Source organism: Ricinus communis, chromosome 2 (genome assembly GCF_019578655.1).
Source record: "Ricinus communis isolate WT05 ecotype wild-type chromosome 2, ASM1957865v1, whole genome shotgun sequence".
NCBI lineage: Eukaryota > Viridiplantae > Streptophyta > Magnoliopsida > Malpighiales > Euphorbiaceae > Ricinus > Ricinus communis.
The window spans coordinates 17,184,131-17,328,309 of record NC_063257.1 but is presented as its reverse complement, the minus strand read 5'-3'; the positions used below and the strand labels follow the sequence as shown (position 1 = coordinate 17,328,309).

At 34.8% G+C, this 144,179-nt stretch overlaps 3 protein-coding genes, 5 non-coding genes and 1 pseudogene across 9 annotated transcripts; 7 read left to right on the top strand and 2 right to left on the bottom strand.

Annotated features, from left to right (window-relative positions):
- Positions 1–35,838: 35,838 nt before the first annotated feature.
- LOC112535205 lies at positions 35,839–35,945 on the bottom strand. The gene has a single exon (XR_003079381.2). It is a non-coding gene; the product is annotated as a small nucleolar RNA R71 (small nucleolar RNA).
- A 16,762-nt stretch (positions 35,946–52,707) lies between these two features.
- LOC112535206 lies at positions 52,708–52,814 on the top strand. Its single transcript, XR_003079382.2, has one exon. It is a non-coding gene; the product is annotated as a small nucleolar RNA R71 (small nucleolar RNA).
- A 5,460-nt stretch (positions 52,815–58,274) lies between these two features.
- On the top strand, positions 58,275–58,381 carry LOC112535220. The gene has a single exon (XR_003079395.1). It is a non-coding gene; the product is annotated as a small nucleolar RNA R71 (small nucleolar RNA).
- A 4,470-nt stretch (positions 58,382–62,851) lies between these two features.
- LOC107261425 lies at positions 62,852–64,362 on the bottom strand (annotated as a pseudogene).
- A 591-nt stretch (positions 64,363–64,953) lies between these two features.
- Positions 64,954–67,994, top strand: LOC8262825 (pentatricopeptide repeat-containing protein At2g30100, chloroplastic). The gene is made up of 2 exons (XM_002521147.4): positions 64,954–66,065; positions 66,910–67,994. Exons 1-2 carry the CDS (start codon positions 65,340–65,342, stop codon positions 67,681–67,683), a joined length of 1,500 nt encoding a protein of 499 aa, XP_002521193.1. The 5' UTR covers positions 64,954–65,339; the 3' UTR covers positions 67,684–67,994.
- A 4,524-nt stretch (positions 67,995–72,518) lies between these two features.
- On the top strand, positions 72,519–78,023 carry LOC8262824 (ethylene-overproduction protein 1). Of its 2 annotated transcripts, XM_025157726.2 has the most exons (5): positions 72,523–73,158; positions 73,527–75,160; positions 75,662–75,953; positions 76,037–76,346; positions 77,320–78,023. In XM_025157726.2, the coding sequence occupies exons 2-5, from the start codon at positions 73,680–73,682 to the stop codon at positions 77,544–77,546; spliced, it is 2,310 nt and encodes a 769-aa protein (XP_025013494.1). In that variant the 5' UTR covers positions 72,523–73,158; positions 73,527–73,679; the 3' UTR covers positions 77,547–78,023. The 2 variants fall into 2 exon arrangements, with proteins under 2 accessions (XP_002521192.1, XP_025013494.1); XM_002521146.4 differs by having other exon boundaries at positions 72,519–75,160.
- Positions 78,024–78,127: 104 nt separating this feature from the next.
- Positions 78,128–79,334, top strand: LOC125369194. The gene is made up of 2 exons (XM_048371033.1): positions 78,128–78,456; positions 78,623–79,334. Exons 1-2 carry the CDS (start codon positions 78,235–78,237, stop codon positions 78,758–78,760), a joined length of 360 nt encoding a protein of 119 aa, XP_048226990.1. The 5' UTR covers positions 78,128–78,234; the 3' UTR covers positions 78,761–79,334.
- A 24,711-nt stretch (positions 79,335–104,045) lies between these two features.
- On the top strand, positions 104,046–104,151 carry LOC112535207. Its single transcript, XR_003079383.1, has one exon. It is a non-coding gene; the product is annotated as a small nucleolar RNA R71 (small nucleolar RNA).
- A 19,634-nt stretch (positions 104,152–123,785) lies between these two features.
- On the top strand, positions 123,786–123,892 carry LOC112535224. The gene has a single exon (XR_003079399.2). It is a non-coding gene; the product is annotated as a small nucleolar RNA R71 (small nucleolar RNA).
- The last annotated feature ends 20,287 nt before the right edge of the window (positions 123,893–144,179 follow it).

The following is a 144,179-nucleotide window of genomic DNA, read 5'->3' as shown; positions in this document are numbered from 1 at the left end:
TTTTAAATATGAGATTTTGAGCATTCATTATACATATGCTCTTTATATTTCTTGTTTGAGTGTGAATTGTACTTGGCTTTGCTTCTAGAATTTGCTTTATAATGTTCGTTGATGTTACATGGATTTGTGAATACCATGAGATGATTTGGGCAACTTAGGATTCACCACACTTGGCCAAAAGCCTACCCTTTGTGTTTCCATTAGTTAGCCACATTTGAGCCTTTACCCCTTTCTTCATTTTTACACCATTTCACACTTTATATTTTAGCCTTTTCATTTCATCTTTCTTTTACCTTTATGCTAGAATTTTTGTGATTTCCTCACTCTTATTTAGGATTAAAATGTCATTTGCTATGTTGGTAAATTAACTAGGTCCTTTTGATATTTTAGATGCTCCCTTCAATCTAAATTGTATTTTTGCTCTTTACTCTATTCAATTGTATGCAACAGTTCTCTTATAAGCTGCTAGTTCAGTTCTCCTAAAGAAAATTCTTTATTTCTTTATTGGATTCACAGTATTTTCGAGCATTATTCTACAAATTGAGGATTTAGTGAATATTTTTTATATTTTTGGGCATTTAATTCTTTGAGCATACATTGTTATTTATTGCAAGGGTTTCCAGCATTTTCATACTTCTTTCCCAATTTTCATACCTTTACCTCAGCCCCATTACAACCCTTGTAAAGACCCTTTGATTTTGGTATTCATTTGTTCGCAGTAGCGGAGATAGGATTTATGAGCAAGCTTGATAAGCGGGTTTTGTGCATTTGCTTTGAGGGATTTGTTTTTCACCTTATACACACTTTGAGCAACTTGAATGATCCCTGTAAGGCATTAGTTTTTATGTTTGTTATTGAGTTGTTGTTTAAGTTATTCATGCATTGATATTATCTCCATTCTTTGTTAATAATTTGCAACTTGACTTATGATTGAATTTCTTTTGAGATGTGTTGAATGTTATTTGTTGCGGCCTAGTGGCATGAACTTTGAAGACTTGCTCACTACATTTTTGTGAGTTGAGTTATTAATTGCTTGAGGACTAAAAGCTTATGTGTGGAGTGATTTCATGTGCATGGTTTTACATATGTTTGCTTGCATATTATTGTGCATTCTTTTAGCATTTATTTTGTTTTTATTTCAAGATCACCCGTGTTTTATGTCCGTTTGTGTTCTGGGAGATTTATAGGTCCATCATCATTGTTCGAGCAATTTTAGATCAATTCCGAACGAAAACGGACATAATCAGAAGCATTTGACCTTGGGTTGACTTTTGGGAAGTCAATATGGGTTGTATTCTCATACTCAAAATTATAACCCACTTGCGGGGTTGCTTTCTTATATTGACAAATATAACCTTGTTACGTTGTTATTTTCTAATATTTACAAATATACCCCTATTACGAGGTTACTTTCTAATATTTATAAATATACCTTTCTTAGAGGATTATTTTCTCATATTAAAAATATACCCCTGTTATGGGTTTACTTTTTCATACTCACAAATATACCCCTCTTACGGGGTTGCTTTATCATACTTACAAATATACCTCTTTTACGGGGTTGTTTTCTCATACTCATAATTATAGCCAACTTATGGGGTTGTTTTCTACTATTTATAAATATACCCTTTTTACAGGTTTTTTCTAATATTTACAAATATATCCCTCTTACGGAGTTGTTTTCTAATTTTAAAAAATATATGCCTATTACGTGGTTGCTTTTGCATACTCACAAATGTACTCCTCTTACGCAGTTGTTTTCTAATATTTATAAATATACCCCTCTCACGATATTATTTTTTCACACTCACAATTATACCCTCTTTTCGGAGTTGCTGTTTCATACTCACAAATATACTCCTCTTACGAGGTTATTTTCTCATATTTATAAATATACCCTTTTTATGGAGTTGTTTCTCAAACTCACAAATATACCCCTCTTACGGGATTATTTTTTAATATTTATAAATATACCCCTTTTACGGGGTTGTTTTCTTATACTCAAAATTATACCACACTTAGGGGGTTTGTTTCTTATATTGAGAAATATACCCCTGTTACGGTGTTGTTTTCCAATATTTACAAATATACCACTCTTACGGGTTATCTTGTATTATCTACAAATATATCCCTATTACATGGTTTTTTCATAATAAAAAATATACCCCTTTCATGGAGTTGCTTTTTCATACTCACAAATATACTCCTCTTTGGTGTTGTTTTCTCATATTCATAAATATACCCCTTTTATAGGGTTATTTTCTCAGACTCACAAATATACCCCTCTCACAGGGTTGTTTCTAATATTTAAAAACATACCCTTTTTATGGGGTTTTTTTCTCATACTCACAAATATAGCTCTCTTACGGAATTATTTTTTAATATTCATAAATGTACCCTTTTTACGAGGTTGTTTTCTCATACTCAAAATTATAGTCCACTTACAGGTTTTCTTCTTATATTGACAAATGTACACCCTATTAGGGTGTTGTTTTATAATATTTATAGATATACCACTCTTACAAGGTTATTTTGTAATATTAACAAATATATCTGTATCACATGGTGTTTTTCCATATTAAAAAATATATCCCTTTTACGGGGTTGCTTTTTCATACTCACAAATATACCCCTCTTACGGGGTTGTTTTCTCATATTCATAAATATAACCATTTTATGGGGCTGTTTTCTGAAACTAATAAATATACCTTTCTTACGGGGTTATTTTCTAATATTTACAAATATACCCCTTTTACGGGGTTTTTTTTCTCATACTCACATATATACCCCTCTTACGCTATTATTTTATAATTTTTATAAAATATACATATTTTATGGTGTTGTTTTCTCATACTCAAAATTATACCCCACTTATGGGAACTTTTTCTTATATTGACAAATATACCCCTGTTACAGTGTTGTTTTATAATATTTATAAATATACCCCTCTTACGGAGTTGTTTTCTAATTGTAAAAAATGTACGATTTTACGTGGTTACTTTTGCATAGTCACAAATGTACCTCTCTTAGGAGGGTATTTTCTAATATTTATAAATATACCCCTCTTCCGGGGTTGTTTTTCAATATTTAAAAATACAACCTTTTACGGGTTTTCTTTTTCATACTGAAAATGTACCTCTCTTACAAGGCTGCTTTCTTATACTCACAAATATACCCCTCTTACAGGGTTGCTTTCTCATATTCACAAATTTAGCACTCTCGCAGGGTTTTTCTTAATATTTACAAATATACCACTTTTACGGGGTTGTTTTCTCATACTACAAAAATATACCCGTCTTACAGTTTTATTTTTTAATATTCAGAAATATACCCTTTTTACAGGGTTGTTTTCTCATACTCAAAATTATACCCCAATGCATGGTTGCTTTCTTATATTGACAAATATACCCTTGTTACATTCCTGTTTTCTAATATTTATAAATATATCCCTCTTACGGGGTTATTTTCAAATATTTATAAATATACCCCTCTTTACATGGTTATTTTATTATATTAAAAATATACCCTTTTATGGGGTTACTTTTTCATACTCACAAATATACCCCTAATACGAGGTTGCTTTATCATACTCACAAATATACCCCTAATACGAGGGGGTTGTTTTCTCATACTCATAATTATAACCCACTTATGGGGTTGTTTTATTATATTGACAAATTTACCTGTTTTACGGGATTATGTTCTACTATTTACAAATATACCCCTCTTACGGGGTTATTTTCTAATATTTATAAATATACCCCTCTTACAGGGTTATTTTCTCATAATAAAAATATACTCCTTTTATGGGGTTAATTTTTCATACTCATAAATATACCCCTAATACGGGGTTTTCTTTATCATACTCACAAATATACCTCTTTTAGAGGGTTGTTTTCTCATAGTCATAATTATAGCCCACTTACGGGGTTGTTTTTTTATATTGACAAATTTACCTGTCTTACGAGGTTGTTTTCTACTATTTATAAATATATCCTTCTTACGGGTTTTTCTTTAATATTTACAAATATACCCCTCTTACAGAGTTGTTTTCTATTTTTAAAAAATATACGCCTTTTACGTGGTTGCTTTTGCATACTCACAAATGTACCTCTCTTACGCGGTTGTTTTCTAATATTTACAAATATACCCCTCTCACGATGTTATTTTTTCATACTCATAATTATACCCCTTTTTCGGGGTTGCTGTTTCATACTCACAAATATACCCCATTTATCGGGTTATTTTCTCATATTTATAAATATGCCCCTTTTACGGAGTTGTTTTCTTAGACTCACAAATATACCCCTGTAACGGGGTTATTTTTTAATATTCATAAATATACCCCTTTTACAAGGTTGTTTATACTTTCTTATGGGATTTTTTTCTAATATTTACAAATATACACTCTTACGAAGTTGCTTTCTAATTTTAGAAAATATAAGCCTTTTACGTGGTTGCTTTTGCATACTCACAAATGTACCCCACTTACGCGGTTGTTTTCTAATATTTATAAATATACCCCTCTCACGATGTTATTTTTTCATACTCATAATTATACTCCTTTTTCGGGGTTGCTACTTCATACTCACAAATACACTCCTCTTACGAGGTTATTTTCTCATATTTATAAATACACCCCTTTTACGGGGTTGTTTTCTCAAACTCGCAAATATATCCCTTACCTCTTACAAGCTTGTTTTCTCATACTAAAAAATATACCTCTCTTATGGGTTATTTTCTAATATTTACAAATATATTCCTTTTACGGGTTGTTATCTCATACTTACAAATATACCCTCTTACGAGGTGATTTTTTAATATTCATAAATATACCCCTTTTACAGGGTTGTTTTCTCATACTCATAATTATACCCCACTTACGGGGTTGTTTTCTTATATTGACAAATACATCCTTGTTATGGTGTTATTTTCTAATATTTATAAATATACCCCTCTTACATTATTTTTTTCTCTTACTCTTAAATATACCCCTCACATGGGGTTGTTTTCTAATACTTACAAGTATACCCTTTTTACGAGGTTGTTTTCTCATACTCATAAATATATCCCTCTTACGGATTATTTTCTAATATTCATAAATATACCCCTCTTACGGAGTGTTTTTTATATTAAAAAATAATTCCTTTTACGGAGTTGCTTTTTCATACTCGCAAATATACCTTGCTTATGGAGTTATTTTTTCATACTCACAAATATTCTCCTCTTCTGGAGTTATTTTCTAATATTCACAAATATACCCCTTTCATGGGATTGTTTTCTCATACTCATAGTTATACTCCTTTTACGGGGCTTCTTTTTTATACTCACAGAACAAATAAGGAAAATAAAATTGAAGGCATGTACACTCTTCTCTTTCAAGTTGGATAAGAAACCCTGATTTTCCAATCCAAAATATCAAACCCCAATTTGCCTCTTGAATGCTCCCAAATATTGTTTTGATCTTCAAATTGATGTTGAAACAAGTGCAATCCTACCTCAATTGATGAATTTGATCTCCCAAGGTCGACAATTGAGGTCTAGAAAATAAGTGAATTGAGTGTATATTGGAATTAGGTCAGGAAAATCAAGCCTCCACTCACCAAATTGAACTTTTGCCTATATAGTCTCTTCAGCACGGCCGTGGTCAAGCTCAGGCCGGTCAACACGCAAGTGAGTCCAGCCAACCTAAGGGATCCGTTGTGTTGACCTCTTCCAACAGGCCGGTCAAGATCGAGCCCCCACGGGCCGTGATGGCTACTGAAACTATGCCAAAAGGCACTCTTAGAGGGCAGCTAATTGGCAATTCAGCAGGACCGGAGTCCAGGCCGTGCTCAACCCTCGAGGTGCTAGTCCTCATCCAATTTGATGAATTCTGGTTCGTAATCACGCATATTTCCCTCGATTATTGATAGTGTCCTTTAAAAATGACCTGAAACGTGAAAGGAAACAAAAGACAAGTGATTCTAGCATAAAACGAGATAATCATGCACAAGAATGTAAACAATTGGGCATGAAAACATGTGTAGTATGATGCCTATCAGCATAACTACCAACTAGGAAGGCAATACTTGCTCTTTTTCCTACGATGCACGACTATGATTTTCTTAAAAGAATAAATGATTTGATTCCCTGACAACTGACAAGGAGCCGGTGAACCCCCATGTTGATTATTGGGAAGAGGGTTAATTATTTTGAAAGAATTTCATATTCGAGCATCGGAAGTCCTAGAGCAGGGAATTGTGTTAACGCTACTCAACATGATAAGTTTGTAGCTCCTTAGTACGGGCCAAAGGGGGTGATCATCATTAATATATGTCATCTCTTATTCGAGTGGAACATGGATATCCCTTATACCAAAGACACCGAAATATAGGGCCTTCCTTAATTCTAATGCAAATGCAATGCAGGGCTAAGTCAATAATGTTAGAAAAGGCAAAAGCTCATCCACTCCTCGAAATCAACTTCTCGAGTACCCAGTGGAGTCGCCACTGTGTGCAGCCAACTTTTTCTATGGGTTTCGACTACTAGTTCAGGGTCTGCTCTTCGTACTATGCCCGTTTCAAAATGAGGTGTTCAGTGGAGGGCCCTATAGGATTATGAAATGGCCTTAAGACCATTCAGAGAAAGAGTCGCCACCCGATGAGATCGGGACAGTTCGGGAGTGAGGATGACGGCTTTATACCCTTCACAGGGAGCCTAAGTTTCCCACTCCTAAAATCAAACATTCTAGGTTCAGAAAGTTAGGTACAAATAGGGAAGGTTTTCTGAAAGCACCCCTATCTGCCTAGGCAGTCAAGCCTAGCCTCCACTGGAGCAGACGAGCCTTTGCCTATCCTAATAAAATTGTCTTAGCCTAAGTTTACCCTATATTCATTTTATTCACCAACCTTTTTTTATCTTATAAGCATGTGATTGAGAAAGATAAGAACTAACCTAAGGATGGGGTACTTTGGTACCTTGATTGACCTAGATGGAAGGCACATTGGTGCCTTTACTAGTCCTAATTGGGAGGCACTTTGGTGCCTTAGGTTTTATCTTTGACATGCCTTGGTGCCCACATCATTTGCATTTTTATTAGCCCTAATCTGGTGCCAGATTCATTTTAGCTTTAACATTTGAGGTGAAAACATGCGAGACGCAGGGGCTTACTTTGGTAAGCTTCCATTTTATTATCTTGGCATGTGGGATGATCATAATAATTGCTAAGTCTAATTTTATTTATTTATTTACATGTGAGGTAAGATCCTAAGCAATAGTTTAAACATACATAAAAAGGGATTGGAGAGATCGGGGCACTTAAGGGAAATTATTACAAACCACAGCCTTTAAGGCCTCAAAACAGTTGAATAAAGAGGTACTAATAATAAAGCATGCTATTATATGAAAATTAAATGGCGGGGGGTAAAATAAAGAAAATGACAAGTGCACAAGGCTATTAAGGTCGAAGTGCGAGCATGAGTTAAGCTCGCATAGGTTCAAGCTTCTAAAAGCTTAAAAGTGCTAAAATGATTGCGTTTTATGCTAAAAATTTAAATTTGAAGGGATTGGGTTGAACCCGCGTGGGTATAGGATTGAGTCTGCGCGTGTTCACCTTACAAAGGGGAGAGCAAATGGGTCTTGCACTCCCAAGTTACAAAAATAAAAATGAAAAAAAAAATTCAAAGACAAAATATGCACAGAATATCAAATAAAATTAGATTTGACCCTCAAGTGATGGATCTGAATGTAAAATCAAAATAATGTTTTAAAATAGAAAATGTGTAAAACCTTTAAAAGTACTTTTTGGGATCTTTTAGGAGTAAAGGGGGTTGATCTTTGAGTTTGGAGGAGGAGGAGTGTAGTGAGGTTTTTATGTGTAGAGAGAGGGAGCAGTTTTGGTGTGTAGAGAGCGAAGGATTTTGGTGTGTAGAGAGAGAGAGAGGGGTTTTAGTGTAGTGTATTTATTTAAGAAGAGGTTAGAGAGAGGAGGGTGTGGAGAGTGTAAAAAATGTGTGTTGAAAGTGAAAGTGGAGGTGGTTTATATAGGTTTGGCCTGAGCTCGCGCTAGCTCAGCTTTGAACTCGCCCTAGCTTAGCCTGAGCTCACACTAGCTCAGCCCTGAACTTGCGCTAGCTCAGCCTTGAGCTCGCGCCAGCTTAAGCCTGAGCTAGCGCTAGCTTAGCTTGACAACTTTACAAAAGTGTGATTTTTTTGGGTCTTAAGGCTTTAGGGGCGATTCTTGAGGTAATTTTCATAGGTTTGATACACGTTATTCATTCAAGACCATTCCACTAACTAAAATGTCTCATCACCGGGCTTATAAAAAATTTTGACTTGAAAAATTTGGTAATAACAATAAGGAGCTTTCCAATGAGCTCATTCATGGAGACCTTCCCTAAGTTCTCATTAACTTCTTCTATACTTGCGACCCTTGGACCATAGTCCTTGAGCGGTAGAGCCTTGAGGATCTTATTGTTGATGTCAACAAGCTCATAGTGCTTACCCAATTTCTATAAGTTATTGATGGATCAGTTTATTGATTTATTTAATATGACAAAGTCCACCTAAGTCTATTTGAATTTTATAATTAGGCCCAATTACTATCTTATTAATCTAATGGACTACAAATCGCATGTCAAAGTCCAATTAGAAGCCCTAAGTCTAGATGGATTATTTTTAGATGTCAATCAAATAAGCAGGCATTTGTCCATCATAGATCACAAAGAAAATAAGCAAAAATAAAGGAAAGCAAAAAAAATAAAACTAAGCTATTACAACCCTCCTACAATTAATTAACTCAAATTTAATGAAAACGTGTAATAAATGGGTGAAAATCCTCAAAAATTTGCAAAACGGGCAACTAGCGAACAAACAATTGATCGATTGTGTCACAAAACTGATCGGCTGTGTCATAAAGCTGATCGGCTCTATGTACAGCTGGTTGAACTTTTATAGAGCCGATCAACTCTAGGGCCATTCCTAAGCCAGATTTGATGAACAGACACTCCAAATTTCCAAGAAATTGATGTACATGCACAAAACATAAGAATATTGGTTCATACACGTGTAAAATGCAATAAAATATATAAATAAACCAAATTCTAGGGCAATTGGACTTTAAATAAACTTATAGTAAACGAGCAGATTCACTAAATATGGCAACTTTTCTAGAAAATATTAACAATCAACAATTCCAAACTAATAATATGAGTCTAAGGATAAAGTCATAGATCTAATCATGTAAACACACAAGAATTATCAAATTCAAACCCTAATATATTGATCTGATCATTTATAGCATAAATTATCATATTCAGAACCATCATAATACACATTTATAAAAGTTATCAGATTCAGAACCATATTATGCAAATCTAGTGAAAATAACATTAACTCAATAAATACATCATGATAAACTATGATATGAACATGTGAAGCATGTAAAGAAATTGTCATATGGCATTTATCACATAATTCCCAAGCATGTTATCACAAAAAGAAGAGAAGATAATGATATAATGAGTTTTAGAAACCTTTAGACTGTCACTGTATTGTGCAGATCCTCGAGTCTCAGAAGTAGAGAAGGAGGTCAATACAAAAATTTGATTGGAATCCAGAGCGTTTTAGAGTTTAGCATTTACTTTTTGAATATCACAGTACGTCAGCTTGCCAATCATTTTGTACTCAGAGTTGCCCCCATTGGCATAGGGTTTCCTTTTCTATTTATAGAGAAGCAAATAGGAAACCCTAAAATGGCCAAGATAATAATCCTTCTAATTATTGATAATTTCAAAGAATTATCAATAATTAAAAGGATTTATCAAAATTCTTTTAGAATAATAAATACAAATTTAAAGATATTTGGGATAAATATCAATAGAAGTCTATTTAATTATAAAAAATAATGAAAAGCTATATAATTATCAACAAAAGCCTTTTAGAAAGTGTATTTTAATAATTATTGACATTTAAAATCGGAAAATATTAAAAAATGATGCTAAAATTTGAGTTATGGCCAATCGCCACTTTGTATAGCCGGTCAGCTCTGTGTACAATCGATCGGCTATATGAGGAGCCGATTAGCTCTAAGTTGGCGGATTTTGGAGATTTTTTGCAATTTAGTCCCTATATTTGGCAATTCGTCTGATTTTGATCCTAAAACTTAATTTTTTAGTTAATTACATCCAATTTAATTTTAAAAAGTAATATTTAGCTCAATTACCCATAACCCTAAATGGATTTTGACTTTGTCAACTCTCCAAAACTTGGGAGAAATAACAACTTTCGTCATTGGATTTCCCATAATTCCTTGATATCTAGATTTGGAAAATAAATGCTTACAGTTGACTCAAGGCATAAGGCCTATGCCTAGGGCCCCAAAAATAAGGAGCTCTAGAAAAATTAGGGTTTCAATTTTCTAATATATATTTTATATAATTATTAATTTAATAGGCCTCCTATTATATTAAGATTTTAAATAAATTTAATATATAGAGTAATAATTAGTGTTAACTCCAATATTTTATATGTGCTTTTGATGATGCAGAACATTATTACTACTAACAATCTTGTTTAGAATTGTTGTTTTTAGTATGCAATCTTTAATTATCTTTGATGCATATAAATGAAGATGACGACATAAAAGTGAAGATGGATTCAAGAGTCAAGAACTTGAATACTTGAGTCAATATGAAAATCAAAATAAAATCATGAAGTACTAAAGGTGGAAAAAGTGATAGAGTATAAGGGCAATGCCAAGAGCATATGGAGTCAAGAAACTCATATGGACAAGGATGATCTCCATTAAATAAAGTGAGTTAGCTAAAGTTTGAAGAATAAGGTTTACTAGTTGCAAGAGTCTATGAAGGCAAACTATGCATGGATGGATAGCTACATCAGTCTAGTTTCAAGAATAAAAATTGAAATAATTTCCGGAGCTATAAAAATGGATGTTCGTAGTTTTTAGTGAATTATGCTCAAGCTATCATATTGGATTACATCATATCAAATTAATTAGAATTAGTGGCATTATTGCTACAGTAGGATTTTTAATATGCCCTTCTTCATATCTATAGCTCTAGAAGTCTAGTTTCACATGTAAAAGGTTTTATATTAATTCAAGGTGCGTGGAAAGGGCAATAGCCAAAATACTAAGGCATGTCCAAATTGTATCATCTAGATGAGCAATTAAATGTTTTGATTTTTTGGAGTATTAAGATGATTGTTTTTGGAGATACTCCAAACTAAAATGGTGTCCTAGACTGATGAAAGTTTCTAACACAAAAATGGTCCATCATTTGGAGTTGTAGAGCTCAAGATTTCGAATTTTGAAATGATCACGCTTGGGACATAAAATATCGCAACTGTGAAAAAAGAGCAAAAACACTGTAATAGAAAGAGTGAATGCGACAAGGATTTCTCGACCACGAAATTCACGATGATTCTGCATTAAATGTTGATTTTATAGTCGTTAGAGAATATTTGAATTAGCCGATTTTTATAACGGCTATATGGAGAAAAGACACTACAAATACTCACTTGCAACATGAAATTTAAGGTTCTTAAGCTCTCTAAAGATAAAATACAAGTGAGAAACATCTTTAAGCATATAATTCATCATCAAACCCTTTTGTACATCATTTGTAAGGTTGAAACACTTTTGTGTGAGGGTTGTAAGTTCACTCTATCTTCCACTATTGAGTTATATTTGTAAGAGTGAACTTGGTTTCTTTCTTTTCTAAATCATTCTCTATTGTAAGGATTTGAATGTGAGCCATAAAGTACTTGGAAAGGTTTAAGTGTGTACCTTGAAAACACTTGGGTTTCAAAGTTTAAGTGTTAGACATAGAAAAACACTTAGGTTTCAGTGTTAGCCATAAAAACATTTGTAAGAAGTTGTGTGAGCTTGAAGAAACTAAGGTTTGATTTTGCATCCGTAAAAGGATCATTGATAGTGGAAATCTTAAGTGAAGCTTGAGGAGTAGATGTAGGTAAGAAGTTGCTCGAACCACTATAAATCTTGTGTTTGAATATATTTTCCCGGCACTCTTATATTTATTATACTTATGCTTGCTATATATTGTGATTTATTCTTGCATTTTATTTTGAGAATTGTTTGATTGCTTTGATTAATTATTTTCGCTAATATTGATTTTGATACTCAAGTTTTTCAAAGTAAAACTTTTAATTAGAATTGATTTTTGTAGACAACCAATTCACTCTCTCTCTCTTTTTTGCCATAAGGTATTTCAGTTGGGATTATCTTAATTCTACTTACAACAGTAACACTATATGTGAAGAGAATGAACTTATGAAGGAAATCAAATGACAAGAAGAGAAGAACAAAAGGATCTTTTAAGATTGCTCTATGGATGATCATACATGCTTAGTTTCCTTTGACGATGATGAGGAGACACAATCAAGAATAGAAAGAAGTTTACAATGCTCAACTTCAACATCTTCAAGCTTTGATGAAACAAGTAAGTACTTCATAGAACAAGATGATGAGGTAACATCTAGGGGTGGCCAAGGGCTGGTTTCGAATTGAAACTGAAATCGGAGAAGGGCGGGTTAGGGCCAGTTCAATATTTGAAGGAACCGGAATTGGTAGCTCAGGTTCCGGACCGATGGTTCAGGTTCCGAACTGCCAATTTTTAAAAAAAAGGATTTCTTATAAAAAAATTCCAATAATTAATCTTTTGCATGTGTTTTTAATCCAAGGAATAAAATAGATGGTTTGTATGATTTCTTAAGTTTTTACTATTCTTTTCTAGGTTTTGATAATTCTAGTGAATATATAGAAAATAGAATTGATATTGATAGAATAATTAACGATGTTACAAAAGTAATTATTGATTTATTTTTTGGAATAATTAAAAAGGTAAATAAATCTTTTAAAAATTAGGTAAGAGGACTACGTGGATTTTAATTTCTCTAAACCCCAAAAGAATATGCAAGCAACTTAATTTTTAGTAAAAATATTACATTCAAGACCTTTTCTTTTTATTTTTTAAATAATTTTTAATTTTTTTTAAATTTATGAATCGATCGAACCGGAACCAGCAATTTATGAACTATGGCAAGCCCTAGTGACCATAATTATCAAACCTGGCTCGGCTTGGACGGTTGAACCCATTGAACCATGAAGCGGAGCATGTTTCGGTTCGGTCAGCTCTAAAAATCCAGTTTTATATCAACCCGCCTCAAAACCGATGACCCAAACCAATGACTCCGTCATAGGTCACCAAGTTAACTGGAGTAACTCTAACACAAAAATTTAAATGTTACAAGCCAGGATTCGAACCTTTGACCGTCAAATTAGAATAAAAGAGACTTAACAAATAAGCTAAATTAACATTTATTGATATTTTATTGTAAAATTTATTTTCTATATTCATTTTTCTACGTAATTAATTTTTCAATAATAGAATAATTCATATTTATCAAATAATATTTAAAAAATTATTTCTTATATTAAAATTTTATCTATACAAAATTTTAATTTTAAATAATAGATAATTTTATTTTATTATTTATATGATTGCACTAATTTAGCAATTATAATATTTTAATCTTCTTAAGAAAAATTATTTTAGATTCAAAAGTCAATTAGATTCTTAAGATTTAAAATATGCTACATTGAATACTTTAATTTTATTATATTGTTAATAAAATCTATTAAATTTGCTGTAATTTAATATATTTATAATTTATATTCTAAAAGCTATTAATTTTATATATTTTATAAAATATTTAATACATATTTAAAAAAGTACTGGTTCGATCGCAGTTCGACCTCAGTTGGACCTTTGACCTGGCCAGTTCGAAATCCGGACCAAATTTAGAAACATGCTAGTAACATCAAGTTCTTACAAATTTAATATTAATGATGATGATTGTTCTTATAGTGAGTTGTTAGATACATTATAATCTATGCAAGATGCTCTTGGGAAGCTAATGAAGGAAAACAAAAGGGTTAAAGTGCCAATTTGCCCTTTGAACCTGGAGTCATCGGCTAATCAGCTTATATTTTAATTTTTTGGCCAATTTATCCAATAACTTGGCAAAAGTGGTCAACTCACCAAAATTAAATTATTTAGTCAGTACATTCAATTTGATCCTCGAACTTTATACTAAATGTCAAACTTATAAAAATAATTCCTTATCGAGTTAGAGTAAAATAATATTATAAATGTCCGATGTTTCTTCGAGTCAAAATCCAGATTGAGTTTGAGACTGAAAATTATTTTATTAGAAACTAAAGTTAATTATTGCTAAAATATAAGATTTTATTCTATTTTTATAAAAGCATAATTTTATGAGTCTTATATTATTATTTAATTTAAATTTTTTAATTGAAAATATTATCTAATTTTTTTGTTAAATAATATGAAAAAATTATGGTAAAATTAAATACTTTTATTTTAAGTCGATAAAAATTTACTTTTATATAATTTGACATTTAGTATGAATTTCAAGGATCAAATGGAAATTTTCATATTGTGTAAGTTTTCTTATTATGTTGAGACCATTTTTTGCCAAGTTGTTAGGTAAATTGACTAGAAATTAAAATCTAGGCTAATTGCCTATTGATTCTGAGTTTAAGGGGCAAATTGACATTTTAGCCAAAACGAAAGTTTCAAAATTAAAGTTAGAGATTTGAGAAACAAAAATGAAACTTTTGAAAAAGAAAAATCATTTTTGATTTCAAGATAAATTACTTTGGAGGAGCAAATAAAAGAGCTTTCGAGACAGCACTTGATTTTGCAAATATCTTGAAAAGCAATGAGATTCTCAAGAATGGGAATAAAGTTTTCAAAGAAGAAAATGAATATTTAGATAAAACCCTTTCTCTAACTTTGACTCAAAGTGTTTTAGAAAGAAAAAATGATGAGCTTTTGATAAAGTCCTAAAATATTAATAAGATTTTGAAAGTAAACGAAGATTTCAAAAAGGAAAATGAAGTTCTTAAAAATGAGATATTGAGATTATCACTTTCAAAACTTATTAAGAAATTCTTGATGCTTTACTAGGTTCTCAAAGATCGTCTTGCATATGACAAGGACTGGGTACAATAATGCATCACCTAGCATACACAAGACCAAGTTTGTAAAAGCATCTCTTTTCTTAAATGATCGTGCATCAACTAGCACACAAATATATGTTGCTATAATGTCACATGCTAAACATGATCATTCTAGGCATACTCACAATTACGCATATAGACACAAATCTTTTATGAATAGTAAATATGGTATTGCACATAGATTTGATGGATATTATTACTCTAGTAATATATATGGATATTTGCCCTTATGAACCAAGAAAGAAGGCGTTGAATTAATCAATAGAGAATGGTGGAAGATTAAAATTTTGGTTTAAGAAAATATGAAAAGGGTATAGAAAATAAGACACAAGAAGCTCTAGTAGTTCTGGTGTTAATAAACCCTATGTTCACTCCTTAATTCACAATTTGGAATTCACTATATTATTTGTCGTTACAAATGGAGTTTTTCAAGCTTACTCCCATCTTAGTGTTTTAGGCTCACATTAAGACCTTACACTTTGTGTTTTAGTGGCTCACACACAACCCTTATAAGAGTTTTTTATAGGCTAACCCTTAAGCATTATTACAAGTGTTTAGGCTAACACTCAAACCTCACAAGAGCATTCAAGCTCTTACAACAACCAAGATTGAATAGATTAATTACAAGAATAAGAAATATTGAATGCACAATAGTATGGACTTTGAGAGGTTGTTGATCAACCATTAATAGCCATTTAATGTGGGTTTTATAGCCTAAAAACCTCAAAGAGCCATTACACAAGTATCCCAAAAAATCTCCATATTTTACTTTAAGATAGTGCATTAAATGCACTTGTTAGAATGTAAAATCATGATCGTGAATCTTGAAATGCCTCTAACAGCTATCAGACATCGTGGCATAGCATTGGTGGCTTTCCAATAGCACCATTGGTGGTTCCTAATGGTTACTTCAGACTTCAAGTTTCACGATCGCGGCCACTTGAGGTGCGGTTGCAGTTCTGAGCTTTCCAAGCCACTTATTTCTATCTTGAAACTTCTGCTTTTTATGGTAGCGCCCATCCTGGTGCGGTTGCGATTTTGAGCTTTGTTAGACTTGGATTTTCTATGATGAAAGTGTTGCTTTTCGCGGTCGCACCCTTTTGGTGTGGTCGCGATTTTGGAGTAACTTTTCTTGGATTATTCTACAACATCAACACTTGAAAGATCATTAGATCAAACCTTCAATTTATTTGTTAAGATCAAAATAAGGGATTAAGCCATGTGACAAGGCACTTAGGCTAACAATGGCCATAAAAGCATCCAATTGTAAAAATAGAAGACATGTCCATTCATCACATGCTAGACCATTTATTAGATATTACTCCTATTGTAATAGAAATGGTAATTTTGATTATGGTTGTGCTTTAAAGAGGAATCAATCTAAAACTAAGATGGTTTGGGTTGCTAAAACTAACAATCAAGGACCCAAATAAAGATGGGTACCTAGAAAACCTTGTTCTTCTTATTGGATGCAAGATAGAAGAGGGAAGAAGAAGACTTGGAGGAAGTGAACAAAATGGCAATAACCAAAATCCAAACTATTTTAATTGGCATCAAATCCAAAAAATATAGCAATAAAATGGTGAGCAATTGAAACTCAAAGGAGTAGGAAAGCCATCTCCATTTAAAGAGTGAAGATGGAAGAGCTCATGAGGAGATTTCCATCAATAAAGTGCTAAATTGGGAAAGTACAATGAAGAACAAATATGTAGTCTCTTAAAATGGATTCACAAAATAAAACTCCTCAATAACATAAAATCAAGAAAATTAAGAAAAGATTGGTACTCCTAAACCAAAACCTTAACCTTGATTTTAATTATATGTCCTTTTATGTGTTTATAAAACATTATTTGTTGAATATGCATGTGTATAATATATTTAAGATGGTTTATTTTGCATAAATGATATTTTTGGATGTATGAACCTTGAGGTTTTGCATAATTCGATGTGTAATAACCTTTTGGATTATGCACTTAATCTTTTGATTTAACACAAACTATATTTATTCAATAATTGGTACCATCATGGAGAATTCTTTGTCTTCTTGCGGATACTAACCCTCAAGAACCCATAAGTTAAAGGGTACCAAACTTATAGATTCTTATAGATATACTTCAAGGAGAATGTTCTTGCATCATATGCTCAATAAGAAAAAAGGAGGACATGAGCCAAGTTTAAGAAACTATGAATTAAGGGGGAGTTACATGTTGATAATATTCAAGTTAGAAAGCAAAAGGGAACTATATCCATCTCTTGACTTACTTTGATTAAAACAACTTGAACATCCATTTTCATGCCCCTGATTCAAAATATTCCTTATCCTTGAATTCATGAAAAGTTAATTTTACTCTTGAGATGAATACATCTTACTCTTGCTTAAGCTAACCCCCTTGCTCCTTGAAAGGTAGTTATTTGTTCTTATATTTTCTATAGGCAATATAAAAATGAAGTAGAAAGTGATCTCAAAAAGGAAATACTCTCAATAACTCTTGAAGAATATAAAGAAAAAAGCATACCAAGAAAAATAATTAAAGTTAAAGAATTAAGTATTTATAACTTTCCAATGTGCTTAAGGAGATTTAATTAATCTTAGTATCAAAGAAAGTTGCTAATGGAAGTGTAGTTGCAATGCTATTCTCAAGTGGTATCTACTCTTCACTTTTTGATGAACTTTGTGAATTGTGAGTAATCTTTATATTGCTTGTTAGCCTAAGTCCTTTCATAACTCAAGGCACCCTTGATTTTGACCTTAACAATTAAATTGAGTGTATTTAACCTTGGCTTAAAGTGTTCTTTGTGGAGGTTCATTGTTGGGGCTTAATCAACTCAAGTTACCAAAATTGCCTTGTAAATCACGCCCACTACAAGTATGTTATGAATGCGACTTTCATAATCGACTTGACTGTTGAGCAAATGAGCATATCGCAACTGCAAGCCATTGATAGCGCCTGCGAAACCAAGATTTTAGAAGGCAAACGGTTTCGCGAGAGCGAGCAACTAGATCACGCCTACAAAGCTTTATTTTAAGAAGGCGATAGGTATTGCGCCCATGCCTCAAGTTTCACGAATGCAATTCTAAAAACCTCAAGTAACCGCTAACAGTTACTTTTGACACGGTGAATCACGGAGTACCACATGGATTATAGTCATTGCCACTTTAAGTTTTGTATTTGCGACAGAAGCGTCTCAATCGCGAAAAGCCAGTTGCGACTATGATTAAGGTGTAGCAACCACGATTGTGCTTTGACAGTGCATTTAATGCACTATCTAGAGCTAGAAGAAAAGAATTGGATGTGTACCTATTTGTAATGTCTCTTTGGTTGTTAGAGGGTATAAAAATCCTCTCTAAGATACATTTACGGTTGATCAATGACATTTCTAAGTGTCATATTTGTTGCTATTCATTTCACACCTTTCTCTTACTTTTTTTGTGTATAGTTAACCTTGTACCGCTTATAAGAGCTTGTATGCTTTTGTGAAGGTTTGTGTGTGAGCCTAGGTATTAAAAAACTCAAGGAGTTGGTTGTTGAGTTTCTATTAAAACTCAAGGGTAAAGGGACTTAAAGAGGGATTGACACACTAAGAAAAGAAGTTCAGTGTTAGCCTATTAAAACACTAAGTTGTTGGGTGAGCTTGTAAAACCTATGGGTTGTAATCATGTGTTGGTTGTAGTGAAATACTCAAGTGTGATCTTGAGGAGTGGATGTAAGAAGGATTGTTCCTGAACCACTATAAATCGCTTTGTCTCAATCCTAACCTTTACTCTTTATCTTTTACTTATTTAATTCCTTGTATGACTCTAAAGATTGTACTTTATTTATTTTTTGTAATTTAAAATCACCAATTCAATCTCCCTTCTTGGTTCCAAGGGACAACATTGCCTATGTCTTATCATTAGCAACCCTTCCCTTTTCATCCTTCTTCTATTAACAACAAGTGATCTCACCTTTGTACTTGTTAATCATGAAAAGAATTATTGGTTAATACAAAAGCTTAATGTACATGATTATCATGCTTAAGGAGAGATAATAAATGAATTAACACTACATTGAGGAAAGAGTTAATTGATATTTATATGATCATGCACTTTTTAAATTGTTTATATCATTCCCTATAATTCATGAACATTCTTAGTTTATACTAAAGAGTTCATGGTTTAAGGGGGAGATAGGTTCTTAGTTATGCGTAAATTACCTTTTTAAGGGGGATTCAACATATGGTGAAGATCTTCAAGCTGTAAAAAATAGAGAGGATACACATATCTTTTGATTTCATGCCTTTATTTAATCTTTTGCATTTACAATATATACACTTTATGTTAATAACCCTTTTTGAATGATTCTAAAAGAGGGAAAATTATTTTTGATTATTGCATCAATATTTTGTCATCATGGAAAAGGAGAAGATTATTGACCCTGAGATTTCATATGTGCTTTTGATGATGCAAAATATTATTTTAGAGTTGTTGTTCTTAGTAGGCAATCTTTAATTATCTTTGATGCATATAAATAAAGATGAAGACATAAGTGTGAAGATAGATTTAAGAGTCAATGACTTGAATACTTAAGTCAATATAAAAATCAAGATAAAATCATGACGTAGTAAAGGTGGAAAAGTGATATAGCATATATAAGGGCAATGCAAAGAGCATGGTGGAGTCAAGAAACTCATGGGGACAAGGATGATCTCCATTAAATAAAATTAGTTAGCTAAAGTTTAAAGAATAAATTGTACTAGTTGGAAGAGTTTATGAAGGAAAACTATGCATGGCTAGATAGCTACATCAATCTAGTTTCAAGAACAAAAATCGAAAGAATTTCTAGAGCTATAAAAATGGATTTTCGCATTTCTAAGTGAATTATGCTCAAGCTATCAGATTGGATTATAGCAAATGAGGTCAAAGAGAATTAGTAGCATTATTGCTACAAGATGAATTTTAATATATACTTCTTCAAATCTATAGCTTCAGAAGTCTAGTTTTATATACAAAAGTTTTTACATCAATTCGAGGTGTATGGAAAGTCCAATAGTCAAAATACTAAAGCATGTCCAAATTGTCTTGTCTAGATCAAAAATCAAATATTTTGATTTTTTGGAGTATAAAGATGATTGTCTTTGGAGTTAATCCAAACTACATATTTGTAGTAGACTGATAAATGTTTCTAATAAATGGTTCATTATTTGGAGTTGTAGAGCTCAAAATTTAGAATTTTGGAGTGATTACGCTCGTGATATAAAATATTGCGACTGCAAGAAAGAGAAAAAACACTGCAGTAGAAAGTGCAACCATGACAAGGATTTCTCAACTGTGAAATTCGCACTTATTAGTACCTATTTTTGGGATCCAAATATCGAGAAAATTACGAAAAATCATATAATAAAAGTTACTGCCTTTTTAGAGTTTCAAGAGACTAAGGACGGGCGAATCCAAGGTATAGTTGAGAATAATTAAATTAAAATCACTTTTCTAGAATCAATTTAGATTTAATTTTCCGAAAAGACTTTAAGGGGTAAGATGGAAATTTTGGCAAGTCTAGGGACCATATTACCATAATTTTCCAAACTTTTTAGCCCTTAGAACCAATCGGCTCTATAAACCGGCTCTAAATAGTGCCGATTGGCTATTTTTCACAATTCGACGCTATTTTATGCATATGTTTTTACATTAAAACACCTAAAAATATAAAATTAAGTTTCTAGAAAGTTTCTATGAAAATTATTGAGATTTTTTAAAGATTTATATTGGATACTATTGGCAGATAAGGGGAAAATCTTTGAAACAACTAAAGTTTATAGTTCTGATTTTTAGGGTTTCCAAACCCTAGTTCTATAAATAGAACAATAGGCCCTATGTCTAGGGAAGAAACTTTCATTGGTTAGCAACTCTCATTAATTAGCAATTTTTATTCATCGTTAGAGTTTTCTTTCAGAGACAAAGACTTTTGAGAGAAACGTCTTAAATACACAGAGTTTCTTTAGAAGTCACTAAGAAAGAACCCTAGATTAGGAAACCCTTTTTATAGAACAATAGTAACTTTTTTTGAAATCTCAAGTTGCACTGGATTCTCAACCTATTTTCAATTCAACTGTTTTCTCATCCTCTAAGACTCGTAGAACAACAACCGATGGTGATAACCTGAGGGTTCCCCTACGTCCACATCATCAACACCTTTTGCCTTACTGGTTCATTTATGTTTATTTATGAATCTAGAAACATGTTTAGGATGTTTTATTATTATTTCATATGATCTATGTGATTAGAATAGGATTTTCTTGTGAATTAACATGCTATAACTTATTGGGTTTTGAATCTGATAATAAGAACATGTAGGGTTTTGAATCTGATGATATGATTTTTTTGGGTTTTAAATCTGATTAGTTTAATGATTAGGGAACATAATTAATTTTTTGTGTTTATTTGAATTAGATTTTTAGGATTGCATAATTAAAATTGGAAATCAAGGGTTTTACTTACTGTTAGTTTTGATTTCTAGGGTTTTCATGTTCTTTTAGGCTTTTATTATTTGATTCTAATTTTTATACTTTTTTTTCAATTTTATATATTTTAATTGAGTTTTCTATTCTTTGTGCAGATAAAAATCGACTCTTGATCATGAAAAATCAAGGAAAATCATAGAATTGACTGTAGAGCCCCAGAGCTTATCGGCTTAGTGTAGAGCCGATTGGCTCTATGCCCTGGACCAATCAGTTATGCATAATTTTGGCCTAATTTTTGAATTTTTGATGTATTTTTGTTGATTTTATGTATTGTACTTAGTATTTAGGTGTTTTTCTTTCATTCTTTAGTTATAGGAAAGGTTGTAATAGCTAGATTTAATTTTCTGCACTTCTATTTTTTGCTTTATGCTTGATATATGCCAAATAACTATAATGTGAATGCCTAATTAAAATTTGGACACATAGACCCTAGGTTAAAAATTGGACCCAATATGAAATTTATAGTCCATTAGGTTAATCAGATGGTAAGAGCTAAATCTAAAATCAATATAGACCTAGTGGGCTTTGCCATGCTTTAATTATAATTAATTGGGTCATATGAGATTTAAGATCACATAATTGGGTCTTTGCATAAGAAGTAGTCCATCTAGACTTAAAGGCTCGGAATTAAAGCATAACTTGTAATTGGGCTAGACTAGGTAAAGCCTTATACAAAATTAATTAGTAAAATAGATTAATAAATTAAATCTAGGTTGGGCTTAATAAAATGGGCTAGACTTAAGAGGGCCTCACATGCTGTAATGAATGCTTGTAAATACATGACTACTTGTGTTAGCTACAATCTAAGGCAGTGTACCTATCGATGCAGTCTAGCACTAATGGCGAGTATCAAGGTCGCATTCCTCGGGAAAGTGAAAGCCCAGAGTTACTCCTTTGTTCTTTGTTATATTAACCTAAAATGAGTGATGAATAATTTCTAAACTAACTAATAGCTACAAGCTAAGTTCTAAGGGAGATGCACAAGTAATTGATAAATAAAATAACCAAGACAAGAAAGCAAACCCAAAGGGAACCTAAACTAGTTGGCAATCAAACAAAAGATAAAGGATTGGTGAGTCTAATTATGCTACCCGTGGACGAATTCTTAACCGAATTCGGTTTCTCTCTCGAGATAACCGAATTCCTAAATCTAATAACCTAAAGTTGAAATCTCTTCCTAACGATTGATTCTTAAATTAGCATTAAGCTTTAATTCGCCTCTATTAAGCTTTGTTAATTCTTAATCCGGCTAGTTAATTATCCTTATCTCTAAGTGATTATGAACCAGTTCTTGCTATTCAAAATTCCAATTGCCAAATGGACTTCTCAATCACACAAAGCAATCTAAACACACAATTCACAACGTTTCATGAATAATGCATTATCTTATTAATACTGAAAGCAAGAAGAATACAAAACTAACCCAAACAATCCAACAATATAATACTAAGCCAACATAGTAAAGAAATCCCAATGGATTTAATCAATCTAGCTAATCATGTTCATTATCAAAATCCACAAGAATTCAATTACAACAATGAGTAAAGGTAGAGAAAACCTGATTACACCCTTGGATGAGAGAAAACAGCCCCAATTCCTCTTGCTCGAATTAAATCGATTCTTGTTCCTCTTGCTCGATTTGAAAACCAATCAACGAACCTCGCCCAATCTTCAATCTTTGAAGGCAATCTGATTGAAACCTTGATCCAAGTCTCCTTTTCCCTTGGTTCCAGCTCAGAAAATCCTTAGAGAGAAAAATATTAGGGTTTGGGACGTTCTCCCCCGCTCTCTCCTTTTCTTTCCTCTCTTATTTCTTTTAATTAATTCTCCCAGTCGCCGCCAACACGGCCGTGTTGATGGCCGTGTTCCCAACACGGTCTGGTGTTTATGCCCGTGTTACTCTTTGTGGCCGTGCTCCCTAAGAACTTCCTTTTCTTTGATGTTTGATGTACCCAACACGGCCGTGTTGGTGACCGTGTTGGGAACACGGCCATATTCAACTTCCTCATGCTCGTACTTAGCTTGTTTCGGCAGCTTCAGCATCCAATTATGCTCCAATTCTTCCTTTTATCATCATTTGACTTCTTTTGGACCTAATGCACACAAACAGACGCATAGGGTGAGTGTTGGGACCAATTCACATCCAAATGTCCATAAAATCAATCTTAAAAATCCCATTTAGATGTGTGTATTTTACGCACATCAATACAAACTACTGTATTTATAGGGAATAGCTTGTTAAATAATAAAATAAAAGACTAAGATACACAAATAAGAAAGTTGGCTTTTGGATCCGTTGCTAGATGTTGCGAAGCTTCCTTATGGAATTTAGTACGCCATTCAAATTAGTAAATGTTTTCAAGAGAATTTCCTGGGTGACACCTCCATCTCCGCTCTAGTCTTTGTGACTAGTTAGCATGTTTCTGATTATGTTGAAAAGCCTTGCAGTGTCGTAGTCTCTAAAGACACTTGGGTGCATCCCTTAAACTGTCGCCAAAGTGGCAACTCTGTTGGGAATAAGAGAAGCTAAATTTAATTTATATTTTTCTATAATTTTATGATTTAACAAGTGATTCTCGCATCACTTGCATGGTTACATTTTTAGTCCCAATAGCCCTGATGGTGTCGACTAATGGTTCTTTGGTTCCACTTGAACCTTGGAATTACAACACTAGCTAACCATCACTCATAAATAATGAGTGAATTTCCTTCGTCACATGGATCCTTGAGTGGGGAGACAAGCCAAGGAAAAATACTTTTTACTTGTGAGAGCCTTTTATCCTTACCCAAGACTCAGTTCACGATAATGACAGTAGCAATCTCCCATAGGAACCTTATTACTTGCTATTTGAGATGTTTCTCTTTATAAGTACTTTAGCCCACATATTGAAAAACTTTAGCCTAAAAACATGTGGAATCAGGCCCGAGCCCAAAATTTACAAGCTTTATATTTATATTGAAAGATATTGACTTATTTGTTATAAATCTGCTTTAGAGTTTATGGCATGCGCGTCGGGCCTACTATCCCCTATTGACAGGAAGCCCAAGCCCAAAATCCTAGGGAAGAAGGACTCACCATGAACTGTATACGGGAGAAATAAGGTCGGAAGGATAATTTTGTGTATGCTAACTCTTTCTCTTTGTGCATATCTCGTGTATCGTGCATCTCATGCAGTACACCGACTCTTTGTTTTTTAGCCATATAGACACTTATTTAGGTTGGAAGAGGCAAGACAACATAAGGGTGGAGAGAATACATATCCCATTGAGAATTCAGACTATACTAGAGCTCCTTGAAAAATCCAAACATCAAGCTTCCACAAGTGAGACTGAAGCTACATTCGAGATGGCCAATAAAAGAGCTAATGAATAAGATGTTGAGATCCTTAAGAATGTTGTTATCTATGATCTGAGGGGTGTGATTTGGGAAGAGCTCCAACAACTTTTGGTTGGAATGGCTACAAATTAAGCCCCACTTGTTGTCCCGATTGCCCTAGTTGCTCATATGGTTGTTGATCCGGCTGCAATTGCCGTTGAAACTGTTGCCGCTACCACAACCACTGCCAATACCAATGTTGAAGATTCCGCTAGAAGGAGAATGCCCCAGAACCAATGAGATTTTGATGAGTTCGTGTTAGACCAAGCTAAAAGGGAGATCGCTCTTGCCACTAATGAAGTTGTGAGTGGCTTGAGCGCTAGGCTTGACAAGATGCAAGATATGCTGGAAATCAAAGGGTTGGATCCGACCTATGATTTCAAGAAATTGGTGCTGATAGGCAAAGACAAGCTGCCTGTGAAGTTCAGGATGCCCGAGATGAACAATTTCAATAGGAATGGTGATCCGAAGGTTCATCTAAAGCAGTATGTCACCATCATGGGAACTACTCACCTAAGTAGGGCCTAAATTGTCAAGTTGTTTGTATTGTCGCTAGAAGGACCTATTATAAACTGGTATCATGGTCGAGAAAAGTCTTCTAAAGCTAAATGACGTGATTTGTGTAATTCTTTTGTTAAGAAATATGGCTATAATACCTAGTAGGAAGTATCAAAGTCTGCTAAGCAAAAGCCAAATGAGTCCTTCTCCAATTTCTTAACTAGATAGAGGAATAAGGCTGGGTTGATGAAAAACAAGCCCTCTAAAAAGGACCAAGTTTGTATGGTGGTCTGAAATATTCTTCCTGGATGGGTCAAAAGGCTTTAAATGATGAACCTGAAGACTTTTATAGACTTATATGGTGACAAGCTTCAAGTTGAAGAAATCGAAAACAATAAGAGAAAGACTATGCAAACTTGCGGAAGGCAAAATTATCAGGCTGGAGGAAGCAAAGTTTTAGATGTGAATGTTGTCTAAAAGTTCTCTAACTTCAGGCAACCTCTCTCAAAGATCTTTAAGAGGTTAGTGCAGAATGGCATGCTCTAACCGACTACCCTCAAAAACCCACCTAACCCTAATGCACCTGGTTATAAACCCAACATCTACTGTAAGTTCCACCAAGCACTTGGCCACCATATAGACAACTACATCCAACTGAAACACAAAATCAAAGACATTATCGATGCTGGAAAACTGACTGACCCAGACCAGTCCAATGCTAGAAGAAACCCTCTGCCAAACTACAATGACGCACCACCCCCAAACCAAGTGTCCATGATCACTATTGACTTCATTAAAGAGGAGGTCATGAGATTTTTTCAAGATATATCCCAACTCAAGCCAGAGCCATACCAAATACCCTATAAAGAACCTTCACCGAGCTACCAAAAACATTTATGATTTTCAATAATTAATTAACAGGCCGGGCCATCAAAACTACATTATTTTTTCCAACTCCACAACACATTACAGATCATAATTATTTGTAGATGGTCTGACCTACCACTATTTTAACAAATAATCCTCACATAATTTTTTTATGGTGCTCAACACAATGATTAATCAAATAAATTTTTTTTATCAACAAACTCTAAAATTAACAGGCTAGAGAATTACCAAGACACCTGATTAATCGGTCGACTCGCCTCTAGCCGCCGGAGTCCGATCAATGATCCGAGCGTGCCTATGAACTTGAGACAATGCGCAGAAGATGATTCTAGCACCTGATCCTCCGATCCAGCCCCCGATCATCTAGAGAAATCTAAGGACGATCTCAGTCGTCGATTTTCAAACAGAGTCTGATCGCTGCGTACCATTGGAAAGCTTGGGCTGAGGGGAGTCCATCGATTAACTCCGATCGGCATCCCTCGAGGGAACTCACCGGAAAAAGACCAAAATCCTGGCTGCCCGAACAAGCTTTTCTCTGGCCACCAATGTCGCTGTTGCTGCTCCCAAATGAAAGTCCACTCTCCGACAAGTCGATCGCCACCATAAGTAGCTGTTGGCGCTGCCGGACACACCATGAACGGCATCGAACAGTTGCTGCCTCTTCTCCTTTTTTTCGCTCATTGCCACTATTGCTTCCGCTGGACTCGCCGGCACCTGCTCCTCCACCAGCCATCGCCACCGCACCTCGGGCAGGCTCCTTCTCCACCTGCCACGGACGGTAGCTCCTCCCTTTCCCTCTTCTTCTCCTTCTTCCCCAATTCTCCTTCCTTTCTTTCTTTCCTTATCGCAAAATGGTCCCTTAAATTTTGCTGAATAACCATTTAGTCCCTCATTCTTTTTAATTACTAATAATTTCTTCCTGCAAAATTCCTATTTAACCCTCCAACTTTTCTATAGCATTCAATTAATCCCCTAACTACTTAATTTCGGCCAAATTACAATTATTAAAAATAAAGAGTTACTTAATTACCCTTGCTTTTAATGATGAAATTACCAAAATGCCCTTACCGACATGTTTAATTACAAAAATATCAACTATGAAAATTCTCATTTAAACCCCATATTAAAGAAATTATACTTTTAGCCCTTATTTCATAACTAATTGTCAAATTAATCCTAACACTTAATTAAATTAAATAATCAATTTGTTGACTTTTTTCAATTTGATCCAATACCATTTGCTAATTAAAATTCGTTATTCCCCAAATAAATTCTTTTATAAAGATATTATCTATTATTTCTTTTATAACTTTCAAATATAATATTTAATTCATATACTCATAATGAGAAAAGTTTGAGTGTGACCTATATATATATATATATATATATATATATGAAAACATAGTTTATCCTCTAAGAGATTCACTTAATTAATTTCTTGAAAATCAAACTAATTAGATATAGTCAAATAAATCTCTTTATTTTTATCTAGTATTGAAATTCTATTTTATATCATCCTAATTCAGTTACTCAATAATAAAACTAATTTAAATTAAATAAAAATTCGTTGTTAGTTATTACTAATACTATTATTATTATTAAAAAGAAAATTTCGGGTATTACACGTGGTTCCCAAATCGACAGGCGTGGTTTCCAAATCAACGGACATGGTTTCCAAATCATAGGCGTAGTCCTTCAATCAAGCAGCTGAAGTCCTCAAGTTTTGATAGCAGGTGAAGTCCTCAAAATTCAAGCAGACGTGGTCGCCCCATCAAATCAAAATAAATTTGAGCTTACGGGTGTGGCTTCTACAGCTCATCATGATATCGTTTTACCGTATTCTTGATATTATGATTTGTATCAATTTATTTAATCGCATGAATGTTCATAAATTTTGAGAAACTAGGGGCAGCTTTCAGCACCCATTTTCTGAATCCAAATATCGAGAAAATTACAGAAAATCCTATGATGAAAGTTACTACCTTTCTCGAGTTTCGGGAGATTGAGGATGGGAGAATAAAAGGTAAGATTGAGAATAATTAAATTAAATCACTTTTCTAGAATCAGTTTGGATGTAATTGTTAGAAAAGTTAACTTTAAAGGGTAAAATGGTTATTTCAGCAAGTTTAAGGACCAAATTGCCATGATTTTCCAAACTATTTAGCCCTTAGAACCAATCAGCTTTACGTACAATTGAATCGGCTCTATGCATAGCAGGTTGGCCTACACAGTGCTAATTGGCTATTTTTCATGATTCGATGATGTTTTGCGTGTATCTTTTACTTTAAATCTCCCAAAAATATAAAATAAATTTCTAGAAAGTTTTTGTGATAATTATTGAGATTTTTAAAAGATTTTTATTGGATATTATTGACCGACAAAGGAAAAGTATTTGAAATAACTAAAGTTTATCGTTCTGTTTTTTAGGGTTTCTAAACCCTAGCTCTATAAGTAGAACAATATGCCCAATGTCTTGAGGAGCAACTTTCATTGATTAGAAACTTTTATTAAATTAGCAATTTTTATTCATCGTTAGAATTTTCTTTCAGAGACAAAGACTTTTTGAGAGAAAACCATATGTCTTAAATATAGATAGTTTCTTTAGAAGACATTAAAAAAGAACCATAGATTAGGAAAATCCTTTTTTCTTTGAACGGCGGTAACTTTTTTGAAATCTCAAATCGCACTGGATTCTCAACTTATCTTCGATTCAACTGCTTCCTCGTCTCCTAAGACTCATAGAACAACAACCAATGGTGACAACCTAAGGGTTCCCCTACATCCATATCATCAACACTTTTTGCCTTACTGGTTTTTTATGTTTATTTGTGAATCTAGAAACATGTTTAGGATGTTTTATTATTATTTCATATGATCTATGTGATTAGAATAGAGATTTCTTGTGAATTAACATGCTACAACTTGTTGGGTTTTGAATCTGATAATAAGAACATGTAGGATTTTGAATCTGATAGTATGATTTATTGAATTTTAAATCTGATTAGTTTAATAATTAGAAAAACATGACTAATTTATTTATGTTCATTTGAATTAGATTCTAGAATTGCATGATTAAAATTGGGAATATGCTTTAAAATGTTATTTTTACTTATTATTAGTTTTGATTTCTAGGGTTTGTATGTTTTTTTAGGTTTTCATTGTTTGATTCTATTTTTTATATTGTTTATTCAATTTTATATGTTTTATCAAATTTTTTATTCTTTGTGCTGTAAAAATCAATTTTTTGGACATGAAAAATTGAGGAAAATCACATAATTGACATGGAGAAGCCCTAGAGCCGATCAGCTCAGTGTAGAGTCAATTTGGCTCTGTGTTGAGCCGATCAGCTCTATGCCTTGGACCAATTGGTTGTGCATAATTTTGACTTCGCTTTCGGATTTTTGATGTATTTTTGGTGATTTTATATATTATACTTAGTATTTAGGTGTTCTTATTTCTTTCTTTAGTTGTAGGAAAGATTGTAATAGCTAGATTTAATTTTTTGCATTTTTATTTTTGCTTTATGCTTGATATGTGATAAAGTTTTATGTGATTGACGCCCCAGTACAGTACAACGTACTCTTGGGAAGAGAATGGATACACAGGAACATGTGTGTACCATCGAGCCTCAACTAGTGCATCATGCTATGGCACAACAATTATGTTAAAGTATGATTACCTAATTAAAATTTGGACACGTAGACCCTAAGTTAAAAATTGGACCTAACATGAAAATTATAGTCCATTAGGTTAATCAAATAGTAATTAGACTAAATCTAAAATCAATATAGACCTAATGGGATTTCTCATGCTTTAATATAATTAATTAAGTCATATTAGATTTAAGATCACATAATTAGATCTTTGCATAAAAAGTAGTCCGTCTAGACTTAAAGGCTCGGAATTAAAGCATAACTTGTAATTGGGCTAGACTAAGTAAAACCTTGTACATAATTAATTAGTGGAATAGGTTAATAAATTAAATAGGGGTTGAACTTAATAAAATGAGCTAGACTTAAGAGGACCTCACATGTTGTAATAGATGCTTGTAAATATAAACTTATGTATTTATAAGGAATAGCTTGTTAAATAATAAAATTAAAGACTAAGATATACAAATAAGGAAGTTGGTTTTGGAATCCATCTCTGAATATGGCGAAGCTTCCTTATGGAATCTAGTATGCCACTCAAATTAGTAAAAATGTCTTGGAGAATTACCTGGGTGGCGACTTCATATTTGCGCTAGTCTCTATGACTAGTTAGCATGTTCCTGATTAGGTTAAAAAGCCTTGTAGTGTCATAATCGCTAGAGACACTTGGGTGAGCCCTTGAAACCGCCACCCACAGTGCTGCAATGTATTAAATGCTGATTTTATAGTCGTTAGAGAGGATTTGAATTAGCCACCTTTTATAATACTATAAATACTCACTTGGAACATGAAATTGAAAGTTCTTAAGCTCTCTAAAAATCAAATACAAGTCGGAAACATCTTCATACATCTTTGAGCATAGAGTTTATATTAAAACCTCTATTATTACTTCACTTTTGCTCCTTTGTTATGTAAGCCCGATGACGAGACTAGGACAAGTCTAGTAGAGCAAACTTTGAGTAGTGAGGGGAAGAAAGATTCGAAAGGCACTTAAAGACATTAGAAACCTTTGGAATGGATCAACAATACATAAAGAACCCCTAAAAATCCTTGAAACCTTCAAAAACACAAAGCTAGAACCTAAAAACCTCATCCACGACTCAAAATCATAGTAGACTAGCTTAAACCCACGCAGGGTAAGGCCAAGTTCACGTGGTTTTAGGCTTCAGAACGTTATCTACCAAATTTTATGCCTTTGGCAGTTAAAGAAAAACTAGGGACCCGTGCCAACATTGGAGACATTCCTTAAATCCTCAAAAATGCATCCTTGACCCTCTATTTCTTCAACCAATTAAAAGCCTCCCCCTAAGACCCTTAAAACATTCACTTTCACATATAAATACATCATTAATCTTTTCTAAGACCCTAGCCACACTTTCCCACCCAAAAATAATAGTTGAAAACCTTAATCTCTACATATCCTCTCAATATCTCTATCAACTCTACACCTTCTCAAACCATAAGAAAACCCTAAAAAACCTTAGCTTAAATCCATCATTACAACAAAAAGAAAACCATACCTTTTCATCAACCAACCTTCAATCTTCAATCAATACAATAAAACATTTTCTAAGAAACCATTCCTATACCTCTTCTTCAACACCTCCAGTAGCTTGAAACACTTCACCTACCTCAAGCTCTCACCTTAACCCACTTAAAACACTTAAAACCCTATTTTCACAACTTGCACCCTTAAACCCAAAAAGCCTACCTCTAAGAAATAAAACCTCCCCTTTTACATACTTAAATTTTCTATTCTGTAGGTCTTGTAGGGATGTCTAAAGGACTTTGGTGTCCCTTAGTGTGCTTGGGAGCCTAGGAGTCCATTTCTCTACTCAAATCAACTTTTTCCTTTTAAAAGTTTCAAAGATATATTCTAAGGGCCTAAAGTCTAGAGTTAAACTTGCCTCATTGTGTATTTGTATCTATTTGCATTATATTTACTGTTTTTTGTTAGTTCTAGAGGAAGTTTTGAGTTAAAAAGCACCATAGAAGCTTCCTTAAAAGCTCATGTGGGCTTACCCTATGTGGGGTGAGCTTTACCCCACACAGGGTAAGCCTCTAAAAGCAAGTAATTTTTTAAGGTTTCGGCCACAAGAAAAGCCTCTTTTGGAGAAACATGTGGTATGATAAGCTATTTACGTAGCTACAATCTAAGGTAGTGAACCTATCGATGCAGACTAGCACAAACGGTGAGTATCAAGGTCGTATTCTCGGGAAAGGGTGATCCTAGACCTACTGTAGCATCTTATGTTATTTAACCTAAACAAATCAATGAAGTGTTATACTATGATTAAATATGAATAAACAATTAATTAAATGTCAAATTATCTGAAAGGATTTAGGAAAAATCTCGAAGGAAAAAGCAGACCCTAGGGGACCTAAGTTAATTGGATTTTAGTGAAGATAGAGATTAAATTGATTATCAATTGCAATTACCCGTAGATGAAGTCTTAACTGAATTCAGTCTCCTTCTCGAGATAACCGAATTCCTAAACCTAATAACCTAAAGTTAGAATCTCTTCCTAACAATCGATTATCCGATTAGCATTAAGGTTTAACCCGCCTCTATTAAGCTTTGTTAATTCTTAATCCGACTAGTCAATTACCCTTATCTCTAAGTGATTATTAACCAGTTCTTGCTATTCCAATTTCTGATTACTAAACGAATTTCTCAATTACATAAAGCAATCTAAATACCACAATTCACAACGTTTAATGAATAAAGTGACTTCTCATTAATAATAAAAGCAAGAAGAATCAAGAATTGACAATCAAAATCTCATAACATTAAAATCAATCAACAATATAGGAACCCCAATTGGGTTTAACAATTTAGCTACTCATACTAATAAGCACCACAAAATAAGGAATAAAATTAGAAAAGTAAATTAAAGGCATGTACATCCTTCTTCTTCAAGTTGGATGAGAAACCCTAATTTTCCAATTCAGAATAGCAAACCCTAATTTGCCTCTTAAATGCTCCCAAATCTTGTCTTGATCTTCAAATTGATGTTGAAACAAGTGTAATCCTTCCTTTAATTGATGAAATTGATCTTCCAAAGTCGAGAATTGAGGTCTGAAAACAAATGATTTAAGTTCGTATAATGAATATCAAGTCAAAAAATCGAACCCTAATTCACCAAATCATTTTTGCCTATATAGTCCCTTCAACACGGCTGTGGTTAAGCCTATGCTGATCAGCACGGGTGGAGTCTAGGCCATGCTGAACCTACGCATTCAGTTCTATTGACCTCTTCCAGGCCATGCCCTAGCCAGTGCTGAGCTACCACGGGCCGTGGTGGCTATGGAAACCATGCCAAAATGGCACTCTTAGAGGGCAGCTACTTGACAATTCAGCACGACCGGAGTCCAGGCCGTGGTCAACCTCGAAATGCTAGTCCTTGCTCAATTTGATGGATTCTGGTCCGTAATTGCGCGTATTTCCCTCGATTATTGATAATGTCCTTCGATAATGACATGAAACGTGAAAGGAACTAAAAGACAAGTGATTCTAGCATAAAACGAGATAATTATGCACAAGAATGTAAACAATTAGGCATGTAAATATGTATAATATGATGCCTATCAAATCACCCCATATTTAAGCTTTTGCTTGTCCTCAAGCAATCAATAACTCAATACATGCACAAGCAACAATCACCCCTCAGAATCCATGCTAAAGTTCACAACTCAACCCTATCCAACATATAAAGAATGAAACTCAAGTAACTAACAAGTTATACACCTTTAAGAAAGAACTATAATGATATCATCTCGAAACACAACTTACATAATAAATCAGCATTAGAGACTAAGAACCATTACCTCATAGAAATCTCTCAAATCACTCACAGTGTTTACAAGTAAATAAGAAAATCCCCTCATTTATTGATTGTCTATTAGTCATTTATTCATGTATTTGAGTCATATTTATTCCTGTTTGATCGCACTTTGGTATGTTTCTGAGTTTTTCAGGTTTTCGGACTCATTGATGGGAAATTGATTGATTTCTGGGCAGAAACCAAGCTATATAGATGATTTACGCATATTAGATGTTTGTCGGAGTCGATTCCTTGATTAGGGCACAATTCGAGGCCTTTGCACGGGCAATTGCACGGGCCATGGCACGGGCTAGGGCACTTCTGCCTATAAGTAGGCGCACATAAAATAAGGCAGGGTTCCGCTTCTGGTTTTTGACCTCTCTACGCGCGCGACCCCTTACTTCTACACCTTTGTTCTTGACATTTTGGGAGACCAACGTCAATTCAAAGGATTGATTTGGAGGATTCAAGTAAAGATTGAAGTTTCTAGATGATTGACCGAGACATCCGAATTCCATACTTGAGGTTGGTTTCAGAATCAGTGCTTGCGACATTTCCACTCCGATTCGAGAGAAGAGGGTTACATGTTCCATTTCCTTTTCTGTTGTTTATTTCCTTTTATATTTGTTTCTTTCATTATGAGTAACTAGGGCTACCGAACCCATTGGTGTTCACCTTTGTTGATGGATTGTGCTTAATTATTGGATTTTTAACTGCCATTCTTGTAATCTTCTTGCTGTTTAGTTATAAAATTTGATTTAGTTAATTTGAGACGTTGAATTAATTGTCTTTTGGGTTGTTTCGTGACATTGAGAAATGCTTGTTACAACTGGAAATTGAATAGTAAGAACTGGTAGTTAACACTTAGAGATAAGGTTAATTCACTCGCCGGATTAAGAATTAACAACTCTTAATAGATCTAAATCACTCTTAATGCTAATCTGTAATAATCTGATAGGAAGAGATTCCATTAGGTTAGAGTAGGTTTAGGAACTTGGTGAGTTCGAGAGAGGAGCCGAGTTCGAGTCAGGATTTAGGCACGGGTAGCAAGATTGGTAATTTATAAAATCAACCTTAGAATTCCATCACTTAGGTCCCTTTCGGGTTTGCTTCTTTTGTTACGGTTGTCTTTCGATTGTCAGTTGCTGTTCATTCAGTTATTTGCATTCATCGCCATTAGTTAAGTAATTTCGACTTCTCACACCTTATTTCAGATTAGATAACATAGCGAACAGTAGTAACTTTAGGTTTACCCGATCTCCAGGGATACGACCTTGATACTCACTAGTGCTAGGCTGCATCAATAGGTTCACTGCCTTAGGTGTAGGTTGCATCAGTAGCCCATCAAGTTTTTGGCGCCGTTGCCGGGGAATTAACGGTGAACTAGAGTGAATTTTTTGTGTTAATTTAGTCATTATCTATATATTTATTTATTCTTTATTCTTTATTTTATTTTTTTTATTGATTGGTGGTTGTTTGGTTGTCGGTTTCAGGTAGTTTATGACCAGGAGCTCTAACCCTGATCCCATAGCACTCTTATCTTACCTGGAGCACTCTCTCAGATTATTGAGACGACATTTACAGGCAGTTGAGGAGGAGGACGAAGTTACAGTTCAAGTTCAAGGAGCTGACGTGATGGAGAACCTCAACCCTCAGGCCGGTGACGATTAGAGGACAATGTACGAGTTTGCTCGACCATCTTTGAATGGGACGAAAACTAGTATAGTCAGACCTGTTGTAGCGGCCAACAACTTTGAAATAAAAGCCAATGTTATCCAGATGATCCAGCAGAGCATACAGTTTGGAGGATTGCCCAGCGAGGATCCCAATGCTCATATCTCTAACTTTTTGGAGATTTATGACACATTCAAGATAAATGGAATAACTGATGACGCCATTCGGCTGAGATTTTTTCCATTTTCCTTGAGGGACAGAGCTAAGAGATGGTTGCAATCTCTTCCATAGCAAGCAATTACTACCTGGAAGGCATTGGCCAAAAAAATTTTATATAAGTATTTTTCTCCCGCTAAAACTGCTAAACTTAGAAATGACATATCTTCTTTTGTGCAGTTTGATGATGAAAGCATGTACGATGCATGGGAGAGGTTCAAGGATCTTTTGAGATGCTGCCCACATCACGGATTGCCAGTATGGATGTAGGTTCAAACCTTCTACAACGGGTTAAGCCTTACGACGAGGCAGATGGTGGATGCTGCAGCAGGTGGGTGCTAAACAGTAAGACGCTCGAGCAGGCTCAGAATTTGATAGAGGAAATGGCCATGAACAATTATCAGTGGCAATCTTCTAGGAGCCGACTAGGAAGACAGGGAGTGGTCAACCAAGTTGATTATACAGCAGGCTTGACAACTCAGGTGGAGCTTTTGATCAAGAAGATTAACCAACTCTAGATGTCGGTTCATGCAGCGAATGTTGGCTGCGAGTTTTGTGGTGGCCCGCACTATAGTGCGAACTGTACTGCAGGAGGTATGTTTGCTTCGTCTTCCTCTACTTTTCCATCTGTTTATGTTATGTCTTCTGATGTTGAGCAGGTTGGCTATATAGGGAATGCCCCAAGACAGCAGAACGATCCTTACAGCAACACATACAACCCTGGGTGGCACAATCATCCCAACATCAGTTGGAGGAACAATAATGCTCAGGGTCCACCTGATTTTCAAAGACTTCATCAGCAGCCACAGCAACAGCCAGCTGGGCCTGGACAAGCTCCTCCTCTACCAGAAAAGAAATCAAATTTAGAGGAGCTTATGATGAAGTTTGTGACATCTACAGAGATGAGGTTCCAGCAAACTGATAGTGCACTTAGGAACCAGCAGGCCTCGATTCAGAACTTGGAGACCTAGATTGGCCAAATCTCTAAGATGTTGTCTGACAGACAGCAAGGAGTGCTCCCTAGCACCACTGAGTCTAACCCGAGGGAGCACGTGAACGCCATCACTTTGCGTTCAGGTAAGTTAGTTTCAGCTCCTTCCAAGCATGTTTTTAAAGACTCCACTATTGATGTGCAGGTTGAGGCGAGCAGTAAGGTTAAGGAACCTAAGGGACAAAAGGTGAAATCAATTCTAGTCAGGGAATATCAACCTAAGATTCCTTAACCTGCTAGAGTCAAACAAGCAGAGGCGCAAGAGCAGTTCAGTAAGTTTCTAGATATTTTTAGACAACTGCATATTAACTTGCCTTTTATTGATGCATTGGAGCAGATGTTGAAGTATGCCAAGTTCTTAAAGGACATACTTAGCAGAAAAAGGAAGTTGGAGGAGGTAGCCTATGTTCAGCTTAACGAGGAGTGCTCAGCAGTGTTTCAGAGCAAGTTGCCAGAGAAACGTCATGATCCAGGGAGTTTCACTATTCCTTGCACTTTAGGTAATTTGTGTGTTGATGATGCATTAGCCGATTTGGAGGCTAGCATAAATGTCATGCCTACTAGTTTGTTCAATAAGCTAGGTTTGGAGGAGGCAAAATCCGCTAGGATGTATGTTCAATTAGTTGACCGTTCTGTTAAGCTTCCTAGGGGAATTGTGGAGAATGTGCTAGTCAAGGTAGATAAGTTCATATTTCCTGTAGACTTTGTGGTTATGGATATGGATAATGAGCATAGTGCACCATTGATTTTGGAGAGACCTTTCCTTGTCACAGCTAGAGCTAAAATAGACATATTTGAGGCGAAGTTAGAACTTAATGTAAGGGATGACTGTGTTACTTTTAGTTTACCCCCATTTGATAGTTCTTCCACCGACCATGTTCATGCCATTTGTAGTATTGATGGAATTGGTCTGCATGTAATAAACAACCACAGGATGTACAAATGGATGATGCTCTATACATGTTTCTTTCCCTATTAATATGTGTTATTCATCTGAAGAAAAAAACTTGTATCAATTTGAGACTTTGTGCTATGATAGACCCGAGAAGGGTAGTTGCAAGTTTGTTTTTTACAAGTCACTTAGCCAGAATTCGGAGTGGATGAATGGGCATCCCAATTCGGTGCGGAGAGCACCTCCTTGGTCATCTACCGCACACATTGAACCTTCTCATTGCGCTTATATGCCTCGAGCCCCAACTTACATTGAGCCCACCTTCTCAATTTGCTCGCGATGCAGGAATGCTGCTGCAGAGTCCAGCTAGACGACTCGCACAAAAAGAAACGCCTTCGGGAGGCATTCCCGAATCTATTTATGCTTTTTGAATTTTTGGACATCTTTTTATTTATGTAGTTATTTTTTTTAGTTAGATACTTCAGTTTGTTTTTAGTTTGTTTTATTTTCAGGAGATTTTATTTTATTGAACCTTTTACTAGATGTTGCTTGGGATGTGTTTATTCTTGAGTTTTGCAGGAGTTAGCCTACTCAATCCTCATAGTGTAATTTTGAGGACTAATATATTTTGGAGTGATAAAGCACACATCAAGGGCAGTATCCAGTGGACTTTCTAGTTTTTATCTCTTTCTGTTGTCTTGTTTTTCTTTTAGTTTTCCAGTTTTTTTTGTGGACTCCCATAATTAGCTTCATTGTGCGTATTTTATTCCTTTTATTTTGGAGTGCCTACCTTGTTCATTAATCTTGAGGATGTTGTTTTCTCAAGTGTGGGGTAGGTACCTTAGCTTTGTGCAGGTACCAATTTTGTTTCTACTGTTTTAATCTTGTTTTCATTTCCCTTATTGATTGAGTTCGTTCATTCTTACTGTCCTTATCTTGAATTTTATTTTAATCAAGTAGTTGATAATTTTTCTCTTTTGAATGGATACCCATATAGCTTTTTATCGAATCTTGTTGAAAGAAGGCAATGACCGAATCTCTTAATTTCAATCAAGCTAGGTAAAACTGGTGTTTTTCCTTAATTTTTTCATTTTACTTTATCTTGGATATAGAACACTGTTAATATTGATGCTTATTAGATTGTTTGATTGTTTAAACTTTAGTTTGAGAATTCATGCAATTTTATCCCACTCAAATGGTGAGGCTTTTATGCTCCTTTTGTTTTTGATTAGTGAGCATTGTGCAGAATTTTTTTGTTTCTAGAACTTGCTTTGTGATGACTTTTGAGATTACATGAATTTTTGATAGTCATGAGATGATTTGGGCACTTAGGAATTACACAATTTGGCCAAAAGGCTAACCCCTTTTTTTCCCTTAGTGAACCCATTTTGAGCCTTAGCCTTTCTCTTTCATTGTAATTTACCTCTGATACTCATTTTATCACTTCTATTCATTCTACCATTCTTTCTACCATTATTGTTGGAAATTATATTTGTTTATGCTGCATTTCATTTTGGATCAATTTGCATATATTCACTAAGTTACTAGATTTTCGTAGATGCTCCCTTCAATCCAAATGGTACATATCATTTTACTACTTTGATCGAGCATTGTATTACTTCATCCTACATTACCTATTGTTGCAGGAGTAAAAAAATAAAAAAAATAATAATAAATAATAAATAAATAAATTTCGAGTATTATCTTATTATTAGAGCAACTTAGTGTTCAATCTTGGTATAGCATCTGATCCTTGGCTATATTCTTGCATTACCTGCATAATTTTCCAGCAACTTTCAGCTCACTTTCCATATTTCTCCGTACCCTACCTTAACCCCATTACAACCTGGCTCAAGACCCTTTGATCATGTTTATTGACTATTTCACAGTAGTGGAGATCAGATCTATAAGCAAGCTTATGGTAAGCACCTTTTTCTGTACTTTTGTGTTGAGAGCTTGACGATATTCTTTCACCTATATACACTTGTGTGTTTTGAGTGACATCTTGTAAGGCATGGTTCTCAAATTCTCAGTTTGGATGGTTTATCATTTTAATTTTAGTATCTTTATTAACTTTGTTCTCTGTCTCAAGGATTTAGTGATTTGGGGATTTTAAGGAAATTCGTCACGGAGTATTAAGACTTGTTTTGAGCTAACCTCCTGCAAAGTATTTGATTGAGTTATTTGGTATCTGTTTGAGGAGTGAGTTGTTGATTACTTGAGGATAAGCAAACGCTTATGTGTGGGGTAGTTTGATGTAGATGATTCTATGCATATTTATTGATTGTTTATCAGTCGATTATTCGTGTATTTGAGTCATATTTATTCCTGTTTGATCGCACTTTGGTATGTTTCTGAGTTTTTCAGGTTTTCGGACTCATTAATGGGAAATTGATTGATTTCCAGACAGAAACCAAGCTATATGGATGATTTACGCATATTAGATTTTTTCAGAGTCGATTCCTTGATTAGCGCAAAATTCGAGGCCTCTGCACGGCCATGCACATTTGCACGCCCTCCCTTGCCCGTTGCACGGGCCGTGCATATTTGCATGGGCCGTGGCATGGGCCATGGCACAGGCTAGGGCACTTCTCCCTATAAGTAGGCGCACGTAAAATGAGACAGGGTTCCGCTTCTGATTTCTAAACTCTCTACGCGCGCGACCCCTTACTTTTACACCTCTGTTCTTGACATTTCGGGAGACCAACGTCAGTTCAAAGGATTGATTTGGAGGATTCAAGCAAAGGTTAAAGTTTCTAGATGATTGACCGAGACATCTGAAATCCATACTTGAGGCTGGTTTCAGAATCGGTGCTTGCGACATTTCTACTCCGATTCGAGAGAAGAGGGGTTACATGTTTCATTTCCTTTTCTGTTGTTTATTTCCTTTTGTATTTGTTTCTTTCATTATGAGTAACTAGGGCTGCCGAACCCATTGGGGTTCACCTATGTTGATGGATTGTGCTTAATTATTGGATTTTTAACTGCCATTCTTGTAATCTTCTTGCTGTTTAGTAATAAAATTTGATTCAGTTAATTTGAGACGCTGAATTAATTGTCTTTTGGGTTGTTTCGTGACATTGAGAAATGCTTGTTACAACTGGAAATTGAATAGTAAGAACTGGTAGTTAACACTTAGAGATAAGGTTAATTCACTCGCTGGATTAAGAATTAACAACTCTTAATAGATCTAAATCATGCTTAATGCTAATCTGTAATAAATTGATAGGAAGAGATTCCATTAGGTTAGAGCAGGTTTAGGAACTTGGTGAGCTCGAGAGAGGAGCCGAGTTTGAGTCAGGATTTAGGCACGGGTAGCAAGATTGGTAATTTATAAAATCAACCTTAGAATTCCATCACTTAGGTCCCTTTCGGGTTTACTTCTTTTGTTACGGTTGTCTTTCGATTGTCAATTGCTGTTCATTCATTTATTTGCATTCATCGTCATTAGTTAAGTAATTTCGACTTCTCACACCTTATTTCAGATTAGATCACATAGCGAACAGTAGTAAATTTAAGTTCACCCGATCTCCAGGGATACGACCTTGATACTCACTAGTGCTAGGCCATGCTGAACCTACGCATTCAGTTCTGTTGACCTCTTCCAGGCCATGCCCTAGCCGGTGCTGAGCCACCACGGGCCGTGGTGGAGGCCGTGGTGGCTATGGAAACCGTGCCAAAATGGCACTCTTGAAGGGTAGCTACTTGAAAATTCAGCACGGCTGGAGTCCAGGCCGTGCTCAACCTCGGAATGCTAGTCCTTGCTCAATTTGATGGATTCTGGTCCGTAATTGTGCATATTTCGCTTGATTATTGATAATGTCCTTCGATAATGACCTGAAACGTGAAAGGAACTAAAAGACAGGTGATTCTAGCATAAAACGAGATAATTATGCACAAGAATATAAACAATTGGGCATGTAAATATTTATAATATGATGCCTATCAAATCACCCCACATTTAAGCTTTTGCTTGTCCTCAAGCAATCAATAACTCAATACATGCACAAGCAACAATCACCCCTCAGAATCCATGCTAAAGTTCACAACTCAACCCTATTCAACATATAAAGAATGAAACTCAAGTAACTAATAAGTTATACACCTTTAAGAAAGAACTATAATGATATCATCTCGAAACACAACTTACATAACAAATCAGCATTAAAGACTAAGAACCATTGCCTCATAGGAATCTCTCAAATCACTCACAGTGTTTACAGGTAAATAAGAAAATTCCCTCAATGCAGCTGCACAAAACCTATTTACCATAAGCTTGCTCATAAATCTCATCTTCATTACTATGAATAATTGAATACGTCTTTTCAAGGGTTGTAATAAGGCTGAGGTAAAGGTACGAATATTTAGATAGAAGTGTAAAGTATACTGAAACATTATGCACTTAATTGATTCAGGAACTGAGTGCTAAACAATAAAAGTATTCACTAAGCCTTATTTGAAGTAAAGGATGCTCACAAGAGTTAAATTCAGAAGAGCTAAACGCTAAGAAGTAATTAATAATTTTTTTCTTTTTCTTTTTTTTCTATATATTTCTTCTCTTTTTTTATATATACTATGTATATATATTATAGCAGCTTATATAGGGGCTGCTGTGGTTATTGACATAAGCAATAAGAATAAATATCCAATTTGGATTGAAAGGAGCATCAAAGGATGACTGAAAAGATTAAGTGAATTAAAGACAATGTTAGGCACTATGATCCCATAAATAAAGAAACATAACACATAATTACTCAGTATACAGGGTGAAAGGAAAGACAGGTGTAAAGAATGGTGTATGCGTAGTGATTAGGTGTAAATTATAAAGAAAACATTATGGCTCAAACTGGCTGACTAATGGAAACAGAGGGTAGCCTTTTGGCCAGATGTGGTGAAATCCTAAGTCGCCCAAATCATCTAATGGTATTCAAAAATTCATGTAACCGCAACAAGCATTATAGAGCAAGTTCTTGAAACGAAAGTAAGTACAACGCATACTTAAACAAGAAAATTCATGAGCATAATGTGCAATGGATGCTCAATTTTTTTGGTTCAAAAACTCACGTTTGAAGTAGCTAAAATTTGCAATTGGTTCCCAGACTTATCAATTGAATCATCACATAAATTGAATACGAGATTGGCATAATCAAAGTTCACAATCAAAGGTTGTAAATTCGCAAGGAACTCAAGTAACATTGGTTTAACCCGGCCAAATTGACATATTGAATACAGTGAAATTGCTTTTAAGAACAGAAGATAAAGAGGGACAATCAAGTACTAGTGTGTGAATTAAGTCATTAATTACGAAAGAATAAACTAAATAGCACAAGTTTTTGTTTCACTGCTGGTAGTCTACTAATGGCGTATCCTCACTGGTTGGATTTGCTGGAAGATGAGGAGTAAGGAAAGTCGTTGAAGGAGGGGGCGGTGGTGGCACAGGGTCCGTGAAGCATCCTGCCATATCAAAGTCCATATAATCATTGAACTGCTGATTTTGTGCTCCAGCATCCATCATCTTTTTCATCTGCTCCACTATTACGTCTGTCTGGGTGGCCTGCCTCTCCAACCCTGTCATAAGCTACTAGAGCATACTGTTCAAACCGTAAAACTGTGCCCTAGTCTCCTCTTGAAACTGCCCAAACTCCTTTCTCTGCTATGCAAACTCAGTATAGTTCTGTTGATGTACATCGTAGACTCGATCTACAAGGTCAGCCAAAGCACTAATCTGAGCACTCGATGTCCCTACAGAATAAGAGGATGAGGCTCCAGATGTAGGCATAAACACTCTAGCTGGGTTAGGAATCCTAACATCCGGAATCCCAGCCGTTGGATATTAGGCTCCTATAGCCGCTGCCTCTCTAGCCTCCTTGATTATTGTGTTCACAAGCCTGTATTCTATACTATGTGAATGTCAAGTAGCCGTGGTCATCTGCATTTTGATCATCTGTCTGATCCCTAGTGGTGTCATGTCACCAATCTTTGAAAGCTCTGACAGACAGTCGTCTAATACATCCAGTCTCTTGGCTAACCTAGTTACATACGGGTCAAAACAACAATGCATTTTCTTATGGGCGTCTACTATAAATGAACGGATTTGTCGAGCCAACAAATATCCCAAGTCAAGCTTCTTCTGATGTTGCATAGCCCAGAGGATGAAGACATCAGTCTGTGTTACCGCTCCAAAACTATCTCCCCTGCCTGTAATCGTGTAAGCTAATAAGTTATGGAGATAGCGGAGATGATCCGGAAGGCTAGATGCCTTAGACCTGCTGGGGTAGTATGATTCCGACCTAAGTACCAATGAGTCCCACATGGTGTCGTATGATAGTGGGTTGATGTAAAGACATCCCTGATACTCCTCCCCTGAGGTCTCCTGTTCAGTCCATAATCCCAAGTGAATGCTAAATTGTAGGACTGACATTGAGAACTCCCTTCCCCCAAGTCTGAAGTAAACTACATCAGGCTGATGCCAGTTTGTGATTTGTTACTGCAGGAAGAAAGTGCTGAGGAATTCAATCGTAAGCTCACGGTAGGTTGACTCAATGATGTCAAAAAATCACGCATATGGCAAAGTTTCAAACAGAGTGCGCACATCCCACTCTTTCTAGGGATATGAAGTCAATGCAACGACCCGCCATCACTTGCTTCTATCTCATGACTTGGAATCGACTTTCGTTATTTGCATTGGGGAATGTCTATAATGGATGACGACCAAGTGCAGGTGGATTCGCAGCTGGTGCTCTTCGAGCTCGGACTAGTTGCTGTTGCGGTGGAGGTGGAGGTGCTGGTGCTGGTTCTGGTGCTGGTGAAGTGGAGGAAGATGTTCCTTCACCATGTGATCGCTTGCTGGTAGCGACGCGTTTCGGTTGCTTTCTTCATGATTGATCGCGGTCCTTCATATTACCTAATGCAATGAATCATTAGTTATTCGAACAAGAAATCAAGTTAGTCAGAAATTCTACCGAAAATTAAACAACATAACGGCTATAATTTGACTAACATAAAACTTTAGACTTAACAAAAGATTAAAGCCTCAATCTCCTACATAAACTAATTAACAAATACATTCCAGCCTACTTTATCATGCACCAACTAACGCAACTTTATGCTAAAAAATGTTCATAATAAAATGCCATAGATAAACTTTATTTCTGCCAAACCCCACACTTATCATTTCATAGTCAAATTCACAGCAAACATAGCAACTAATATAAATTAAATCTAGCTGAGGTCATATGGAAACAATGTAACAAAGTAAAACTACCAAAACATACTAGCATGTCCTCAATAAAGTATATGCATAAAAGAAAAACCAAATTAAAACAAATAAAAGCAAAAAGTGAAAAGACTTACTTGAAATTGCTGAGAAAGGTAAGAAGAATCAGAGAAATGGAAGAAAACAACACCTTGGAGCTTAGAAAGAGGGTAGGAAAATTTTTGAAAGCTCCCCTTTTTATAGGCACGGGTCAAGACGCGCAGGCGAGGGCGCCTGCAGGATCGGCCAGACTCCTCACGAGCCCTAAAGCTTTAATATTGCACCATTTGGCACGGGTAGGGGGCACGCCGTAGTCTTGACCAAAGACACTGGTATTCTTGCCGCGGTGCCTTGAGCCGTGTGGTCGAGTTTTCCTTTGTGCTTTAAGTGTATATTCATCACAAGCGTGGTGACCGACACGGCCTGGTGATGTAACCTGTGGTGCCTTCGGAAGCCATGGTAAATGGTTGAAATCCCCCATTCTACATGTGTTTTCTCATCACGGCTTGACTCCGGTCGTGCTGATGAGCACAACTTGGTGTTATAGCTCGTGATGGCCACAGAAACCATGGTGAAAGGGTTGATTCCGGGCTTTTCTTCGCCATCTCGAGTTGTCAAACTCCCTACTTGCATTTGACACATATACGCACATATTTAGGCCATAAATCAAGTAAATGAATCAAACGGGAAAGTCCCACTTCACCGATTACTAAAAATCCGACATAAGTTATTCCAACCCTAAGTTCATACAACTATGTTTAATATAAAAAGTAATTATTCTAAAGATCAACAAGCATGCAACGAATGATAACATAAAAGTGGATCGAAGAAAAGAACATAAAACTAGAATGGGAATGCTTCTCAAGGGCGCTTCTTTTTTATTCTTGAGTCATTTAGCTGGACTCAATATGAATCATCATTGCAGGTACATAATCATATTAACCCGTTGCTCAGTCTCCAACGAGTTTCCGTGATACACCTTGAGCCTATGTCCATTGACTTTGAAATCACCCTTCTCGGGATGATGAAGCTCGACTGTGCCATATGGGAAAACTTGCTTAACCATGAAGGGCCCCGACCATCGACTCCTGAGCTTCCCTGGGAACAACTGAAGACGTGAGTTATATAGCAATACTTTATCTCCACTCTGAAACTCCTTGGAACCTTTGAGCCTCTGATCGTGCCACTTCTTTATCTTCGCCTTGTAAATTAAGGAGTTTTCATACGCTTATTGACACCATTCCTCCAATTCACCCAATTGCCACTATCTTTCCTTACCTGCAGAATCAACATCAAAATTGCAAGTTTTAAGGGCCCAAAGAGCCCTCTGTTCTAATTCGACAGGTAAATGACAAGACTTCCCATATACTAGCCTATAGGGCGTCAAACCTGTGGAGGTCCTATATGTAGTTCTAAATGCCCATAATGCATCATCTAGTTTCGAGGCCCAATCCTTCCGACTTACACCCACAGTTCTCTCTAATATACGTTTTAATCCTCTATTAGTAACCCCAACTTGCCTACTGGTTTTTCGGTGATAGGGAGTGGAGAACTGCTGCATTACACCATAGCGCCTGAGTGCCTTCTCCAATTGAGCGTTGCAGAAATGCGTTCCTCTGTCACTAATTAGCGCTCTAGGTGTGCCGAACCTAGCAAATAAGTTTTTAAGGAACTTGCAAACAACTCTAGCATCGTCAGTAGGTAAGGCCTATGCCTCCGGCCATTTGGAGAAATATTCAACAGCCACTAGGATATACTTATTACCATTTGAGGAAAGGAAAGGTCCCATGAAGTCAATACCCCAAATGTCAAATATCTCAACTGTCTGCATACTGTTTTGGGGCATCTCATCACGGGCAGAGATATTACCTGAGCGCTGACAAGCGTCGCAAACCTGAACAAAGGTTCTAGCATCCTGGAAGATAGTTGGCCAATAAAAGCCTGCATCCAACACCTTCCTAGCAGTATGGTTCACCGCTTGATGGCCTCCTGCAGGTCCTTCATGACAATGCCTCAAAATTCGGAGACTCTCTTCGCGATAAACACATTGGCGGATGACCTGGTCTACACACACTCGATATAGGAAGGGGTCTTCCCAAATGTAGTATTTCAAATCGGTAAAGAATTTCTTCTTTTGCTGATAAGTCATACCCTTTAGTAAGACCCTAGCCACAAGATAGTTAGCATTATCAGAAAACCACGGAGAATCGGAATATACCTTTAATGAATACAAGTGCTCCTCTGGAAATCGATCATCTATCATGCTCTCATCAAGTGCATCCAAGCTCGGATTCTCCAGTCTGGATAGGTGATCTGCTGCCAAATTTTCTGCACCCTTCTTATCTCTAATCTCAATGTCGAACTCCTGCAACAATAAAATCCATCTGATCAATCTTAGCTTAGCATCATGCTTATTAAACAAATACCTCAAAGTTGAATGGCCAGTGAAGACGATGGTCTTTGATAAGACGAAGTATGATCGGAATTTTTCGAAGGCATAAACGACAGCCAACAAATCCTTCTCTGTAGTAGTGTGATGTTCCTGGGCTCCCGTTAACATCTTGCTAGCATAGTAAATGGGTTGAAACTTTTTATCAAACCTCTATCCAAGCACAGCTCCAACTGCATAGTCACTAACATCGCACATTAGTTCAAAGGCGATTTCAATCAAAGCGGTTGATAGTACTGTGGTCAAAAGTTTCTTTAATAACTCAAAAGAAGATACACATGCATCATAAAAAACGAAAGGTGCATCCTTAACTAGCAATTGAGTAAGAGGCCTAGCAATCTCAAAGAAATTTCTAATAAATCTTCTATAAAATCCAGCATGGCCTAAGAAACTCCTAACAGCCCTAACAAAACTAGGGGGTGGTAGCTTAAATATTGTTTCTATTTTAGCTCTATCGACTTCCATCCCTGCATGTGAAATCTTATGCCCTAGAACGATTCCCTCTCTCACCATAAAATGACACTTTTCCCAATTTAGCACCAAGTTAGCCTCAATGCACCTAGCTAACATGCGTTCTAGATTTGTCAAACAGTGAGAGAATGAGTTACCAAAAACAGAGAAGTCATCCATAAATACCTCCATCGACTCCTTAATCATATCATCAAAAATGGCCATTATACACCACTAAAACACAGTCGGCGCATTGCATAGGCCAAAAGGCATCCGTCTATAAGCGAATGTCCCATAGGGGCAGGTGAAAGTTATCTTCACTTGGTCTTCAGGTGCAATTGGGATCTGAGAATATCCTGAAAAACCATCAAGGAAACAGTAAAACATGTGTCTTGCCAATCTTTCTAACATCTGATCAATGAAAGGAAGAGGGAAGTGATCCTTCCGAGTTGCATCATTAAGCCTCATGTAATCGATGCACACTCGGAATCCTGTTACCACGTGTGTAGGTATCAGCTCATCGTGCTCATTTCGAATTATTGTCATGCCTGCTTTCTTCGGCACAACCTGCACAGGGCTCACCCAAAAACTTTCAGAAATAGGGTAAATTAATCCTTCATCTAGGAGCTTAATTACCTCCTTTTCACTACTTCCTTCATGTTCAGATTAAGCCGCCTCTATAGCTGAACTACTGCTCTATAGCTATCCTCCATAAGAATCTTGTGAGAACAGAAACTAGGGTTGATCCTGGGAATATCTGCAATTTTGTAGGCGAAGGCCTTCTTATACCTCTTGAGCGCTGATGGGCTACTGATGCAACCTACACCTAAGGTAGTGAACCTATCAATGCGGCCTAGCACTAGTGAGTATTAAGGTCGTATCCCTGGAGATCGGGTGAACCTAAAGTTACTACTGTTCGCTATATTATCTAATCTGAAATAAGGTGTGAGAAGTCTAAATTAATTAACTAATGACTATGAATGCAAATAAATGAATGAACAGCAACTGACAATCGAAAGACAACCGCAACAAAAGAAGCAAACCCGAAGGAGACCTAAGTGATGGAATTCTAAGGTTGATTTATAAATTACCAATCTTGCTACCCGTGCCTAAATCTTGAATCGAACTCGGCTCCTCTCTCGAGCTCACCAAGTTCCTAAACCTGCACTAACCTAATGGAATCTCTTCCTATCAGATTATGCATAGAATCATCTACATCAAACTACCCCACACTTAAGTGTTTGCTTGTCCTCAAGCAATCAACAACTCACTCCTCAAACAGATACCAAATAACTCAATCAAATACTTTGCAGGAGGTTAGCTCAAAACAAGTCTCAAAACTCCGTGATGAATTTCCTCAAAATCCCCAAATCACTAAATCCTTGAGAAAGATAAAAAAGTTAATAAAGCTGCTAAAATTATACTGATAAACCATCCAAACTGAGAATTTGAGAATCATGCCTTACAAGATGTCACTCAAAACACACAAGTGTATATAGGTGAACGAATATCTTCAAGCTCTCAACGCAAAAATACAGAAAAAGGTGCTTACCATAAGCTTGCTTATAGATCCAATCTCCACTACTGTGAAATAATCAATAAACATGATCAAAGGGTCTTGAGCTAGGTTGTAATGGGGTTAAGGTAGGGTATGAAGAAATATGGAAAGTAAGCTAAAAGTTGCTGGAAAATTATGCAGGTAATGTAGGAAAATAGCCAAGAATCAAATGATGTACCAAAATTGAACACTGAGTTGCTCCAATAATAAGATGATGCTCGAAATGAACTAAAAGAAAATTATACATATGTATTTTTTTATTTTTTTATTTTTTTATTTTTAACTACTCCTGCAACAACAGATAACGCAGGATGAAGTAATACAATGCTCAATCAAAAGTAGTAAAATGATATGTACCATTTGGATTGAAGGCAGCATCTACGAAAAATCTAGTAACTTAGTGAATATATGCAAATTGATCCAAAACGAAATGCAGCATAAACGTACATAATTTCCAGCAACAATGGTCGAAAGAATGGTAGAATGAATAGAAGTGTGATAAAATAAGTGTCAAAGGTAAATTATAATGAGAGAAAAAGGCTAAGGCTCAAAATGGGTTCACTAAGGGAAAAACAGGGTTAGGCTTTTGGCCAAATTGTGTAATTCCTAAGTGCCCAAATCATCTCATGACTATCAAAAATTCATGTAATCTTAAAAGTCATCACAAAGCAAGCTCTAGAAATAAAAATTCCGCACAATGCTCACTAATAAAAAACAGAAGGAGCATAAAAGCCTCACCATTTGAGTGGGATAAAATTGCATGAATTCTCAAACCAAAGTTTAAACAATCAAACAATCTAATAAGCATCAATATTAACAGTGTTCTATATCCAAGATAAAGTAAAATGAAACAAATTAGGGAAAAACACCAGTTTTACCTGGCCTGATTGAAATTAAGAGATTCGTTCATTGCCTTCTTCCAACAAAATTCGATAAAAGCTATAAGGGTATCCATTCAAAAGAGAAAAATTATCAACTACTTGATTAAAACAAAACTCAAGATAAGGACAGTAAGAATGAATGGACTCAATTAATAAGGGGAATGAAAGTAAAATAAAAACAGAAGAAACAAAATTGGTACCTGCACAAAACTAAGGTACCTACCCCACACTTGAGAGAAACACTGTCCTCAGTGTGAAATAAGGTAGGCACTCTAAAAAAGAGATAAAATATGCACAAAGAAGCAAATTATGGGAGTCCACAAAAAACTAGAAAATTAAAAGAAAAACAAGACAACAGAAAGAGATAAAAACTAGAAAGTCTACTGGATACTGCCCTTGATGTGTGCTTTAACACTCCAAAATATGTTAGTCCTCAAAATTACGTATGAGCATCGAGTAGGCTAACTCCTACAAAACTCAAGAATAAACACATCCCAAGCAACATCTAGTAAAAGGTTCAATAAAATAAAATCATCTCAAAATAAAAAAAAAACTAAAAACAAACTGAAATATCTAACTAAAAAAATAACTACATAAAAAAAAGATGTCCAAAAATTCAAAACGCATAAATAGATTCGGGAATGCCTCCCGAAGGCGCTTCTTTTTGTTCGAGTCATCTAGCTGGACTCTACAACAGCATTCCTGCATCGCGGGCAAATTGAGAAGGTGGGCTCAATGTAAGTTGGGGCTTAAGGCATATAAGTACAAGGAGAAGGTCCAATGTGTGTGGTAGATGACCAAGGAGGTGCTCTCCACACCGAGTTGGGATGCCCATTCATCCACTCCAAATCCTGGCTAAGTGACCTGTCATAAACAAACTTGCAACTATCCTTCTCGGGTGTATCATAGCACAAAGTCTCAAATTGATACAAGTTGTTTTCTTCAGATGAATAACATATATCAACAGGGAAAGAAACATGTATGGCATTATCCATTTGTACATCTTGTAGTTGCTTATTACATGCAGGACCAATTCCATCAATACTACAAATGGCATGAACATTGTCGGTGGGAGAACTATCAAATGCGGGTAAACTAAAAGTAACACAGTCATCCCCTACATTAAGTTCTAACTTTTCCTCAAATACGTCTATTTTAGCTCTAGCTGTGGCAAGGAAAGGTCTCCCCAAAATCAACGGTACACCATGCTCATTATCCATATCTATAACCACAAAGTCCACAGGAAATATGAACTTATCTAACTTGACTAGCACATTCTCTACAATCCCCCTAAGAAGCTTAGCAGAACGGTCAGCTAATTGAATGCACATCCTAGTGGGTTTTGCCTCCCCCAAACCTAGCTTATTGAACAAACTAGTGGGCATGACATTTATGCTAGCCCCCAAATCAGCTAATGCATCATCATCACACAAGTTACCCAAAGTGCAAGGAATAGTGAAACTCCCTGAATCGTGACGTTTCTCTAGCAACTTGCTCTGAAACACTACTGAGCACTCTTCGTTAAGCTGAACATAGGCTACCTCCTCCAACTTCCTTTTTCGGCTAAGTATGTCCTTTAAGAACTTGGCATACTTCGGCATCTGCTCCAATGCATTAATAAAAGGCAAGTTAATATGCAGTTGTCTAAAAATATCTAAAAACTTACTGAACTCCTCTTGCGCTTCTACTTATTTGACACTAGCAGGATAAGGAATCTTAGGTTGATATTCTTGACTGGGATTGATTTCACCTTTTGTCCCTCAGGTTCCTTAACCTTACTGCTCGTCTCAACCTGCACATCAATAGTGGAGTCATCAAAAACAGGCTTAGAAGGAGCTGAAACTAACTTACCTGAATGCAAAGTGATGGCATTCACGTGCTCCCTCGGGTTAGACTCAGTGGTGCTAGGGAGCGCTCCTTGTTGCCTCTCAGACAACATCTTAGAGATTTTGCCAATTTGGGTCTCCAAGTTCTGAATCGAGGCCTGCTGATTCCTAAGTGCACTATCAGTTTGCTGAAACCTCATCTCCGTAGACGTCACAAACTTCATCATAAGCTCCTCTAAATTTGATTTCTTTTCTGGTGGAGGAGGAGCTTGTGTAGGCCCAGTTGGTTGTTGTTGTGGCTGCTGATGTCTCTGAAAACCAGGTGGACCCTGAACATTATTGTTCCTCCAACTGAAGTTGGGATGATTGCGCCACCTAGGGTTGTATGTGTTGCTGTAGAGCAGTCCACCACAAAACTCGCAGCCAACGTTCGCTGCATGAACCAGCATCTGGAGTTGGTTAATCTTCTTGGCTAGAAGCTCCACCTGAGCTGCCAAGGCTGCTGTGGAATCCACTTGGTTGACCACTCCTTGTCTTCCTGGTCGGCTCCTAAAGGATTGCCACTGATAATTGTTCATAGCCATTTCTTCTATTAAGTTTTGAGCCTGCTCGGGCGTCTTACTGTTTAGTGCCCCATCTGCTGCAGCATCCACCGTCTGCCTTGTCGTAAGGTTCAACCCACTGCAGAAAGTCTGAACCTGCATCCACACTAGCAATCCGTGATGTGGGCAGCATCTCAACAAGTCCTTAAACCTCTCCCATGCATCGTACATACTTTCATCATCAAACTGCAAAAAAGAAGATATGTCATTTCTAAGTTTAGCAGTTTTAGCAGGAGGAAAATACTTATATAAAAAAATTTCGGCCAACACCATCCAGGTAGTAATTGACTGCTGTGGAAGAGATTGTAACCATCTCTTTGCTCTGTCCCTCAAGGAAAATGGAAACAATCTCAGCCGAATGGCATCATCGGTTGTTCCATTTATCTTGAATGTGTCACAAATCTCTAAAAAGTTAGAGATATGAGCATTGGGGTCCTCGCTGGGCAATCCTCCAAACTGCACGCTCTGCTGGATCATCTGGATAACATTGGCTTTTATTTCAAAATTGTTGGCCGTTACAGCAGGTCTAACTATACTAGTTTTCGTCCCATCCAAAGATGGTAGAGCAAACTCGTACATCGTCCTCTGATCGTCATCGGCCTGGGGGTTGTGGTTCTCTATCACGTCAGCTCCTTGAACCTGAACTATAACTCTGACCTTCTCCTCAACTGCCTGCAAACGTCGTCTCAATAATCTAAGAGAGCGCTCTGGATCAGATAAAGGTTCTATTGGATTAGGATTAGAGCTCCTGGCCATAAACTACCTGAAAATGACTATCCAAACAACTACCAATCAACAAAAACAATAAAACAAAGAATAAAGAATAAATAAATAAACAAATAATGACTAAAGTAACACAAAAACAATTCACTTTAGTTCACCGTTACGATTCCCCAGCAACGGCGCCAAAAACTTGATAGGCTACTGATGCAACCTACACCTAAGGCAGTGAACCTATCGATGTGGCCTAGCACTAGTGAGTATCAAGGTCGTTGATGTGTGCTATTTATGTTAGCTACAATCTAAGGCAGTGTACCTATCGATGCAGCTTAGCACTAATGGCGAGTATCAAGGTCATATTCCTCGGGAAAGTGAAACCCTAGAGTTACTCCTTTGTTCTTTATTATATTAACCTAAAATGAGTGATGAATAATTTCTAAACTAACTAATAGCTACAAGCTAAGTTCTAAGGGAGATGCAGGAGTAATTGATAACTAAAATAACCAAGACAAGAAAGCAAACCCAAAGGGAACCTAAACTAGTTGGCAATCAAAGAAATGATAAAGGATTGGTGAGTCTAATTATGCTACCGGTGGACGAATTATTAACCAAATTCAGTTTCTCTCTCGAGATAACCGAATTCCTAAACCTAATAACCTAAAGTTGGAATCTCTTACTAACGATTGATTCTTAAATTAGCATTAAGCTTTAATCTGCCTTTATTAAGCTTTGTTAATTCTTAATCCAGCTAGTTAATTATCCTTATCTCTAAGCGATTATTAACCAGTTCTTACTATTCAAAATTCTAATTACCAAATGGACTTCTCAATCACACAAAGCAATCTAAACACATAATTCACAACGTCTCATGAATAATGCATTATCTTATTAATACTGAAAGCAAGAAGAATACAAAACTAATACAAACAATTCAACAAAATAATACCAAGCCAACATAGTAAAGAAATCCCAATGGATTTAATCAATCTAGCTAATCATGTTCATTATCAAAACACACAAGAATTCAATTACAACAATAAGTAAAGGTAGAGAAAACCCGATTACACCCTTGGATGAGAGTAAACAGCCCTAATTCCTCTTGCTCGAATTGAATCGATTCTTGTTCCTCTTGCTCGATTTGAAAACCAATCAACGAACCTTGATCCAAGTCTCCTTTTCCCTTGGTTTCAGCTCAGAAAACCCTTAGGGAGAGAAAAGTTAGGGTTTGGGATGTTCTCCCCCGCTCTCCCTTTCTTTTCTCTCTTCGTTCTTTTAATTAATTCCCCCTGTCACCGCCAACACGGCCGTGTTCCTGGCCATGTTGGGGACACGGTTTGGTCTTCCTGGCTGTGTTACTCTCTGTGGCCGTGCTCCCTAAGAACTACTTTTTCTTTGATGTTTGATGCACCCAACACGGCCGTGTTGGTGCTCGTGTTGGGAACACGGCCAGTGTTGAAACCAACACAGCCCTGTTCAGCTTCCTCATGCGCATACTTTGCTTGTTTCGGCAGCTTTGACGTCTAATTATACTCCAATTCTTCCCTTTATCATTCTTTGACTTCTTTTGGACCTAATGCACACAAACAGACGCATAGGGTGAGTGTTGGGACCAATTTACATCCAAATGTCCATAAAATCAATCTTAGAAACTCCATTTAGATGTGTGCATTTTACTCACATCAGTCGTATCCTTGGAGATCGGGTGAACCTAAAGTTACTACTGTTCGCTATGTTATTTAATCTGAAATAAGGTTTGAGAAGTCTAAATTAATTAACTAATGACTATGAATGCAAATAAATAAATGAACAGCAACTGACAATTGAAAGACAACCGTAATAAAAGAAGCAAACCCGAAGGGGATCTAAGTGATGGAATTCTAAGGTTGATTTTATAAATTACCAATTTTACTACCCGTGCCTAAATCTTGAATCGAACTCGGCTCCTCTCTCGAGCTCACCAAGTTCCTAAACCTGCACTAACCTAATGGAATCTCTTTCTATCAAATTATTACAGATTAGCATTAAGCGTGATTTAGATATATTAATAGTTGTTAATTCTTAATCCGGCGAGTGAATTAACCTTATCTCTAAGTGTTAACTACCAGTTCTTACTATTCAATTTCCAGTTGTAACAAGCATTTCTCAATGTCAAGAGACAACCCAAAAGACAATTAATTCAACGTCTCAAATTAACTGAATCAAACTTTATTACTAAACAGCAAGAAGATTACAAGAATAGCAAATAAAGATCTAATAATTAAGCACAATCCATTAACAAAGGTGAACCCCAATGGGTTCGGCAACCCTAGCTACTCATAATGAAAGAAACAAATAATAAAGGAAATAAACAACAGAAAAGGAAATGGAACAGGTAACCCCTCTTCTCTCGAATCGGAGTGGAAATGTCGCAAGCACCAACTCTGAAACCAGCCATAAGTATGGATCTTGGATGTCTCGGTCAATTGTCTAAAAACTTCAATCTTTGCTTGAATCTCCCAAATCAATCCTTTGAATTGACATTGGTCTCCCAAAATGTCAAGAACAGAGGTGTAGAAGTGAGGGGTCGCGCGCATAAAAAAGTCTAGAAATCAGAAGCGAAACCCTGTCTCATTTTGCGTGCGCCTACTTATAGGCAGAAGAGCCATAGCCCGTGCCACGACTCGTGCAACGGGCTGTGCAAATATGCACGGGCCGTGCAAATGTGCATGGCCATGCAACTGCCTATGCAAAAGCCTCGAATTGCGCACCAATCAAGGAATCGAATCCGAAAAATATCTAATATGCATAAATCATCCACATAGCTTGGTTTCTGCCCGAAAATCAATCAGTTTCCCATCAAGGAGTCTGAAAACCTGAAAAACTCAGAAACATACCAAAATGCGATCAAACAGGAATAAATATGACTCAAATACATGAATAAACGACTAATAAACAGTCAATAAATATGCATAGAATCATCTACATCAAGCGCATCTAGAGTTTTTGCTCTCTTCTCAGCTGTTAAATTTCCTGCAATAATCACCGGTAACTTTTCTTCCTCATCCAAGAATCCATAGCTTAAGTGCTTAGGCAGCTCCTTCAATTCTAAGGCCGGAGGGTCCTCAAAAGAAGACTTCACTTTCCGCACTTCTGACCTGTCAAGAGAAAGAAAAGGATCAGTAGAATAGCTAGGCTCAATAGCCAATAAACTAGTGACCTGCTCCAACACTTGCTCATTGGACAGCTCCTCCTCCTCTCCTTGCAAGGCTACCTGCAAAGGATCATCAAGTAACATTTCATGTAAGTGAGACTCAACCAAATTATCCATAATATCAATAGAAAATACAACATCATCATGGCCTAAAGAGTATCTCATAGTAGTTGCTAGGTCGAAGGTAATGGTCTCATCGTCTACCCTAAGTTTAAGCTTTACATCACAAACATCTATTACAGCCCTAGATGTTGCAAGAAATGGTCTACTTAGAATTAAAGGTACAGTACTCTCACCTTCCATATCCATAACTACAAAATCTACAAGAAAAATAAACTTGTCTACCTTAACAAGCACATCTTCAACAATAACCCTAGGAATCTTTAAAGTTCTATCAGCTAACTAAATGCTCATCCTAGTGGGCTTAGGTTCATTCAAACCTAATTTATCAAACAGACTAGTGGGCATTAAATTTATACTAGCTCCTAAATCAACTAATGCACCACTAATAAGCAAATTGCCAATGACACAAGGAACAGTAAAACTCTCTAGATCTCTTCTTTTGAGTGGCAGCTTGTTCTGAAGAATAGCCGAACACCTCGTTCAGAGTCACGAGTCCCAAATCCTCTAACTTCCTTTTGTTGCTCAAAATTTCCTTTAAGAACTTTGCATACTTCGACATCTGCGAAATAGCTTCAACAAAAGGCAGGTTAATCCGCAGTTGTTTAAACAAGTTAAGAAACTTACCAAACTGCTTATCAACTTTCTCCTGCTTAAGTTGAGCAGGGTAGGGGACTGGTGGCTGGTACTCTCTCACAGGGCTCTTCTGCCTGTCTTCCACCTTTTCTCCTCCCATTGTCTCAGGCTCTGGCTCCTGCCTAGCTTGCTTATCCTGCATACAAACATCCTCATCATCAGCTAAAGGTAGAGAGCTAGACAATTACTTACCTGACCACAGGGTGACAACCTTGCAATGCTCCCTAAGGTTTGACTCTATTGTGCTAGGGAGCGATCCTTGTGGCCTTTCAGACAACATCTTAGAAATCTGCCCAATTTGACTCTCTAAATTCTGGATGGATGCCTGCTAATTTCTAAGGGCACTATTTGTCTGCTGGAATCTCGTCTCTGTCGATGTGACAAACTTCATCATCAGCTCCTCCAAGTTAGATTTCTTTTCAACTAGTGGAGGGGGCTATGATGGTATAGCCTGCTGCTGCTGTTATTGTGGCTGCTAATGCAGTCTCTGAAAGCCTGGTGGACCCTGGGCGTTATTATTTCTCCACCTAAAATTTAGATGGTTACGCCAGCTGGGGTTGTATGTGCTGCTATATGGATTGTTCTGCTGTCTAGGGGCATTACCCATGTAGTCTACCTGTTCCATGTCAGCAGAAACAATAGAGGAAGAATTATTACTAGAAGCAAACATATCTCTCGCATTACAGTTTGCACTGTAGTGTGGGCCACCTCAAAATTCATAACTTATTTGGGCTGCATGAACCGGCATCTAAAGCTGGTCTAACTTCTTAGTCAGAAGCTCCACTTGAGCTGCTAAGGCTGCTGTGGACTCTAACTGGTTGACCGTTCCTTGTTTGACCGGCCGACTCCTAGAGGATTGCCACTGGTATTTGTTAATGGCCATCTCTTCTATCAGGTTATGCGCCTGCTCCGGCGTCTTGCTGTTCAAAGCTCCACCTGCTACAACGTCCACCATTTGCCTCGTAGCAAGGTTCAAACCGCTATAAAAGGTCTGAACCTACATCCATATTGGTAGACTGTGGTGTTAACAGCATCTCAACAAGTCCTTATACCTCTCCCAGGCGTCGTACATGCTCTCGTCGTCCATCTGCACAAAAAAAGAAAAGTCATTTCTCAATTTAGCAGTTTTAGCTGGAGGAAAATACTTGTAAAGAAATTTTTCAGCCAAAGATTTCTATCTTGTAATAGTGTGTGGTGGAAAGGACTGCAACCATCTCTTTGCTCTATTCCTTAAAGAAAATGGAAATAATCTCAGCCGGATGGCATCATCGGTAGTTCCATTTATCTTGAAAGTGTCGTATATCTCCAAAAAGTTGGCTATATGGGCATTGGGATCCTCACTTGGCAACCCCCAAACTGTACACTTTACTGTACCATCTGGATCATATTTGGCTTTATCTCGAATTTGTTAGCTGCCACCGCCAGTCTGAGTATACTCGTTTGTGTCCCATCTAGCAAACTCGTACATCATTCTGTTAGTGTCCACCGCGGCATTTCCATTATGATTCTCCATCCCTTCTGGTTTATCAACAGGTACCTCAGCCTCAATCTCCTCCTCTTCTAATTACAAACGCTTCCTTAAAAGTCTAAGGGATCGTTCTGGATCAGACAGAGGCTCTATAAGATCAGAGTTTGAGCTCCTGGTCATAAACTACCTACAAATGGAATGTACCGACCGAAGAACAAAAGTAGTTAAAACAATGAAAGAATAAAATAAAGCAAAATAAAGACAGAAAAATAAATATGGCTAAATTAACAAAAACACAAGTTTGTTCTAGTTCACACAAAAAGTTATTCCCCGGCAACCGCGCCAAAAACTTGATAAGCTATTTACATAGCTACAATCTAAGGCAGTGAACCTATCAATGCAAACTAGCATAAACGGTGAGTATCAAGGTCGTATTCTCAGGAAAGGGTGATCCTAGACCTACTGTAGCGTCTTATATTATCTAATCTAAATAAATCAATGAAGTGTTATGCTATGATTAAATATGAACAAACAATTAATTAAATGTCAAATTATTTGAAAGGATTTAAGAAAACTATCAAAGGAAAAAGCAAACCCTAGAGGACCTAAGTTAATTGGATTTTGGTAAAGATAGAGATTAAATTGATTATCAATTGCAATTACCCATGGATGAAGTCTTAACTGAATTCGATCTCCCTCTCGAGATAACCGAATTCCTAAACCTAATAACCTAAAGTTGGAATCTCTTCCTAACGATCGATTATTCGATTAGCATTAAGGTTTAACCCGCCTCTATTAATCTTTGTTAATTCTTAATCCAGCTAGTCAATTACCCTTATCTCTAAGTGATTATTAACCAGTTCTTGCTATTCAAATTTTCGATTACTAAATGAATTTCTCAATTACATAAAGCAATCTAAATACCACAATTCACAACGTCTCATGAATAAAGTGACTTCTCATTAATAATAAAAGCAAGAAGAATCAAGAATTGACAATCAAAATCTCATAACATTAAAATCAATCCAACAACATAGGAACCCCAATTGGGTTTAACAATTTAGCTACTCATACTAATAAGTATCACAAAATAAGGAATAAAATCAGAAAATTAAATTAAAGGCATGTACACCCTTCTTCTTCAAGTTGGATGAGAAACCCTAATTTTCCAATTCAGAATAGCAAACCTTAATTTGCCTCTTGAATGCTCCCAAATCTTGTCTTGATCTTCAAATTGATGTTGAAACAAGTGTAATCCTTCCTTCAATTGATGAAATTGATCTCCCAAAGTCGAGAATTGAGGTCTGGAAATAAATGACTTAAGTTCATATAATGGAAATCAAGTCAGAAAATCGAACCCTAATTCACCGAATCACTTTTGCCTATATAGTCCCTTCAGCACGGCCGTGGTCAAGCCTGTGCTGATTAGCACGGGCGGAGTCCAGGCCATGCTGAACCTGTGCATTCAGTTCTACTGACCTCTTTCAAGCCTTGCCCTAGCCGGTGCTGAGCCACTACGGGCCGTGGTGGAGGCCGTAGTGCTACGGAAACCGTGCCAAAATGGTACTCTTAGAGGGCAGCTGTAACACCCCCATCACATGTTAACCAATAAACATTAGCCAGGAAGCATACAAGCGTCGTAGAATATATACTACAGGTAGATAGGTCAATATGTAGGTTGTTAAGAATCCAGACACAAGGTTATTAACATATAAACATATGATTATACTTAAACATCATTTAACAAGTATTACAAACATCTTCTTATGCCTTATAAGGCATACTTCCATATATATCACATAACTGCATACAAAAATGCATCAGGAGGAGACTTCACAAAACTGGCCCAACTTGACAGAACTGCTAAAAGCTAGATTTCGCATACAACCAACGGATGCACTACTATTTACAAACCTGAAAAGAAAAATTTTAGAGAGGGGTGAGCCTCTAGCTCAGTAAATAAATAATCAACATAATCTATATCACATACACTTAATACAATTTCCACCCAATCACATAACTTTCCATGATATTCATAGTTTAGGTATAAAGTCATACCATTCTACTCAATTCATTACAACCATCATAGAAGAAATACAATTCAACAATTATGGTTAGTTCTCACGGCTTGTGGATCCCCTTTAATGTGCTGCTCCGCCTCATCCTCACATATCACACACGTAAGCTGCTCCGCCTCATCTCACATTATAGACTTTTATAGCCTCTCTAGGCTTTAGCCTCCCAAGGCTTTATATATATATCTTTTTTTTTCATAGGGGAATCCACCATTCACATGCACATATGCACTTAACATCATAATTCAATCATTTCACTTATATCATATTTCAGCAATAACAATTGTTCCACTCAACACCAATCATTTCCATCTCAGTCATTCAAACATAAACAATATTAAGCAAACGCAACCATTTGCAGAACATTTGATTAAATATATGAACATAGCAAATATTAACTATTTACTTACTCAAAATATACTTATTCCTTTAGCATATAAGAACCTCCTTTCTCCACAACTTCCTTTCCAGGGCCTTTGAGTACTGTCAACACATTCATCAATTCACATTTCATGCATATTACAAATATTCATGTAAATGCGAGTTCTAATGCATTACAAGATCATCCCCTCTCTAATTTATAGGTCTAACTCTTCCTCTAAAACTCTCAATTACTGTTTTAATATCCTATAAACATTTCCCATCTAGTTAAATACCAATTTAACTCAAATTAACATCAATAAATTGCATAAAACTAATCTCCAATATTTCTGTTTTCTAGACAGAATTTAGTACCAAGGTATATTTATTGCTGGGCAAAATTGGCTTAATACAAAAATCTCATATTAAATAGACATATCCATTTATACGTCTAGTTTCATCTCCAAGAAGAATTATTCAATTCCGACTTCTATAGATTTAATTATTTTCAAATTACTGAGCAAGGGTCATACAGCTAGTTGTACCCGAGCAGCAATCTGTTTGCTCAATTTAAGCAATCAAAACGGCAAAAATAGCAAAATCACAAAACTACAAAGTTATAGAGGACTCTTTAAAATTTCCATAGACACCAATTAAGCTTAATTTGGACTTATATAACCCATGTTATGCCTAAAATACAGAACATCAAGGTTGCTGGAATTTTGACAGTTTTCTATCTTAACATACTTAAACTTAAATCAAGCTTAATCTTTATGCAATCATTCAATACTCTACTAATTCATGATAATCAGACCTTTAATTAATCAATGAGAGCATCAAATGAAGTTTTTCCAATTTGTAATCAAGAACCCTAATGACAAATTAATAACACTCAAGTAACAACTTACCAATTTCAGCTTTTGGGTTGCTAATATGCTTAAATCCTTTAGCTTTAGCTTGGCTCCTTCAATAGTTGGCAAAATCCTATCTTAATCTTAAGTTTTTCTAGGTATTCCACTCCTCTCTCTTATTCCAAATTTTGTGTTTTTGGCCATGTACGAATTTTAGAGAAATGAAGAGGTAAAATGAGCTTACTCATGGTTCCAATTTCCAATATTCCTCTCTTAATGCCACCACCTACTAAACTATTTTTATCACCCTAAATTAATTCTTACTAACCATATATAGGTACTAACTTTTAATTATATCTTTTAAGTCCAATCTATTTACCCAACCTTCAACTATTGGTTCAATTAAGTCTTAAGGCTTAATACACATAACCCAAGTACTTAATCAACTTATCTAAATTAATAATCTAATATCATGCTTCTTATTCTCTACTTATAATTAATATATATATGTTCTCATAAAATAAAAATATCATTGATATACCATCATATGCCCAATGATTAAATGTAAATGCACATAACATGGATGATGAGAAAATGCAAAGGCACAATTGACTAGGTGTCCAGGCCGTGCTCAACCTCGGAATGCTAGTCCTTGCTCAATTTGATGGATTATGGTCTGTAATTATGCGTATTTCCCTCGATTATTGATAATGTCCTTCTATAATGACCTTGAAACGTGAAGGAACCAAAAGACAGGTGATTCTAGCATAACATGAGATAATTATGCACAAGAATGTAAACAATTGGGCATGTAAATATGTATCATATGATGCCTATCATGGTAAAACATTACTATCATCTGGATCTTGATCGTCATTAGCTGGCACACCCATTACTCCTTCAATAATTTCTTTATCTATTAGTGATTCCATTAAAGCTTCAATTTCATTAGGATAATTCAAAATATGCTCAATGTTTATGGCATTTCTATAATGCAGATTAGAAATAACTTTTTCAAGTCCATGAATCCCTTCAACGTCACCAATTTCTTGTTCTAAAGGCATACCTTCCTCCGATCGAATTTTGCAATGTTTGAAACAATTTGCAATAGTTGTTGCCTTCATATCAATATTCCAAGCAGCATTAATAAAATTGATGGCATCTAGCATATTAATTTTTTCAGGATTTATTGCTCCCATCTCATAGCCTTTCAAAATGCTAGAATAAAAACGATGCCAATAATAAACTTTAAGTGTCGAATAATTCCAGCATCACATGGTTGAATTTTTGATGTTGTATTTGGAGGAAAAAAGAATAATTCAACATGTCTCAAGCCTTCGATAACCTTGGGATGGGCTGGGCAATTGTCTATGATAAGCAGCACCTTTCTACCGGTCATTCTATTATCAAACCAACGAACAAATTCTTGAAAAAATAATCCAGTCATCCATGCTTTCTTGTTAGATCGATAATGACAATTAAGATTGCCAATATTCACATTTTTAAAGCATCTGGGATTAGCAAACTTACCAATAATCCACAAAGGTACTTTTTCTGAACCATCCTCATTGCAGCAAACAGCAACAGTAAGTCTTTCCTTGTCTTTTTTCCGTCCTTCTAATTGCTTTGTAGCTAGTGAATAATCAGCTTGCAAATGATAAAATAATCTTGTTTCATCCATATTATAAATATCCTTCTAATGAAACTTGTCCAATTTAGCTTGATTTCAGATAAAGCATTTTCAATATTCTCCATGACAACTGAACCACTTTCATCGAAATTTCTATAAGACTTAATCCCATGTCTTGCCTTGAACCGCTCTAGCCAACCACTTGAGAAGTTAAAGTCTAAATCTGCATCACCATACATTTTCTGTAGAAACTCTTTTGCTTTAGTTTGAATCATTTATTCGATCATGTTCACTTTCTCTTGATATTGGAGAAACCACTCATACAATACCTTTTCTAATTCGGGATATTTGGCTGATTTGTATTTTTTAACATTGGTATTTGTTATCTCTTTTGACAAATATTATGCTGACCTTTTGAGAGTATTTAATATTGTTCCTTGGCTGAGGGAGAGACCAAACTTTTGTTGAACCTATTGTTGCAAATCTTTTTGACTTGAAGAGGGATGCTCATTTTTATACTCATATAATGTTTTTCACATCTTATTTGTTAGTGTAGATTCTTTTACACCTTTCAAATGAGAAACTATGGAGGATAAGATATGTATGAATTTTTATATTTTGATATATGAAATTAAAATGCATATTTCTATTTATAAATATTTTATTGTGCACTTGAAATACTTCATATTTTAATGTACGTATACGCATGCATTGCATTTTAAACCACATCATCTCCAAAATTAGCTATGATACAATGCACCGTCGTCCATCATGCATCTAGAATATCAAAAATCATTTATAAACTTTTTAATTCCTTCATTAATTTTATATAAATTTAATAAAAAATAATGTATAAAATATCAACTATTCTCTAAAATAATAAATATTAATTTATCGATAAAATAATAATCTTTATAAAATAATAATTTTTTATGGTCCTAAGATTATTATTTTATAGAGGTTATATTATAGTTTTGGTACTTTTTACTTTTATATTTTGGTAACTTTTATACCTTGGTATTTTATTTTTTAACTTATACATATTGACTTTTTTTTCTTTGCATACTATTCTTTTTCTTTTAATTTGATAACATCTAAACAAAATCTTTATATTATTGTTTTTTATATGTTGATTATGTAAGAAAATTTTAATTTTATGTTTAATATTTCACATATTGATAAATGCAGAAAAAAAAGTAAAATATATTCAATTAAATAAATAATCAGTTATAAAATTAATGGCTGCCATCTCTTTCAAGTAAAATGGATGGTTGAGATGGAACATGTATCAGCAGATATATGTCCCAGCATGACCCAGTTTTTTAAGGGTCTACCGTACTAGACTCTCCCAGTAGTCATTGTCCGAATTCCAGCAAAAAATATGCTTGAAAATTGAGTTTCATCAGAGAGACGTTCTAATTCATTCATTTATCCTAACAATTCACAATTGAGAAACACGGTTGCCTTTGTTTTGTTTTGTCTTGCAGAAGCATAAAGAGAAGTCAAATGTGAGCCAGCGGCAGTTCTGTTGCCAACTCGAAACCCTAATTTCGAGTTCCTTGTTCTTTATCCAACTGATAATACTCTTAGTGTACACTTAAGTTGATTTTTGAAGCAGCTACAGTATGGTACTCGAGATTCAAATTTCTATTTCAATTTCTTGATTACGCAGTTATATATTAGGAGTTAAAGAGATGGCCTCTGTTTATAATTCTGTTGCTTCTTTAACTAAATCTGTTTCTTCAACATTTTTACTTCAAAGAAGATATAAATTGCTGAACCCACGATTCTTTCAGTTGTCATCTATAAAATTCCCGAAGAGTTCCAATTTTGTAGTTGCCCAACAAAGTAAAAGCAGAAATCGGGAATTTAGGGTGTTGAAATCGGTAGAATTGGACCAGTATATAGCAAGTGATGATGAGGAAGAAATGAGTGAAGGATTTTTTGAGGCAATTGAGGAACTAGAGAGAATGACAAGAGAGCCCTCCGATGTTCTTGAGGAAATGAATGATAAGCTCTCAGCCAGAGAGTTACAATTAGTTCTTGTATACTTCTCTCAAGAGGGTAGAGACTCCTGGTGTGCACTTGAGGTTTTCGAGTGGCTAAGAAAGGAAAATCGAGTGGACAAGGAGACGATGGAACTTATGGTTTCCATAATGTGTAGTTGGATAAAGAAGTTGATTGAAGGAGAACATGAGATTGGAGATGTGGTTGACTTACTAGTGGACATGGATTGTGTCGGGTTGAAGCCAAGTTTTAGCATGATTGAGAAAGTGATATCTTTGTATTGGGAGATCGGAGAGAAGGAGAAATCTGTTTCATTTGTGAAAGAGGTTCTGAGACGTGAGGTTGCCTATTTTGAGGATGATGGAGAAGGACAGAAGGGAGGTCCTACAGGTTATCTTGCATGGAAGATGATGGTAAGCTTATGTTAATGTTATTACCATATTGCTCAAGTTATCTTTTGCCTGCAAATTGGTTGATCTTTGTTCCAGCTTTGAACTGCATAATCTATTAGTATTAAATGCTCGGATTTTATGTCCCAGGGATAATTTTTTTGTTCATGATGTGTAAAATTTTGCGCACAAATTTGATATTTGTTCTAATCATGTGAAACTGTACCAAATTGTTTCTTTGTAGTGTTTTATCAAATTTACCATATGATGCTCTGTTGTATCAGAACTTGTGCCTACTAAATTATGAGTGCTGATTTTATGACTTCATGTAATTGAAAGTTCAATATATAAGAACATAATTTGCACAGCACCCTCGCATGATTTTATTACATTTTACCCAACTTTTCTATTTTTTGCTGTCTTTACTTCTGCTGATTGTTTAGGCAATTACATAAATGTTTATTAAGGCTGTATGAGTTAACTCTTTCTTCAGTTTTTATGCAAAAGAAGAGCAAGTTATACAGTTAAAATCATGGACAGAAATCTTCTTTCATTGCTCAACTTATTATCTAATGTCGAAGCAAATTAATGGCGTCCTGTTATCTTTTTGTTCTTCTTTGTGCAATTGGTTGAATTTAAGAAAATTTTAAGTGAATCGCAGTGATTAATCTTTCTAATTTCTTTGTCTATCTTTCAACTTTTGGTTGAAGATAAGCAAATTTGAGGTTTTCTCCATTATTCATAACCAAATTTGAGGTTTTCTCTGTTATTCATCTTTCCAGGAATTTGTTTTTCCATTGTCACGTTAATTTGCGGTTAAGCATAAATTTCTTATCTCCTTTGACTGACCATTTGAAGTTCATGTCAGGTTGATGGAAATTATAGGGATGCAGTCAAATTAGTTATCCATTTCAGAGAATCAGGGTTGAAGCCAGAGGTCTACTCCTACCTCATTGCAATGACAGCTGTTGTGAAAGAGCTAAATGAATTTGCAAAAGCTTTACGCAAGTTGAAAGGTTTTGCAAAGTCTGGTCTGATAGCTGAACTTGATGCTGAAAACACTAGGCTTATTGAGAAATACCAGTCAGATCTTATAGCTGATGGAGTATGTTTGTCCAGTTGGGTAATTCAGGAAGGCAGCCCTTCACTTTATGGCGTAGTTCATGAGCGGCTTCTTGCTATGTATATTTGTGCTGGTCGTGGACTTGATGCTGAAAGACAGTTGTGGGAAATGAAGCTGGTGGGTAAGCATGCTGATGGAGACCTTTATGATATTGTTTTAGCCATATGTGCATCTCAAAAGGAGGCTAGCGCTGTATCACGATTACTTACCAGAGTAGAAGTTACGAGCTCTCTTCAGAAGAAAAAGACATTATCGTGGTTGTTGAGAGGTTATCTTAAAGGAGGACAATATGATGAGGCTGCAGAAGCACTAGTTAAAATGCTTGATATGGGTTTATGTCCAGACTATTTAGATAGGGTGGCTGTCCTGCAGGGACTGAGAAAAAGAATCCAACAATGGGGAAATGTGGAATCTTATCTTAATCTTTGCAAGCGCCTTTCTGATGAAAACTTGATTGGACCTTCTCTTGTATATCTGTATATAAAGAAGTATAAACTGTGGATCATGAAAATGCTTTGAGGAACTCCTACAATCCAATGAAGTATCAGGAAGTTGAACAGATTTGTCTCTGAAGCAAGGTCCCATCAATCAAGAACATATGGTATGACCACTTATTTCTTGTAGCTTTGAAATGTAAATCTTGTATATACTGGAGTGGCTTCAAAAGAAAGCAACAAGGTTCTGTACTTCGCTGATGCAAATGGAATAGGCATACATGCCAAGTCCTTTGTTCTTGAAGCCATTTAAATACTTTGTATAGATTGTGGGTGTTGAACATAATAGACTTTCTTCTGTGCCTTTATAACTAATAAGTTGCATTATATGTCCTACAGATATGTTCTTAGAATATTGTTCTTCTATTCATATTCTTCGGTGTCTTGCGCTCTTAGAGATTGTGCACCACATACTAATTATTAACAGTTGATCAACGTCTTCTGATAAAGCTTCATCTTACAGAATAAGTGCGTCTCAGAAAGGACATAAATCTGGTCTTGTAGGGTTTAATTATTGTTAGCTAGTTACAATGCTGATGCTTAATTTACGTTCTTGTTATATGTTTTCCTTTTTATGTTCAACAGTAGATATGGTTAATATCCTAGGACGTGTTAGAAGGGAAACGTTTGCATAAAATGGGGAATGAATTACTATGTTTGGGAGGCAGAGTTTTCAAATCTGAGACTTTAATTCCGGTAGCAAGTGCCTCGTCTAGACCTTTAGAGACTCGATCATTACTTTTAAATGTTAAATAATTATTTTAAAATCAGATAAAATCTGCCATGAGATTAAATTTGGTAATATTAAAAGCAAAACACTTTGTTACAACAACTCCAAATAAAATATTTATGGCTTGTTTACTTTTAGAAAACTTTTTTTATTTTATATTTTAAAAAAGAATTTTATTTTCATAAAAAATTTTGTAAACTTTATAAAATATGTTTATTTTATAAAAAAAAATTATTTTCTATTTAGATAATAGTTTAAATATAAAGGATACACTTAGAATAAATGAAGTAAAAATTCATTGTTTTTATTTGAAAACAGCTTCTTATATAAAGAAAAATATTAAAACATGTTAAACTTGTTTTTAAAAGTTTTTAAAAATTTAATTATAACTTTGAAAACATAAAGAGTTATTTTCTATTTTCATTTTAGAAAAATTTCACAATTAAATATAAAATCCTATTTTCTATTTTCATTTGAATTTTCTTTTAGAAAACTGATAGTTTTCTTTAACTAAGCAGGCCCTTAGTTTTATGCATTAAAAGAAAGACAAGTTGAAGCATTAGGACTAAAAGGGGCTGTCCATCTAGCAAAGGAGAACTGTCCAAAAAATCTAGCAAAAGGAGAAAGCCATATAGCATGTTGAGTTTGAGGGTTGATGTCAAAAAGATGGTTGACATGATGATGAATGGGGCTTCTGTCGTTTGGATGCCTGATATTTTAGCTATAGTGGAGGAGTTACTAGGAGTAGTAATTGGATGCCTGATATTTTAGCTAAAAAAGCTCTTTCATGTGAGAATTTCTCATCTGACTCCAGTAGCCAATGCGTATGGCTGAATGAGTCTTTCAACTTGCATCACAATTGTGCCCATGAATGAAATTATCTACCATGCGTTGGAAAAAAAAAAAAAAAAAACTGTTCTTCCAATCAAGGACATAAACAGGTTTTTGCAGATTTATCACATGGGGGTTTTAAGACACATTATCACATTTCTTGTCTTTATGTCCTTTCTTGGGCATGGCATATATTCTGTTCAATAATTGTGTTTTGTTATATTTTATTTTAGATTCAATGTGTATTAGCCACTTCTAGCTTGCCAACTTGAGATGTCCATATAGCTTTTTAATACTTTTAGCTATACAAATCACTTCAAAAGCTGATTAATAGCCCCATATATTTTAGGTTTGAGAATTAAGTTATTTATAATATAATGCACTAATCATAAATAAATTTTATCTATTTTTGACAGTAATTAACATGTGTATGTGTTTTTCTTCCTACATTTTGTTTTATCTCTTAATGAAATTAATTTGTAGGACCAAATTGTGATTTTGACACTTCAACCTGTAAATCAAGTAGATTTGTTAAGAACATTGTCCACTCCAAATTAAAGAAAGAAAACAACTCTCATTGAAAAAAAAATTTCTCTTTTTTTCTTAATTAAAAGGTAATTTAGTTTGCTTAGAGTTTACATTGTAAAAGTTTATTTTCAGATTTCTAAGAAAAAAGTTAAATCTCAAACTTACAGCTCATCTCTATGTATTTTTCTCTCCTTTTTTTATATAATTACTATGCATCAATTTTGTAAAATTATTAATACTTGGCTATATAAACTTTATTACCAAAATAACAATCAGAGTATTTTCTAATTGAAATATTCTTTCTTACTTAGCTTCTCTTTTTTTTTTTTATTGTAAATTATTATTGAATGGCATATCTTAGTACCTGATATGTGAACATGCCCGCCCTTCTTTTTCAGGAAAGAGAAAAAGAACAAAAAAAAAGTAAGTTATTAAATAATAAAAATAAACTAATTGAATTTTTTAATAGATAATGGAAATTCTAGGGCTAATAGATGCTTTTTTGTCATCTGTTAACAGCAGCCTTAAGAAAATAATTCAGCCTAAGATGTGGATCTGTTTGGTGTTTGATGAGACATGTGAACTTATTTTATTAGATTGGTTCTCCAACTTTGCTTAGTTCGCAATTTAGGTGATGTTGGTATAATATAATAGTTGCAAATAGGATATCAATCAAAGAGGCAAATATATCTCGTTGATGAGTATTGACCAAAACCACTTGTCAATTCTTTTTAATTATTTATTATTTCTTAAGATAGGATTATGAATTATATAATAAAGATAATCATTTTTAATATTTATGATAAAAATTAATGATTTTGAACTATATAAAAGGATAGCCATCTCTTATATAAAAATAAAAATTTATCTAATTAATATATATATAAATATATAATTTAAGATTTAGAATTAGTGATTTAAAAATTGGACTGGATCAGCTGGTTAAACCGGTTCAATCGGAATCGATAATCAGTCCGATCCATACTCGGCTAAAAAAGGATTTACAATTGAACTAGATTAAATCGGTTTAAAATGTCTAAGGAGAGAATATATATATAATTATTAAAGAAAATAAAAAATTAATTATAATACTAAAAGAATTGAATTAAGATGCGTTTAAAATCATTAACTTCTATTTAGAAGCAAAATAATAGTTTTTTTAATAATTTATTCTTTTACAACTTATGTATATTGTATTTGTAATTTAATTATAGGATTTGATTCTATTAATATGCATCAATTTAAATATATTATTTAATTATATAGATTTTAGTGTTTAGATGTTATTAAATACTATTAAAATTTGATAATTTATTATTAGTTTATTGTAATTATTATTTTAAAATATAATAAATAAAATATAATTAATTTTTATTAAACTGACCTAACTGATGATTTGATTAATTGAATCGGTCGAACCTGTAGATAATACATTGACCAGTTCGCTTTCCGGTTTAATTTTTAAATCATTGCTCACACCTCACATTTTAAAAAATAAACACTATTTATCACTTTAGGGAAATTTCAAGCATATCATTTTACTTTAAATGGATAATTCACATCTTCTTTACTTGTCAACTTGAAAATAAATTCATGTCAAAGACATAATTACTACCAATTAGCCATGCTTAACTTGTCAACTTGAAAAGCAGCGGTTTGGATCATTAAAAAAAAAAAAAAAATGATAGAAATAGAAATGACGACGATTGCTTCCGTTTTTTTTGTGTTTGGTTGATAAAAATTTACTCTATAAAGGAATGTGATTCTCCTATTATTGAGAATCATTTGTTTCCTCTGCTCTTTTAGGAATAAAATTTTTTATTTTTATTATAACCAAATTTAATCAATTATAAATAGTTAAATAAATAAAATAATATTTTATTATTCGTTTTTATATTTTTTACATATTCATTGCATATTATAATAATAAATTAAAGATTATTATTATTTATAATAATTAAATACTATCGTTTTTATAATAATTAAAGATTATTATTAATATCATCGATAAATAGAACTTGATTTTCATTTTATATTGAATCAAATAGTATATAAAATAATTATTCCTATTTTCATTTTTTTCTATTTCGATTCTCATTTTAAAACAATTAGATCCACCGTCCTAATTTAATAAACTTTTTTTATTCATTTTAAAATATAATCCATTTTATCTTTTATTTTTTAATTTAATAACTAATTATTAAAAATATCTTTTATCAAATTAACAAAAGTATCATCAACTATAATTAATCTTTTACTTTCTTATTTTGGAATTGTAATTTTTATTGAATAATCTTTGAATTTAAAAATAATACGTAATCGATCCAAATTATATATAGATATTTAAAGGTATTTTAAAGTTTTAATGATATATTTCTATATATAAAATAGTAAAAATATGTATTTTTATCTCACTTAAGTTTAATTGTCTATTTTCAGGAATATTAGTAAAAAGAGGAAAATATAGAGGTAAAAGATGCTTAATTGGACATGTTCGTGTCAAGGTCAAAAATTAAGATGCATAAACTACTAATTACAAAGCCCAAGAGATATTTTAGTTATTTTATATAATTATTAGGATTTATATTAAGAGTTATTTATAAAATAGTATTTGGTGGAGATTAAGATACTTAAAGTTTTATTTATTAGATAGATTTATATAAATATAGTTATCTCTAGAGAAATTTATAAAGAGGAATACTGTTCTCTATATAAATCTATGCAAAATCTTAAAAGAAAGGTAGGAAGAGTTAAAATTTTAAGAGAAAAAGACATCGTTGAAATTGTAAAGAAGTAAAAGTATACTTACTTTTTTGTACTTTAACCCTAAATAAAACATCTAAAATAACTAAAAAGATTACTTCTCTACATTCACGTGTTTACTATCAATTTAGGACACCTTTATTTCTGACGTCATATTAAAATTATTGTAGATGACAAAAAGGAAAAATAACAACCATTGCCAATTGTAAGAGGAAAAAAAAAGAAAATATGTAAAATGACCAGCTGAGGTGGCAAAGAAAGAGGAGTGGGTGAGTGGGTTTCTTGTATTTTTGTGGGGCGGTGAACTGAAGCAAAAACACATTACACTACATTGTCAATTGCATATGCAAAGGAGTGAGCCACCAAATCAACCAAATAAGCTTTTTCCGGTCACAAAAGAACCATCAAAGGTTGCTCCTCTACTCCTACACTTTATTGTTTACTCTATCCTCCAATCCCAAGAACTGTTGAGGCAGGAAGTAAGTGACTCAAAGCTCTTCCAAGAAACTGATTCTGAACCTACCTATTCCAGGAAATGCAAGCACCAGTGCGTCCCTAGTTTCTAACCATCTCTCTCGTTTTCTTTCTCTTTCTTTTTCTTCTTATCCAAACACACCAACTTCAGGCTTTTTGCAGACAGGCCGAAAGGTAAAGAATCTAACACATGTTGTTCATTTAGTTTTTAATGTTTTTGGTTTAGAACTTGCCATTGAAATCTTTTAGTTGCATAATCATATTCAAGAATGCGTGGACTTAAATTCTTAGATAGATTTAAGGGTACCCAAATCCACGCCTTAAGCACTTCAGATACTAACTCTGCTCCGAAATCCAAATTTACCGGCTCTTTTTCTCTTCCTCACTTTCTCCTTCCGTATGGTCTTCCTACGACTGACCTCCTTGAACCCACCATAGACCCTCACTTAAAACCTGTTTACTATGTCGAATCTCTTGCTGAACTTTATCGCCGCCTCAACTCTTGCTTACAATCGGATAAATCATTGTTATGCATTGAGCAGTACTCCCTCTTGCACGACTTGGGTGATCCAAAGTTGCTTAGGAGGTGCCTCTGTGCTGCCAGGCAATTTGCTACTGATGTCTTCTCTAAGGTTGTGCTTTCTGCTTGGTTAAGGTTTGAGAGAAGAGAGGATGAATTTATTGGTGTTTCATCCATGGATTGTACTGGTTATGTTCTTGAATGTCCTATTGCTGCTTTAGTTTCTGGGTATGATCCTGATTCAGTTTCTAAACATTGCCAATGTGGTCAACATTGTCCTGAGATTGTTCATAATCGTACCTTGATACCAAATGATGATTGCTCGAGTTTAGAGGATGATGATTATGAAGGCGATGGTGTTTCTTTTTGTATAAATGATGAGTTGGTTCATTGTATTAGATTTAAAATTGCTGCCCTTTCTAGCCCATTAAAAGCAATGCTATATGGTAGCTTTGTTGAGTCAGGAAGGGGTAAAGTTGATTTTTCAAAGAATGGAATATCTTTGGAGGCAATGAGAGCTGTTGAAATGTATAGTAGGACTAGAAGAGTTGATATGTTTTCTGCTGACATTGTTTTGGAGTTGCTTCCTTTTGCAAATAGGTTTTGCTGTGAGGAAATGAAGTCTGCTTGTGATGCTCATTTGGCATCTTTGGTACATGGGATTGAGGATGCATTCATTCTTATTGACTATGGTTTAGAAGAAAAGGCAAAACTTCTAGTGGCTTCCTGCTTGCAAGTGTTGCTTAGGGAGCTCCCAAGTTCATTATATAATCACAATGTGATGAAAGTATTCTGTAGCTCTGAGGCTAGGGAGAGATGGGAGATGCTAGGACGTGCTTCGTTTTTACTGTATTATTTCCTAAGTCAGGTGGCTATGGAAGAGAATATGGCATCAACCACAACCATCATATTGTTGGAAAGACTGCATGAATTTGCAACAGAAAAGTGGCAGAAGGCACTTGCTTTGCATCAGTTGGGTTGTGTTCACCTTGAGAGAAAAGAGTACAAGGATGCCCACTTTTGTTTTGAGCAAGCAGTTAAGGAAGGTCATGTTTATTCAGTGGCTGGTGTTGCAAGGGCTAAGTACAAGCAAGGGCAGCAGTATTCAGCTTTTAGGTTAGTAAATTCTATTATTTTTGAGTATAAGCCAGTTGGCTGGATGTACCAAGAGAGATCTCTATGTGGCATTGGGCGTGAAAAGATTATTGATTTAAACACTGCCACGGAACTGGATCCAACCCTGTCATTTCCATATAAATACAGAGCTGTCATGATGATGGAAGAGAAGCAGATTAAGCAAGCTATCTTAGAGATTGGTAAAAGCCTTGCATTCAAGCTGTCACCTGATAGCCTCGAATTGCGGGCTTGGTCCTTCATGGCACTTGAGGATTATGGAAGTGCGCTAAGAGATGTTCGAACATTATTAACTTTGGAACCTAATTATATGATGTTTCATGGGAGGATGAGTGGTGATCACTTGGTTGAACTACTCAGCCATCGGGTTCAACAGTGGAATCTGGCTGACTGCTGGATGCAACTTTATGAAAAATGGTCATGTGTTGATGATGTTGGTTCTCTGGCTGTCATACATCAAATGTTGGTAAATGATCCTGGGAAGAGCCTATTACGGTTTCGACAGTCTTTACTTCTTCTACGGTAAGTGTTGTAACCTGTAGCCACACTACTTAGGTAGCAATCACATCTAATTTGATTTCTAATTATCTCATATCATGTAAATATACTTTATATTTTTGAATTTGATATTTGAATTCTTCAGAAAAAAATTCCCTACCAATATTTTTATGAGCAGAAGTCAGTTTTCTTTTTAATTATCAATGATATCTAGTCCTTTTCTACATGTTAACCAGTAAAATCATGAAATTTTTGCTCAAGTATTCTTTATATATTATAGTTTATTCAAATTCAGCTCTTCGATTTTGTTTTTCCCGGTTTCATCTGTGTGTTTTATTGATGGGGTTGATGATATTTGGGGTTTTGGCACTTTCTGTTCTGTTTCCACAAGAATATCTTTATTCCATGCTACTTGGAACAGCCAAAGACAATTTCTAGTTCATACATTTTAATGTTTCTGCCTTGTGGCCACCTTTTACCTTCTTGAATTTAGTAGCATGAACCATACAAGAAATATTGTGATAGGTTAAATTGTCAAAAGGCTGCAATGCGCTGTTTGCGGTTGGCTAGAAATCATTGCAGTTCAGATCATGAAAAACTGGTTTATGAAGGATGGATTTTATATGACACTGGCCATCGTGAAGAAGCTCTGTCTAGGGCTGAGAAAGCCATTGTGATCCAGAGGTCATTTGAAGCTTTCTTCCTCAAGGCATACATATTAGCTGATACAAATCTGGATCCTGGAACATCATCTTATGTTATTCAGCTCCTCGAGGAAGCTCTTCGATGCCCTTCAGATGGTCTTCGGAAAGGACAAGTAAGAAAAGTCTAGGATCTTTCCAATATTGTAAGTTTTCCCTTGATTTACTCCTCTGAATATGCACCCTTGATATCTTTCAGGCATTGAATAATTTAGGAAGTATATATGTGGATTGTGGCAAGCTGGACCAGGCTGCAGACTGCTACATGAATGCACTCAAAATCAAGCATACAAGAGCTCATCAAGGATTGGCGCGTGCCTATTATTTGAAAAACCAAAGGAAAGCTGCATTTGATGAGATGACCAAGCTAATAGAGAAGGCACATAATACTGCATCAGCATATGAGAAACGGTCAGAATATTGTGGCCGTGAGATGGCAATGAATGATCTTAATATGGCAACAAAGCTGGATCCACTACGAACATACCCGTATAGATACAGGGCAGCTGGTAAATATGATAAACCCTCTCTTTCTCCCTTTTGGGTTACATCATATTTGATGATCTATGGAACCCCGTGATGCATGTCTCATACTTTCCACTAATGTTGGGATAACTCTAGATATGACTTCAAAAATTTTATGGTTTTAATGAGTCCATTGTCCGGCCAATTTCAGTTTCGCAATTCATTTAGTCTGGAGGCTTAGCCTTATATAGTTGATCTCATGGTCCAATATTATGTGGTAAGCCCTCTATACATTGATGGTCATTTAGCTATGGAATTCATTATCAACAGTAAAGAAATACCACATCCTACTGCTGACCTTATCTAGTGGGGGATTCACAGTGTCATATTTGTCTGACTATACTGCTTAACTGTATTTTCTAAGTTCTCTTTGATTTATGGGGAGTCATCAACAACAGGTAGTTGTTAGGTTCAGAAGTTGGATGAGAACATTTTCATGCCTCCCCTCAGCCTTCTAAGATGGTTCTCTTTTCCTATTTTGACTTCTCAAATGACTGACTGCTTGTTGAACTTTGCTCTTCTTCTTGTGTAGCTACTGCTTTGGAAACGAGCAACTTGTTCTCAACCAAAATTTCATTTTCGTTTCATTGTTTCCAATTGTGCATCAATCATTACTGATAAGAAAGACTAGGAAATATTAAAACTTGATATTTGCAACATGCCTCCAATAAAATCCAATTGAATATGGTTGAACAAATCCTTGATTGTGTATGGATGTGATCGAGTGCATGCATGCAACTGGACACTACTGAGATTGATTAGTCAAGTCCGATTGTGGGTTTCCCACCAAGAAGAATTAATTGTTTTCTCCCCTTCTGTTTTCTATAAACTAATTCCAAAGCCGTTGAGGAATAAGTTTCTGCAAATTTGTTGGCTTCTTTTAGTTTCTTTGCTGCAGCATATTGATTACCACTGAATACAGAACTTCTATTAACATTTGCAGTCTCATTTTCTCAGTTCTGATGGACGACCAAAAGGAAACTGAAGCTGTAGAAGAGCTTGCTAAGGCCATAGCTTTTAAGCCCGAGTTGCAAATGCTTCATCTTCGAGCAGCATTTTACGAGTCAATGGGGGAACTCTCCTCTGCTCTGCGAGATTGTGAGGCAGCTCTCTGCCTGGACCCCAATCACACAGATACACTTGATCTGTACAATAAAACACAGCACCGGATTGCTCATCAGTAAAACGTTCAGGTTATTGTGTTATTCATGCGATAAACTGTACCTTGGTATTATACTCGAGGACAAGAAGTCAGTAGTTTCTGGGCTGTTCTTATATTTGAAAAACATGATCCATAAGAGCTTTCATCAACAAAGTTACAGTATGCAGGGTGGAATGTGTCAAGCTGAAGCAATGGAGTAATATGTACATGTGGCATAATGGAGTTGGTAGAAATGTCAGAGAAGAATACTGCAAATAGTCCTGGGGCAAATTCGAATTTTTGAAACACTGTATATTCAAAGTTCGCAACTTTATCAGTTATCATATTCAGATGTAGATCAAAATTCTCAAGTAATTTCTTGTCATTGTTTCTCTAGAACATTGTAGGTTTCAATTCTCGTTTTCTATATGTGTTCTAACTTTTTTTTTTCTTTTACCATTATTATCTTTAAATTGTTAATCTTGTATATGAATAAAGTCAGAAAATGATATGAATCTCAGATATTATTGTTTTGTTCTTCTATTTTTATTGGAACACTCGCAATTATTTGGTCCTGTGAGCAATTAAGTATACAACATGTACTAACGTTGAAATAAGAATGTCGAACAGTGGTCTTGTCTCTCTGACAAGGGGTTTTGTGTCTTGTCTTATGTGACGAGGTATTTTCCCTTTTATTTTCTTAGTTCCTTTAGATTCTCTCACATTTCACCATGACTACGACAGAAAAGCATGAAGACCAAATGATTGTCCAATATGCGAAAATCTCATTGGAGGATGAGGAAGAAGGTGGCCTGGTGTTTGAAGACATCGGGAATGCGAATCAGGCTCCAGAATATCAATGGTCACTTGTGGGTAGATTTCTCACTGATCGGGCTATTAACTTTCTGGCCATGAAGAACACCCTGGCTTCATTGTGGCGACCAGTTAAAGGAGTATGTATTAAGGAACTTGGTCCCAATCTCTTTATATTTCAGTTTTTTCATGAGCTGGATATGCTGCATGTTATTGAAGGGGGCCCTTGGACCTTTAATGAATTTATGCTCCTGACGACCAGATTTCATTCGGGTGTTAACCCTTCTTCGTTACAAATGTTTTCAGCGGACTTTTGGATACATGTTTATGATCTTCCTTGTGGATTCTTGGCTGAGAAAGTTGCAAAGGAAATTGAAAACTAATTTGGTTCCTTTGTCTCCGCTGATCCAAAAAACTTTGATGGTACTTGGAAAGAGTTTATGAAAATCAGAGTAACTATCGATGTTCGTATACCTTTAAAGCGGAGGATGAAGATCAAAAGAAAAGGTAGTGAATGGGTATGGATCAAATTCAAATATGAATGTCTACCCATGTTTTGCTTTTTTCTTTTTTGTGGTTTTATTGGTCACTCAGACCGGTTCTGTGAAGCTCTTTTTTACCAGCAAGATCGTGATCATGTTAGACCTTATGGAGTATGGCTGAGAGCTCCAAGGAGACGTACTCTCTCAAACCGGTGATCGGTGGTTGCGCCATAGGCTGTCGAATTCAGATTGTGGTAGTGAAGCAACAACCATGCCTACTATAGTAATGCTAGACTTTTCGGTGAAAGGGAAGGGACATGTCAAGGAAGTTAGCACTATTAATGGAGTACGTGGGAAGAAGAGTGGAGAAGCTGGAAGTGTCTCGACAATTAAGGAACAACTTATCATGGGACAAATATCTCTAGTAAAGGTACATAAGATGTTATGGAATGCTAGGTGAAAGGTGTAATTATTTTGGATTCTAGACGTCATCGCAAGGATGAGGTGGAACCAACTGATAATAATATGGTTATTGGATATGGAATTGAAAATATGGGCTGTGATTTTGCTCAGTCAAAAAATGAGTTAATGGTGGGCTCTGGTTGTCAGGCCCATCAAGCCTAATGACTACCTTAGCATGGAACTGCCGTGGGCTGGGTAACCCACGGACAGTTTAAGTCCTGGTGGATCTTGTGTCCACAAAGAAGCCCAAGTTTATATTTCTTATGGAGTTGGAGGTCTGGTTCTTCTCATGAAGGTTGTTTCTTTATTGCGGGTGTGGGTATAGGTGGAGGTCTGGTTCTTCTTTGGAAAGAGAAAAATATGGCAAAGCTTCTTAGTTTCTCATCTAACCATATCGATGCGTCTGTCCTTATCCCTAATATGAAAGCATGGCATCTTACTTATTTTTATGGATTTCCAAAAAGAGCTCGTCGAAAAGATTCTTGGGATCTCCTTCACAAACTTAACACTGTGTCAACCTTCCCATGGTGTGTCATTGAGGATTTTAATGATTTAATGGGTCAGCATGAGAAGAAGGGTAGATTAAGACATCCTAATCACTCACTTAATTGATGGTTTCTGTAAAGCAGTGGAAGATAGCGAGTTATGGGATCTAGGGATGCAAGGGCATCCATTCACATGGGAAAAGAGTCATGGCTGCATGAACTGGGTGGAGGAACGCCTTGATCGCGTTCTTGCTTCTCTGGCTTGGTGATGCGATGCTTATCCAACTACAACTAAGGCAGTGAACCTATTCATACAACCTAGCACAACGACAAGTATTAAAAATATCATATCCGTCGGGAAAGTGAAATCCTAGAGTTACTACTTCGTTCCTTGTTATCTAGCCTAAAATTAATAACGGAGGTTTCTAAATTTACTAATGACTAAAAACTAAATTCTAAGTGTAATGCGAGAATGAATGAGCAAAGAGAATAATCAAGACAAGAAAATAAACCCAAAGAGGACCTAGACTAGTTGGCAACCAAACAAAGGATAACAGATTGTTGAATCCGATTATGCTATCCGTGGACGGATTCTAAACTGAATTTGGTTTCCCTCTCGAGACAACCGAATTCCTAAACTTAAGAACCTAAAATTAGAATCTCTTTCTAACAATTGCTTATTAAGTTAGCCTTAAGCTAGCTTTATTAATTCTTAATCCGGCAATTTAATTAATCTTACCTCTAAGTGCAAATTAACTTGTTCTTACAACCAAATTTTCAAACTCAATTAGAATTTCTCAATTGCTAAAAGAATTCTATGAACAATAATCAATACATTTAATGTAATGAAAACTGGAATTTCATTATTAATTGCAAAAAGAATACAAGAAAAGAAACTCAAATAATCTTAACAATTCAGTACAAAGCCAACATAGCAAGGAACCCCAATGAGTTCAATCAATCTAGCTACACATGTTCATGTCTAAAATAAATAGGAATTCAATTATAATAAAAGAATAAAGAAATTGAAACATATACACCCTTTTTCTAGAATTGGATGAACAACTCAAAGCCTTGATCTGCACTGCAAATGATCTTTAGAATTGCCTCTTGATCTGCTCCAAAACTCCTCTTCAATCTTCAATCCAATCCCAAAAGTCATGAATCTAACATAAAAAGGTGGGATCAGTCTCCTGGAATCCGCCTTGAAATGTCTGAAACGCGTATAGCAAAATTACAGGGGAAGATGAAGAGTCAAAATCACCAATCCGGAACTCTATCTTCTCTTTTTGGCTCGTTCCTTTTATACTATGTGTAAACATGAGCGTGTTCTCAGCCCGTGTCCCGACCATGTTAGTCTCCAAATGACAAAATAAACAGAATCGAGCAAGAGCGTGTTCTGGCCCGTGTTAACCAACACAGGCCGTGTGCTGGGGCGTGTTACCCTCGGGAACCGTGTTGCTGTAAGGTGCTTAAGCTATACGGCCTTAGAATTTCTACATGTGCTCCAACACGGGCCGTGTTGACTTTTGAAAAGTCAACCCAAGGTCAAACGCTTCTGAGACGTCTGTCTTTGCCCAAAATTGATCTAAAATTGCTCAAATATTGATGATGGAGCTATAAAATCTCCTGGAATACAAAAGGACAAAAACACGGGTGATATTGGAATAAAAATACAATAAATGCTAAGAAAATGCATAATGATATGCAAGCAAACATGTGTAAAACTATGCATATCAAATCACTCCACACTTAAGCTTTTGCTTGTCCTTAAGCAATTAACAACTCAACTCACAAAAGTGCAGTCAGCAAGTCCTCAAAGTTCATGCCCCTAGGTCATAACAAATAGCATTCAACACATTTCAAAAGAAACTCAATCATAAGTCATGTTGCAAATTATTAACAGAGAATGGAGATAATATCAATACATAAATAACTTGAACAAATATTCAACAACAAACATCAAAAACCAATGCCTCACAGGAATCACTCAAGTCACTCAAAGTGTGTATAAGGCGAGAAACAAATCCCTCAAAGCAAATGCACAAAACCTGCTTACCATAAGCTTGCTCATAAATCCTATCTTCGCTATTGCGAACAAATGAATACCAAAATCAAAGGGTCTTTACCAGGATTGTAATGGGGCTAAGGTAAAGGTATGGAGATTTAGGAAAGAAGTGTGAAAATGCTAGAAATTCTTGAAATTAATAACAATGTATGCTCAAAGGATTAAATGCCCAAAAATATTCACTAAAATCCTCAATCTGTAGAATAACGCTCGAAAATACTATCAATCCAATAAAGAGATAAAGAAATAAGGAATTTTGTTATTGTTATTATATTTTTTATACAAAAACTGGATTAGCAGCTTATAAGAGAACTGCTGCTTACAACTGATAAAGTAAAGAGCAAAAATACAGTTTGGATTGAAGGGATCATCTAAAATATCAAAAAGAACTTAGTGAATTTACCAACATAGCCAATGGCTTTTGAATCCCAAATAAGAGTGAGCAAATCACAAAAAATTCCAGCATAAAGGTACAAAAAAGATAAAATGAGAGGGCTAAGATGTAAAGTGTGAAGCGTAAAAATGAAGAAAAGGAGTAAAAGCTCAAACATGGCTAACTAATGGAAACACAAAGGGTGGGCTTTTAGCCAAATGTAGTGAATCCTAAGTTGCCCAAATCATCTCATGGTATTCACAAATTTATGTAACCTCAACAAGCACTACAGAGCAAGTTCTAGAAGGAAAGCCAAGTACAATGCACACTCAAACAAGAAAAATAAAGAGCATATGTATAATGAATGCTCAAAATGGCTCAAAATCTCACATTTGAAGTGTGGCATTAATTGCAATTGGTTCTCAACATCATCAATTAGGTCATCACTTAAGAAATACATGCGTATGACTCAACATTCTAAGTTACAATTCAATAACTTGAGAAACAATTAAATAACACCGGTTTAACCTGGCAGAGTTGATATATTAAACACCATTAATTGTTTTCTAAGGACAAAGAACAACAAAGAAAAGTAACTGCAATTCTATAAATCAAATCATCAATCAGCTCAAAAATAACATAACTCAAGTGCATAAAAACATAGTATCCTAACATCTTAAGAATATTCATCATTGGCGATAGCAATTTCAGACACATCCAAAGGAAAATCACCAAGAAAGAGAAAGGAACATACGTTTTACCCACTCCCACACTTGAAGAATACACTGTCCTCAGTGTAAAACAAAGTGGGTACCTCGCATGGGATGTACAAGTAAGAGAAGCTGAAGCAATAAAATCCAAGTACATAACATGTATGAAAAATAAAGTAAATAAATGCATAAAAATGAAATAAATATAGTGGAGACTACCCTGATCATCCGCCGAGGCTGGTGGAATGAAAATAGGTGCATCCCTTGCAGGAGTTAAAATTGGAAAATACAGAAATAACAAAAATTAAAAATAAAAATTAAATGAAATATGAAAACTAAAACTAAGAAAATGTTCCAAAACCAAAGTTCAAAGTGTCAAGAACACAAAATAAAAGTTAGGATGCCTCCTAAAAGCAATTCTTTTTTTTTCTGAGTCATTTAGTTGGACTCGTCGACCACTCCGTGCATATGCGGGTTTAACTTGTAATGTGGTCCAATCGCCAGGTTATTGATGTCGTCCATAAGAATTCTAGATGAGCAATAAGTGCGGCTAATCCTTGGAACATCAGTAATCCTCTAAGAAAATGCTTTTTGGTACTGCCTTAGGGACGACATTGTCATCTCCCTTAGCTCGGATGTCAAGTCAGTAGTTAGAATGCAGGCAATCTGTTATCCTCATCCAGATATGCATAGTTAAGATGCTGTGGAAGCTCTTTCAACTCGAGGACCGGTAGTTCCTAAAGTGATAGCCTCAACTTCTGCACACCTATCCTGTCAATCACAACAAACTTATCAGTATTGTTGCTTGGCTCGTTTGCTAACAGGAACTCAAGCTCCTTCAATACTTCCTCATTTGACAGCTCATGCTCATCTCCCATTGGCAAAGTAACTTGTAGAGGGTCTTCAACTAATATTTCGTGTAATTGTGTCTCAATAGCATCATCAAGTACATGAATAGCATACACAACATCATCATATGATCTAAAGACTGTTTCATATAGAATTATTCAAGTTAAAAGTGACAGTCTCATCCCTTATCCTAAGTTTTAGCTTTCCATCACAAACATTTATAATTGCCCTAGATGTTGCAAGGAAAGGTCTACCTAGAATCAAAGGTACACTACTCTCACTGTCCATGTCTAAGATCATAAAATCAACAGGAAATATAAATTTATTTACTTTTATAAGCATATTCTCTACAATACCCCTAAGATACTTAATAGACCTATCAGCTAACTGTATGCTCATCCTAGTGGGTTTAGTCTTTTCCATCTCCAATTTCGTAAACAGGCTGTACGACATTATATTAATGCTAGTTCCTAAATCAACTAAAGCATCATTAATAATTAAGTTACCGATCACACAAGGAATAGTAAAACTCCCTAGATCATGTCGCTTTTTTGGTAACTTATTCTGGAAAATTGTTGAACATTCTTCGTTTAGCATCACGCATGCCAAGTCCTCAAACTTCCTTTTGTTGCTAAGAATCTTCTTTAAGAACTTTGCATACCTAGGCATCTGCAAAATAGCTTCAACAAAAAGTAAGTTTATGTGCAGTTATTTAAATATATCCAGAAATTTACCAAACTGCTGCTTGACTTAGGCCTGCTTCAACCTAGCAGGGTCCAAAATTTTGGGCTGGTATTCCCTTAGTGGAATCTCCTTTGTCGCTTCCTTCTTTGGTTCCTTCACCTTGGTAGCTTCAACTTTCCTACTTGAATCTACCTGTGCATCAACATCACTATTAGAAATAGAAGAAGAACCAGGAATATACTTACCTGACCGCAACGTGGTTGCGTTTACATGCTCTCTCGAGTTGGACTCTGTATTGCTAGGTAGAGTCCCTGGCTGCCTCTCAGCTAACATCTTAGAAATCTGGCCTATATGATTCTCCAAATTCTGTATGGAGGCCTGCTGATTTTTAAGAGCTGTGTCCGTTGCTCAAACCTGTTCTCTAAAGTGGACACGAACTTCATCATCAACTCCTCTAAATTAGGCTTATTCTCCTAGTTCTGAGGGAGAACAGTCTGCTGTTGGGGCTGTTGCTGGTGCAACCTCTAAAATCCTGGTGGACCTTGGGTATTATTATTTCGCCACCCAAAGTTAGGATGATTTCTCCATCCTGGGTCGTATATGTTGTTGTATGGGTTATTTTGCTGCATAGGCGCATTCTCCATATAATCAACCAGTTCATGGTGAGTAGAAGAGATGAAGAAGAAGCAAACATACCTCCTGCATTACAGTCTGCACTGTAGTGCGGGCTACCACAAAACTCACAGCCAAGTTGTGCTGCTTGGACTGGCATTTGGAGCTGGTCGATCTTCTTGGCCAAAAGCTCTACCTGAGATGCCAAGGCTAATGTAGAATGTAACGCCCACCTAATGCATTTGCATTTATTTTTATAACATGCATATCATATAAATATGAGAAATGCATGAGATATGTGTGGTCTTAATGCTAATATTAAATAGAAGAAGATTATAAATATTACAATTAAGTCCATAATAAGAATTAGAAAGCTAAGGGATTAAATTGATTAATGGTAAAAATAAAGGGGTTAATTAAACCTAAAAAAAAATGGATAGAAAAGAGGAAGAAGAAAGAAAAGGTGGTAGTCCTTCTTTCTTCTTCTTCTTCTTCTTCTTAAAAAAAAAACTAAATTTTTAAGTAGAATTTGAAGGTTTAGAATTCGTTTCAGATCTTAATCTTCATCTTCAAAGGCTTTAGAGGTTTATTTGGTAAGTAATTTTAATATTTTGATGAATTGAATTATGGTTTAGAAGATATAGAATTCAGGTTCTAAAGACCCAATTTTTCAGTCTTATTATCTTAATCATATCTTGAGCTAGGAAGCTTTAAATCGAGTGTTCTTTGATGATATGGAAACTTTGAAGCGTTATTTAAAACCTTTCTTCTTTTAGCTCGATTTGAATCAGGCTCTATGTTAGTATAACAAGAGAAAATATTTTATTGTTTATTTTCCATCTTCGGTCTGAGTAAGGCAGATTATTTTATAGGGATATTTCTCTATATACCTCCAATTGAAATAAAATCAATTTTAAATTATATTAGACACATAAAGTTAGTGATCTAGAAAGTTTCGTCATGAAATTTGTTATATAGAAGTTTTGGTGGATTTTTAAATTCACCCTATTAATTCTGTCATAGTTGGCAGTCACATATATTTATATAATTTAGTGATATTATTATGCTAGATGAAATTCTATTATTTTTAGGTGTTTAAAAATAAGTGAATTATGATCTATTTCAGCTAAACCATTGGGAATGAGGGTGACACCCAAGTAAATACAAGTAAAGGAAAAGGAGCAATAAAGGTAAGTGAATAACTTAATGTTCTATGTGAATATAACACAAACTAAATAATTATAATTTATTTATTAAATTGATTGATTAAGGAAAATGTATATAATATATTAATAGATGTTAATTTTTGCTTATGGTAATTTTTATTTATAATATTAATAGATGTTAATTTTTGTTTATGGTGACACATGCATAATAGATATATGACGACCTCCTAGCTCTGCTTCGATGCCTCAGGTGGAGCGAGTTGAACTGACGGATTATCTAATCACGGGAACAATTCAATTAGTAAACATAAAATATTTGACAAATATCGTTAGGCCTAGACTCCTAGAATTGACTGTCTAAGAATTTTGACTCGGGTAAATTTTACCAAAAATTTGGACGTCTACCCCCCGTATAACGAGTCTAGGACCTGCCAGAAAACACTTCAAATATTTCAAAAATTATTTAACGGGAGTCGGACTACCAAGACTTCATTATTTTTCCCGACTCCGCCACACATCACGAATCATAATATGGCAGACGGTCCGACACACTATTTATTTCGACAACAATTCTCATATAATTTTTTTCTCATGCTCAACATAATAATTAAACATATAATTTTTATCAACAAACTCTAAAATCAACGGGCTAGAGAATTACAGAGATGCTTGATCACTCGGTCGACTCGCCTCCAACCGCCGGAGTCCGATCAACGATCTGAGCGCGCCTACGGACTCGAGACAACGAGCTGATGACAATTCCAGCTTCCGATCCTCTGATCCGATTCCCAATCATCTGGAGAAATTCACGGACGATCTCGGCGAAACTGGTGCCAATGGAAAGCTTGAGCTGAGGGGAGTCCGAATATGCCCACTAATCGGCCAAAGCTCACCGGAGACGGCCGGAAAAGCCTGAAAAAATCGGATGTCCTCACTTTACCGAAACTCTCTCCTTCGGCCACCTTTGCAATGCTGCTGCTCTAAAAAAGAAGCCCACACTTAAGTGAGTCAATCGCCACTCGACTCGACTGCCATTGTCGCTGGAAACACCCCGCACGGCTTCGACAGCCACTGCCTCCTCTTTTTTTTTTCCTCTCTACACTGCCGGCGCTGCCTGCTGGAGCTGCTGCCGCCGGCGCTAGCTCTTCTACCAGCCATCGCCACCGTGCCCGAGCTCGACCAGCCATGGACGATAGCTCCTCTTCTCCCTTTTCCCTTCTTCTTCGCCAACCCCAATCTCCTTCTTCCTTTCTTTTTCTTTCTTTCTTTGTTATCGCCATTAGGTCCCCAAACTTTTCTTCTTTACCATTTAGTCTCTCATCTTTTTTAATTACTAACAATTTCGCCGTGTAAGATTTCTGTTTAACCCTCCAAATTTTCTTTAGCTTTTCAATTAAGCCCTTAACTACTTAATTTGGGCCAAATTAAAATTATTAAAAATAATTACCCTTGCTTTTAAATGTGAAATTACTAAAATACCCTTACTGACACATTTAATTACAAAATTACCAACCATAGAAATTTTCATTTAAAACCCAAACTAAAGCAATTATATTTTTAGCCCTTATTTCAAAATTAGTTATCAATTTAATCCTAACACTTTAAATTAATTAAAAACTCGTTATTAGTTATTACTAATATTATTATTATTATTAAAAAGAAAAATTTTGGGTATTATATTAGTATAATAAGAGAAAATATTTTATTGTTCAGTTTCCATCTTTGGTCTGAGTAACGTAGATTATTTTGTAGGGATCTTTCTCTATACACTCCAATTGAAACAAAATTACTTTTAAATTACATTAGACACATAAGGTTAGTGATCTGGAAAGTTTCATCATGAAATTTGTTGTATAGAAATTTTGGTGGATTTTTAAATTCACCCTATTAATTCTGTCATAGTTGGCAGTCATATATATTTAGATAGTTTAGTGATGTTATTATGCTAGATGAAATTCTATTATTTTTTGGTGTTCAAAATAAATAAATTATGGTCTATTTGAGCTAAACCAATTGAGAATGAGGGTGATACCCAAGTAAATACAAGCAAAGGAAAGGGAGCAATAAAGGTAAGTGAATAACTTAACATTCTATGTGAATATAACATAAAGTAAATAATTATAATTTATTTGTTAAATTGATTGATTAAGGAAAATGTATATAATATATTAATAGATGTTAATTTTTATTTATGGTGATTTTTAATTATAGTATTTATGGGTGATTATTTTCGAAATGAGATTGTACATATGAATATTGATTGGTGAATTCGGGTGTCTTGTTATAATATGAATAGTATATTTAATTTAGCAATATTTGGAGTTTTATAACTCCAAATGGAATGCTACTTATTGCTATAGAAAATTTGAGATGTAGTTTACAAAGTTTATAGAAATAGAGGAAGCTTGATTTTGCTATTTTGATGGCCAATTTGGATTATACTTTCTGTTGCTTAATTTTATTGACAGCTTGACTATGGTGGATTATTTTTGATGTTTCTCTTTCTATACACATCCAATTGATGTAAAATCAGTTTCAAATTAATTTAGACTTATAATATCACTGATATGAAGAATATGGTTTTAGAATTCATAATGTGGAATGTTTTGTGTATTTTTGAATGTACACTATTAAATCTACCATGTTGAAATATGGTATTTTTTTAGTATATCATGGGTATATTATGGTTTCTTATATATTATGGAGATATTAATTATTTAAATGGAGTGGTATGTGATATATGTAAATATAAAAATTATGGTTGGATGAATATAAGGACGCAATGCTACTTGTGAATGAGGCAAGATTGTGTGTGATATGGAATTCCCCATAAGATTATGGTGGGCTGTGTGCATATGGGGATCCATGAAAATAAAAATAAATTATTATGGAATTAAATATAATTCATAAGTTAATTGATGTCCTAAAGAAAATACTATTACAAGTATGCATGTCAAGCCTTTATTGGACAGTAAATTTCAAGAAAAGCAGATGAGTGATCCATATTTAAAAAAAATGAAGGATAAAGTGCAACAAGGAATGAATGAATAGTTTGCATTGAGACACGATAGGATGTTGTTGATTAATGGACGTATTTGTGTTCCAAATATAAGGAATTGAAAGAAGAAATTCTAAATGAAGTCCATTATGCACCATACACAATGCATCCGGGAAGCACTAAAATGTACAGGGATTTACGATCTTTTTATTGGTGGCCTATAATGAAGAAAGATACAGCCGAATGTGTAGCAAAATGTTTGACATGTCAATAAGTAAAAGTTGAACATCAGGCACCAGCTGGTAAGCTTCATCCATTGTCTATTCTAGAGTGGAAATGGGAAAAAATAATGATGGATTTTATTTTGGGATTGCCTCGAACCTTCAAGAAGCATGATGCCATATGGGTAATTGTTGATCGACTTACGAAATCAGCTCATTTTCTACCTGTGCAACAAAGTGATTCACTAGACAAATTGGCAGGAATATATATATAAGAAATTATAAGATTACATGGAGTGCCAACATCAATTGTGTCAAACAGAGATCCGCAGTTTACATCTCATTTTTGGGGAAGTTTGCAAAGAGCTTTAGGGACAAAATTACATTTTAGTATAGCATTTCACCCTTAGACAGATGGACAATCGGAGAGGAAAATTCAAACATTAGAAGATATGTTAAGAGCTTGTATGCTTGAATTTAAAGGGAATTGGGATGAGCACTTACCATTGATTGAATTTGCTTATAATAATAGTTATATTCGAGTATTGTTGTGGCTCCATATAAAGCTCTATATAGCAGAAGATGTAGAAGTCCTGTTTGTTAGGATATGGAAGGGTTACGACAATTAGAAGGTCCTGAATTGATACAAGAAACTATAGACAAGATTCAAATAGTCAAAAAGTGCTTAAAGTCTGCACAAGAAAGACAAAAGAGTTATGTGGACAAGCGTAGAAGATAAATGGAGTATGAAGTGGGTGAAAAAGTGTTTTTGAGAGTGTCACCATGGAAAGGCATTATACGGTTTGGTAGGCAAGGAAAATTAAGTCCGAGGTACATTGGCTCTATGAGATATTGGAAAAAGTTGGTCCTTTAGCTTATCGGTTAGCACTGCCACAAGAATTATCGCAGATACATGACGTGTTCCATATTAAGAAGATATAGATATGATCCTAGCCATATAGTACAAGAGTTAGAAATACAGTTAACTGAAGATTTAAGTTATAAAGAAGAACCTGTTGAAATTCTTGATAGGCAGATAAAGAAGTTACGTAACAAAGAAATTCCAATAGTAAAGGTTAAGTGGAGTCGACATTCACCAAAAGAAGCTACATGGGAAGTAGAAAAAGACATGAGAGTTCAATACCCTTATCTATTTTTTGAGAATGGTGAGTCACATTTAATTTTGGGGATGAAATTCTTTAAGGTGGGGAGAAAATGTAACGCCCACCTAATGTATTTGCATTTATTTTTATAACATGCATATCATATAGATATGAGAAATGCATGAGATATGTGTGGTCTTAATGCTAATGTTAAATAGAAGAAGATTATAAATATTACAATTAAGTCCATAATAAGAATAGAAAGTTAAGGGATTAAATTGATTAATGGTAAAAATAAAGGGGTTAATTAAACCTAAAAAAATACGGATATAAAAGAGGAAGAAGAAAGAAAGGGTCGTGGTCCTTCTTTCTTCTTCTTCTTCTTAAAAAAAAAACTGAATTTTCAAGTGGAATTTGAAGGTTTAGAATCCATTTTAGATCTTAATCTTCATCTTCAAAAGTTTTAGAGGTTTATTTGGTAAGTAATTTAATATTTTGTTGAATTGAGTTAGGGTTTAGAAGATATAGAATTCGGGTTCCAAAGACCTAGTTTCTCAGTCTTATTGTTTTAATCATATCTTGAGCTAGGAAGCTTTAAATCGAGTGTTCTTTGATGATATGGAAACTTTGACGAGTTATCTAAAACTTTTCTTCTTTTAGCTTGATCTGAATCAGGCTCTATATTAGTTGTCACGACCCGATCTGTGGGTCTGTAACCGGCACTAGGGCATAGGTATGCGTAAGGCCACCAAATCCCGTAGTAAGCCTGACCATTCACTAACTCAGACAAAATGTAATCCGGACTCTATCTATTGGCACTTTCCATAATTAACCTTAAATCATCAGGTACTATAATTTAAATTCGGTCAGCCAGCATAATTAGGCAAGATCCGAATTTACATAAAATTCTAAAATGATAAATCTGAAATTTCTACTGCGGAGTTTCTAGAATTTTAAAAGTCAAACATACCAAGAATCAGTTATATTTACCCGAAGATGAAGGAGTCCGGCTGCTAGATGAAAAGAACTGTAGAAAAACTAACAACACTTGAAAAACAGTTAAATTAAGACTGTCAGTCTCGAAAGTGAATTAAAATCATATATCCAAAAAGAATACAATTATTTTAATAAAATATTTATTTAATTCAAACAAAATATTACATCATATAAAAACTCATGCCATGCTTCTATAAAATGAATTTAACATACTACGGGATGAGTAAATTCTACCAAAAATTCGGCAGAACCTTCCCTAAACACAGACGTCTACCCCCCGTATAATGAGTCCAAGACTTGCTAGAAACACTTCAAATATTTCAACAATTATTTAACGGGAGTCGGGCCACTAAGACTACATTATTTTTTCCGACTCCGCCGCACATCACGAATCACAATTTGGCAGAAAGTCCGACACAATATTTATTTCGACAATAATTCTCACATAATTTTTTTTGATGCTGAATACAACAATTAAACACATAATTTTTATCAACAAACTTTAAAATCAACGGGCTAGAGAATTACCAAGACGCTTGATCACTCGAATGACTTGCCTCCAGCCAGAGTCCGATCAACGATCCAAGCGCACCTACGGACTTAAGACAATGTGCTGATGACGATTCCAGCTTCCAATCCTCTGATCTAACCCTCGATCATCCGAAGAAATTCTAGGATGATCTCGACCATCGATTTTTAAATTGAGTTCGATTGCCACGAAACTAGTGCCAATGGAAAGCTTGAGTTGAGGGGAGTCTGGATATGCCCTCCGATTGGCCAAAGCTCGACAGAGACGGCTATAAAAGCCCAAAAACTCGGTTGCCCTCACTTCGCCGTAACTCTCTCCTCTAGCCACCTTTGCCGACGCTGCTGCTACCAAAAGGAAGCCCACACTTCGAAAACGTCCCACACGGCTTTGACAATCGCTATCTCCTCCTTTATTTTTCTCTCTGCACTGTAGCTGCCATTGGCGCAAGCTCTTCCGCTAGCCATCGCCACTGAGCCCGAGCTCAACCAACCATGGACGACAACTCCTCTTCTCCCTCTTCTCTTCTTCTTCGCCAACCCGGATCTCCTTCTTCCTATCTTTTTTTTTCTTTCTTTGTTATCACCAATAGGTCCCCAAACTTTTCTTCTTTACCATTTAGTCTGATATGAATCAAGGCTGCCATGAGATTACATTGCAAAGGCATGAACCAAAAGGTCCAAAATGGAAATGCAACTCATGCATGAAAACAAGAGTCCAACCTTATAATGAAGCATTCAGTCCATTTTGAAGAATAAAAGCCATTCGGCTATGATTAGGCCTTTGGGCTTAATTCATATTTATATGGGTTCTTATCTTCTAGGTTTTAGCTTAAGTAATTGTTTTAGTTTATTTTTATTTAATTAAGGATTATTTTATTAGGTGTGAGTTATATGTGTGTTGTATGGAGTTACAAATGAGTGCACATATTTAGTTGTCATTTGGGAGTTACAAAATGAGGGCCATCAATGTAAAAAACAACCATTTTTAATGAGTTTTAAGGGGAATTAAAGGGAAAACGTAGGAAAGCTCAAAAGACATCTATTTAGGTTTTCTTTGTCTTGTTTTGGCTATAAATATCAAAGCTAAATTCATTTGTAAACATAGAATTGATGAATGATAATCTTTGTTTGCTCTTTGTGAGTGTTTTTGCTTAAGTTTTTGCATGAATGATGCATGCTACTGTGTTAGCTACAATCTAAGGCAGTGTACCTATCGATGCAGTCTAGCACTAATGGCGAGTATCAAGGTCGTATTTCTCGGGAAAGTGAAAGCCCAGAGTTACTCCTTTGTTCTTTGTTATATTAACCTAAAATTAGTGATAAATAATTTCTAAACTAACTAATAGCTACAAGCTAAGTCCTAAAGGAGATGCAAGAGTGATTGATAAACGAAATAATCAAGACAAGAAGACAAACCCAAAGGGAATCTAAACTAGTTGGCAATCAAACAAAAGATAAAGGATCGGTGAGTCTAATTATGCTACCCGTGGATGAATTCTTAACCGAATTCGGTTTCTCTCTCGAGATAACCAAATTCCTAAACCTAATAACCTAAAGTTGGAATCTCTTCCTTACGATTGATTCTTAAATTAGCATTAAGCTTTAATCTGCCTCTATTAAGCTTTGTTAATTCTTAATTCGGATAGTTAATTATCCTTATCTCTAAGCGATTATTAACCAGTTCTTGCTATTCAAAATTCCAATTGCCAAATGGACTTCTCAATCACACAAAGCAACTAACCACACAATTCACAACGTCTCATGAATAATGCATTAACTTATTAATACTGAAAGCAAGAAGAATACAAAACTAATCCAAACAATCTAACAATATAATACTAAGCCAACATAGTTAAGAAATCCCAATGGATTTAATCCATCTAGCTAATCATGTTCATTATCAAAATACACAAGAATTCAATTACAACAATGAGTAAAGGTAGAGAAAACCAGATTACTCCCTTGGATGATAATAAACAGCCCTAATTCCTCTTGCTCAATCTTGAATCAATCCTTGTTTCTCTTGCTCGATTTGAAAACCAATCAACGAACCTCGCCCAATCTTCAATCTTTAAAGGGAATCCGATTGAAACCTTGATCCAAGTCTCCTTTTCTCTTGGTTTCAGCTTAGAAAACCCTTAGAGAGAAAAATATTAGGGTTTGGGACGTTCTACCCCTAGCCGCCTCCTCCTTTTCCTCTCTTCGTTCTTTTAATTAATACCCCTTGTCGCCTCCAACACGGCCGTGTCCCTGGACGTGTTGGGGACACGGGCTGGTGTTCCTGGCCGTGTTACTCTCTATGGCCGTGCTCCCTAGAAGCTTCTTTTTCTTTCATGTTTGACGCATCCAACACGACCGTGTTAGTGGCCGTGTTGGTAACACGGCCGTGTTAACCTTTCGCATGGGCATACTTAGCTCGTTTCGGCAGCTTTGACGTCTAATTATGCTCCAATTCTTTCCTTTATCATCCTTTAACCTCTTTTGGACCTAATGCACACAAACATACATATAGGGTGAGTGTTGGGACCAATTCACATCCAAATGTCCATAAAATCAATCTTAAAAACCCCATTTAGATGTGTGTATTTTACGCATATCAATGAACTTTGAACTTATCAAACTATTTTTAGTTTGTGGCGTTCTCTAACCAAAATCTTGTGTTTGATTCTTAACTTATCAAATCATACTTGGTTTGTGGCGTATGAGGTTGAACTCAAGTGCTAGTTTCATTGTTGGAACTAGTTTTCCCTAACTTCACTTGAGGAGATCCTTGGGTTTTGGAATCATCTTGATTGGAGGGTATTTTCTTGCATTCCATATGTATCATAACTCATTAGTTATTAGGGTGTATGGTTGCTAAGATGATGATTTCCTATCATTTGGTATCAGAACTTGCTTCAAGTTGAGGTTTGCTTATCTTTGTATTTTTTGTGTTATTAAAGTTTCTCATCTTCTCTACTTTTTTTTTAGTGTCGAAATCTTCGTTATCAATCTTATGATAAGATGTGGGGTCAAAGAAATGACTGTTATGAAGACTATAGACAAAATTTTTATTCTTCTAAATCTAAACCTAAGAGGTTGGATAGACAACCAAGTCTAGTTTTTATTGATGAATTATCCAAGGAGAACAAAGCTTTAAGAATCGGTCTTGAAGCATTTAAGCATGAGCTTGAAGAGTTCAAGATGTTGACTAATAGCTTTCTTAAGCATCTTAAAGATAAAGCCGATTTTAAGTCATCATTGAAGACTAACATCGATGATGTAAAGGAGGTAAATTGCTCTACTGAAGTCAATATAGATTTTGAAGACTTGATAATTGGAGATGGCAACAAAGACAATGACTTGTTACCTTTAAATGAATTCATAGCGGAATGGCTTTTATTCTTCAAAATGGACTGAATGCTTCATTATAAGGTTGGACTCTTGTTTTCATGCATGAGTTGCATTTCCATTTTGGACCTTTTGGTTCATGCCTTTGCAATGTAATCTCATGGCAGCCTTGATTCATATCATTCCCCCTTTCTTGAAATAAAATTCGTCCTCGAATTTTGCCCAAATATTGAGAAAGAAATAAACATATAATCTCAAACGATAATGGAATGCCATCATGAACCTGCAATTCCTTCACAATAGTGATTAGAGGAACTTTAGAACAAATAATATTTTTAATACCAATAAATTCAACATGCTAAAAAGTCTCGGTTTTATTAAGCAAAACTCTTTCATTCTTCACTAACTGAACCAGTGCCTCTCCATCAGCGACAAACTCTTCATTATTGAATTCATTCAAAGGTAACAAGTCATTGTCTCTCTTGCCATCTCCAATTATCAAGTCTTTAAAATCTACATTGACTTCAGTAGAGCAATTTACCTCCTTTACATCATCGATGTTAGTCTTCAATGATGGCTTAGAATCGGCTTTATCTTTAAGATGCTTAAGAAAGCTATTAGTCAACATCTTGAACTCTTCAAGCTCATGCTTAAATGCTTCAAGACCGATTCTTAAAGCTTTGTTCTCCTTGGATAATTCATCAACAAAAACTAGACTTGGTTGTCTATCCAACCTCTTAGGTTTAGATTTAGAAGAATAAAAATTTTGTCTATAGTCTCCATAACAATCATTTCTTTGACCCCACATCTTATCATAAGATTGATAACGAAGATTTCGACACTAAAAAAAAAAAGTAGAGAAGATGAGAAACTTTAATAACACAAGAAAACACAAAGATAAGCAAACCTCAACTTGAAGCAAGCTCTGATACCAAATAATAGGAAATCATCATCTTAGCAACCATACACCCCAATAACTAATGAGTTATGATACACATGGAATGCAAGAAAATACCCTCCAATCAAGATGATTCAAAAACCCAAGGATCTCCTTAAGTGAAGTTAGGGAAAACTAGTTCCAACAATGAAACTAGCACTTGAATTCAACCCCATTCGCCACAAACCAAGTATGATTTGATAAGTTAAGAATCAAACACAAGATTCTGGTTAGAGAACGCCACAAACTAAAAATAGTTTGATAAGTTCAAAGTTCATGCAAGAACTTAAGCAAAAACACTCACAAAGAGCAAACAAAGATTATCATTCATCAATTCTATGTTTACAAATGAATTTGGCTTTGATATTTATAGCTAAAACAAGACAAAAAAAACCTAAATAGATGTATTTTGAGCTTTCCCACGTTTTTCCTTTAATTCCCCTTAAAACTCATTAAAAATGGCTGTTTTTTACATTGATGGCCCTTATTTTGTAACTCCCAAATGACAACTAAACATGTGCACTCATTTGTAACTCCACACAACACACATATAACTCACACCTAATAAAATAATCCTTAATTAAATAAAAATAAACTAAAATAATTAGTTAAGCTAAACTCCAAAAGATAAGAACCCATATAAATATGAATTAAGCCCAAAGGCTTAATCATAGCGGAATGACTTTTATTCTTCAAAATGGACTTAATGCTTCATTATAAGGTTGGACTCTTGTTTTCATGCATGAGTTGCATTTCCATTTTGGACCTTTTGGTTCATGCCTTTGCAATGTAATCTCATGGCAGCCTTGATTCATATCATTCCCCCTTTCTTGAAATAAAATTCGTCCTCGAATTTTGCCCAAATATTGCGAAAGAAATAAACATATAATCTCAAACGATAATGGAATGCCATCATGAACCTGCAATTCCTTCACAATAGTGATTAGAGGAACTTTAGAACAAATAATATTTTTAATACCAATAAGTTCAACATGCTAAAAAGTCTCGGTTTTATTAAGCAAAACTCTTTCATTCTTCACTAACTGAACCAGTGCCTCTCCATCAGCGACAAACTCTTCATTATTGAATTCATTCAAAGGTAACAAGTCATTGTCTCTCTTGCCATCTCCAATTATCAAGTCTTTAAAATCTACATTGACTTCAGTAGAGCAATTTACCTCCTTTACATCATCGATGTTAGTCTTCAATGATGGCTTAGAATCGGCTTTATCTTTAAGATGCTTAAGAAAGCTATTAGTCAACATCTTGAACTCTTCAAGTTCATGCTTAAATGCTTCAAGACCGATTCTTAAAGCTTTGTTCTCCTTGGATAATTCATCAACAAAAACTAGACTTGGTTGTCTATCCAACCTCTTAGGTTTAGATTTAGAAGAATAAAAATTTTGTCTATAGTCTCCATAACAATCATTTCTTTGACCCCACATCTTATCATAAGATTGATAACGAAGATTTCGACACTAAAAAAAAAAGTAGAGAAGATGAGAAACTTTAATAACACAAGAAAACACAAAGATAAGCAAACCTCAACTTGAAGCAAGCTCTGATACCAAATAATAGGAAATCATCATCTTAGCAACCATACACCCCAATAACTAATGAGTTATGATACACATGGAATGCAAGAAAACACCCTTCAATCAAGATGATTCAAAAACCCAAGGATCTCCTCAAGTGAAGTTAGGGAAAACTAGTTCCAACAATGAAACTAGCACTTGAATTCAACCCCATTCGCCACAAACCAAGTATGATTTGATAAGTTAAGAATCAAACACAAGATTTTGGTTAGAGAACGCCACAAACTAAAAATAGTTTGATAACTTCAAAGTTAATGCAAGAACTTAAGCAAAAACACTCACAAAGAGCAAACAAAGATTATCATTCATCAATTCTATGTTTACAAATGAATTTGGCTTTGATATTTATAGCCAAAACAAGACAAAGAAAACCTAAATAGATGTATTTTGAGCTTTCCCACGTTTTCCTTTAACTCCCCTTAAAACTCATTAAAAATGGCTGTTTTTTACATTGATGGCCCTTATTTTGTAACTCCCAAATGACAACTAAACATGTGCACTCATTTGTAACTCCACACAACACACATATAACTCACACCTAATAAAATAATCCTTAATTAAATAAAAATAAACTAAAATAATTAGTTAAGCTAAACTCCAAAAGATAAGAACCCATATAAATATGAATTAAGCCCAAAGGCTTAATCATAGCGGAATGACTTTTATTCTTCAAAATGGACTTAATGCTTCATTATAAGGTTGGACTTTTGTTTTCATGCATGAGTTGCATTTCCATTTTGGACCTTTTGGTTCATGCCTTTGCAATGTAATCTCATGGCAGCCTTGATTCATATCATTCCCCCTTTCTTGAAATAAAATTCGTCCTCGAATTTTGCCCAAATATTGCGAAAGAAATAAATATATAATCTCAAAAGATAATGGAATGCCATCATGAACCTGCAATTCCTTCACAATAGTGATTAGAGGAACTTTAGAACAAATAATATTTTTAATACCAATAAATTCAACATGCTAAAAAGTCTCGGTTTTATTAAGCAAAACTCTTTCATTCTTCACTAACTGAACCAGTGCCTCTCCATCAGCGACAAACTCTTCATTATTGAATTCATTCAAAGGTAACAAGTCATTGTCTCTCTTGCCATCTTCAATTATCAAGTCTTTAAAATCTACATTGACTTCAGTAGAGCAATTTACCTCCTTTACATCATCGATGTTAGTCTTCAATGATGGCTTAGAATCGGCTTTATCTTTAAGATGCTTAAGAAAGCTATTAGTCAACATCTTGAACTCTTCAAGTTCATGCTTAAATGCTTCAAGACCGATTCTTAAAGCTTTGTTCTCCTTGGATAATTCATCAACAAAAACTAGACTTGGTTGTCTATCCAACCTCTTAGGTTTAGATTTAGAAGAATAAAATTTTTGTCTATAGTCTCCATAACAATCATTTCTTTGACCCCACATCTTATCATAAGATTGATAACGAAGATTTCGACACTAAAAAAAAAGTAGAGAAGATGAGAAACTTTAATAACACAAGAAAACACAAAGATAAGCAAACCTCAACTTGAAGCAAGCTCTGATACCAAATGATAGGAAATCATCATCTTAGCAACCATACACCCCAATAACTAATGAGTTATGATACACATGGAATGCAAGAAAACACCCTCCAATCAAGATGATTCAAAAACCTAAGGATCTCCTCAAGTGAAGTTAGGGAAAACTAGTTCCAACAATGAAACTAGCACTTGAATTCAACCCCATTCGCCACAAACCAAGTATGATTTGATAAGTTAAGAATCAAACACAAGATTTTGGTTAGAGAATGCCACAAACTAAAAATAGTTTGATAAGTTCAAAGTTCATGCAAGAACTTAAGCAAAAACACTCACAAAGAGCAAACAAAGATTATCATTCATCAATTCTATGTTTACAAATGAATTTGGCTTTGATATTTATAGCCAAAACAAGACAAAGAAAACCTAAATAGATGTCTTTTGAGCTTTCCCACGTTTTCCCTTTAATTCCCCTTAAAGCTCATTAAAAATGGCTGTTTTTTACATTGATGGCCCTCATTTTATAACTCCCGAATGACAACTAAACATGTGCACTCATTTGTAACTCGACACAACACACATATAACTCACACCTAATAAAATAATCATTAATTGAAAAAAAATAAACTAAAACAATTACTTAAGCTAAGACTCAAAAGATAAGAACCCATATAAATATGAATTAAGCCCAAAGGCCTAATCATAGCCGAATGGCTTTTATTCTTCAAAATGGACTGAATGCTTCATTATAAGGTTGGACTCTTGTTTTCATGCATGAGTTGCATTTCCATTTTGGACCTTTTGGTTCATGCCTTTGCAATGTAATCTCATGGCAGCCTTGATTTATATCATAGTCCCTCATCTTTTTTAATTACTGTAAAGTTTTGTTTAACCCTCCAACTTTTCTTTAGCTTTTCAATTAAGCCCCTAACTACTTAATTTAGGCCAAATTAAAATTATTGAAAATAGATAATACTTATTTACCCTTGCTTTTAAATGTGAAATTACTAAAATACCCTTACAGACACCTTTAAGTACAACAATACCAACCATACAAATTTTCATTTAGACCCCAAACTAAAGCAATTATATTTTTAGCTCTTATTTGAAAATTAGTTATCAATTTATTGTCAATTTAACCCTAACACTTAATTGAATTAATTAAAAACTCGTTATTAGTTATTACTAATATTATTATTATTATTAAAAAGAAAGATTTCGGGTATTACATTAGTATAATAAGAGAAAACATTTTATTGTTCAATTTCCATCTTTAGTCTGAGTAATATGGATTATTTATTAGGGATCTTTCTCTATACACCTCCAATTGAAACAAAATTAGTTTTAAATTATATTAGACACATAAGGTTAGTGATGTGAAAAGTTTCATCATGAAATAGTTTGTATAGAAGCTTTGGTGGATTTTTTAATTCACCCTATTAATTCTGTCAGTTGGCAGTCACATGTATTTAGATAGTTTAGTGATGTTATCACGCTAGATGAAATTTTATTATTTTTGGGTATTATAAATAAGTAAATTATGATCTATTTCAGCTAAACCAATTGGGAATGAGGGTGACACCAAGTAAATACAAGCAAAGAAAATGGAGTAATAAAAGTAAGTGAATAACTTAACGTTCTATGTGAATATAACATAAAGTAAATAATTATAATTTATTTGTTAAATTGATTGATTAAGAAAAATGTATATAATATATTAATAGATGTTAATTTTTGTTTATAGTGATTTTTAATTATAGTATTGGTAGGTGATTGTTTTCGAAATGAGATTGTACATATGAATATTGATTGGTGAATTCGGGTGTCCTGTTATAATGTGAACAGTATATTTGATTTAGCCATGTCTAAAGTTTTATAACCCCAAATGGAGTGCTGCTTGTTGCTATAGAAAATTTGAGATGTAACGTACCAATTTTATAGAAATAGAGAAAGCTTGATTTTGCTGTTTTGATGGCAATGTGGATCATACTTTCTATTGCTTAATTTTATTGACAACTTGACCACGGTGGATTATTTTTGATGTTTCTCTTTCTATGCACATCGAATTGATGTAAAATCAGTTTCAAATTAATTTCGACTTATAATATCACTGATCTGGAGAATATGATTTTGGAATTCCTAATGTGGAAATTTTTGGTGTATTTTTGAATGTACACTATTAAATCTGCCATGTTGAAATATGGTATATTTTTAGTATATCATGGGTATATTATGGTTTCTTATATATTATAGAGATGTTAATTATTTAAATGGAGTGGTATGTGATATATGTAAATATAAGAATTATAGTTAGATAAATATAAGGACGCAATGCTACTTGTGAATGAGGCAAGGCTGTGTGATAGAATTCCCCACAAGATTATGGTGGGTGTGCGTTTGGGGATCCATGAAAATTTTAAAAAATTATTATAGAATTAAATATAATTCACAAGTTCATTGTTGTCCTAAAGAAAATACTATGACTATAAAGTCATAATTAAATATCGAATGGTTTGATGCTTGATAATACTACATGTTTGATTGTGTTATTTTTCATAGGAAATTATGTTATTCTTTTGCTGAGTTAGAGGCTCACTCCTATGCATTATTTTTCAGGGTTAGAAGAATTATAATTGATCTTGATGAAACATTTACATCAGTCGCACTAGCATTCTGTCAAGTGGGTCAGCAGGAGGTCAAAAACTTGATGTGTGCTACTTGTGTTAGCTACAATCTAAGGTAGTGTACCTATCGATGCAGTCTAGCACTAATGGCGAGTATCAAGGTCGTATTCCTCGCAAAAGTGAAAGCCCAGAGTTACTCCTTTGTTCTTTGTTATATTAACCTAAAATTAGTGATGAATAATTTCTAAACTAACTAATAGCTACAAGCTAAATTCTAAGGGAGATACAGGAGTAATTGATAACTAAAACAACTAAGACAAGAAAGCAAACCCAAAGGGAACCTAAACTAGTTGGCAATCAAACAACAGATAAAGGATTGGTGAGTCTAATTATGCTACCCGTGGATGAATTCTTAACCGAATTCGGTTTCTCTCTCGAGATAACTGAATTCCTAAATCTAATAACCTAAAGTTGGAATCTCTTCCTAACAATTGATTCTTAAATTAGTATTAAGCTTTAATCCGCCTCTATTAAGCTTTGTTAATTCTTAATCCGGCTAGTTAATTATCCTTATCTCTAAGCGATTATTAACCAGTTCTTGCTATTCAAAATTCCAATTGCCAAATGGACTTCTCAATCACACAAAGCAATCTAAACACATAATTCACAACGTCTCATGAATGCTGCATTATCTTATTAATACTGAAAGCAAAAAGAATACAAAACTAACCCAAACAATCCAACAATATAATATTAAGCCAACATAGTAAAGAAATCCCAATGGATTTATTCAATCTAGCTAATCATGTTCATTATCAAAATACACAAGCATTCAATTACAACAATGAGTAAAGGTAGAGAAAACCTGATTACACTCTTGGATGAGAGTAAACAACCCCAATTCCTCTTGCTCGAATTGAATCAATTCTTGTTCCTCTTACTTGATTTGAAAACCAATCAACGAACCTCGCCCAATCTTCAATCTTTGAAGGGAATCCGCTTGAAACCTTGATCCAAGTCTCCTTTTCCCTTAGTTCCAGCTCAGAAAACCCTTAGAGAGAGAAATATTAGGGTTTGGGACGTTCTCCCCCGCTCTCTTTTCTTTTTTTCCTATCTTCTTTCTTTTAACTAATTCCCCCTGTCGCCACCAACACGGCCGTGTTGGTGGCCGTGTTCCCAACACGGGCTGGTGTTGATGCCCGTGTTACTCTTTGTGGCCGTGCTCCCTAAAACTTATGTTTCTTTGATGTTTGAAGCACCAACACGGCCGTGTTAGTGCACGTGTTGGGAACATGGCCAGTGTTGAAACCAACACGGCCATGTTCAGATTAGGGATGAGCAAACTTGACTTGTTTCGGCAACTTTGACGTCTAATTCTTCCCTTTATCACTCTTTGACTTCTTTTGGACCTAAAGCACACAAACAAATGCATAGGGTGAGTGTTGGGACCAATTCACATCCAAATATACATAAATTCTGCCTTAAAATCCCTATTTAGATGTGTGTATTCTACGCACATCAGTCGCCCTCAGGTTTTCTTGAACATTGACATGTCTAGTGAATTTTATTATCATGTATAAGACTGGTGTATTTTATGTGTATATAAAAAAAGAGTGAACTATTTGATGTTGTGAGCTTTTTGGTTTGTGATATGTATGACTCATATAAATAGTTTTTATTATACATATTAATTTGTGAGTTAAAAATTAGTTATTAAGAGACATGTTATGTATCAGTCATATGCATACAATGTATGCCTTACATCCTTTACAGGTTTCACATAAAATCTACTTGGTTCACCACTCCCTACCGTCCTGGCCTACTCCTAGAAGACTGCCATTGATAAGTGTTCATGGCCATCTTCTCAATTAAGTTCTAGGCCTACTCTAGTGTCTTACTATTGATGGCCCCACCTGCAGCTGCATCCACCATTTGCCTCGTGGCTGAGTTCTAGCACTGTAAAAAGTCTACACCTGCATCTATAATGGCAAATCGTGGTGTGGGCAACATCTCAGCAAGTCCTTGTACCTCTCCCATGCATTATACATGCTCTCATTATCAAATTGCACAAAAGAAGAAATATCATTATGCATTTTTGCAGTCTTAGTAGGAGGAAAGTACTTATAAAGAAACTTCTCAGCTTAAGAATTCTAGGTGATGATGGTGTTGTCTGGTAGGGACTATAGCCATCTCTTTGCTCTCTCAAGGAAAATGGAAACAGCCTAAGCCAAATGGCATCATCGGTAGTCCCATTAATCTTGAAGGTATCACAAATCTCTAAGAAGTTCGCGATGTGGGCGTTAGGATCTTCACTAGGAAAGCCCCCAAACTGCACACTCTGTTGCACCATCTGAATGACATTTGGCTTAATTTCAAAATTATTCGCTGCAACAGGTGGCCTCAATATACTTATAAAGAAACTTCTCAGCCAAAGAATTCTAGATGGTGATGGTGTTGGCTGGTAGGGACTGTAGCCATATTTTTTATCTATCCCTCAAAGAAAATGGAAACAGCCTAAGCCGAATGGTATCATTGGTAGTCCCATTAATCTTAAAGGTATCACAAATCTCCAAGAAGTTCGCGATGTGGGCGTTAGGATCTTCATTGGGCAAGCCCCCAAGTTGCACACTCTGTTGCACCATCTGAATGACATTTGGCTTAATTTCAAAATTATTCGCTACAACAGGTGGCCTCAATATACTTATAAATAAACTTCTCAGCCAAAAAATTCCAGGTGGTGATAGTGTTGGCTGGTATGGACTGTAGCCATCTCTTTGCTCTATCTCTCAAGGAAAATGGAAACAGCCTAAGCCTAATGGCATCATCAGTAGTCCTATTAATCTTGAAGGTATCGCAAATCTCTAAAAAGTTCATGATGTGGAGTTTGGATCTTCACTGTGCAAGCCCCCAAACAACACACTCTGCTGCACCATCTGAATGACATTTGGCTTAATTTCAAAATTATTCGCTGCAACAGGTGGCCTCAATATACTGGTATGCGTCCCCTCCAGGGAAGGTCTAGCAAACTCGTACATCGTCCTGTTTGCTTTAGCGACGTTGTTGTCGCCGTCTCCCATATTTACTGGTATATGAACTGGAATCCCAAATATGCTCCTCCACCTCCACGTCTAATCGATTCCTCAGCTGCCTGAGGGATCGTTCTTGTTCGGGCAGAGGGTCTACTGGTGCAGGATTAGAACTCCTGGTCATAAACTACCTGAAATAAACAAAGCAGCAACAACCCAAACAAATTAATGAATGAATAACTAAATAGAAAGTAACGACAAAAAAAAGAAAAGAAAAATGACTAAAGTAACAAATAGCAAATTTCACTCTAGTTTTTAAACAAGATCCCCAACAACGGCTCCAAAAACTTGATGCGATACTTATGCAACTACAACTAAGACAGTGAACCTATTGATGCAGCCTAGCACAATGGCAAGTATTAAAAATATCGTATCCCTCGGGAAAGTGAAATCCTAGAGTTACTACTTTGTTCCTTATTATCTAGCCTAAAATTAATAACGGAGGTTTCTAAATTTACTAATGACTAAAAACTAAATTCTAAGTGTAATATGAGAATGAATGAGCAAAGAGTACATAGACTAGTTGGTAACCAAACAAAGGATAACAGATTATTGAGTCCGATTATGCTACTCGTGGACGGATTCTAAACTGAATTCAGTTCCCTATCGAGACAATCGAATTACTAAACCTAAGAACCTAAGGTTGGAATCTCTTTCTAACAATTAATTATTAAGTTAGCCTTAAGCTTTAATCCACCTCTATTAAGCTTTATTAATTCTTAATCCGACAAATTAATTAATCTTATCTCTAAGTGAAAATTTACTTGTTCTTGCAACCAAGTTTCCAAACTCAATTAGAATTTTGCAATTGCTCAAAGAATTTTATGAATAGTAATCAATACATTCAATGCAATGAAAACTGGAATTTCATTATTAATTGCAAAAAGAATACAAGAAAAGAAACTCAAACAATCTTAACAATTCAGTACAAAGCCAACATAGTAAGGAACCCCAATGGGTTCAATCAATCTAGCTACAGATGTTCATGTCTAAAACAAATAGGAATTCAATTATAATGAAAGAATAAAGAAATTGAAACATATACACCCTTTTCCTAGAATTGGATGAACAACTCAAAGCCTTGATTTGTACTGCAAATGATCTCTAGAATTGCCTCTTGATCTACTCCAAAACTCCTCTTGAATCTTTAATCCAATCCTAAGAGTCACGAATCTGACATAAAAAGGTAGGATCAGTCTCCTAGAATCCTCCTTGAAATGTCTAAAACACGTATAGCAAAATTACAAGGGAAGATGATGAGTCAAAATCGCCGATCTGGAACTCTCTCTTCTCTTTTTAGCTATTCCTTTTATACTATGTGCAAACATGGGAGCGTTCTCAGCTCGTGTCCCTCAACAAGGGCAGTGTCCGGGCCGTGTTGGTCTCCAAATGACAGAATGGACAAAATTAAGCAAGGCTGTGTTCTGGCCCGTGTTAACCAACATAGGCCATGCTCTGGGGCGTGTTACCCTTGGGAACTGTGTTGCTTCAAGGTATTTAAGCTACATAGCCTTAGAATTTCTACACGGGCTCTAACACGCGCTGTGTTGACTTTTCAAAAGTCAACCCAAGGTCAAACGCTTCTGATTATGTCCGTCTTTGCTTGAAATTGAACACAAAATACGGGTGATCTTGGAATAAAAACACAATAGATGCTAAGAAAATGCATAATAATATGCAAGCAAATATGTGTAAAACTATGTATATCACGTGAAAATCATCTTTCCCCCCATTTTTAGTCTTCAATTTAACTAATCTCAATTCACGAATAACAAATATAAAGATATAAAATAAAAAAATAAATCTAGTTCATTTGACTGATTTCAATGTAATACAAATTAAAATAATATCCTTTCAGTGCCTAATAGATATACTTTTAATTTTATTTTTCAGACGAAATTATAAAAAGGAAATTCATAACAATAAATTTTCAACATCATACTCTTATTGTTTTTTTCTGATGAAATTATAAAAAATTAAAAGATATAAAATAAAAACTAAATTTACAGTAATACAAATTAAAAATAATATCCTTTCGGTATCTTTCAGGTATATTTTTAGTATATTTTTTTGGATGAAATTCCAAAAAGAAAACTCATAATAATATAAGTTAAAATAGATAGATTTTAGGTATCTTTTAGGTATACTTTTAGTATCATTTTTTTCTGAAAAAATCCTGAATAAAAATATAAAATAAAAATTGACTTCACAATAATATGAATTTAAATAATATCATTTTAATATCTTTTAGGTATATTGTTGATATCTTTTTTCTAACGAAATTCTAAAAAGGAATACCATATAAATAAATTTTTTAAAAAAACTGTAATTTTTTTGTTAGTGCCCAGAAGTTTCTTAAAAAAACATATTCTCGAATGTATACACCAACTTTAGAATGTCCAATGGAGAGATGGTGAGACCAGCTTTCCTTCTCTTCTTTTTTTTCAAAAATAGACTCAAACGTAACAGGTACAGAGTAATAGAGTTAGAGAGCTAAGTGCTCCTACATTAGGGCTTTTTTCGCCACCAAATGGGCAACCCAATTTACATTCCTATAAACATAAAAATGATTAACTATGACAAAAGAAGTGGAAAGCTTCCAGACATCCTCAAAGATAGTAGTAGTCCTTAGCAATGGAGGTTCAATTTTAGCTACTGCCTGAATAATACTCTTTGCATCCCCTTCCAGTATTATATGAGAGAAGCCAAATCTTCTTGTGATCACAATCGCTTCAAGGCCCATGCTTCGATATGTTCTAGTGAACACAAGTACTGTATAATCCTAGCATGCATGAAGATAACAGTAACATTATGGTCCCTAGCAATTACTCCTATCCCACCTTAGTTACTTCCTGATTTTGTTGCTGCATCAAAGTTGAGTTTCACATACGACTGCTTTGGTAGTCTCCATTCACGCTGGTCAATAATACTACACTTTTGCACCTTTTGAGGGGGAGGAAGGCACTAAGGGAACATTTTATTTTCTTGTAGAGCTGGGTAAAATCAAATGGTACCATAACTATGCCTCATGTATATATTTGGTACCGCAACTCATAAATCAAAATTACTAGTACCCTTCCTCTTTATTAATGAATCAGGCGATGGTTTCTGATTGTTTTGTGTAATGTGGTAGTTAGATTCCTCACTAGATAACGTGTCACCTTGCCTAATGTATCAATTTATCTTATTCTAACATGTTAAATTGATACATTAGAAAATATGAAATGTTATCTGATGAGAAATTCGGCTGCCACATTAGCACAAAATAACCAAAAAGTGTGTAGGCACCGTCGCCTGATTCATTGATAGAGATGAGAGGTACTATTAATTTTGATTTATAAATTGTAGTACCAAATGGATATATTAGGCACAGTTGTGGTACTTTTTATATATTTAACCGTAAGAGTTTGAGGCCATTTGATAGAATCTCCTAAAGCTCCCATACTTTATTTTGAAAGGCCCTAACATATGCCTTTTCGCAATTCCCAGAGAATGACCCTATTAAAAGCATACTATTCTCTGCCCTTTAATTATTTTGATTGCCCAACTGCTGGCTCAACCACCTCCATTTCTCCCCCACATCCCTACCGATGAGTTCATCTGTGCAAATCCCTAAGGGAGACACTAGCCATACCGCTCTCGCTCTAGGGCAGTCAAACACCAAGTGCTCACAGGTTTCTAGGTTCTACAAGCAGCCTCCAGTTCTCTATTCCTTATATGTAATCTTTTTCTTGTTGGGAGGCTTTATTTCAATAACTGCCACTGAAGATCAAAATCTTGCTACGAAGTTTTAGTTTCTAAAGATCCTTCCAAGTCCCTACTTAGCCCGGTGTAGTAGCCCTGTAAATCTTTACAGACGGTTGCCTCTCTTTCTGCCCATGTGCCACCTCATACCCAGACTTTACTAGGTAGTTCCCATATTAGGAGTAGTGCCACACCCATGAGTCAGCAGACGGGGATTTGAAGAATAACATTTGCCTCTTCTCTAGTGAATAACTTTGTGACCAATGAATTTTTCCAGGATTTAGACTAATGATTTATCAGCTTGCCCACTTTCACAATATTGCAACTCCCCTTTGAGAAGTACCGATTCTAAAAGCATTAAAAGGAATAGGTAATCATGTGTCCCTCTAAATGTCAGTGTGCCATCTATTTTTAATGATCCGTTGTGAACTTTCCTTCCCTCTAGGTTAAGAACCTTTAGAAATAAAATATATGAACTCTAATAGTTATGAACCCATATATCACTATCCTAGAAACCCACTAACAAATTGAACCAAATCCTAGGATCACTCTATATTAGATTTTAAAGTTGATCAAGAAAAATAGAACCTAAAAAAACTAAGTCCTTTAAACCCTAATCATAGCACGCTATAAAGATGGATAAAATCTTTGATAAGTGATAAATGCTTTCAACTAGAATACAAGAATTCAAGCAAAGGTTGCAAGAACAATGATATATTATTAATAATAATAACCTCATGTCACTTACGGATTGGTTCAAGTTAAATAGACTTGAAAAAAATCCTAGAAGACAACTAATAAGAAAAGACTAATCTGCCCTAAGGAAAATGACAACATAGTGTTTAATAATGAAATTAAACTAAGGCTTACAAGCATAATTCAGTCTAATTTGGTTCTCTATGGACTTGGACCTCCAATAGATTGAATAAGGCCTAATTTTGATGCTCCTCAAAGGTTATGGATCTTGGACCTTCAAATGGACTTTCCTTGCTAGCCTAATCTTGTATATAGCCATTTAAGGCTAGTTCCAACTTCTTGGCTCTAGACCTTATTATTGGGCCATTTAGCAAGTTTAGCCCACATTGTGTTACATATGTTTCTATGCCCAATTACTTGCGTTTTTATGCATATTTATCTTATTTTATGCCAGAATCACTTATGTTTTGGTTCCTTTAATCTTTTAGGTGACCATTGATGAACATTATTAGTGTTTGAGGGCGATATGTGCGAAAACGGACTGGAATTCATCAAAATTGGACAAAGGCTCGCATTTCAAGGTTGAGCACGACCTAGGTCAAGGCAGTGCTGATCAGCACGGCCTAGACTCTGGCTGTGCTACACCATTGGCTTTTGATCTTTAAATTTGGCTTTTTGGCACGATTTCCGAGGCTACCACGGCCTCTAGCACGGCCCGTGGTGGCTCAGCACCGATGAGGGCATGGTCAGGGAGCGAGGGGTTGATTTTGGACTCAGATTCTTAGCACGGCCTGGACTCGGCCCTCAGCACGGGCTTGACCATAGCCCTGTTGAATAATTATATAGGTTTTTTCACTTTATTTTGAGGGGTTCCGCATTCCTAACCTTAGAACTCATATACGCACGTGAGCCATCTCTTTTCAGACTTCGACGATTGACTTTGGGAGACCATTTCACACATTGAAGGATGGATTTCGGTGGTTCAAGCATCGCATTAAAGATTAAGAGTGGATTTTGAGGCACTCAAGAGGCAATTCGAGGTTCATTATTTAGACTTGGAGATTGAAGACTGTTCATTTGATTTGAAAAAGAAGGGTGTACATGTTTCCAATTTTCTCTTATGTATCTATTATTTATTTTATTTTATTCATTAGCATGAGTAGCTAGAGCTGCTGAACCCATTGGGGTTCCTTTGTTTGTTGGATTGTACTTCATGTTTATGAGATTTTGATCATCAATTCTTGTATTCTTCTTGCTTTCAGTATTAATAAGATATCACATTATTCTTGAGATGTGAATTGTGTTCTTTAGATTGCTTTCTGTAATTGAGAAATTCATTAAGTAATTGGAATTTTGAATAGCAAGAACTGGTTAATAATCATGATGTGCATCATTTTATACATGTTTATATGCCCAATTACTTGCATTTTTATGCATAGTTATCTTGTTTTATGCCAGAATCACCTGTATTTTAGCTCCTTTCATATTTTAGGTGATCATCGATGCACATTATCAGTATTTGAGGGAGATACATGCGAATACGGACCAGAATCCATCAAAATTGAGGAAAGGCTAGCATGTCAAGGTTAGGCCGTGCTGAACCATCGACATTTGACCCTCAAAGTGACCTTTTGGCACAGTTTTCGAGGCACCACTACTTCCATCACAGCCTGTGGAGGCTTAGCACCGGCGAGGGCATGGTCAGGGAGAAGAGGCTGATTTTTCAGGACTCGGAGGTCCAAGATGTGCTTGAGCACGATCGTCTTGACCGATAAGCTTAAGCACGGCCGTCGACCAAAGACAAGCTTGAGCACGTACCATGCTTTGAAACATTTATATAGGCAAAATCAAGTTCTTTTGTAAGGGGTTTGATTCTCTGACTTGATTTTACACATACATGCATAAGCCATCTTTTTCCAGACTTCAATATTCGACTTTAGGAGACTATTTCATCTATTGAAGGAAGGATTACATTGGTTTTAACATCAAATTGAAGATCAAGAGTAGATTTGGAGGCATTCAAGAGGCAATTTAGGGTCATCATTCGGAGTTAGGAATTTAGGGTCTTTCATCCAACTTGAAGAAGAAGGGTACATGCTTTCAATTTACTTTTCTAAATTTGTTTTTTACTTTGTGTTGCTTATTAGTATGAGTAACTAAATTTGTTAAACCCATTGGGGTTCCTATGTTGTTGGATTGTTCTTAATGTTTATGAGACTTTGATTATCAATGCTTGTCTCTTCTTGCTTTCATTATTAATGAGAAATCACATTATTCATAAGACGTTGTGAGTTATGGTGTTTAGATTGCTTTATGTAATTGAGAAATTCATTTAGTAATTGGAAATTTGAATAGCAAGAACTGGTTAATGATCATTTAGAGATAAGGGTAATTGACTAGCCGAATTAAGAATTAGCAAAGCTTAATAGATGCAGATTAAAGCTTAATGCTAATTTAATAATCGATCGTTAGGAAGAGATTCCAACTTGAGGTTCTTAGGTTTAGGTATTCGGTTATCTCGAGAGGGAAACCAAATTCAGTTAAGAATTCATCCATAGGTAATCACAATTGGTAATCAGTATAATCTCTATCTTCACTAAAATCCAACTAGCTTAGGTCCCCTTGGGTTTGCTTTTTCCTTTGATTGTTTCATGAAATCCTTTCAGTCTGTCTGACGCTTATTTAATCACTTGCTTACATTTAATCATAAAATAGCAACTTCATTGATTTTTTTAGGGTTAGATATCATAAGACGCTGTGGTAGTTCTAGGATCACCCTTACCCGAGAATACGACCTTAATACTCACCGTTAGTGCCAGTCTGTATCGATAGGTTCACTACCTTAGATTGTAGCTACACAAAATAACATATCAAGTTTTTGGCGCCGTTGCCGGGGAACACTTTTGTGTGAACTATAGTGAATTTCAGGTTATGTTAATCTAGCCCTTTTTATTTTCTATCTTTTCATTTTTTATTCTTCATTATTTTATTCATTCTTGTATTCTTTGGTTGCTACCTTGTTCAATACAGGTAGTGTATGACCAGGAGGTCTAATTCTGATCGAGTAGACCTTTTAGAAGTTGCTTCGCCAATGGAAGATGGGCATGAGCTGTCAAATGAGGAGGTATTGGAGCAGCTTGAATTTTGGTTAGCACACAAGCCAAGCAACAATACGAGGGAGTTTCATGAGATTGACAAGGTAGGTGTGCATCAGTTGAAACCATCACTTGAGGAACCACCAGTCCTCGAGCTAAAAGATCTTCCACAGTATCTCAACTATGCATATCTGGATGAGGATATCAGGTTGCCTTTCAGTTTAGCAGCGGACTTGACACCTGAGAAGAGGGAGATGCCTTTACCCTTTCTAAGGGAGTACCTATAGGGGTTCGCTTGGGAAAATGCTGACAATCTAAGGATTAGCCTCACTTATTACCCAACCCACATTCTTATAGATGATATCAATAACCTGGCGATTGGACCTCAGAGCAAGCTAAACTTGCACATGAAAGGAGGGGTTACCGAGTCCAGCTAAACGACTCGAGACAAAAAGAGGGGCTTTTATGAGGCACCACAAATTTTATTTTATGTTTTTAACATTTTATTTTTTTTTATTTTGAAACATTTTATTAGTTTTAGTTTTCATATTTGATTTAATTTTTATTTTCAGTTTCTATTATTTCTTTATTTTTCATTTTCAGCTCCTGCTGAGTACCCATCGAATTTCCACTCCACCAGCCTCAGCAGATGATCAGGGCAGTCCCCCTAGATCTTCTTTTTATTTCTGCGTTAATCTACTTTATTTTTCATACATGTCATGTACCTAGATATTATTGATTTTGCTTTCTTTATTTGTACATCCCATGTGGGGTACCCATTTCATTTTACATTGAGGACAATGTGTTCTTCAAAAGTGGGTAAACCATATGTTCTCTTCTTTTTCCCATGACTTTTGGATGTGTCTGAAATTGCTATCACTAATGTTTTCTATTTTTAGGATGTTAGCACCTATATTCTTCATGACATTTAAGCTTAGTTTATTCTTTCGTAATTAATGACTTAATTCACACACTAGTAATTGATTGTCCCTTTTGATTTTTGTTCTTAGAAAGCAATTTCACTGTATTCAATATGTTAATTTGGTCGAGTTAAACCGATGTTACTTGAGTTCCTTGCAAATTTACAACCTTCAACTTTGAACTTTGATTATGCTAATCTCTTATACAATTTATGTGATTATTCAATTGATAAGTCTGGGAACCAATTGCAAATTTTAGCCACTTCAAACGTGAGTTTTTGAACCAAAATTTAAGCATCCATTGCACATTATGCTCATGATTTTTCTTGTTTGAGTGTGCCCTGTACTTAATTTTGTTTCTAGAACTTGCTCTATAATGCTTGTTGAGGTTACATGAATTTTTGAATACCATTAGATGATTTGAGCAACTTAGGAATTCACCACATCTGGCCAAAAGCCTACCCTTTATTTCCATTAGTCAGTCAGTTTTGAGCCTTAACCTTTTCTTCATGATTTACACCTATACACTACACATACCATTCTATACATTTATCTTTCCTTTCACCCTGTATACTGAATAATTATGTGTTATGCTTCTTCTTTTATGAAATCATAGTGCTAATTTTGTTATAAATTCAATTAGTCTTTTTAGTCATTCTTGATGCTCCCTTCAATCTAAATTGGATAACTATTCTCATTGTTTATGTCACTAATCATGCATCCCCTACGTAAGCTGCTGTGGCATATATATATGTTAAAATAAAACAAGAAGAAAAAGAAAAAGAAAAAATTTTTGGACTTATTTCTTAGCTCTTTTGAATTTAATTCTTGTGAGCATCCTTTACTTCAAATAAGGCTTAGTGAGTATTTTTGTTGTTTTGGCATTCAGCTCCTGAAGTATTCATTTTAAATAATTGCATGATCTTTCAGTACACTTTACACTTCTATCCAAATATTCTTAGCTTTACCTTAGCAACATTTCAACCCTTGTAAAGACCCTTTGATTTTGGTGTTCATTTATTCGCAGTAGCGAAGATAAGATTGATGAGCAAGCTTATGGTAAACAAGTTATGTGCAGCTGCGTTGAGGTAATTTTTTTGTTTACCTGTAAACACTGTGAGTGATTTGAGAGATTCCTGTGAGGCAATGGTTCCTAATCTTTAATGCTGAATTGTTATATAAGTTGTACTTCGAGATGGTATTATTATAGTTTTTCTTTGAAGGTGTATAATTTGTTAGTTACTTGAGTTTCATTCTTTATATGTTGAATAAGGTTGAGTTTTGAACTTTAGCATAGATTTTGAGGGGTGATTGTTGCTTGTATATGTATTGAGTTATTGATTGCTTGAGGAGAAGCAAAAGCTTAAGTGTGGGGTGATTTGATGTGCATCATTTTATACATGTTTATATGCCCAATTACTTACATTTTTGTGCATACTTATCCTGTTTTATGCCAGAATCACCTGTGTTTTGGTTCCTTTCATGTTTTAGGTGATCATTGATGGACATTATCAATATTTGAGGGAGATACATGCGAATACGGACCAAAATCCATCAAAATTGAGCAAAGGCTAGCACTTCAAGGTTGAACATGGCCTGGACTCTGGCCGTGCTGAACCATCAACATTTGACCCTCAAAAGTGACCTTTCGACACGGTTTTCGAGGCCACCACGGCTTCCATCATAGCTTGTGGAGTCTCCAACGATGAGGGCACGCTTAGGGAGAAGAGGCTGATTTTTCAAGACTCGGAGGTCCAGCATAGGCTTGAGCATGACTGTGCTGACCAGCACAGGCTTGAGCACGGCCGTGAAGACCAGCACAGGCTTGAGCACAGCCATGCTAAAACATTTATATAGGCAAAATCAAGTTCTTTTGTAAGGGGACTTGATTTTACACATACATGCATAAGCCATCTTTTTCCAGACTTCAATATTCGACTTTAGGAGACTATTTCACCTATTGAAGGAAGGATTACATTGGTTTTAACATCAAATTGAAGATCAAGAGTAAATTTGGAGGCATTCAAGAGGCAATTTAGGATTCATCATTCAGAATTGGGAATTTAGGGTTTTTCATCCAACTTGAAGAAGAAGGGTGTACATGCTTTCAATTTACTTTTCTGAATTTGTTCTTTACTTTGTGTTGCTTATTAGTATGAGTAACTAAATTTGTTAAACCCATTAGGGTTCCTATGTTGTTGGATTATTTTTAATGTTTATGAGACTTTGATTATCAATGCTTGTCTCTTCTTGCTTTTATTATTAATGAGAAATCACATTATTCCTGAGACATTGTGAGTTGTGGTGTTTAGATTTAAGGGTAATTGACTAGCCAAATTAAGAATTAACAAAGCTTAATAGAGGCGAAATTAAGCTTAATGCTAATTTAATAATTGATCGTTAGAAAGAGATTCCAACTTTAGGTTCTTAGGTTTAGGAATTCGGTTATCTCGAGAGGGAAACTGAATTCAGTTAAGTATTCATCCACGGATAATCGTAATTGGTAATCAGTATAATCTCTATCTTCACTAAAATCCAACTAGCTTAGGTCCCTTGGGTTTGCTTTTTTCCTTTGATTGTTTCACGAAATCCTTTCAGTCTGTCTGACACTTAGTTAATGACTTGCTTACATTTAATCATAGAATAGCAACTTCATTGATTTTGTTAGGGTTAGATATCATAAGACACTGTAGTAGTTCTAGGATCACCCTTACCCGAGAATACGACCTTGATACTCACCGTTAATGTTGGTCTGCATCGATAGGTTCACTGCCTTAGATTGTAGCTACACAAAATAGCCTATCAAATCACTTAGAAATAAGGGTAATTAACTAGCCGGATTAAGAATTAACAACTCTTAATACCAGTGGATTAATCTTAAGGCAAACCTAAAATCAATCATTAGGGAGAGATTCCGTCATTTAGGTTCTTAGGCTTAGGAATTCGGTGTTATCGAGGGGGAACTCGAATTCAATTTAGAATCCGCTCATGGGTAATCATAATTGGTAATCAATCTAATTTCTACCTTTGTTAAAATCCATCTAGCTTAGGTCCCCTTTAGGCTTGCTTTCTTTCCTTGATTGTTTCATTAAACCTTTGCAGATTGCCCGACATTTAGTTAATCATTTAGCTTGCACCTAGTCATAGATCAGTAACTTCTTGACTATTAGTTTAAGGTTAGATAACAAAAGACGCTAGAGTAGTTCTAGGCTCACCTTTTCTTGAGAATACGACCTTGATACTCGCCATTAGTGCTAGTCTGCATCGATATATTCACTACCTTGGATTGTAGCTGTATCATTAGCTCATCAGCCCATCTTTAGTACCCTTAGGTTTCCTTGCGTGCTTCCTCTTCATCAAGTTCATCATCTTCAAGCTTTTCTTATGCTAGCCTATCCATACCATTCCCTCATTCCCTTGGATGATTTGTCCACGAATTAAACCCATCATCTACATCAAAAAAAGTTAGATCAGTACTATTAAAAGTACCACTCACTTTATACTCACCCTGTAAGCCTATCTTATAAGCATTATCATTAATCTTCTTAAGAACTTGAAAGAAACCAACACCTATTGGACTCAATTTCAACTTCTTTTAGCTTAGGAATCTTTCCTTTCAAAAATGTACCCAAACCCAATCACTATGCTTAAACAAAAATTTCTTTCTACCTTTGTTAACCCTTTTTGTTATCCTTCTATTTTGCTTCTTAATCCTATCTTTCACTTGTTTGTGCATTGTCTTCACTAAATCTGCCTTAGAAACAGCTTCAACACTAACAAGCTTATTAATAGGCAAAGGAATCAAATCAATTGGAGATAATGTATTAAAGCCATACATAATTTCGAATGGTGAAGTATGTATAGTGCTATGAACATCCCTATTATAAGCAAATTCAACATACGACAATAAATCTTCCCACTTAAGATTTCTAGAAATTAAAGCACGAAGCAATTTCACCAAGGTTCTATTAACTACCTCTATTTGACCATCTATTTATGGATGACAAGTACTAGAAATAACTTAGTACCCAGTTTAGCCCATAAAACATACCAAAAATGACTAAAAAATTCCACATCTCTATCACTAAAAATGGCCTTAGGTACACCATGCAAACATACAACTTAAAAATAATTCAAGAATATGACATGCATCATCTATTTTATGATAAGGAATGAAGTGAGCCATCTTACCAAATTTATCCACAACAAAAAATATACTATCTCTACTCTTCTTGGTTCTAGGCAAATCAAGCACAAAGCCTATAGACAAATCAGTCCAAGGCATATCAGGAATGGGTAAAGGTGCATACAACCCATAGAGTTTCAATTTGGATTTAGCCTGCATGCAAACAACACATTTACTACAAACCCTTTATACATTCTGTTTCATGCCAGGCCAAAATAATGATCCAAAATGATGTCATAGGTCTTAATTACCCTAAAGTGACCCATTAACCTACCACCATGTGCGTTTTTAATCAATAACACATGCAAAAAGCAATTTGGCAACCCCATTACAATAAAAACCATACACTTTCCTGAAATCTAAATCGTCAACATATAATTCTTTTATATACTCAAATCCTAATAACTTAGAATTAAGAGTAGTAAGAAGTTCATACCTTCGAGATAAAGCATCAACAACCATAATTTCCTTACCTTTCCTGTACTTGATCACATTTGGAAAGGTCTCAATAAATTCCATGCACTTTGCAGGCCTTCAATTCAGCTTGTCTTGTCCTTTGAGATGCTTTATAGATTCATGATCCGTGTGTATTATAAACTCTTTAGGCCATAAATAATATTGCCAAGTTTGCAATGTGATGGGCTCTTTATGCAACCTACACCTAAGGCAGTGAACCTACTGATGCAGCCTAGCACTAGTGAGTATCAAGGTCGTATCCCTGGAGATCGGGTGAACCTAGAGTTACTACTGCTTGCTATGTTATCTAGTCTGAAATAGGGTGTGAAAGTTCTAACATACCAGCTAATGGTTATGAGTGCAATTAAGTAAATGAAGGACAACAATGGACAATTAAAAGACAATTGTAAAGAGAGAAATAAATCCAAAAGGGAGCCTAAGTGATGGAATTCTAAAGATGAATTTTATGGATTGCCGATCTTGTTTACCCGTGCCTAAATCCTGAATTGAATCCCGGTTCCTCTCTCGAGCTTACCGGATTCCTAAACCTGCACTAACCTAATGGAATCTCTTCCTATCAGATTACTACAAATTAGCATTAAGTATGATTTAAGACTATTAAGAGTTGTTAGTTCTTAATCCGGCGAGTAAATCAACCTCATCTCTAAGTGTTAACTACCAGTCCTTACTATTCAAAATCCAGTTGTAACAAGCATTTCTCAATGTCAAGAAACAACCTAATAAACAATTAATCCAACGTCTCAAATTAACTGCATCAAACTTTTATTACTGAATAGCAAGAAGATTGCAAGAATGACAATTATAAAAAACTAACAATTAAGCATAATCCATCAACAAAGGTGAACCCTAATGGATTCAAAAGATCTAGCTGCTCATGTTCATAGTCAAAGCAATTAAAGAACAAAATAAGGAAAAACAAATTAAAGGTATGTACACCCTTCTCTTTCAAGCTGAATGAGAAACCCTAAATTTGCAAATTCAAAATCTCAAACCCTAGTTGCCTCTTGAATGCTCCCAAAGTTTGTCTTGATCTTCAATTCGATGTTGGAATAAGTGGAATCCCCTCTTCAATTGATGAAAATTGATCTCTCCAGGTCTACAATTGAGGTATAGGAAATATTTGATTAAGTGTGTGTCTTGGAATTTAGTCCAAAAATCGTCCTCTTCAATTAGAATTCAAAATCGCCTATATAGTTGATTCAAGACAGTAGGAGTCCAGTTGTCTTTGATTCATCGAGTCCAAGCTCTTTGAATCTGTGGAGTCTGTTGTACGAGCCACCACAGGCCGTGTCAAGGCGGTCTTGATCCACCACAGGCCGTCTTGGTAGTGGGCTGAAGGCGTCGAAATGGCACAATTGGGGATAGCCTCTTGATAATTCAGCACGGGAGTCCAGGCCGTGCTCAACCCTCGGGGTGCTTGTTCTCGCCCCAATTTGATGGAATTTGCTCCGTAATCACACGTATTTCCCTCGATTCTTTGATGGTGTCCTTCGAAAATGACCTGAAACGAAAAGGAAAACAAAAGACAGGTGATTCTAGCATAAAACGGGATTATCATGCATAAAAATGTGAACAATCGGGCATGAAAACATGTGTAATATGATGCTTATCAAATTACCCCATACTTAAACTTTTGCTTATCCTCAAGCGATTTACAACTCACTCCTCAAAAGATATCAAATAACTCAATCAGCTGCATTGCAGGAGGTTAGCTCAAAACAAATTTCAAAACTCCATAATGATTTTTCCCAAAATCCCCAAATCACTAAATCCTTAAGAGAAAGAGCAAACTTAATAAAGTTGCTAAAGTTAAAATGATAAACCATCTAAATTAAGAAATTGAGAATCATGCCTCACAAGATATCACTCAAAACACACAAGTGTATATAGGTGAAAGAAGATCGCCAAGCTCTCAACGCAAAAATACGGGGAAAAGTGCTTACCATAGGCTTGCTTATGGATTCAATCTCCACTACTACGAAATAATCAATAATCATGATCAAAGGGTCTTGAGCCAGGTTGTAATGGGGTTAAGGTAAGGTACGTATAAATATGGAAAGTAGGCTACAAGTTGCTGGAAGTTAAGCAAGTAATGCAAGAAAGTAATGAAGGATCAAGTGCTGTACCAAAATGAACACTAAGTTGCTCTAAAAATAAGATGATGCTCGAAATGAACTAAATTAATACTTTCTACATTTTTTTTTTGTTTTTTTGTTTTTTGTTTTTTTTTTATTTTTTTTATATATAAATATATATACTATGTATATATATTACAACAGCTTATGTAGGAGTTGTTGGTTATTGACACATACAATAATTGAAGGGAGCATTTATGAAAAATCTAGCAACTTAGTGAAATATATGAATGCAGATTGATCCAAAGTAAAATGCAGCATAACTTATATAATTTCCAGCAACAATGGTAGAAAGAATGGTCAAATGAATAGAAGTGATAAGATGAGTGTCACTGTTATTATTGTCACGAAAGGAATGGCTAAGGCTCAAAATTGGTTCACTAAGGGAAAAATAGGGTTAGGCTTTTTGGCCAAATTGTGTAAATCCTAAGTGCCCAAATCATCTCACGATTATTGACAATTCATGTAATCTCAATGATATCGTGAAAGCAAGTTTTAGAAACAGAGATTCTGTAAAATGCTCACTAATGAAAGAAAAGGGAGATAATAGTGATGCACCAATTGGCTCAAAATCTCACCATTTGAGTGGGTTAAAATTGCATGAATTCTCAAACCAAAGTTTAAACAGTCAATCACAATAATAAGCAACAATATTAACAGTGTTCTATATCTAAGATAAAGTAAAATGGAAGAATTTAAGGAAAAATACCAGTTTTACCTGGCTGGATTGTAATTAAGAGATTCGTTCATTGCCTTCTTCCAACAAGGTTCGATAAAAGCTATAAGGGAATCCATTCAAAGGAGAAAATCATTAACTACTCGATTAAAACAAAACTCAAGATAAGGACAGTAATAATGAATGGACTCAATCAATAAGGGATATTAAAACAAGATAAAAACAGCAAAGATAAAATCGGTACCTGCACAAATCTACGGTACCTACCCCACACTTGTGAAAGACACTGTCCTCAGTGTGAACAAGGTAGGCACTCCAAAATAAAAGGAATAAAATACGTAAAATGAAGCTAATTATGGGAGTCCATAAAAGAAATTAGAAAACTAAGAGAAAAACAAGACGACAAGAAGAGATAAAAACTAGAAAGTCTACTAGATACTGCCCTTGATGTGTACTTTAACACTTCAAAATATGTCAGTCCTCAAAATTACGTACGAGCATCAAGTAGGCTAACTCCTGCAAAATTCAAGAATAAACACATTCCAAGCAACATCTAGTAAAAGGTTCAATAAGATAGCATCTCCTCAAAATCAAACTTACTAAAAACAGATTGAAATATCTAACTGTAAATGACTACATAAAATAAAATAAAAAAATGTCCAAAAATTCAGAAAGCAAAAATAGATTCGGGAATGCCTCCCGAAGGCGCTTGTTTTTGTTCGAGTCATCTAGCTGGACTCTGGATCAGCATTCCTGCATCGCGGGCAAATTAAGAAGGTAGGCTCAATGTAAGTTGGGGTTCGAGGCATATAAGCGCAATGAAAAGGTCCGATGTGTGCAGTAGATGTCCAAGGAGGTGCTCTCTGGACCGATTTGGGATGTCCATTCATCCACTCCGAATTCCGGCTAAGTGATCTGTCAAAAACAAACTTGCAACTACCCTTCTCGGGTCTATCACAGCACAAAGTCTCATATTGATAAAAGTTATTTTTTTCAGATGAATAACACATACTAGTAGGGGAAGAGACATGTATAGCATCATCCATTTGTACATCTTGTGGTTGTGTATTACATGCAAGATCAATTCCATCAATACAACAAATGGCATGAACATGGTCGGTGGAAGAACTATCAAATGAGGGTAAACTAAAAGTGACACAATCGTCCCCTACATTAAGTTCTAACTTCCCCTCAAATACGTCTATTTTAGCTCTAGCTGTGGCAAGGAAAGGTCTCCCCAAAATTAATGGTATACCATGCTCATTGTCCATATCCAAAACCACAAAGTCCACAGGAAATATGAACTTATCTACCTTAACTAGCACATTTTCCACAATTCCCCTAGGAAGCTTAACAGAACGATCAGCTAATTGTATGCACATCCTAGTGGATTTTGCCTCCCCCAAACCTAGCTTATTGAACAAACTAGTGGGCATGACATTTATGCTAGCCCCCAAATCAGCTAATGCATCATCAACATATAAATTACCTAAAGTGCAAGGAATAGTGAAACTCCCTGGATCGTGACGTTTCTCTGGCAACTTGCTCTGAAACACCGCTGAGCACTCCTCATTAAGCTGAACATAGGCGACCTCCTCCAACTTCCTTTTTCTGCTAAGTATGTCCTTTAAGAACTTAGCATACTTTGGCATTTGCTCCAATGCATCAATAAAAGGCAAGTTAATATGCAGTTGTCTAAAAATATCTAAAAACTTACTGAACTGCTCTTTCGCCTCTGCTTGTTTATCTCTAGCAGGATAAGGAATCTTAGGTTGATATTCCCTAACTGGAATTGATTTCACCTTTTGTCCCTTAGGTTCCCTAACCTTACTGCTTGCCTTAACCTGCACATCAATAGTGGCGTCATCAAAAACAGGCTTAGAAGGAGCTGAAACTAACTTACCTGAATGCAAAGTGATGGCATTCACGTGCTCCCTCGGGTTAGACTCAGTGGTGCTCGGGAGCGCTCCTTGCTGCCTCTCAGACAACATCTTAGAGATTTGGCCAATTTGGGTCTCCAAGTTCTGAATCGAGGCCTGCTGGTTCCTAAGTGCACTATCAGTTTGCTGGAACCTCATCTCCGTAGACGTCACAAACTTCATCATAAGCTCCTCTAAATTTGACTTCTTTTCCGGTAGAGGAGGAGCTTGTGCAGTCCGGTGAATGTTACGCGGTTGTTGATGAAGTCTCCGAAACCAGGTGGACCACAGAGCGTTATTATTCCTCCAACCGAAGTTGGGATGATTGCGCCACCCAGGGTTGTATGTATTCTGTCAAGGATCGTTCACCGCCTTGGGGCATTCCCATATAATTAACTGTTCAACATCGACGACATAGCGTAATTAGATGGAAAAGTAGTAGAGGATGAAGCAAATATACCTCCCATGATGCGATTCGCCTTGTAATGCGGGCCACCACAAAACTCGCGACCAACGTCACTGCATGAACCGGCATCTGAGTTGATCGATCTTCTTGGCTAGAAGCTCCACTTGAGCTACCAAGGTTGCTGTAGAGTCCACTTGGTTGACCACTCCCTGTCTTCCTGGTCGGCTCCTAGAGGATTGCCAACGATAATTGTTCATGGCCATTTCCTCTATCAAGTTCGAGCCCGCTCGGGCTCTTCTGTTTAGCGCCCCACTGCTGCAGCATCCACCATCTGCCCTCGTTGCAAGGTTCAACCCACCGTAGAAGGTCCGAACTGCATCCACACCGGCAATCCGTGATGTGGGCAGCATCTCAAAAGATCTTTAAATCTCTCCCATGCATCGTACATGCTTTCATCATCAAACTGCACAAAAGAAGATATGTCATTTCTAAGTTTAGCAGTTTTAGCGGGAGGAAAATACTTATATAAAAATTTTTCGGCCAACGCCTTCCAGGTAGTGATCGTCTATTGTGGAAGAGATTGCAACCATCTCTTTGCTCTGTCCCTCAAGGAAAATGGAAACAATCTCAGCCGAATGGCATCATCGGTTGTTCCATTTATTTTGAATGTGTCACAAATCTCCAAAAAGTTGGAGATATGTGCATTGGGATCCTCGCTGGGCAATCCTCCAAACTGCACGCTTTGTTGGATCATCTGGATAACATTGGCCTTTATCTCTAAATTGTTGGCCGCTACAGCAGGTCTGACTATACTAGTTTTCGTCCCATCCAAAGATGGTCGAGCAAACTCGTACATCGTTCTCTGATCCTCATTGGCGTGGGGGTCATGGTTTTCCATCGTGTCTAGTCTATCCACAGGTACCTCAACCTCAATCTCCTCCTCTTCTAATTGCAACCTCTTTCTTAAGAGTCTGAGGGATCGTTCTGGATCAGATAGAGGCTCTATAAGATTCGAGTTTGAGCTCCTGGTCATAAACTACCTGAAACCGAAAGTCCACACAACCACCGATCAACAAAAATAATATAATAATAAATAATAATAAAATTAAAGAATAAATGAATAAAACAAATAATGACTAAATTAACACAAAACAATTCACTCTAGTTCACCGCGAAATTCTGACTCCCGACAAGAATAGCCAAAAACTTGATGGGCTCTTTATGCAACCTACACCTAAGGCGTTGAACCTACCGATGCAGCCTAGCACTAGTGAGTATCAAGGTCGTATCCCCCGGAGATCGGGTGAACCTAGAGTTACTACCTCGCTATGTTATCTAGTCCGAAATAGGGTGTGAAAGTTCTAACATACCGGTAATTGTTATGAGTGCAATTAAGTAAATGAAGGACAACAATGGACAATTAAAAGACAATTGTAAAGAGAGAAATAAATCCAAAAGGGAGCCTAAGTGATGGAATTTTAAAGATGAATTTTATGGATTGCCGATCTTGTTTACCTGCCTAAATCCCTGAATTGAATCCCGGTTCCTCTCTCGAGCTTACCGGATTCCTAAACCCTGCACTAACCTAATGGAATCTCTTCCTATCAGATTACTACAAATTAGCATTAAGTATGATTTAAGACTATTAAGAGTTGTTAGTTCTTAATCCGGCAAGTAAATCAACCTCATCTCTAAGTGTTAACTACCAGTCCTTACTATTCAAAATCCAGTTGTAACAAGCATTTCTCAATGTCAAGAAACAACCTAATAAACAATTAATCCAATGTCTCAAATTAACTGCATCAAACTTTTATTACTGAATAGCAAGAAGATTGCAAGAATGACAATTATAAAAAACTAACAATTAAGCATAATCCATCAACAAAGGTGAACCCTAATGGATTCAAAAGATCTAGCTGCTCATGTTCATAGTCAAAGCAATTAAAGAACAAAATAAGGAAAAACAAATTAAAGGTATATACACCCTTCTCTTTCAAGCTAAATGAGAAACCCTAAATTTGCAAATTCAAAATCTCAAACCCTAGTTGCCTCTTGAATACTCCCAAAGTTTGTCTTGATCTTCAATTCGATGTTGGAATAAGTGGAATCCCCCCTTCAATTGATGAAAATTGATCTCTCCAGGTCTACAATTGAGGTATAGGAAATATTTGATTAAGTGTGTGTCTTGGAATTGAGTCCAAAAATCGTCCTCTTCAATTAGAATTCAAAATCGCCTATATAGTTGATTTAGCACGGCTGGAGTCCAGGCTGTGCTGAATCTGTGGAGTCTGTTGTGCTGAGCCACCACAGGTCGTGCCCAAGGCGGTGCTGATCCACCACAGGCCGTGGTGGCTACGGAAGGCGTGCTGAAATGGCACAATTGGGGATAGCCTCTTGATAATTCAGCACGGCCGGAGTCCAGGCCGTGCTCAACCCTCGGGGTGCTTGTTCTCGCCCAATTTGATGGAATTTGCTCCGTAATCACACGTATTTCCCTCGCTTGCTGATGGTGTCCTTCGAAAATGACCTGAAACGAAAAGGAAAACAAAAGACAGGTGATTCTAGCATAAAACGGGATAATCATGCATAAAAATGTGAACAATCGGGCATGAAAACATGTGTAATATGATGCTTATCACAATGCATGAACTAATGCATGAAACTCTTTATCATATGTTGGGTATCTTAATGCTACCCTATTCAATTTCCTACTAAAGTAACATATGAGTCTTCCTTCTATCATCAAAATTCACCCCAACTCCAATGCCACTAGCATCATATTAAATCTCAAAGGTCTTATCAAAGACAGGTAAAATCAATAACTCATCTACTGCTTTTCCAACCTGAATCTCTTCCTCCTCTATGTTCAACCGCTTCCTCAATTGCCTGAGGGATTGCTCTAGCTCTGGTAGAGGGTCTACTAGATCAGGATTGGATCTCCTAGTCATACACTACCTGAAACAACGAATAACCAACAACACAAATGAATAAAATAAAATCAAACAAAAACAAATAACAAAGAATAAATGGATAGATTAATAAGAACACACAGTTCACCATATTTCTCAAAACAGGTCCCTAGCAACGATGCCAAAAATTTGATGTTGGCTAAACACAACTAACAATCTACAGGCAAGTGCACTAATTGAATGTAGTCTAGCTATGGCAAGTATCAATGTCATATCCCACGGGAACTGAGAAGCTACTACTACTATGCTATTCCTATTATCTAACCGACCAAAATGTGGTGAAGATCATTAATTAAAAATGATTGAGAATGCAAATGAAAACTAAATTTTAACGAAAAGAACGGAAGTTTGAAAAAGACAATAAGATGAGTTGACCAAATTGGGGATCCCTTTAGCTAGCCGGGTTAAAAATAATGATTTATGAAGTGATTGATTAAGAATTGCGATCTATGGATAATTTTTTAAATAAATTAGCCTCTCTCTCGAGTTAACCAATTCCTAACCGTAAAGATCTAAAGTTGGAATCTCTTCCTAACAATTGAGTTTAGAATAGCATTAATCTCTAAATTACCACTAATAAGAATGTGTAGTTCTTATTTCAGTAAGTTATTACACTTATCTCTAAGATGCAAATCACTTAATCACATAAGCAGTTGTCCAAACTCAATTGAATTTCTCAATTACAAAGAAGTTCTCAAATTGAATCAACAATGAAGAAGAAACAATAGATTTTATTATACTTGAATGAAAACTACAATATTAAATCAACAATTCAATCAATTAAGCACAAAACAAGCCTAGCATAGCTAAAGATCACCCCAAAATGGGTTTAATAAGATTAGGTACACATGTTCATGATTAAACTAATACAAAGTAAACAAGAATAAAAAAATATGTACACCCTTTTCTCAAATGGTGGAAATACTATCCCCTCTTGAATAACTCTGAATCCAATTTATGCAGCTCAAGGTCTCCTTCTTTTTTCCTTTGAATCTTAAAACCAATCCTCAAGAACAACTATTTGGATGATGTTGAAATGGAATTTGTCTCTGTTTTGCTCTTCTTGATCGTCTGGAAGGTTGCTCTCAAAGTTTATCTTGAATACCCCAAAATTTTATCTCTATAGAATCCTCTCTCTCTTTCTTTTCTTCTTTTCTTTTAATTCATGTTTCAGGATCTAACACGGCTTGGATTTGGCTGTGCTGACCAGCTTGGCCTAGATCCATGCCGTGTTGAGCTAAAATTGTACATCTGGCCTTCTTCAGCACGACTTGGATTTGGGTCGTGCTGCTTAGCACATGCATGCTCCTAGGCCGTGTCACTCTTGGAAGCCGTGTTGTAAATCATTTCTTCTCGCCATAGGTAAGGAATTTTAAAACGCCCTCTGACCCTAATCGTGCTCCTCAGCACGGGCGTCTTGAATAATCTAACGCGCCCGATTCGTCCATTTCTTCCCAAATTTGGTCCAATTTCTTTCTAACTTTGATGATGTACCTAGAAAAATACCGGAGACACAAAAGAAACTAAAACAGGGTGATTCTAATATAAAAATACATAATTTGCCCTAAAAATAACTCAAAATCAACCATGCAAACATGTGTAATATCAAGGATATCAAATCATTTCTCGTTAAAAGAAATAACTCGTCTGCTCGGCAAAATACAACTTAGAGCTTTGATATTGGTAATAAATCGACCAATTCAACAAAATAATGTACATATTATAGGGCAACAAGACATATACAAAGCAGATGTTATGACCTAGTCAGATATCCTAAATGGTGGGATCCTTCTAAAGCCCCAAAATGAAAGTCTAAAACTGCATCAGTATCAACAGGTGTAGTCGAGAAACCTTCCTCTCCAGATGTTGTTGTTTTACACATATCTTCAGAACCGCTAGGTAAATCTTTTTGTAATTCTACTACTATTAGGTCGTGTACATGGATTATTGATTTTGGATCAACTGATCATATGTCTTTTATATATCCTTCCTAATAATATCAAAATCATCCATATCGCCCACCAATATCTATCCATTTAATGGATATAGGTGATAAATGGATATTTATAATTTAAATGGGTTAAAAATACCGTACAACCCATTTATCATATTAAAAGGACTAGGAATCGGTACCTATCCCGACCCATTAATAAACTTTAAAAGTCTAACCTATTATTATAATAAAAAGGTAAAATCCAATGCTTCCTTTACAACTCACTCTTCTCATATTATCTTATTGTTAAAAAAAAATTGCAACCCTTTCTTTTGCTCTTTTTGTCAAATCTAATATTTGAAAATTTGAACTAGACTTTGTTGCATATTAATTTGTCAAAATTTGATTTTCAATGATCATTATTGATTTATAATCTTTAATTTGAACTTGGTAATTTTTTTAAATTTTTATTGTTATTAATAATTTGACTCCGGAATTGCTTCATTTGCTTGCTATAATTACTAATCTCTCTTGGCTTTAATATTATTTCTTTCATGTAGCAAAAGATACATGTCTATAGAATAGCATATTAATGAGATTGAAGAAATTCATACTTCTATTTCCAAACGTAGTAGAAATTGCACATCATACGAGACCATTTTAAAAAATTACCTAAGGAGGATGATAGGAAATAATGGCCATAATGTAAATGGTGATCACAACTATATTTGATTAATTAGCGCTATAGAACCAAAAAAAATTACAACATCTTGATATTTATTCTAAAAGGAAAATATAAACAAGTTAGTTTTTACATTCTATTTTGGATCAAGGAGTTTGTACAGAAAAGATTGCAATTTCTATAACTAAGCATAACTTTTCTTCTCCATGTGTAGAGCATGAAAAGGGTAAGAAAATCTTGTTGTTTTTTATTTTTCTATTGAAAATTTGATTATCCTGATGATGAATCTTGATAAACACAATTAAATTTAGAATTGGTTGATAAATTAGCCTTGTTAGATTTTTAATCTCAACAAACAAGCTTGTTTCCTTATTTGTAAAGGAGTCGTAAATAAGGATAAAAAGATAAGTTTTATATGACAACTCATAAGTCAAATTCCCGTTGACCAAAGAATAGTACTCCTTGTCTTAAAATGATTAGGAAGTAAATTACAATGATATTTTAATTAAGACAATAATTGTTAATGTTCAAATAAGACAAGTGTTAAACTAAGTTATTTCATTAACTTGCTAATCCTTGATTTTGATCTTGACAATCAAATTGAGTGGTATTAATGTTCTTTCTAAGTAATTTTCATATAGGGATTTATGTACTGATCATTTAGAGGTTGAGACTTTAGAAATTCATTTCTGCATAAAAACTATGACTGTGATTTTCAAGGTGCGATCGTGAAAATGGGCAATATTATCACAGAGAACTTTGGCTTAATTTTGCGATCGCAAAGCAAAAAGTGCGATGGTAAAAGTTATATAAAATCAGACTATTATAGATCACCAACAGCTATAATTTCCATGTGTATTAGCCGTTGCAGAAATTTCATAAATCACAACCGCAATTGTTGGTTTGTCAATGCAAATAATGCACTGTGTATATTAAAGCAAAAGGGAATGGCTTAAGGTTTCAATGTAATAACTCTTTAGAGTTTGAAGGGTATAAATATCCCCTCTCCAATGGTCATTAATGGATGATCAAGAACCTTTATAAATGTCAATTCTTTGCTAACTAATTTCTTATCTTTTTGTAAATATTTTATCTTTATTTTGGTTGTTGAAAGGTTTGAATGTGAGCCTTAATCACTTATAGGGTTTAAGTGTGAGTCTCAAACACTTGGGAAAGGGTTTGAGAGTTAGCCTAGATAGGAAAAACTCTTATAAGGTTGTTGTGAGCCTAGACACTATGTTTTGAGGTGAGCTTGGGAAAACTCCTAGGAAAAAGTTTGAGTGTGAGCTTGAAAATACTTGGATTGGATCTTGTACCCTTAAAAGAATCATTGATAGTGAAATATCTAATTAGACATTGGTGAGTGGATGTAGGATTGGTTAATACCTGAACCACTGTAAAGCTTGTGTTTATTCTTTTCTTCTTCCCCTCTCTTCTTTGCATAAAGTTTTTAACTTACAATTCTTTGTACTTCACCAATTCAACCTTCTTTCTTGGTGTATCAAGGGCCAACAAGTGGTATGAGATCTTCATACTCATAAATTAAGCTTAAGTGCATGAGTTAAAGATTCAAGATGGCCAATGAAGATATGCATCATCTCAAACCTTTCTTTGATGGATCTGATTATCCATATTGAAAGTATAGAATGAAGGTCTACTTAGGTAATGACCTAGTAAATGTGTGGGATAGTGTGTTAAAGGGCTATATCAATTATTCTTAGCTCCTTGTCAAGAGAAAAATGTGATAGAGTTCAACATTTCCCAAGTCCTTATAGCATTTAGACCATGAAGGATCCATGCAATTCAAGTCTAGAAGGTTCAATTGCTCATAAGCTCTTTAAGATGAAGCCATATAAGAGCATAACCAAAATGACAAATAGACTTCTAGCTATTATCAACAATATGCAAAAGCTTAGCAAGCACTATGACTTGGTAGATATCAACAACAAAATCCTCATATCCTTGTCATTGAAGAAGTATGGATCAAGTGTGGTCGGTATTAAAGAAGCTAATGAGGATTTTGGTAAAATCCCCATGGATGTTCTCATAGAAGAGCTTCTCACCCATGAGATGGCTTTGGAAAGGGAGGAAAAGCTAGAAAAGGACAAATAAAGAGATAAGAAGAAAGCACTAGCTCTCAAGAGTGCCACAAAGGGCCAACTTAAATCCTCAGTTACAACTTGTAATCTTTATTTCCATGAGATGTGAAATGTTTAAAGCTTCCCCTCCACCTCTGCATGTGTTTTTCTAATAGTGGTATCAGAGCCTACCTATTGATAATTGAGTACTTTTTATAATTCAATGTGAATTGGATAGAAAAGTTAATTCGATTGCATGTAGGATGATTTTTACGCTTAGGAATCCATTCGATGTGTTTCTTTATTCTATTCTTTTAGCTTGTAAATTTAATTCTTTACATTAGATTTGTAATTAATTATTTTACTACCCTTTGACTTTATAATCTTATTTCACCTAACTATGCCAAGGTTTATGAATTGTAAAGTGTTATAAGTGAAGAAATTTGAAGATTCAAGAATCAAAAGGGAACAAGATCATCTAAAATGAATCGAATCGTCAAGATTTGAAATAGGATTTTGGTTTTCTTATATTTTATTGTAACCTTAGATGCCTAAATTTAATTTGTGGCTCTATAATTAAATTAGAATAGATATTCCTTAATCATCTAAGTTCATTTTTATCCACTTTGTATGCATGGACGTATATGTTAAAATGGACGTATGCTGGTGAGACATAATAAGGACTAAGATCTTCCATTTAATATTAAGTTGATAAATGGTACGATTTTAGAAATCAATATTATGGCTCTCCACTATATAAAATCTAAAGATTTTTATGGTCTTAATAATTGATCATGAACAAACTATGAGGGTTATAAAAGATCATGTGATAAGTCTATTGAATTTTATTAAGCATTTGATGTTATAAGTATAATTGTTATTACTAGCCAATATGTGGACTCACGATGAGGTTCTAATAATACAATTATATTTATAACATGAGCCGAAGAGTAACTGATTGGACCATGCACGAGATGCATATAACATGAGATACTTATAAAATGTATAGCAACCCAATAATCAATGAAACATGAGGGATACTAAAATTTTGTAAGAAACCAATCACTCATTAGAAATCTACCAATGAGGATTTCTGTTTCTCACTAGGAAGTGTGAGATTCACCAAGTTAGTGGGAGGCATCATTTTGATTTAAAGACCATAATGAAAGTGAAATTCCATAATAAGTCACTAATAATCTATTATTCTTTGCAAATTTAAAATGGTCCCCTTCAATTCACTTGCAAGCATACTTGATAGTAACTGATTGATTGCACCGAATTTCATTAACTGACTCAAGAATTTGAGAATAGTTATTAATTCTTAATGCAATTAAGCTGAGTATAAGAATTCCTTAGAGGTCGAGGAAGGTGAAGGATCTGGCAGTAAGTAGGATCCCTAAAAAGGATCAGATAGTTTTAAAGATTAGGAAGGGAGTAAGTGTTGTTGCAATCGCCATAGGAACTGCTTCTGTTATTTTGCCTAGTGGATGTAAATTAATATTAGAGGATTGCTTATATGTACCTATTGCATACATAAACATCATTTCACTTTTTGCTTTAGTAGTTAAGAATTATGGATTCAAGTCTGCAAATGATGTTTGTCAAGTTCATTTTGGAAATGAATGTATTACATATGGTACTTTGATTAATGGTCTCTATTATTTTAATTTATATGTGAATAAAATTGGAATGCATAATCTGAACATAAATGCCAAAGCATCAAAGGATCTAAATCTAAGATATTTATGCCATTTTAGATTAGGTCATATTGCAGAAGACAGAATCACTAGGTTGGCTAAAATGGGATTATTAAATTCCATTGGTTCTAAACTATATCTGACATGTGAATCTTATCTTCAAGGCAAAATGACAGGATCACCCCTTTATGGGATAAGGGGAATATCCCTCAAAGGTTTTAGGACCGATACATAGTGATGTATGTGGACCTTTTAACATTATGGCTTAGGGTGGTTATAGTTACTTCATTATCTTTATTGATGATTTATCACAGTATGGGTATTTGTACCTATGAAGTACAAGTTAGAATCTTTTGAAAAGTTTAAAAAATTTAAGGCTGAAGTAAATAATCAAATAGGCCTAAATATTAAAGCCCTTCGATCTTATCGAGGTGGTGGATATTTGAGCTGCGAGTTTGTATCAGTTCCTAAAGGAACATGGCATTGTGTCACAACTAACTCCCTCTAGAACACCATGATTGAATGGCATATCCGAAAGAATGTGGCGAAGCTTCCTTATGGAATCTAGAATGCCACTCAATTAGTAAAAGTCTTTTGAAAAATTACCTAGGTGGTGGCTTCCTTTCTCCGCACTAGTCTCTCTGATTAGTTAGCGTGTTTTGTATTGGGTTGAAAACTCTTGCAGTGTCATAATTGCTATAGACACTTGAGTGCACGCTTGAAACTGCTGCCCACACCCACCCTTGAGGCTAATACATGCTCCTTTTCAGGTATCGCTTGTCACCGCCATAACCACTCGACTGGTATTTGCTTTAATTCGACCCCACTCCGCTATGGCCTTTCAAAGCAATGGGGCAAGATGCAGCCGGTCTCAACTAGTCTCGGTTTCATCATTAGATATCTCCTCATCATTACAGTAATCTTCTTTCTCTTCTTCTTTTTTCTCATGCACATCTGCATCTTTTTCATTACCTCTTCTTTCATCTAAATAAATCTCTTTATATTTTCTTCCTATAACAGGTTAGATTCATAAAAAATAATATGCATGGATTCCTCAACAATTAGAGTACGCTTGTTGAATAGTCTATATGCTTTACTTGTTGTTGAATACCAAAGAAATATTCCCTTATCTGATTTAGAATCAAACTTTTTGAGGTAATCTTTTTTGTTATTCAGTATGAAACATTTACATCCAAATACATGAAAATATGAAAGACTTGGCTTTCTTCTTTTCCACAACTCATAAGGTGTCTTATCAGAGATGGGTCTAATCAGGACTCTGTTTAGTATATAGCAGGCTGTGTTTGTGACTTCTACCCGTAAGTATTTTGGAAGGTTTCTCTCGTGTAGCATGGTTTTAGCCATTTCAACTAGGGTTCTAGTTTTGTGTTCTACCATAATGTTTTGCTATAGGGTTCTTAAGTCTAAGAAGTTGTGAGCTACCTTATGATTTTTGCAATATGAATCATTCTCAAACTCCCTTCCATGGTCACTTCTGATAGATGTAATAGAGTACCATTTCTTTTTATTAACTCTCCCACACTAGAACCAATAAATAAGGTCTTATTGTTGATAGTTGATTGTACCTCACAGTAAGATGCCTCGGATATGGCTCATATATTCTTGTCATATAGTTGACTAACAATTAACAAATTGTACTTTAATCCTTCAACAAGTGAAACATCTTCAATTTGAGGATTTAATTTGATAATGCCTTTTCTTATGATCCATCCTTCGCTTTTATCTCCGTATTTCACATATCCACTACTAGTTTTATCTAGCTTTGAGAACTTAGATGAGTCCTCTGTCAAGTGTCTCAAGCAATTGCTATCAATGTACTAGTCATCTATTTTCTTCATACTGCTCAAACATACTTGTAGATAACTATTCAAATTTGTTGGGTCTTGATTTGTTAGCAGATTTTATCTTTATACTCTTAGGTACTCAAAATAGAAATCTCCTAAAGTATGTTTTGAATAGGTTTTAATTACAATGATAGTGAGAGCAATGCTTTTGGATGTCTGTCTTACTAGCAGGGACGATCTTAGTAAACTTAAATAAAGAAGCAAAAAATTCATATGAAGATTGTCAAGTAATTTAGATTTGTGACTTTCATTAAAACATCTTATCTTGTCAAAATCTTTAGAGCTAGAGGTAGGATAGGAGATTTCCTTCCCTTTGATCAACCAATCAAGATCAGACTTTTTTTTATGACTTTTAAAAAACTTTCTCTTTCACCCTTTAACTTAGTCATGAGAGAAGTATCTAAACTCAATATTTCCTGTAACTTGTCATTCTCATTAGCTATCTGTTCATTTCAATAAATTAGACAGTTATTTTGAGTCAAAGAACAGGCAAGCATGCACCACAAGAAATTCATTTTCCATGATATCAATATGCAAGGAGTTTTTTAATTTAAGAGTGATAGAATTCTGAATATGTAGCTCAATGAATTTGACAGTAACGAATTATACTTCCTTTTAAGGGTTTTATATTTACTAAATAATTCATTGAATACAAATTTAGGATTATTTGAATCAAAATTTAATACCTGATTGTCTGATGAAGACTGGTTGCCTATATCTGCCATGAGACACATATTAGCTTTCTTTTCTTTGTCAAACGTCTCATCATCACTTAATACATCATCCCTATCACTTTATATGGCTAAGACTTTCTTCTATTTGTCCTTCTTGGATTTCTTCTTGAGTTTAGGACAATTAAGCTTTATGTGCCCAGGCTTGTTGCATTCATAACATACGACATCATAAATCTTCTTCTTTTTAGTTTCTAGTTTAGTAAGGTTAAACTTTTGAAAAGCTCTTTTGTTTCTTAGGCTACCACTCTTGAAGAACCTTTTCATTTTTCTAGTGAAAGCAATCATTTCCTTATCTAATGAATCTAAACTACTATTTTTTGAGTTTGTTGCGAGAGCTATTTCTTTCTTCTTTTTCTCTTCCTAGGATGTCTCATAATCCTATTTATTCAACAACATTTCATGAGTCATCAGAGATCCGATTAATTCATCATAGGTATAGACATTTAAACTTTTAGACTCCATTAACACAATCACTTTAAAATCCCAAGATATAGGCAAAGATCTCAATAGCTTTTTCACTTATTCTAGTTCTGAGATATCTTTCACGAGAGACTTTTTAATTGATTTACTATATCTATAAATCTTGTATTCATTTTTGCGATGCTCTATGTTGCAGTCATTTGAAACATTTCATAATCTCTTGTTAGAAGGTTGATTTTTAATTCCTTCACTTGGTTTTTTCTTGTGTAAGTTACTTCTAACTTATATCATACAGTAGAAGTTAGAGCACAATGTAAGATATTTATAGCTTTTGCATTGCAAGCTATCTATTGCTAGTCAAGTTTAGTATATTCAGATTCCTCTTTAGGAACCCATTCTGTGTCAACTCTTTTGACAGGTATCTTTAATCCATTATGAATATTGATCCAGGTGACTACGTCAGTAGCTTGAATGAAATTGGTCATTCTATTTTTCTAGTAGGAGTAGTGTGTTTTATTGAATAATGGAGGCCTTGTAATAGCTTGCCCTTCATACAGCAATGGTGCCTTAGTTTGGGATGTACTACCCATTTCAAATCTTTACTCAAGGATGTTAAGCCTTATATTGTAGAGACCTGCTTTGATACTAAATGAAAATGCAGAATAGACGTCCAAAAGGAGGGTGAATTTTGACTTCTTAAAATTTTCAGGCTAGATGCCTTACTTATTCAATAGATAATTATGAAACAGTTCTACAGGAGTTCTATTAGGTTTCTGATGCAAACTGCACAGATATCTAACTATGCTTAGTAGGCTTTCTATTAAATACCTATAACAATAAGCCAACATTCTTTCAATAGATGCCTCGACTGCTATGACTAGCTCACCATTCCATTGTTATTTCAAGAATGAATAAGTAGGATGATGTAAAAAGATAGATGTCTTAATTACTTTTGAAAACAGTTAGAAATCTAATTATATAATTCTTATATGTAAAATGATATAAATAGCTAGCACAATGAATATTGGTATTAGATTACTAATAAATGCACAAATTAAAACATATCAACTCAAAAGATTTATCTGGTTTCGATACTAAGACCTACATTCAGTGCTTAAGGATAACACCTTAAGATTTCCTCCACTAGTTGACTTTATTAATAATTAGAGATCAAACCTTGCTAAGACATCTTACCTAGTCTGAGATATCTCCACTATGACTGAATCATAGAAGTTATCAGATATCTCCACTTGCTCTCTTAGGTGCAAATGGGCCTCTCATAGACTTTTTTTCAAAGGGAGGTTGTGTCACCCAAGAAACCATAAGCTTTAACACTAGGTGCTTGAAAACCTTACAAGAGATTTTCTCTTTAAAACAATAAATGTACAATAACAGAATTACTATCTAGATCAAATGCAAATTTAATGCAAGGAAAACTAATTTTGGAATATAATAAATGCAAACACTTAAGAGTGAAAGAAGAAGATGAGGAGTGGTAGAGTTGTTAGAAAAAGTCTGTCATTGTGGTAAACAACTAAAATTGGTAGTGTGAGGTTGTCACTTCACTCAATATAAACTAGTCATTTGGATACATGTGAAGAATATGTAAGTGTGTGGAAAATAATGTGTCAGACTAAATAACAACTAGTATCAAATGGATGTCTGATCAAAAATAAATATTTCAAAATCATGATTTTGAAAGAATGAGAATTTTTGCACTTTAAATCATTTTGAGAAAATTAAAATATGTCTTTTCATGATCTAAAATTATAAGAAGACTTGAAATTTTACAGTGTGCAAGAAAGTTATTTTAACAAGGCATTTGATCTATTTAATAAGATATTTTTAAAAGACATTTACTCCTACATGGAAGTTACTGACTCATAGACTTCTTATTCTTGATGAGTGATGCCTTGATTGAGGTAAATGTCCTACTTTGATCACTCTACTTTACTAGTCATCTAATTATACTCTTTCTTGTTATTAGATGTCTGCATAAACAATATTAATGTATCTAATGTTTTGTTATCATCAAAACTTAGACTATTAGCTTCTTGGGGCTAACATAATTGTTATTGTCAATTAAATTAATATTCAAATAATAACTATTTACTTCTTATTATTTCATTTCTTGAAGGATATAAAATTCACATGCCAAGTGACAATTAAAAATGTTAATGTATCAAATGGTTGATGGTATAAAGCATGTCCATAATGCAAAAGCAGTGTCCAAAACTATGGCGACCAAGCTTAGTGCAACAACTATAGAGCATTAAAGGATCCTCCGACTTATAGGTATGTTCAATAAATTATTATTTCTTACTTCTTTTATGAACTTGTCTATTCATTGTCTTTATGTTATAATTGTTTTTAGGTACAAGCTAAATGCTATTATTGAAGATGATACTGGATCTATAACTTTTCTCATCAGTCAAGCAATAACTAATTTTAATCTACTTGCCAGCTGGCAATTTAGCTCAAGGTTGTAAGGATAAATTCTCTATGCCTTCTGCTTATGAGTATAATTTTTGGATTGTAACTATGAGTACGAGGAAGAATGTCAGAAGAGCTTTGGAATTTACTGATGCAGATGGAAACTATTCAAGCAAAATTTCAAAATGTTCTATTACAACTGAAGCTGGAACATCATCAGTTTGTATTTTTAGATTGTAAGAGGAAGTTAGTCTAAAGAGTTATCAGAACTTTCCATTACAGCAATACTGCTGATGTCAGTTTCTACTGATGAGTTATAGACTGACTTATTGTTTGAACAGTCGCCCAAGAAAAAAGTCAATAGTAGGTATTAAAAAAAAAGAGAACAGTACTATTATCAACTGAAATCATATTCATAATGACATTATTATGATAATTTCCTTCTTTCAGACCAACTACTGCAACTTATTTATCCAATGAAGATGATTACCATAAGTAGATGAACTTTTGAAAGGTATACTATAATAATAATTTCTATTTATTTTTTACTAGAATTAATAATATGTGTTTTCTTTATATAATTTACAAAAATGGAGGGGAAGCTGTTAAGAGTTGTCATAGAATGGGCACCTCGATTTAATATTTGTACCTGTTATTTAATTTTTTTATTATATATTATATTATTTTTATATTATATTATTTTAAATGTTTTAATATATATTTAATATTTTTATATTTTAATATATTTATATATTTTCATTATTTTTTATTATTATAATTATTTTTTATTAATTATTATTTTATTCTATTAATCGAAAAAGTGATTTGATTGGTGGGATTTGGTATGATACTTGTGAGATCGATGAGATTGATATTCAAAAATTTCTTCTTAGAACGTTTTGATTTAACCCCATAAGTGGGACCACCACCTCATACTATGTTGCCGCCAGAAGCAGAACCCCGCATTTCTTCTAGAAGAAAAATATGAATCGGAGTTTGAAGAAGGGGAAGGAGAAGAAGTCCTCGACCCGCAACAGATAGAGGAGGATTTATTCAATCACATAGTTTGGGTTCCTAGAATATGGCGCCCTTGGGGCTTTCTATTTTATTGTATCGAAAGGCCCAATGAATTGGGATTTCCATGCGTTGCACGGTTCTTATTATTATTTTAATTATATAATCAAGTTGATAGATATGAATTAATAAGATTTTATATATTTAATATTAGTTTATAAAATTTTAAAAAATAAAAGCAAACTAACTATTTTTAATGTCCTTAATTTTTTTAAAAATTTAAAATTTTATTATTACAATAATATAAAAATTATTTATTAATTAATTTTAATATCATATAAATTAATATATCAATATAATTGATATTACTATTTTTAGGATTAAAGATTTATTACATAATTTAAAAATTAATTTATTATTGATTATAATATTAAAAATATAATTTATGATAGAATTAAAATTATTATTTAATCATAAAACTAATGTATTAGTTAATATAATATTAAAATATAATTAATATGCTACTTTTTAAGATAGAATTAGTATTATTATCTGATTAAGAACTACTTATTAGTTAATATAATATTAAAATATAATTAATATACTATTTTTAGGATTACATTTAGTGTTTAATTAGGAATGTAACTTATGAATCAATAAATTAATAAAAGAAAACTATAAAATTACACATAAGCTTGAATTTCATGTGTTAAAAGTAAGTATAGATGTTAATATAAAAATTTTATGTGTAAAAAATTAAGTATATATATCGAGAAAAATTACGTGTGCGTTGCACGACTATTATTATTATTTCAATTATAAAATAAAGTATATAGATACAATTTAATTAATTTAATAAATTTTAAAAAATAATAGTATTCTAACTATTTTTAAATATTTTTAATTTTTCTAAGATTTTATTAGTGCAATAATATATAAGTTATTTTTAAAATATTTACTAATTCTAATATTATATAAATTAATACTATGTATATAATTGATATTACTACTTTTTAAAATTATAAATTATTATAATAATTAAAAATTAATTTTTTAGTGAACATAATATTTAAAAATACTAATTTTATAATTAAAATTATTATATAATTAAAAAATTAATTTATTAATTAATATAATATTAAAATATAATTAGTGTGCTATTTTTAGAATAATAAGAAAACTAATCATTGTCTAATTAAGAAATTTATTATTAATATGTTATTTCTTAGGGTTATAATGAGGGTTTAATTAGAAATGTAATTTATTAATCAATAAATTAATAAAAGAATATAAAGTTACACATAAGCTTGAGTTGCACGTATAAAAAATAAGTACACATGTCAAAATAATAATTTTATATATCAAAATTAAGCACATATATCAAAAAAGTTTTAAGTATCAGAAATTAATATATATATATATATATGGTGTAGAGATATATATATGTTGTTATCTTTACAGTTAATTATATGTTATAGACAATCTAAATATCAAGAAATTTAAATATAATTATGTTTACCTGATATGGTATTTTAATTTAAAATATTTTTAGCTGTTTTAAAATTAATTTTATTAAAAAATGTAAAAAATAATTAATTCAATAATACATAGAAATGAATCTAAAAAATGCAGCAACCATAGGGGAGCGCAGCTACTCATGTAGTTATATCTATATATATAAAAATCTCTGAGATATAAATTTCTTTTTATACGTATATTTAATTTTTGATATATAAAATTTTTATTTTTACATATGTACTTACTTTTGACACATGTGATTCAAGTTTATATGCCATTTTATAATTTATTTTATTAATTTATTGATTTATAAGTTATATTCTAAATTAACACTGGCTCTAATTCTAAAAAGTAGCAATTTAATTATTTTTAATATTACTTATATAATAAATAGTTTCCTAATCAAATAATGATACTAATTCTATCGTAAGAAATAATATATTAATTATATTTTAATATTATATAACTAATAAATTAGTTTTGTAATTAGATAATAATTCTAATACAGAAAATAACATCTTCAATTAGATTTTTAATATTCTATTTAATAATAAATTAAGTTTTTAATTATGTAGTAAATTTTTAATTCTAAAAAGTAGTAGTATTAATTTGATTCATATGTTAATTTATATAATATTAAAATAAGTTAATAAATAATTTTTAAAATAGTTTTTGTACTATTGCATTAAAAGATTTTAGAATTTTAAAAATATTGATCAGTCCAAATTATATATAGATATTTTACTTTATTTTATGAATATTATTCTCTCAAAATATTGATTTAGAGTGTTTAGATATACTTTTATTGTTTTGCGTTAATAATTAATCTTTATAATAAGTGGCCTCATAGTTCCTTGAGAGATCGACCTCGTGGTGAACTTACCATTATTATAAGAACGGTTCGTACACTTGATATTTCTAAATTAGTACTCGCAAGTGCAGGAACCGTTCCTATAGTAAGGATAAGTTCACCACGAGGTTGATCTCTTAAGAAACTATGAGGCTACTTATTATAAAGACTAATCTAAATACTCTAAATCAGTATTTTGAGAGAATAATATTCATAAAATAAAGTAACTAAACAATAAATAAATATGCAATGCAAACACAAATGCTTATGATTTAAAACTATATGCTAAAGATAGTATTTATTCTAGCCACTTACTTAGAAATCTCCTTGTTTTACTTTAAGCCTAGATCTAATGAATGAGATGGTGATGTGTCTTTTCCTTAAGTCACTCAAGCTAATGATGCAACCTAAATTTCTTATACCAATATAGATTAAAGTAAAGATAATGTTTCTAATACTTTTAACCTAAATATGTTCATAACAATTACTATTGCTAAATTAATATGATGGTTAACTAACAATAATAACTGAAAATAATAAAAATATGAAGATAAAGAAATCATTCATTAAATAAATAAATAATGAGATTCATACAAAAGTTAAAAGGCTAAACTAAACACTTATCAAAACTAGCCTAACATATTTAACCTAATGATCATGGTATTAAATAGAAAGACATAAAACAATAAAGTAAGAACTCCCTCTAGATCTAAAATTTCTTCAAGCAGGAAAATGATAGGTTGATATCCTTGATATTACACATATTTGCATGCTTGATTTTGAGTTGTTTTTAGGGCAAATTATGTGTTTTTGTATTAGAATCACTCTATTTTAGTTTCTTTTGTGTCTCAGGTGTTTTTCTAGGTACGTCATCAAAGTTAGAGAGAAAGCGGACCAAAATTGGGAGAAGAAACCATTTGCAACACGGTTTCCGAGAGTGACACGGCCTAGGAGCATGCCTGTGCTGAGCAGCATGGTCCAAATTCAAGCCGCACTAAAGAAGGCCAGATATACAATTTTAGCTCAATACGGCATGGATCCAGCACGGTCCAAATCCAAGCCGTATTGGATCCCAAAACCTAATTTAAAAGAAAAGAAAATGAAAGAGAAAGGGGAATTTGGCAAGAGAGGGCTTTGGGGTATTCAAGACAGACTTTGAGAGCAACTTTCCAAACAATCAAGAAGAGAAAAATGGAGATGAATTCCACTTCAACATCATCTAGATAGCTGTTCTTGAGGATTGGAAGATTCAAAGGTGTTTGCTTAGAAGAATGCTGACACTCTAGGGATTAGCACACTTATTGCTCACCCAAGATTCTTATGGACGACATCCATAACTTGGCAGTTCAACCGCAGCGTAAGTTAAGCCTGCACATAAAGGGAGTGGTCAACACGTCCAACTAAATGACTCAGCAAAAGAAGAAGCACTTTTGGGAGGCACCCCAACTTTTATTCTATGTTTTTGACATTTTGATCATTGGTTTTGGAACATTTTCTTAGTTTTAGTCTTCATCTTTATTTAATTTTTGAGTTTTATATGCTATTTGAGTGTTTTGAGATATGTGGAAGGTAACTTGGATGTTTGGCTGTTGAAAATTGTAGGAAATTGCGCGTGAAAAAGTGCTGGAAATGAATTATAGGTTTTAGCGCGACCTATATAAGTCGCGTCATATCACAACGACGGCACACAGACAGGTTTGAGAGGTATGAGTAGGAGGTTAGAGCGCAACTCCAGTACTTTGATGCTACACAGAGGCAGATTCTGGATTTGCTACAAAGGTAGTGTGGCCCAGGGGGATAGGATAGAGGCAGCCTTGCAGCAGCCTAGGATGGATGATTTTGACTTCACTAACTTTGGCGAGTATTTTTCACCTCCAGCAGCCGATGATGTACCTACTCCAGTACAACCACCACCACCACCACCAGCCGAGGCACCACCACCTCCATCACCGCCACCAGCCCAGCAGGATAAGTAGGGCAGTATTTCTTCATATTTATCTCTTTTCCTTTTTGTACTTATTATGTTGCTTCCCAACTCCTTTACACACACTATGGACAGTGTGTCCTTCAAGTGTGGGGTGAGTAAGTCATTGTTTTGGCTTTCTTTTATATTTTTTGATTGTTGTTTATTGTATTATTGATGATGTATTATTTAGGATACTTAAGGATATTTATTAGCTTTTTGTTTATCTTCGAAAAATTAATAGTTATGATTATGAGCATGTGATTTTTCCTCCTTGTTGTTTATTGCTTTTAGAATATTATTGAGCAATTTTTAATTTATCATATTGGGTTAAACCAGTGTTACTTGACCATTCTTTAACTTAGTTAATTTGAATTTGATTAGTTGTTATGTTTTGTGTATGAATTGATTAAATGATGATTTCCAAATGTACACACTTAAATTGTGAGTTTTCGAACCTAACTGAGCATACATCATAAGTGCTATTTTTTTTTCTTGTTTGAATGTGTATTGTATTCTTCTTATTTCTAGAACTTGCTCAGTAATGCTTGTTGAAGTCACATGAATAGTCAAATGTTATGAAATAATAAGGGCACTTAGATTCACCATTGTAGCCAAAAGCCAACC

What these genes read in the sequence shown, in the direction of transcription:
- LOC8262825 (XM_002521147.4), top strand. Translation starts at nt 65,340, where the DNA reads ATGGCCTCTGTTTATAATTCTGTTGCTTCTTTAACTAAATCTGTTTCT. An exon ending in ATCTTGCATGGAAGATGATG is followed by an intron (nt 66,066 to 66,909) that starts GTAAGCTTATGT and finishes AGTTCATGTCAG; the next exon opens with GTTGATGGAAATTATAGGGA.
- LOC8262824 (XM_002521146.4), top strand. Translation starts at nt 73,254, where the DNA reads ATGCGTGGACTTAAATTCTTAGATAGATTTAAGGGTACCCAAATCCAC. An exon ending in ATGGTCTTCGGAAAGGACAA is followed by an intron (nt 75,954 to 76,036) that starts GTAAGAAAAGTC and finishes GATATCTTTCAG; the next exon opens with GCATTGAATAATTTAGGAAG. An exon ending in GTATAGATACAGGGCAGCTG is followed by an intron (nt 76,347 to 77,319) that starts GTAAATATGATA and finishes TCATTTTCTCAG; the next exon opens with TTCTGATGGACGACCAAAAG.
- LOC125369194 (XM_048371033.1), top strand. Translation starts at nt 78,235, where the DNA reads ATGACTACGACAGAAAAGCATGAAGACCAAATGATTGTCCAATATGCG. An exon ending in TGTGGCGACCAGTTAAAGGA is followed by an intron (nt 78,457 to 78,622) that starts GTATGTATTAAG and finishes AAATGTTTTCAG; the next exon opens with CGGACTTTTGGATACATGTT.